Source organism: Pseudophryne corroboree, chromosome 9 (assembly GCF_028390025.1).
Source record: "Pseudophryne corroboree isolate aPseCor3 chromosome 9, aPseCor3.hap2, whole genome shotgun sequence".
In the NCBI taxonomy this organism is placed as follows: domain Eukaryota; kingdom Metazoa; phylum Chordata; class Amphibia; order Anura; family Myobatrachidae; genus Pseudophryne; species Pseudophryne corroboree.
The window spans coordinates 75,837,997-75,982,175 of NC_086452.1; the positions used below are offsets into that span (position 1 = coordinate 75,837,997).

At 47.3% G+C, this 144,179-nt stretch overlaps 1 protein-coding gene and 1 long non-coding RNA gene across 2 annotated transcripts; one reads left to right on the plus strand and one right to left on the minus strand.

Moving 5' to 3' along the window:
* Positions 1–27,754: 27,754 nt before the first annotated feature.
* LOC134956698 (uncharacterized) lies at positions 27,755–83,586 on the minus strand. The gene is made up of 6 exons (XR_010186101.1): positions 83,537–83,586; positions 53,626–53,661; positions 41,482–41,533; positions 35,802–35,837; positions 33,437–33,488; positions 27,755–27,792 (listed from the first exon to the last, which is right to left on the minus strand). It is a non-coding gene; the product is annotated as an uncharacterized LOC134956698 (long non-coding RNA).
* Positions 83,587–83,714: 128 nt separating this feature from the next.
* Positions 83,715–110,529, plus strand: LOC134957554 (G2/mitotic-specific cyclin-B1). Its single transcript, XM_063939538.1, has 9 exons — positions 83,715–83,823; positions 85,126–85,260; positions 85,335–85,439; positions 86,647–86,823; positions 107,581–107,739; positions 107,815–108,051; positions 109,066–109,206; positions 109,290–109,400; positions 110,334–110,529. The coding sequence occupies exons 1-9, from the start codon at positions 83,803–83,805 to the stop codon at positions 110,436–110,438; spliced, it is 1,191 nt and encodes a 396-aa protein (XP_063795608.1). The 5' UTR covers positions 83,715–83,802; the 3' UTR covers positions 110,439–110,529.
* The last annotated feature ends 33,650 nt before the right edge of the window (positions 110,530–144,179 follow it).

Consider the following 144,179-nt stretch of genomic DNA (forward strand, 5'->3'; position numbering starts at 1 on the left):
TCCCAGCAGGTGATAATCAAGGTACCCCTCCTGCAACAGGGAACGGGGTATTATTCCACACTGTTGTGGTACCGAAGCCGGACGGCTCGGTGAGACCGATTCTAAATCTAAAATCTTTGAACACTTACATACGGAGGTTCAAATTCAAGTTGGAGTCACTCAGAGCAGTGATTGCGAACCTGGAAGAAGGGGACTACATGATGTCTCGGGACATCAAGGATGCTTACCTTCATGTCCCAATTTACCCTTCTCACCAAGGGTACCTCAGGTTTGTGGTACAGAACTGTCACTATCCGTTTCAGACGCTGCCGTTTGGATGGTCCACGGCACCCCGGGTCTTTACCAAGGTAACGGCCGAAATGATGATACTCCTTCGAAGGAAGGGAGTTTTAGTTATCCCTTACTTGGACGATCTCCTGATAAGGGTAAGATCCAGAGAACAGTTGGAGGTCGGTGTAGCACTATCTCAGGTAGTGTTGCGGCAGCACGGTTGGATTCTCAATATTCCAAAATCGCAGCTGGTTCCGACGACTCGTCTTCTGTTCCTAGGGATGATCCTGGACACAGTCCAGAAAAAGGTGTTTCTCCCGGAGGAGAAAGCCAGGGAGTTATCCGAGCTAGTCAGGAACCTCCTAAAACCGAGCCAAGTCTCAGTGCATCAATGCACAAGGGTTCTGGGAAAAATGGTGGCTTCCTACGAAGCAATCCCATTCGGCAGATTCCACGCAAGAACTTTCCAGTGGGACCTGCTGGACAAATGGTCCGGGTCGCATCTTCAGATGCATCAGCGGATAACCCTGTCACCAAGGACAAGGGTGTCCCTCCTGTGGTGGTTGCAGAGTGCTCATCTTCTAGAGGGCCGCAGATTCGGCATTCAGGACTGGGTCCTGGTGACCACGGATGCCAGCCTGCGAGGCTGGGGAGCAGTCACACAGGGAAGGAATTTCCAGGGCTTATGGTCAAGCCTGGAGACATCACTTCACATAAATATCCTGAAGCTAAGGGCCATTTACAATGCTCTAAGCTTAGCAAGACCTCTGCTTCAAGGTCAGCCGGTGTTGATCCAGTCGGACAACATCACGGCAGTCACCCACGTAAACAGACAGGGTGGCACAAGAAGCAGGAGGGCAATGGCAGAAGCTGCAAGGATTCTTCGCTGGGCGGAAAATCATGTGATAGCACTGTCAGCAGTGTTCATTCCGGGAATGGACAACTGGGAAGCAGACTTCCTCAGCAGATCAGGCAATAGCTGTAGACGCTCTGGTAACACCGTGGGTGTACCGGTCAGTGTATGTGTTCCATCCTCTGCCTCTCATACACAAGGTACTGAGAATTATAAGATGGAGAGGAGAAAGCACTATATTTGTGACTCCGGTTTGGCCAAGAAGGACTTGGTAACCGGAACTTCAAGAGATGCTCACGGAGGATCCGTGGCCTCTACCTCTAAGAAGGGACCTGCTCCAGCAAGGACCCTGTCTGTTCCAAGACTTACCGCGGCTGCGTTTGACGGCATGGCGGTTGAACGCCGGATCCTGAAGGAAAAAGGCATTCCGGATGAAGTCATCCCTATCCTGATCAAAGCCAGGAAGGATGTAACCGCAAAACATTATCACCGCATTTGGCGAAAATATGTTGCGTGGTGCGAGGCCAGTAAGGCCGACGGAGGAATTTCAACTGGGTCGATTCCTACATTTCCTGCAAACAGGAGTGTCTATGGGCCTGAAATTGGGGTCCATTAAGGTTCAAATTTCGGCCCTGTCAATTTTCTTCCAAAAAGAACTAGCTTCAGTCCCTGAAGTTCAGACGTTTGTAAAAGGGGTACTGTATATACAGCTTCCTTTTGTGCCTCCAGTGGCACCTTGGGATCTCAATGTAGTTTTTGGGTTCCAAAAGTCACATTGGTTTGAACCACTTAAATCTGTGGAGTTAAAATATCTCACATGGAAGGTGGTCATGCTGTTGGCCCTGGCCTGGGCCAGGCGCGTGTCAGAATTGGCGGCTTTATCCTGTAAAAGCCCTTATCTGATTTTCCATTCGGACAGGGCGGAATTGAGGACTCGTCCTCAGGTTCTCCCTAAGGTGGTTTCAGCGTTTTACCTGAACCAACCTATGGTGGTGCCTGCGGCTACTAGGGACTTGGAGGACTCCAAGTTGCTAGACGTTGTCAGGGCCCTGAAAATATATGTTTCCAGGACGGCTGGAGTCAGAAAATCTGACTCGCTGTTTATCCTGTATGCACCCAACAAGCTGGGTGCTCCTGCTTCTAAGCAGACTATTGCTCGTTGGATTTGTAGTACAATTCAGCTTGCACATTCTGTGGCAGGCCTGCCACAGCCAAAAATCTGTAAATGCCCACTCCACAAGGGAGGTGGGCTCATCTTGGGCGGCTGCCCGAGGGGTCTCGGCTTTACAACTTTGCCGAGCAGCTACTTGGTCAGGAGCAAATACGTTTGTAAAATTCTACAAATTTGATACCCTGGCTGAGGAGGACCTGGAGTTCTCTCATTTGGTGCTGCAGAGTCATCCGCACTCTCCCGCCCGTTTGGGAGCTTTGGTATAATCCCCATGGTCCTTACGGAGTTCCCAGCATCCACTAGGACGTCAGAGAAAATAAGAATTTACTTACCGATAATTCTATTTCTCGTAGTCCGTAGTGGATGCTGGGCGCCCATCCCAAGTGCGGATTGTCTGCAATACTTGTACATAGTTATTGTTAACTAAATCGGGTTATTATTGTTGTGAGCCATCTTTTCAGAGGCTCCTCTGTTATCATGCTGTTAACTGGGTTCAGATCACAGGTTGTACGGTGTGATTGGTGTGGCTGGTATGAGTCTTACCCGGGATTCAATATCCTTCCTTATTGTGTACGCTCGTCCGGGCACAGTATCCTAACTGAGGCTTGGAGGAGGGTCATAGGGGGAGGAGCCAGTGCACACCAGGTAGTCCTAAAGCTTTTACTTTTGTGCCCAGTCTCCTGCGGAGCCGCTATTCCCCATGGTCCTTACGGAGTTCCCAGCATCCACTACGGACTACGAGAAATAGAATTATCGGTAAGTAAATTCTTATTTTTTCTACCACATGTGCATGCGCACACACTTACGCTAGGGTTAAGTTTTGTTGGAGCCAATTAGCCTACCAGTATATATTTTTGGATTGTTGGAGGAAACCAGAGTACCAGGAGGAAACCCACGCACGCATGATGAGAATATACAAACTTCACAGTTAGGGCCGTGCTGGGAATCAAACCCATGACCTTAGTGCTGTGAGGCAGTAATGCTAACCATTACACCGTCCGTGCTGCCTCATAATAAGATCCATTGTGGAAGGACTGTTCTATGGGGATCGGTATGCGATCCTGGCATACGGGGTGGCATATCGTGGTGGCTGGCGGTCATAATACCGATGCTAATGGTGACGATCCTGACAGGAGTTAGTTAAGTAATCTGCACCCCCACCCCCTAACTCTCTTCCCGCAGCCTAATCCTAACCTCCCTCCTTAGTGAGTAAACTTAACCCCCCCCTTTTTGCAGCCTAACCCTAACCCTCCCCCCTTAGTGCCTAAACCTATCCCACCCGGTGGGGCCTAACCTTAACCCCCCTCCCACAGCCTTACCCTGACCCCTCCGAGTGATGCCTAGTTATTTTCAGAAGGCGTTAATGACTATTTCCTATTCGTAAACCTTTACCGACAGCTTTTCAAACTGGGTATGCACAGACTTTCAGCCATGGGTAAGCATTCGTTCAGTCAAAAAAAAGTGAAATCTTTCATCATTGACAGAGGAGGATTTAGGGGTCAAGCTACCCCTAGGCACACTCCACCCCCTTCAGCTACTTCTTCTTATTGACCTTTTGCTGGCTAAGGACTTAATTCATATTTGTTCACATACACAATGGTTTCTGTACAAACACAATGTTTTGGGGGAGTGGCGGATCCAGGGTCAGCGTTGTCAGACGTAGGCTTACTGGACCCGGGTGTCTGGATCCTACAGCCAGTCTGAGTAAGCTTCAGGATACTACGCAGGTACAGGTCTCCAGGAATATGGCGCCCACGCTATGTTTCCACAGACCTCTCTACTGCCCAGGTGCAGATCACTGGAAAAATGGCTGCTGCATCATTTACACAGTTATGTCTGCTTGCAGTACCAGCCAGCGCGGGACTCGGAAGATGTAGGTATAATTATATGGGTGCAGTGTGAGCCCCCCATGGTCCAGGGGCCTGTGCGCAGTAGTAGTCACACTGTGTAATGATGATATTGAGGATACAGTGTGTCAGTGTAAATGTAACGTGGGGTAGTAGTGACACTGGGCCTGATTTAGATGTGGTTGGAGTTGCTATCACTGCTGTTTCCTTGAGACAGCAGTGACAGCTTTGTATGGTGACGCAGCAGGCGGCGACTATTACACGCAGACGCCTCCTGCTGCAGTAGTGATCCAACCTGCGTCTAGAGCGCAGCATCGGATCATTGAACTCACCATTAGGCAGCTTGCGCCTTTTGCAGGGGGAAGGAAATCTCTGTGCAACCATGGTGATCTCTGGCCTCAAACACCCCCCCCCCCCTGAACGGCAGCGACACACCCCTGTTTGGAGAAATGGAGGCTGTCGCCACCCCCCAAACAGCATCAATCACTGACAGTCTGATGCCGAACTGCGTTCTGCGTGTTCAGTGTGTATTGGGGATACAGTGACTGTGTAAGTATAACATAGGCTGTAATGATACTATTGGGGATACAGAGTGTATGGGGGGGGGGGTACAGTGACTGTGTAAGTATAACATAGGCTGTAATGATACTATTGGGGATACAGAGTGTATGGGGGGGGGTACAGTGACTGTGTAAGTATAACATAGGCTGTAATGATACTATTGGGGATACAGAGTGTATGGGGGGGGGTACAGTGACTGTGTAAGTATAACATAGGCTGTAATGATACTATTGGGGATACAGAGTGTATGGGGGGGGGGTACAGTGACTGTGTAAGTATAACATAGGCTGTAATGATACTATTGGGGATACAGAGTGTATGGGGGGGGGTACAGTGACTGTGTAAGTATAACATAGGCTGTAATGATACTATTGGGGATACAGAGTGTATGGGGGGGGGGGATACAGTGACTGTGTAAGTATAACATAGGCTGTAATGATACTATTGGGGATACAGAGTGTATGGGGGGGGGTACAGTGACTGTGTAAGTATAACATAGGCTGTAATGATACTATTGGGGATACAGAGTGTATGGGGGGGGGTACAGTGACTGTGTAAGTATAACATAGGCTGTAATGATACTATTGGGGATACAGAGTGTATGGGGGGGGGGTACAGTGACTGTGTAAGTATAACATAGGCTGTAATGATACTATTGGGGATACAGAGTGTATGGGGGGGGGTACAGTGACTGTGTAAGTATAACATAGGCTGTAATGATACTATTGGGGATACAGAGTGTATGGGGGGGGGGTACAGTGACTGTGTAAGTATAACATAGGCTGTAATGATACTATTGGGGATACAGAGTGTATGGGGGGGATACAGTGACTGTGTAAGTATAACATAGGCTGTAATGATACTATTGGGGATACAGAGTATATGGGGGGGGGGTACAGTGACTGTGTAAGTATAACATAGGCTGTAATGATACTATTGGGGATACAGAGTGTATGGGGGGGGGTACAGTGACTGTGTAAGTATAACATAGGCTGTAATGATACTATTGGGGATACAGAGTGTATGGGGGGGGGTACAGTGACTGTGTAAGTATAACATAGGCTGTAATGATACTATTGGGGATACAGAGTGTATGGGGGGGGGGGTACAGTGACTGTGTAAGTATAACATAGGCTGTAATGATACTATTGGGGATACAGAGTGTATGGGGGGGGTACAGTGACTGTGTAAGTATAACATAGGCTGTAATGATACTATTGGGGATACAGAGTGTATGGGGGGGGGTACAGTGACTGTGTAAGTATAACATAGGCTGTAATGATACTATTGGGGATACAGAGTGTATGGGGGGGGGTACAGTGACTGTGTAAGTATAACATAGGCTGTAATGATACTATTGGGGATACAGAGTGTATGGGGGGGGGTACAGTGACTGTGTAAGTATAACATAGGCTGTAATGATACTATTGGGGATACAGAGTGTATGGGGGGGGGGGTACAGTGACTGTGTAAGTATAACATAGGCTGTAATGATACTATTGGGGATACAGAGTGTATGGGGGGGGGGGGGTACAGTGACTGTGTAAGTATAACATAGGCAGTAATGATACTATTGGGGATACAGAGTGTATGGGGGGGGGGTACAGTGACTGTGTAAGTATAACATAGGCTGTAATGATACTATTGGGGATACAGAGTGTATGGGGGGGGGGATACAGTGACTGTGTAAGTATAACATAGGCTGTAATGATACTATTGGGGATACAGAGTGTATGGGGGGGGGGTACAGTGACTGTGTAAGTATAACATAGGCTGTAATGATACTATTGGGGATACAGAGTGTATGGGGGGGGGGTACAGTGACTGTGTAAGTATAACATAGGCTGTAATGATACTATTGGGGATACAGAGTGTATGGGGGGGGGGTACAGTGACTGTGTAAGTATAACATAGGCTGTAATGATACTATTGGGGATACAGAGTGTATGGGGGGGGGGTACAGTGACTGTGTAAGTATAACATAGGCTGTAATGATACTATTGGGGATACAGAGTGTATGGGGGGGGGGGGGGTACAGTGACTGTGTAAGTATAACATAGGCTGTAATGATACTATTGGGGATACAGAGTGTATGGGGGGGGGGTACAGTGACTGTGTAAGTATAACATAGGCTGTAATGATACTATTGGGGATACAGAGTGTATGGGGGGGGGGGTACAGTGACTGTGTAAGTATAACATAGGCTGTAATGATACTATTGGGGATACAGAGTGTATGGGGGGGGGGGGGGTACAGTGACTGTGTAAGTATAACATAGGCTGTAATGATACTATTGGGGATACAGAGTGTATGGGGGGGGGGGGGGTACAGTGACTGTGTAAGTATAACATAGGCTGTAATGATACTATTGGGGATACAGAGTGTATGGGGGGGGGTACAGTGACTGTGTAAGTATAACATAGGCTGTAATGATACTATTGGGGATACAGAGTGTATGGGGGGGGGGGATACAGTGACTGTGTAAGTATAACATAGGCTGTAATGATACTATTGGGGATACAGAGTGTATGGGGGGGGGGTACAGTGACTGTGTAAGTATAACATAGGCTGTAATGATACTATTGGGGATACAGAGTGTATGGGGGGGGGGTACAGTGACTGTGTAAGTATAACATAGGCTGTAATGATACTATTGGGGATACAGAGTGTATGGGGGGGGGGGTACAGTGACTGTGTAAGTATAACATAGGCTGTAATGATACTATTGGGGATACAGAGTGTATGGGGGGGGGTACAGTGACTGTGTAAGTATAACATAGGCTGTAATGATACTATTGGGGATACAGAGTGTATGGGGGGGGGGGGGGGTACAGTGACTGTGTAAGTATAACATAGGCTGTAATGATACTATTGGGGATACAGAGTGTATGGGGGGGGGGGTACAGTGACTGTGTAAGTATAACATAGGCTGTAATGATACTATTGGGGATACAGAGTGTATGGGGGGGGGGGGTACAGTGACTGTGTAAGTATAACATAGGCTGTAATGATACTATTGGGGATACAGAGTGTATGGGGGGGGGGTACAGTGACTGTGTAAGTATAACATAGGCTGTAATGATACTATTGGGGATACAGAGTGTATGGGGGGGGGGTACAGTGACTGTGTAAGTATAACATAGGCTGTAATGATACTATTGGGGATACAGAGTGTATGGGGGGGGGGTACAGTGACTGTGTAAGTATAACATAGGCTGTAATGATACTATTGGGGATACAGAGTGTATGGGGGGGGGGTACAGTGACTGTGTAAGTATAACATAGGCTGTAATGATACTATTGGGGATACAGAGTGTATGGGGGGGGGTACAGTGACTGTGTAAGTATAACATAGGCTGTAATGATACTATTGGGGATACAGAGTGTATGGGGGGGGGTACAGTGACTGTGTAAGTATAACATAGGCTGTAATGATACTATTGGGGATACAGAGTGTATGGGGGGGGGTACAGTGACTGTGTAAGTATAACATAGGCTGTAATGATACTATTGGGGATACAGAGTGTATGGGGGGGGGTACAGTGACTGTGTAAGTATAACATAGGCTGTAATGATACTATTGGGGATACAGAGTGTATGGGGGGGGGGGTACAGTGACTGTGTAAGTATAACATAGGCTGTAATGATACTATTGGGGATACAGAGTGTATGGGGGGGGGGTACAGTGACTGTGTAAGTATAACATAGGCTGTAATGATACTATTGGGGATACAGAGTGTATGGGGGGGGGGTACAGTGACTGTGTAAGTATAACATAGGCTGTAATGATACTATTGGGGATACAGAGTGTATGGGGGGGGGGTACAGTGACTGTGTAAGTATAACATAGGCTGTAATGATACTATTGGGGATACAGAGTGTATGGGGGGGGGTACAGTGACTGTGTAAGTATAACATAGGCTGTAATGATACTATTGGGGATACAGAGTGTATGGGGGGGGTACAGTGACTGTGTAAGTATAACATAGGCTGTAATGATACTATTGGGGATACAGAGTGTATGGGGGGGGGGTACAGTGACTGTGTAAGTATAACATAGGCTGTAATGATACTATTGGGGATACAGAGTGTATGGGGGGGGGTACAGTGACTGTGTAAGTATAACATAGGCTGTAATGATACTATTGGGGATACAGAGTGTATGGGGGGGGGGTACAGTGACTGTGTAAGTATAACATAGGCTGTAATGATACTATTGGGGATACAGAGTGTATGGGGGGGGGTACAGTGACTGTGTAAGTATAACATAGGCTGTAATGATACTATTGGGGATACAGAGTGTATGGGGGGGGGTACAGTGACTGTGTAAGTATAACATAGGCTGTAATGATACTATTGGGGATACAGAGTGTATGGGGGGGATACAGTGACTGTGTAAGTATAACATAGGCTGTAATGATACTATTGGGGATACAGAGTGTATGGGGGGGGGGTACAGTGACTGTGTAAGTATAACATAGGCTGTAATGATACTATTGGGGATACAGAGTGTATGGGGGGGGGTACAGTGACTGTGTAAGTATAACATAGGCTGTAATGATACTATTGGGGATACAGAGTGTATGGGGGGGATACAGTGACTGTGTAAGTATAACATAGGCTGTAATGATACTATTGGGGATACAGAGTATATGGGGGGGGGGTACAGTGACTGTGTAAGTATAACATAGGCTGTAATGATACTATTGGGGATACAGAGTGTATGGGGGGGGGGTACAGTGACTGTGTAAGTATAACATAGGCTGTAATGATACTATTGGGGATACAGAGTGTATGGGGGGGGGTACAGTGACTGTGTAAGTATAACATAGGCTGTAATGATACTATTGGGGATACAGAGTGTATGGGGGGGGGTACAGTGACTGTGTAAGTATAACATAGGCTGTAATGATACTATTGGGGATACAGAGTGTATGGGGGGGGTACAGTGACTGTGTAAGTATAACATAGGCTGTAATGATACTATTGGGGATACAGAGTGTATGGGGGGGGGTACAGTGACTGTGTAAGTATAACATAGGCTGTAATGATACTATTGGGGATACAGAGTGTATGGGGGGGGGTACAGTGACTGTGTAAGTATAACATAGGCTGTAATGATACTATTGGGGATACAGAGTGTATGGGGGGGGGGTACAGTGACTGTGTAAGTATAACATAGGCTGTAATGATACTATTGGGGATACAGAGTGTATGGGGGGGGGGGGGTACAGTGACTGTGTAAGTATAACATAGGCTGTAATGATACTATTGGGGATACAGAGTGTATGGGGGGGGGTACAGTGACTGTGTAAGTATAACATAGGCTGTAATGATACTATTGGGGATACAGAGTGTATGGGGGGGGGGGTACAGTGACTGTGTAAGTATAACATAGGCTGTAATGATACTATTGGGGATACAGAGTGTATGGGGGGGGGTACAGTGACTGTGTAAGTATAACATAGGCTGTAATGATACTATTGGGGATACAGAGTGTATGGGGGGGGGGTACAGTGACTGTGTAAGTATAACATAGGCTGTAATGATACTATTGGGGATACAGAGTGTATGGGGGGGATACAGTGACTGTGTAAGTATAACATAGGCTGTAATGATGATCTTGTGTGTACAGAGTATATTGGGGAGGACACAGTGACTTTGTGTAAGTATAACATAGGCTGTAATGATGATCTTGTGTGTACAGAGTATATTGGGGAGGACACAGTGGCTCTGTGTAAGTATAACATAGGCTGTAATGATGATATTGATGGTCATTCCGAGTTGTTCGCTCTGTAAATTTTTTCGCATCGCAGCGATTTTCCGCTTAGTGCGCATGCGCAATGTCCGCAGTGCGACTGCGCCAAGTAAATTTGCTATGCAGTTAGGAATTTTACTCACGGTTTTTTCTTCGTTCTGGTGATCGTAATGTGATTGACAGGAAGTGGGTGTTTCTGGGCGGAAACTGGCCGTTTTATGGGTGTGTGGGAAAAAACGCTACCGTTTCTGGGAAAAACGCGGGAGTGGCTGAAGAAACGGAGGAGTGTCTGGGCGAACGCTGGGTGTGTTTGTGACGTCAAAACAGAAATGACAAGCACTGAACTGATCGCACTGGCAGAGTAAGTCTCGAGCTACTCAGAAACTGCTGTCAAAGTCAGAAAAATATCTCTACACACACTGCCATATTTGCACCTCATACTGGTCCGTGCTGCGCATGCGTACGCTCTCCCGTACGTGCGCATACTCACAGTCGCGGGCACCCGCAGGCGCATGGTATGCGTATTTACGGTAGAGTTTATGCGATCGTAGCGTGCGACTCAATCATTACATATTTTCACTAATAATGTATTTTGTAGATCATGGTCCCTTTGATAGATTCTGAAAGTTTGGTTAATATAGAATGTTCATGAACAGAGAAATCCCTCTTTGTTTGATACGAAGGGTCAGACAGGAGTAATGCAGTGGTGTTTAGTATCCATCGGCAGAATATTTAATTAGAAATATTCCGGTGTTGGTTTGAAGCAGATCAATCGCTCGTGCGAATAGTTATGGACATAAGAAGTTTATGAACATTTACTTTATTTGCACTTTATTACCCATGCGGCGGGAAACCCAGTTTCCCTCCCACCTGAGCAGTTGGAAATAGTCACAGCCCACCTGTATGAATCAACCTATGACCTTTTGTTATAATGCGAAGCCGAATTCCTGTGTCCAATGAACAATGAGATTGTAGGGACCATTGAATTGTATTGTGTGTGGGGCATAAATAGGCAGGCCGACCATATCCAGTTCACTCTCTTCAACGGTTCTCATTGCTGATAATCGGGAGCTGGATATCGAGGCGCATGCGATCGTTTCCCCTTGTGCGTAAGTGTTTCTCCGCAACTATATTGATCTTCTTGTTATTGTGGGCCAATCTCTCTCAATTTCTCTCTCTCTCTCTCTCCTTCTCTTTCCCACTCATTTTCCCTTAAATTGTATTGTATTTCCTGTGTAGTTATCTGGTTAGGTAGTCTATGTTATATTGTAGTGTATGACTTGTATTGTGTTTAACTCTTTTGCAAGTATAGCATTCATAATATATATTTTAGGCGTTGGACCCTGAGCACGGTATCTGTGTGTTTCTTATAGTATTAAGTATTCTCAGAGCGTCGGTGACGCTCAAACAGCTTTTAAGGTAATAAGGTTATACTGTGTTGCATTTACTCTCTAACATTACACTAAGGTTTTACTGCACAACACACTGTTTATGGTTTAGATACAAAGGTTTAATATAGTGAGCGTCAGCTCCGCTGGTGATCTCCTCGTGGTCCCGAGCGTTCGCTACGTTATAGCGAATCATTACTTTAGTTAACAGCCAATAACGTGCTTGCCTGTGATCTCTTGGCCGTGAGTGAACGTGACGCTTGAGCGTCTCGATCACGGCAAAGCGATTGTTACGCAACTAGCGTACCCTTACGGTACTTCATACGTAAATAGCGTGCAGTGTTCTTAGACCTCATAAAGGGTATTATATACGATAAAAGATTTAGCTTTATCACTGCACAGAGATGTCTTTTCGCAATATTGCGAATCTTTCGTTCCCAATTTTAAGAAGCTAAGATTCACTCCCAGTAGGCGGTGGCTTAGCGTGTGTAAAGCTGCTAAAAGCAGCTTGCGAGCGAACAACTCGGAATGAGGGCCATTGTGTGTACAGAGTATATTGAGGGAGATGGGGGGGGGGGGGGGGTACCGTGGCTCTGTGTAAGTATAACATAGGGTGTAATGATGATATTGGGGATACAGGGTATACTGAGGATAGAGTATATTGGGAACACAGAGTATATTGGGGATACACTGGCTCTGTGAAAGTATAACATAGGCTGTAATAATTATATTGTGTGTACAGAGTATATTGGGGGGGGGGGGTACCGTGGCACTGTGTAAGCATAAATAAGAATTTACTCACTGGTAATTCTATTTCTCGTAGTCCGTAGTGGATGCTGGGAACTCCGTCGGAGCATGGGGAATAGACGGGCTCCGCAGGAGACTGGGCACTCTAAAAGAAAGATTAGGTACTATCTGGTGTGCACTGGCTCCTCTCTCTATGCCGCTACTCCAGACCCCAGTTAAGGAAACTGTGCCCGGAAGAGCTGACATTACAAGGAAAGGATTTGGAATCCAGGGTAAGACTCATACCAGCCACACCAATCACACCGTACAACTCGTGATAACTATACCCAGTTAACAGTATGAACAAAAAACTGAGCCTCATTCAAAAGATGGCTCATAACAATAACCCTTAAGTTAAGATATAACTATATACATGTATTGCAGAGAGTCCGCACTTGGGACGGGCGCCCAGCATCCACTACGGACTACGAGAAATAGAATTACCGGTGAGTAAATTCTTATTTTCTCTGACGTCCTAGTGGATGCTGGGAACTCCGTAAGGACCATGGGGATTATACCAAAGCTCCCAAACGGGCGGGAGAGTGCGGATGACTCTGCAGCACCGAATGAGAGAACTCCAGGTCCTCCTCAGCCAGGGTATCAAACTTGTAGAATTTAGCAAATGTGTTTGAACCCGACCAAGTAGCAGCTCGGCAAAGCTGTAAAGCCGAGACCCCTCGGGCAGCCGCTCAAGAAGAGCCCACCTTCCTTGTGGAATGGGCTTTTACTGATTTAGGATGCGGCAGTGCAGCCGCAGAATGTGCCAGCTGAATCGTGCTACAGATCCAGCGAGCAATAGTCTGCTTTGAAGCAGGAGCACCTAGCTTGTTGGGTGCATGCAGGATAAATAGCGAGTCAGTTTTTCTGACTCTAGCCGTCCTGGAAACATACATTTTCAGGGCCCGGACTACGTCCAGCAACTTGGAATCCTCCAAGTCCCGAGTAGCCGCAGGCACCACAATAGGTTGGTTCAAATGAAACGCTGATACCACCTTTGGGAGAAATTGGGGACGAGTCCTCAATCCTGCCCTGTCCATATGGAAAATCAGATATGGGCTTTTACATGACAAAGCCGCCAATTCTGACACACGCCTAGCTGAAGCCAAGGCCAACAGCATGACCACCTTCCACGTGAGATACTTTAGCTCCACGGTCTTAAGTGGCTCAAACCAGTGGGATTTCAGGAAATCCAACACAACGTTAAGATCCCAAGGTGCCACTGGAGGCACAAAAGGGGGCTGAATATGCAGCACTCCCTTAACAAACGTCTGAACTTCAGGCAGTGAAGCCAGTTCTTTTTGAAAGAAAATAAATAGGGCCGAAATCTGGACCTTTATGGACCCCAATTTTAGGCCCATAGTCACCCCTGACTGTAGGAAGTGCAGAAATCGACCCAGCTGGAATTCCTCTGTTGGGGCCTTCCTGGCCTCACACCAAGCAACATATTTCCGCCATATGCGGTGATAATGTTTTGCTGTCACATCCTTCCTAGCTTTTATCAGCGTAGGAATCACTTCATCTGGAATGCCCTTTTCCGTTAGGATCCGGCGTTCAACCGCCATGCCGTCAAACGCAGCCGTGGTAAGTCTTGGAACAGACAGGGCCCCTGCTGTAGCAGGTCCTGTCGGAGAGGCAGAGGCCATGGGTCCTCTGAGATCATTTCTTGTAGTTCTGGGTACCAAGTTCTTCTTGGCCAATCCGGAACGATGAGTATAGTTCTTACTCCTCTCTTTCTTATTATCCTCAGTACCTTGGGTATGAGAGGAAGAGGAGGGAACACCTAAACCGACTGGTACACCCACGGTGTCACTAGGGCGTCCACAGCTATCGCCTGAGGGTCCCTTGACCTGGCGCAATATCTTTTTAGCTTTTTGTTGAGGCGGGACGCCATCATGTCCACCTGTGGCCGTTCCCAACGATTTACAATCAGTGTGAAGAATTCTGGATGAAGTCCCCACTCTCCCGGGTGGAGGTCGTGCCTGCTGAGGAAGTCTGCTTCCCAGTTGTCCACTCCCGGAATGAACACTGCTGACAGTGCTAGGACGTGATTCTCCGCCCATCGAAGAATCCTTGTGGCTTCTGCCATCGCCATCCTGCTTCTTGTGCCGCCCTGGCGGTTTACATGGGCGACCGCCGTGATGTTGTCTGACTGAATCAGCACCGGTTGGTTTTGAAGCAGGGGCTCTGCTTGACTCAGGGCGTTGTAAATGGCCCTTGGTTCCAGTATATTTATGTGTAGTGAAGTCTCCTGACTTGACCACTGACCTTGGAAGTTCCTTCCCTGAGTGACTGCCCCCCATCCTCGGAGGCTTGCATCCGTGGTCACCAGGACCCAGTCCTGTATGCCGAATCTGCGGCCCTCGAGAAGATGAGCACTCTGCAGCCACCACAGCAGACACACCCTGGCCCTCGGGGACAGGGTGATCAAGCGATGCATCTGAAGATGTGATCCGGACCATTTGTCTAACAGATCCCACTGAAAGATCCTTGCATGGAATCTGCCAAAGGGAATTGCTTCGTAAGAAGCCGCCATCTTTCCCAGGACTCGCGTGCAATGATGCACCGACACCTGTTTTGGTTTCAGGAGGTCCCTGACCAGAGATGATAATTCCTGGGCCTTCTCCTCCGGGAGAAACACTTTCTTCTGTTCTGTGTCCAGAATCATGCCCAAGAACAGCAGACGCGTCGTAGGAATCAGCTGCGACTTTGGGATATTCAGAATCCAGCCGTGCTGTTGCAACACTTCCCGAGCTAGTGCTACGCTGACTAACAACTGCTCCTTGGACCTCGCCCTTATAAGGAGATCGTCCAAGTATGGGATAATTATAACTCCCTTCTTCCGAAGGAGTATCATCATTTCGGCCATTACCTTGGTAAATACTCTCGGTGCCGTGGACAGACCAAACGGCAACGTCTGGAATTGGTAATGACAGTCCTGTACCACAAACCTGAGGTACTCCTGGTGAGGTGGGTAAATGGGGACATGCAAGTAAGCATCCTTGATGTCCAGTGACACCATAAAATCCCCCTCTTCCAGGCTTGCAATCACCGCCCTGAGCGATTCCATTTTGAACTTGAACTTCCTTATATAAGTGTTCAAGGATTTTAAATTCAGAATGGGTCTGTCAGGTTCGGTTTTGTTTGTGTCCCCGGAGGGGGCGCTAGTGGGTCAGTGGAGGTAGGAGGAAGAAGTGAGGAGGCTGGATTGGGTTTCTGCGCATGGGCGCAATGATGTTTATTAACTGATAAAGTTCACAAAAGGCAGCAGAAATAAACAATAAGGAATGCAATGTAAATGGTGCAGCGTGAAAGCTGAGAGTCTATGGCAGAAGTAATATGACAACTGATGAATGACAACTGATGAATGACAACTGATGAATGATTATCTGGTATGGGAACCAGAGTAGTTTAAAACGTGGAGCCAGCAGAGATGGACGTATACAGCAAACCTGGTAGCAGAGGCAGGAGACTAGCAAAGTTCACAGTGCAGTTGATGAGGCACAGGCAGCAAGCAAGCTGCTTCACAGGTGAGGTGATGGAATGCACCTGGAGAGAGAGTCTCTACTGCTGAGGCTGAAGCACACTGTGTTGGAGATTGGTGTGAAGCCTGTAAATAAATGCAGGTGTTGCTGATGCTTGTAGTTCCACGGAGCTGTAGGAAGATAACCAGGAACACGGAGTAACAGGTAGGTAACCAGGAACACGGAAGAACAGGTAGGTAACCAGGAACACGGAGGAACAGGTACCAGATCCAGACACATGGGTCGCAGGAGTGACACAAAGTTCAGGACAACCACAGGCTCACCCTGCAGCTCCTGATATACCCCTTGATGTGCAGGCATTGGCTGGAGTAGCTTGAGGAGGTGCGGCCAAGCTCCGGATTGGCCGCCGCACTCAGACTGGGAAGGACTGTCATGGCGGCGCCCATGCCGCGGCCCGGCGGGAACGCGGCGTGCTCACACGCCCGCTGACAACAGGAGTGCTCCCAGGCCCAGGATGACATCTGGCGACAGGGAGACGGGTGACAGCAGAACGTAGGGACCCCGGACGGAGTCCGCACCGACGGACAGATGTGACAGTGGTGAGTCGATTCCTGACAGTACCCCCTCCTTTATGGGTGGGCACCGAACACCCACGTGGTTTGGAAGGGTGAGTTCTGTGGAAGACACGGACCAACCTTGGAGCATGGACGTCAGAGGAATTTACCCAGCTTCTCTCCTCTGGACCATAACCGGACCAATCGATGAGGTATTGCAGACGACCGTACCGGCAACGAGAATCCAGAATCCTCTCAATTTCAAACTCTATGCCCCACTGAGTTCGTATTCTGGGACCAACTGGAAGAGCTCTTTGGAAGCGATTCAGGACTAGAGGTCTGAGGAGAGAGACATGAAAAGCATTAGGAATTCGTAACAAGGAAGGCAATTTGAGTTTGTAAACCACAGGATTGATGACTCTTTCAATGGTGAAGGGACCAATGAAGCGTGGTGCAAACTTCATCGACGGCACTCTGAGACGGAGGTTCCGAGTGGAAAGCCAAACCCTGTCACCAGGTTTCAGGCTAGGAACTGCACGTCTTTTACCTTCAGCAAAAAACTTGTATCGGTTGGAAGCTTTCTTGAGGGAAGCATGAATCTTCCTCCAGGTTGACGAGAACTGACCCAATACAGCAGTGGCGGCAGGAACATCGAGGTTAGGAAGATCTTGGAAATCTGGAACACGGGGATGTTGTCCATACACAGCGAAGAATGGGGTTGTTTCAGTAGCGGTATGGTAGCGGAAGTTGTGGGCAAATTCGGCCCACGGGAGCAGATCCAACCAGTCATCTTGAGAAGATGAAACATAAAGTCTTAAAAAGGTTTCCAACTCCTGGTTTACCCTCTCTGTCTGCCCATTCGTCTGAGGGTGGTAAGCTGACGAAAACTGGAGTTTAACTTGCATGGCAGAACAGAGGGCTCTCCAAAACCTCGCTACGAACTGAACTCCACGGTCGGATATAATTTCTGTGGGTAGTCCATGTAGACGGAAAATCTCCCGTAGGAAGATTTGGGCGAGTTTTGGGGCAGAAGGGAGACCCTGGAGAGGAACAAAATGGGCCATTTTGGTAAACCTGTCCACCACAACCCAGATGGTATTATATCCTTGAGAAGAGGGAAGGTCGGAGATGAAATCCATGGACAGGTGTGACCAGGGACGGCTGGGAACAGATAATGGTTGTAACTGACCTGCTGGAGACTGACAAGGAGTCTTGTGCTGCGCACATTTAGGACAGGATGCCACAAAGTCTTTGATGTCGACTTTCATCTTTGGCCACCAGTATGTCTCAGAGAGGAATTTGAAGGTCTTCAGGACACCAGGATGCCCAGTGAATTTGGACTGATGAGCCCAAGACAGCAACCTGGGACGGAGTTCTGGGGAATCAAAAGTCTTACCAGGAGGCGGAGCAGGAGAAACTTGAGACGAAACAAATACAACTGGACTCAGGATGGAATGCGGAACTGAGTCGGACGTCTCCTCTTCGGACTCCATAGATCGGGACAAAGCGTCTGCTTTGATATTCTGAGAACCTGGGCGGAAATGAAGCTTAAAGTTAAAACGAGAGAAGAACATAGCCCACCGGTACTGGCGAGGATTAAGACACTGGGCTGCCTTTAAATAAAGCTGATTTTTATGATCCGTATAGATGTTGAACGGAAATTTGGCCCCTTCCAGGAGATACCTCCATTCCTCAAGGGCCAGCTTGATCGCTAGTAGTTCTTGATCTCCAATGGAATAGTTAGCTTCTGCAGGGAGGAATTTACGAGAATAGAATCCACAAGGGTGAATCTTCCCATCAGTTCCCTTCTGGGAGAGAACAGCTCCAACTCCTACTGTGGAGGCATCCACCTCCAACTCGAATGGCTTGTTTACATCTGGTTGAGACAGAACTGGGGCAGACATAAAAGTCAGCTTGATTTTTTGAAATGCAGCTAAAGCTTCTTCTGACCGGTTGGAATGATCTGCCCCCTTCCGAGTTAAGCTGGTAATAGGAGCGATGAGAGTTGAGAATCCTCGGATAAACTTCCTATAATAATTAGCGAATCCCAGGAATCGCTGAATGGACTTGAGAGTATTCGGAATGGACCAATTGGCAATGGCTTCCAACTTTGTCGGGTCCATCTGGAGATCCGATCCGGAAATTATATACCCCAGGAAGGGTATGGAAGAAACTTCGAAGGTACACTTGGACAATTTGCTGTAGAGACGGTTCTCACGAAGACGTCGGAGGACCTCACGGACTTGTAGACGATGAGAAGAGAGATCTTGAGAGAAGATGAGGATATCATCCAGGTAAACTACTAGATACTTGTACAGAACATCACGGAAGATTTCGTTAACGAAGTGCTGGAACACTGCTGGAGCATTGCTTAACCCGAATGGCATTACCAGGTACTCGTAATGACCATTTCGAGTATTAAAAGCTGTCTTCCATTCGTCACCACTACGGATCCTGATGAGATTATAGGCACCGCGGAGATCTAACTTGGTGAAGATGCGGGCTCCCTTGACTCGATCAAACAATTCAGTGATGAGAGGTAATGGATAGCTATTTTTGATGGTAATGTCATTGAGACCCCGGTAGTCAATGCATGGACGTAATCCTCCATCCTTCTTTTTAACAAAGAAAAAACCCGCACCTGCAGGTGAAGATGAGGGGCGGATGAATCCCTTCTGTAAGTTCTCCCTGATGTATTCGCTCATCGCCTCGGTTTCAGGAACAGATAATGGATACGTATGCCCTCTAGGTGGTTTTTTGCCGGGAATAAGGTCAATGGGGCAATCCCACTCTCTATGGGGCGGCAGAACATCAGCAGCCTTTTCACTGAAGACGTCAGAGAAATCTTGGTAGGCCACAGGAAGACTTGACTGGGTCTTGACTTCAGAAGACCTTATAGGACAGACTTGAGCTAAACAGGACTGACGGCAATGTGAACCCCAGGAAGTGAGTTGTAACGTAGACCAATCAATCCGCGGATTATGTAGTTGGAGCCCGGGCATACCCAACACGATCTCTTGGGTTGCCTGAGGAATAACTAGAAGTTTAATTAATTCTGAATGCAGGAACCCGACTCCCAGTACCACTGGCTTGGTCTGGTGGGAGATATAGCCCTTGGAAATTCGGCTTCCATCCACTGCAGTAATGTAGACTGGATATGAGAGTTCGCAGACAGGCAAACGAAACTTATCTACTGCAGCTTGGGTGATGAAGTTTCCCGCGGCTCCACAGTCTACTAACGCAGTTGCAGATTGGAGTCCAGCCGTAGTCTCTAGAGTCACAGGGAGAATAAGGTCTTGGTTTGAAGGAGCTTGTCTGGAAGATCCCAACTTGACTCCTCCTTTACAAGTCAGGATCTGGCGTTTCCCGAACGCGCTGTACAAGAATTGATTTGGTGACCTGTAGCCGCACAATAAAAACACAGTCTCTCACGGAGTCTTCTTGACCGCTCCTCAGGAGTTAAGCGGGACCTATTAATTTGCATAGGTTCATCAGAAGGTGGAGGCTGAGATTGTACTGAAGGTACTATTCTTGGCTTGCGAGGTTCACTACGAACACGCTCACTGTTACGTTCGCGAATGCGAGAGTCCAACTTGATGCACAGAGAGATTAAATCAGATAATTGCTCAGGAATGTCACGGGTTGCCAGTTCATCCTTAATCCGATCCGAAAGTCCATGCCAGAAGGCTGCTACCAGGGCTTGGTCATTCCACTGGATCTCTGAGGCTAACGTCTGAAACTGGATGACATATTGACCCATACTCCGGGTACCTTGACGAAGCTGAATGAGATCTGCAGAGGCTGATGTTGCACGACCCGGTTCGTCAAAGATGCGTCTGAAGGTAGACACGAATTCTGCGTAGTTGTTCATCAGAGGGTCAGCACGTTCCCACAGAGGAGACACCCAACTCAAGGCAGAACCAGAGAGCAATGAGATGATGTAGGCAACCTTGGATCTTGGCGTAGGGAAATTATGTGATAATAATTCAAACTGGATTTCACATTGGATAAGGAACCCGCGACACAGCTTCGGACTGCCATCATATTTGCTGGGCACGGGCAGGTGTAAGCGTGACACTGGAGCTGATGCAGCCGACATAGGAGAACTCACAGCACTTGCAGGTGCTGGGGAAACTGGAAGTGAAGACACAAGTACACCCAGTGCCGTAACTAGGCATTTTAGCGCTGTGTGCTAGAAACGACAGTGGTGCCCCCCCCCCCCATGTAAGATAGGGGCAGTGCGCGCAAAAAATATATAGGAGCGTGGCTTCACGGGGAAGGGGCGTGGCCACAAAATAATAGCAATTCATACTACGGTGCACAGTAGTCTACATTATTCAAATTACGCTGCACAGTAGCGCCACTACACCAGGTAGAGCCCCTTTTATACATTACAGCAGACAGCGTCCCCCTTTTTACACATTACGGCAGCCAGTCCCCCTTTTTACACATTGCGGCAGCCAGGACCCCTTTTTACACATTGCGGCAGCCAGGCCCCCTCTTTACACATTGCGGCAGCCAGGCCCCCTCTTTACACATTGCGGCAGCCAGGACCCCATTTTACACATTGCGGCAGCCAGGCCCCCTTTTTACACATTGCGGCAGCCAGTCCCCCTTTTTACACATTACGGCAGCCAGGCCCCCTTTTTACACATTGCGGCAGACGGTGTCCCCCTGAGAGAGAGAGAGAGAGAGAGAGAGAAAGAGAGAGAGGGATATACTTACCTTCTCCCCGCTGACAGGCTCCTCATGCTGGCATCTCCCTCTCGGTGCAGGCAGTGAGATGAGAAGGAGGAGGAGGGAGGGGGAGCAGGGAGCCGCAGCAGCGCTATTTGATTGGTAGTAAGCGCCGCTGCACCATCCCCCTCTCCTTCTGTATTGGCTGCCCGGCGCTGCTATGGATGCTGGGATGAAGGAACCGCATCCCAGCATCCATAGCAGCGCCGGGCAGCCAATACAGAAGGAGAGGGGGATGCTGCAGCGGCGCTTACTACCAATCAAATAGCGCTGCTGCGGCTCCCTGCTCCCACTCCCTCCTCCTGCTTGAACCCGGCGCTGGTCTCTTCTCCCTCCAGCCGCGCACGGCGCACACAGAGGCGGCATGTAATGAGTCAATTTGACTCATTACATGCCGCTGGCCGTTGCGCCCTCAGGGCAACTGCGCTGTGTGCCAAGCCCCCTTGGCACACACGTAGTTACGGCGCTGAGTACACCAGGCAGGGTTTGTTGCAGTGTATCAATCCGGGAGGACATTCCTTGCAGGAACTGGAACATCTGCTGCTGCACAGCCTCTTGTCCATCCAAGCGGGAGACCAGATCTTGTAAGGCCCCTGACCCCACACTCTGACCACCGTCCGAGTCCATCGGTCCTGAACTTACTGTCAGGTTTGGTTTTGTTTGTGTCCCCGGAGGGGGCGCTAGTGGGTCAGTGGAGGTAGGAGGGAAGAAGTGAGGAGGCTGGATTGGGTTTCTGCGCATGGGCGCAATGATGTTTATTAACTGATAAAGTTCACAAAAGGCAGCAGAAATAAACAATAAGGAATGCAATGTAAATGGTGCAGCGTGAAAGCTGAGAGTCTATGGCAGAAGTAATATGACAACTGATGAATGACAACTGATGAATGATTATCTGGTATGGGAATCAGAGTAGTTTAAAACGTGGAGCCAGCAGAGATGGACGTATACAGCAAACCTGGTAGCAGAGGCAGGAGACCGGTAAAGTTCACAGTGCAGTTGATGAGGCACAGGCAGCTAGCAAGCTGCTTCACAGGTGAGGTGATGGAATGCACCTGGAGAGAGAGTCTCTACTGCTGAGGCTGAAGCACACTGTGTTGGAGATTGGTGTGAAGCCTGTAAATAAATGCAGGTGTTGCTGATGCTTGTAGTTCCACGGAGCTGTAGGAAGATAACCAGGAACACGGAGTAACAGGTAGGTAACCAGGAACACGGAGGAACAGGTAGGTAACTAGGAACACGGAGGAACAGGTACCAGATCCAGACACATGGGTCGCAGGAGTGACACAAAGTTCAGGACAACCACAGGCTCACCCTGCAGCTCCTGATATACCCCTTGATGCGCAGGCATTGGCTGGAGTAGCTTGAGGAGGTGCGGCCAAGCTCCGGATTGGCCGCCGCACTCAGACTGGGAAGGACTGTCATGGCGTCGCCCATGCCGCGGCCCGGCGGGGACGCGGCGTGCTCACACGGCCGCTGACAACAGGAGCGCTCCCAGGCCCAGGATGACATCTGGCGACAGGGAGACGGGTGACAGCAGAACGTAGGGACCCCGGACGGAGTCCGCACCGACGGACAGATGTCCCTGTTGAAGGAGGGGAACCTTGATTATCACCTGCTGAAGGTACAGCTTGTGAATAGCCGCCAGTACTACCTCCCTTTCCCTGGGAGCAGCTGGCAAAGCTGATTTGAGGTAACGGCGAGGGGGAGTCGCCTCGAACTCCAGCTTGTATCCCTGAGATACAACTTGTACAGCCCAGAGATCCACCTGTGAGCGAACCCACTGGTTGCTGAAGTTCCGGAGACGCGCCCCCACCGCACCTGGCTCCGCCTGTGGAGCCCCAGCGTCATGCGGTGGATTTAAAGGAAGCAGGGGAGGATTTTTGTTCCTGGGAACTGGCTGCCTGGTGCAGCTTCTTTCCTCTACCCCTGCCACTGGGCAGAAAGGATGCGCCTCTGACCCGCTTGCCTTTCTGAGGCCGAAAGGACTGTACTTGATAATACGGTGCTTTCTTAGGCTGTGAGGGAACCTGAGGTAAAAAAGTCGACTTCTCAGCTGTTGCTGTGGATACGAGGTCCGAGAGACCGTCCCCAAACAATTCCTCACCTTTATAAGGCAAAACCTCCATGTGCCTTTTAGAATCAGCATCGCCTGTCCACTGCCGAGTCCATAATACTCTCCTGGCAGAAATGGACATTGCGTTAATTCTAGATGCCAGCCGGCAAATGTCCCTCTGTGCATCCCTCATATATAAGACGACGTCCTTTATATGCTCTATGGTTAGCAAAATAGTATCCCTGTCGAGGGAATCAATGTTGTCTGACAGGGTATCAGACCAAGCTGCTGCAGCACTACACATCCATGCTGAAGCAATAGCAGGTCTCAGTATAGTACCTTAGTGTGTATATACAGACTTCAGGATAGCCTCCTGCTTTCTATCCGCAGGCTCCTTTAAGGCGGCCGTATCCTGAGACGGCAGTGCCACCTTTTTTGATAAGCGTGTGAGCGCCTTGTCCACCCTAGGGGATGTTTCCCAATGTAACCTGTCCGTTGCCGGGAAAGGGTATGCCATCAGTAACCTCTTAGAAATCACTAGTTTCTTATCAGGGGAACACCACGCTTCTTCACACAATTCATTTAACTCATCAGATGGGGGAAGAGTCACTGGCAGCTTTCTCTGACGTCCTAGTGGATGCTGGGAACTCCGTAAGGACCATGGGGAATAGACGGGCTCCGCAGGAGACTGGGCACTCTAAAAGAAAGATTAGGTACTATCTGGTGTGCACTGGCTCCTCCCTCTATGCCCCTCCTCCAGACCTCAGTTAGATTTCTGTGCCCGGCCGAGCTGGATGCACACTAGGGGCTCTCCTGAGCTCCTAGAAAGAAAGTTTATTTTAGGTTTTTTATTTTACAGTGAGACCTGCTGGCAACAGACTCACTGCAGCGAGGGACTAAGGGGAGAAGAAGCGAACCTACCTGCTTGCAGCTAGCTTGGGCTTCTTAGGCTACTGGACTCCATTAGCTCCAGAGGGATCGACCGCATGGAACTGGCCTTGGTGTTCATTCCCGGAGCCGCGCCGCCGTCCCCCTTACAGAGCCAGAAGCAAGAAGAGGTCCGGAAAATAGGCGGCAGAAGACATCAGTCTTCACCAAGGTAGCGCACAGCACTGCAGCTGTGCGCCATTGCTCCTCATACACACTTCACACTCCGGCCACTGAGGGTGCAGGGCGCTGGGGGGGGGCGCCCTGAGCAGCAATAAAAACACCTTGGCTGGCAAATATATCACAGTATATAGCCCCAGAGGCTATATATGTGATAAATACCCCTGCCAGAATCCATAAAAAAGCGGGAGAAAAGTCCGCGAAAAAGGGGCGGAGCTATCTCCCTCAGCACACTGGCGCCATTTTCTCTTCACAGTGCAGCTGGAAGACAGCTCCCCAGGCTCTCCCCTGTAGTTTGCAGGCTCAAAGAGTTAAAAAGAGAGGGGGGGCACTAAATTTAGGTGCAATATTGTTTATACAAGCAGCTATTGGGGAAAATTCACTCAGTGATAGTGTTAATCCCCACATTATATAGCGCTCTGGTGTGTGCTGGCATACTCTCTCTCTGTCTCCCCAAAGGGCTTTTGTGGTGTCCTGTCCTCAGTCAGAGCATTCCCTGTGTGTGTGCGGTGTGTCGGTACGGCTTTGTCGACATGTTTGATGAGGAGGCTTATGTGGAGGCGGAGCAGATGCCGATAAATGTGATGTCGCCCCCTGTGGGGCCGACACCAGAGTGGATGGATAGGTGGAAGGTATTAACCGACAGTGTCAACTCCTTACATAAAAGGCTGGATGACGTAACAGCTGTGGGACAGCCGGCTTCTCAGCCCGCGCCTGCCCAGGCGTCTCAAAGGCCATCAGGGGCTCAAAAAACGCCCGTTACCTCAGATGGCAGACACAGATGTCGACACGGAGTCTGACTCCAGTGTCGACGAGGTTGAGACATATACACAATCCATTAGGAACATCCGTTGCATGATCTCGGCAATGAAAAATGTGTTACACATTTCTGACATTAACCCAAGTACCATGTAACATGACTAATATATATTAATAATTGTTTAGCATTAAATTAATATGTATTTATTGTTATTAATATAAAGAATGTGTTGTCCATGTAAAATTCCATAAGACTTAGATTCATATAAGCAGTTTGTGGTAGGGGAAATGCACAATACAATTAATAGGAGTAAAACTATATAATTAATAGATATATATGTGTATGTATATATTGGTAGTAATTAATTGGAGTATTTATGTTATCCATTGTGGTAGTGTTTTGCTGCCATACTTTTGTTAATATAATGAATGGTTGTGTATACTTCACTGTGGGTTCGTGACACGTTGAGATAGCAATAGTCTGCAGGGCAGTAAAGGCGGCAAAATAGATCCTTGGTGTTGGCCTCGCGCTGCGGGAGTGACAACCTGCAGGGCGGGAAGAGTTTGTCCACGAGCAGGGTTCAGGGGCTGACCGCGAGCGGTTGACAACAGGAGGCAATGGTTGGCGGAGGCAAGGGACGGGCGACCAATAGTGAACGGCTGTGCGGCGCGAGTCCCTTTATCCACGGGTATATAGAGAGCTCACCTGCGCTGCGGAGGGAGTTGCTGTTCCCCTGGCTAGTGTGCGTGCTCAGATCTCTAGCGGGCCGCTAATAGAGCTGTATGCTGTAAACATACAGCGGTGCCGCGGAGACGGAGTAGCGCTACCCACGCCAGAGCCTACAGGGAGAGAGAAGTGGAGGCAGAGATTAAGTGACACTGCTGGAGGCGGCCCGCTGCTCGAAGAGGCAGGAGAAGGCGGTGGCTCCTCCTGATCCGGCTGGATCATTGGTCTTCGAGCAGGGGAGGACGGAAGAGGCGTCCCCATGGAGGTCCTGGCTGGGCGTAGATGACTGGATCGCCTGCCTTCCACATAGGGACCACCCAGCTTCATTGCGCACCACCTCGCTAGGGAGGAGTCGGGGGAGCGTCATCCTGCCGCAGCAGCAGCATATGGGGATGTGTAAGTGAACCAAAACTACACTGCCCCCTGCAGTCTACATACACTGAGCCCCATAGACTTCAGCTGACACTCTGCTTTAGGAGATTTCATTAATGCAGCCACCAGTTCTCATTTACCAGACTCAACCATAAGTAGGAATTAGCACGGAAGAGTAACTGAGATGCATAATAGGCTGGTGTCACAAGTCAAGCAGATAGGAGAGTTATAAATATTCCTATACTGGCCAATAAGTAGATTGAACTGTGTATGGCAATTATTCATACTGTTAACTGTCAATACAGCCCTGCAATAGCTGAAACGAGGGAGAACTGTCATATATAAGGAATTACTTTAATTGACAGACGTATAAATATACTATGACTATGGATGAATTCCAGGGAGTATATATATATATATATATATATATATCAGAGTGGAAATAGACAATACATAAGAACGATATATTTGTTGGACTGGTGTTACCATAACTCACTGCATTTCACATACTAAATAACTAAAAGGGAGTCCCATCGGAATTTGCACTGAAACGGAAGGCTTGGTACCATAACTAAAAAAATCCTATACGGGATAATATAATTCTGATCTTTTTAGTAAAGAGGAGACATTACTTAGTGTTACTCAATGGAATGATATAACTATTATTCATATTTTCTCTATTATGGAACAACGCTGATGTAGAGACTAAAGCCTTATATTCTGCAGGAATTCAGAGTAGCAGTATTATTTTGCTACTGTAACCAATGTTCATCTTGCTAAGTGAAGGAGACAGCTGGAGATGTTAAATAAGTATCCAGAGAGATAACAATTTATGTTGTCCAAAGAGAAACATAAGTAGCAAAATACTGTGACTAGTTGAAGTTAATGCTATATTGTTTCATGGACTGAGCTATCCTTAAGCATTAACTAACCCCACAAAAATATCCCAGGAACAGTAGTGATAATTAACCCTCTGACACTGGAATATAATTTCAAAAGGGATCATCAACAAAGACTTAACTAATTCCTATTCAAGGTAACATAAACATTCAACGACCACCATCAGTTCACCAAGTCCTTCTATATATAGTAAATGTTTTTTCCTATATGGTATGGGCCCCTATTGTGCACATTAGTTTTAACGAGTACCCGGGTAACTCAGTTTCAATTAATACGGGAAGAACGTTTTTTGTATTGCATGCACAATGATATGTATAGTAGTGGTAGTAATGTATAAATATAGTACATATTAAGGTCTGTATATTTAACAACACCATTCACTATTTCATACATTGTATAGTGTGATTCTGTGATTAAATTACAATACTTACCGATATAATTTGTGGTTTGACGTTGATCTTGAAAACCTGGAAGAGAAGAAAAGAACCAAATAAGAGGTAATGAGTAACGGTTTTAATACATACACACATACAACACAGGAGGAAGGCTTACCCATGCGAGCCTTATAATAATCAGCTTGGGTGGAGGCACATAGGTAATAATTACCCCGGGGTGGTGAGAGAGGGGGTTACATTTGGAGGCACCGCGTGAGATAATTTTGTAAGATACTCAGGGGTAAAGGAAGCACAGTAGCCAGAATGTCACAATATACCAGGAGTGAAGTGTTTGACTGGTGTATGAGGAAGGGAGTAACTCCTGAAAGGAGTTTTGTATTGATGGGGGACCTCACAGACACCACTGATGGTACCATTATGACAGAGATGCTATTTCTCTTTGGGGTGAAGCAACCAAGGATTACTGATAAACAATTCAAGGAAAGTGGAGAGATGTGTGCTGTATTAATAACTACCAGTCATGATTTAGAGTCTGAATTGCTTCCCAAAGTGGTGGCTGTGAGATCTAACCCTGAACGTAGGTGGATAATTATATGGCCTGAAAAGGATAGCAGTGAAAGGGCTGCTGAACCAGTAATTGTGGGTGACATGTCTTATCCGGCTAGTGGAGATCCCTCTGCAGCTGTGGGAGAAGGTAGTCAAACACAGGGCATTGAAGAAAAATTAGGTAACCAATTAGAGGTCATAGCTGATAAAGTAGTACATCAATTGGAAAGGTGGCACTATGAGGGTAGTTACAGGCGATTACGGCTTTTTTCAGGGATACTTCCTGTGCCTACTGGCGAGGAACCTTATGAGGCCTGGAGGGAGGCAGCGATACAGCAGTCTGAAGAGTGGCACTGCCCCGATCATATAAAGAAACAAAGGATAGTAGAGAGTTTACGGGGACCCGCTATGGGAATTATTCAAGCCACTAGGAAAAGTAACCCAGGAGCTGCTGTGGCTGACTACTTTCAGGCCTTAGAATACACATATGGGACATTGGAGGACGTAGGTGATTTGGTTGCCAGATTCCATCATACTTATCAGGAGACAGGAGAAAAGTTGTCCCAGTATGTATATAGACTTGATAAGTTAATTCATAAAATCGTCGATAAAGGAGGGTTAGCTCCCGCTGAAGTGGATAGTAGCCGCTTGAAACAATTAATTAGGGGAGCATTAACAACTGACCCTGTAGCTCAGCGGTTGCGTTGTACAACTTTATTATTAGGAAGTCCCACCCTTAATGATTTAATTAAGGAAATTACACAGGAAGAAGCTTTAATAGCTAATAGGGAAAAGACTCATGCCAAAGCTGTCAAAGTGGTGGTACCCTCCCCTGAGGCTCCAGGGTTGAGGGAAGATAAGTTAGTTACCTTGGTAGTGGAACAAAATAAGAAAATAGACCAGCTTATTCTTGCGTTGAATCAAAGGGTGGTACCCTCCAGCCTTACTTCCAGCAATTCCACTAGGGGGTTTAACAGTAGCAGGGGAAATTTTAGGAGAGGTGGAAATTTTATAAGCAGAGGGTGTTTCCGATGTGGACAGTTAGGACATAGAGCAGTGGAATGTTCTATAGACTGGGGAATGAATGAAGTGGGAACTAACGTTCAGTCAAATAATTCCTCTCATCAGGGAAACGATGGTGGGAGATTGGCGGGCCCCTCGCCGTCTCCCAGAAATTAGATGTAGATTCAATGGGGAGTGCCCAGTGGAGTAGTTCTATTCCGGATGGTATGATAGGACCCGCTCCACGTGTGGTAGTTAAATTAAATGGACATCCATGTCCTGTGTTGTTGGATAGTGGGTCCCAGGTGTCCATTATATTCAAGCATTGGTATAGACATTATCTCTCTGATGTCCCTATCATGCCCCTGGAAGGACTGGTAATTTGGGGATTGAGTGAACAGAAATACCCTTATTTAGGTTATGTGGTAGTCAACATAGAGTTTCCTGAGGAATTTATGGGTGTGTCGGAGCCATTACCTCTAATTGCTCTGGTATGCCCAGAGTCCCCAGGTGATAAAACTGTAATGCCAGTGATCATTGGGACTAATGCTCATTTATTTAGGGTCCTCAGTGATTGGTGTTTAAAAGGGTGTAGGGAAGCGACAGCCATTACTATGGCGACTTGCCATGAGAAATACAGGGACGGTGAGTCTGAGCACAGAGATTCCTCACTGGCTCAGGGTCTGTCCATAGAAGACTTAACCACATGTTTCCAGGGGAGTGACATTGGGTTGGTAGAACAAAATATTTTATGTGAGGAATTGATGAAACGAAAGCATGTCTTCTCTCTTGGGGAATGGGATTTAGGAAAAGCAAAAGGTGTGGAACACTGTATAAAGCTGACTGATGAGACTCCTTTTAGGGAAAGGTCACGCAGACTTGCTCCTGCAGATTTCGATGATGTCAGACAGCATCTTCAGACTCTCTTGGAAACAGAGGTTATTCAACACTCTGAAAGTCCATATGCATCCCCTATCGTAGTGGCCCGTAAAAAGAATGGCAAAATTAGAATGTGTATTGATTATCGCACACTTAACCAACGCACTGTGCCCGATCAGTACACAGTTCCTAGGATAGAGGAGGCATTGGACTGTTTGCAGGGGAGTCAGTGGTGCACAGTGTTGGATCTGCGGAGTGAGTATTACCAAATACCTATGAGTCACCAGGATAGAGAAAAGACTGCTTTTATTTGTCCTTTGGGTTTCTTTGAATTTTTGAAGATGCCCCAAGGAATCAAGGGTGCCCCGGCCACTTTTGAGAGAACCATGGAGCAGACGGTGGGTGATATGAATTATCGTGAGGTATTAGTTTATCTTGATGATATTATCGTTTTCGGTTCCTCTCTGCAGGAACATAACCACCGTCTGCTCAGGGTACTGGATAGATTATTACAGAAAGGTTTTAAACTTTCTGTGGACAAATGCAAGTTCTGTCTGCCCTCTGTGACTTATTTGGGACATGTGGTAAGTCGACAGGGTATTTCTACCGATCCAACGAAAGTTGAAGCGGTGAATGATTGGCCAAGACCCACAAAATTAAAGGAGTTAAGATCTTTCCTCGGATTTTGTGGGTACTATCGCCGATTTGTGCCCTATTATTCTATAATATGTCGCCCTCTCACTGATTTGACAAAGGGGTATCCGCCAGTTGCTAAAACCACAACTGCAACCTCATCTAAAAAAAAAAAAGGATATTTTAAACCGTATGAAGAGTTTGGGAATAGATGGACACAGAAGTGTGAAGAGGCTTTCCTCAAGTTAAAATGGAGTCTTACTAATGCTCCTGTATTGGCCTATGTGGATCCCACTCTGCCTTATACATTACATGTGGATGCGTCCTTTGATGGTTTAGGTGCAGTGCTTTACCAAACTCATGAAGGAAAGTTACAACCTGTATCGTATATCAGTCGGGGATTATCCAATAGTGAGAGGAGATATCCTGTACATAAATTGGAATTCCTTGCTCTTAAATGGGCTGTGGCTGATAGATTTCATGAGTATCTGTATGGAGCGAGTTTTGAGGTATTCACTGACAATAACCCCCTGACCTATGTACTTACCACGGCTAAATTAGATGCCACAGGGCACAGGTGGTTAGCTGCCTTGTCTATCTATGATTTCAAGATAAGATATCGCCCAGGCATCAATAACATAGACGCCGACTCTTTGTCTAGATTATCTAGAATCGCAAATGAACTAGATAAATCTGAATGGATTGAAGTTCCTGCAATTTCCATTAAGGGATTGTGCCTGAGCATCTCATGTGTAATGGCGGAAAGGGGGGAATGTATTAGTGCTCTTGGAGCGTCTGATAAGGCTTTACCTCTGGCCTATTGCTGGTTAAGCCACTTAGAATTAGGGGGTTTGAGACACATAAGTCAGGAACAAATCCGAATTGATCAAAGGAATGATCCGGATATTTCCGTTGTCATACTCTATATTGAGTCTGGTTATGCTGAATGTGATGGTTTGAGTTCTCTGACACACGCATCTACGTTATTGATGCGGCAAATAAAGCAATTGACTCTGAGGAATGGAATACTGTATCGTGAATCAGTTAAATACAATGGGAAGGCCAAATTACAATTAGTTACTCCACAGTGTTATAGAGAAACTATTTTAAATGCATTACATGATCAGCATGGCCATCTTGGAGTAGACAAGACAACGGGGTTGATAAATGACCGGTTTTACTGGCCCTTAATGGAGCAGGATATTGAGAATTACTGTAAGACCTGTGGTAGTTGTATTTTGAGGAAAACTCTTCCCACTAAGTCCGCTTCTCTTATTAATCTTCAGAGCCATGGTCCCATGGATCTAGTATGCATTGATTATTTATCATTGGAAACATCACCAGAGAAGGAATGTAACATACTTGTAGTAACGGATCATTTCACTCGTTATGCCCAGGCTTATGTTACTCCTGATCAAAAAGCTGTTACAGTAGCCAAAACTCTATGGGAGCGGTTCTTTGTTCACTATGGTTTACCAGCTCGATTGCACTCCGACCAGGGGCGGGATTTCGAAGGGAAAATTATAAAGGAGCTTTGTCTGTGCTGCGGGATTAAAAAATCCCGAACTACTCCTTACCATCCGCAGGGTAATCCTCAGCCAGAACGTTTTAATCGTACCCTACTTGACATGATGGGCACTTTGGGACCCATGTGCAAAACAAAGTGGAATAGAAGAATATGCCATCTGGTGCATGCCTATAATTGCACTAAGAATGAATCTACTGGGTACTCCCCATATGAATTGATGTTTGGGCGTGAAGCCCGACTGCCCATAGATGTTTCTCTAGGACTGCCATCCAGAGATGCAAAGGGACAAACTCATTCTCAATATATCAACAATTTACGGAAAGAGCTAACATATGCTCATGAGTTAGCTCAAGAAACGGCTAGGAAAGCTGGGATAGCAAACAAGAAAAGATATGACATGAGAGTAAAAGAGAATATTCTAGAAATAGGAGATCGAGTCCTAGTGCAGCAATTAGGACTTCCCCGACGACAAAAATTAGCTTATCGATGGAAACCCGATCCATATGTGGTAATTGAAAAATTACCTAACATACCAGTTTATAAACTAAGGTTAGAGTCGGGGGAGGGAACAGTTCTTACATACCACCGACAGCATCTTTTGCCCATCTCACAAAATCTTCGTCTCCCTGACTATGTTGAAAATGAGCCACCCTCAAGATGTAGTTGGAAAGATAGTAATAGGTTAAGATCTTCTCCAGGTCAATGCCAATCTCCAGACATTACAGCAGGATCTAATGGGGATACTGAGGACAGGGAACCAGGCCCAGGATATTTTTATTATGATAACAGTACTGATAACTCTATTCCCTTGTTATCTGATTGTAACACACCTGGGATGTTTGATAACAGCTCTATGGAAAAGGTGAATAATATATCTGTTAATACTAATAACGAAGAAAGTGGGTTAGACTCCGATTGGGGAGTCATATCAGAAGTGGGTATAGGTGACACTGAAGTTAATCCAAGTATGGATCTTGGTAGTGAATCTAGGATCTTAGATACTGGTAAGGATAATGAGCCTAGCTATAGGACATCCAGGGAACGAAGACCTCCTTTAATATTAACATATCCGGAATTAGGTAAACCTACATATTTACCTCAAATAATTCACCCAAGTATAGTACTTACCTGGCCCTACTTCGGGTACTGGAAAGGGGAGAATATTTGGTGATCTGACAAACTGGGAAAGAGAGATATGTAGATCACCAGGGGGAGAGTGTAACATGACTAATATATATTAATAATTGTTTAGCATTAAATTAATATGTATTTATTGTTATTAATATAAAGAATGTGTTGTCCATGTAAAATTCCATAAGACTTAGATTCATATAAGCAGTTTGTGGTAGGGGAAATGCACAATACAATTAATAGGAGTAAAACTATATAATTAATAGATATATATGTGTATGTATATATTGGTAGTAATTAATTGGAGTATTTATGTTATCCATTGTGGTAGTGTTTTGCTGCCATACTTTTGTTAATATAATGAATGGTTGTGTATACTTCACTGTGGGTTCGTGACACGTTGAGATAGCAATAGTCTGCAGGGCAGTAAAGGCGGCAAAATAGATCCTTGGTGTTGGCCTCGCGCTGCGGGAGTGACAACCTGCAGGGCGGGAAGAGTTTGTCCACGAGCAGGGTTCAGGGGCTGACCGCGAGCGGTTGACAACAGGAGGCAATGGTTGGCGGAGGCAAGGGACGGGCGACCAATAGTGAACGGCTGTGCGGCGCGAGTCCCTTTATCCACGGGTATATAGAGAGCTCACCTGCGCTGCGGAGGGAGTTGCTGTTCCCCTGGCTAGTGTGCGTGCTCAGATCTCTAGCGGGCCGCTAATAGAGCTGTATGCTGTAAACATACAGCGGTGCCGCGGAGACGGAGTAGCGCTACCCACGCCAGAGCCTACAGGGAGAGAGAAGTGGAGGCAGAGATTAAGTGACACTGCTGGAGGCGGCCCGCTGCTCGAAGAGGCAGGAGAAGGCGGTGGCTCCTCCTGATCCGGCTGGATCATTGGTCTTCGAGCAGGGGAGGACGGAAGAGGCGTCCCCATGGAGGTCCTGGCTGGGCGTAGATGACTGGATCACCTGCCTTCCACATAGGGACCACCCAGCTTCATTGCGCACCACCTCGCTAGGGAGGAGTCGGGGGAGCGTCATCCTGCCGCAGCAGCAGCATATGGGGATGTGTAAGTGAACCAAAACTACACTGCCCCCTGCAGTCTACATACACTGAGCCCCATAGACTTCAGCTGACACTCTGCTTTAGGAGATTTCATTAATGCAGCCACCAGTTCTCATTTACCAGACTCAACCATAAGTAGGAATTAGCACGGAAGAGTAACTGAGATGCATAATAGGCTGGTGTCACAAGTCAAGCAGATAGGAGAGTTATAAATATTCCTATACTGGCCAATAAGTAGATTGAACTGTGTATGGCAATTATTCATACTGTTAACTGTCAATACAGCCCTGCAATAGCTGAAACGAGGGAGAACTGTCATATATAAGGAATTACTTTAATTGACAGACGTATAAATATACTATGACTATGGATGAATTCCAGGGAGTATATATATATATATATATATATCAGAGTGGAAATAGACAATACATAAGAACGATATATTTGTTGGACTGGTGTTACCATAACTCACTGCATTTCACATACTAAATAACTAAAAGGGAGTCCCATCGGAATTTGCACTGAAACGGAAGGCTTGGTACCATAACTAAAAAAATCCTATACGGGATAATATAATTCTGATCTTTTTAGTAAAGAGGAGACATTACTTAGTGTTACTCAATGGAATGATATAACTATTATTCATATTTTCTCTATTATGGGGACAACGCTGATGTAGAGACTAAAGCCTTATATTCTGCAGGAATTCAGAGTAGCAGTATTATTTTGCTACTGTAACCAATGTTCATCTTGCTAAGTGAAGGAGACAGCTGGAGATGTTAAATAAGTATCCAGAGAGATAACAATTTATGTTGTCCAAAGAGAAACATAAGTAGCAAAATACTGTGACTAGTTGAAGTTAATGCTATATTGTTTCATGGACTGAGCTATCCTTAAGCATTAACTAACCCCACAAAAATATCCCAGGAACAGTAGTGATAATTAACCCTCTGACACTGGGATATAATTTCAAAAGGGATCATCAACAAAGACTTAACTAATTCCTATTCAAGGTAACATAAACATTCAACGACCACCATCAGTTCACCAAGTCCTTCTATATATAGTAAATGTTTTTTCCTATATGGTATGGGCCCCTATTGTGCACATTAGTTTTAACGAGTACCCGGGTAACTCAGTTTCAATTAATACGGGAAGAACGTTTTTTGTATTGCATGCACAATGATATGTATAGTAGTGGTAGTAATGTATAAATATAGTACATATTAAGGTCTGTATATTTAACAACACCATTCACTATTTCATACATTGTATAGTGTGATTCTGTGATTAAATTACAATACTTACCGATATAATTTGTGGTTTGACGTTGATCTTGAAAACCTGGAAGAGAAGAAAAGAACCAAATAAGAGGTAATGAGTAACGGTTTTAATACATACACACATACAACACAGGAGGAAGGCTTACCCATGCGAGCCTTATAATAATCAGCTTGGGTGGAGGCACATAGGTAATAATTACCCCGGGGTGGTGAGAGAGGGGGTTACATTTGGAGGCACCGCGTGAGATAATTTTGTAAGATACTCAGGGGTAAAGGAAGCACAGTAGCCAGAATGTCACAATATACCAGGAGTGAAGTGTTTGACTGGTGTATGAGGAAGGGAGTAACTCCTGAAAGGAGTTTTGTATTGATGGGGGACCTCACAGACACCACTGATGGTACCATTATGACAGAGATGCTATTTCTCTTTGGGGTGAAGCAACCAAGGATTACTGATAAACAATTCAAGGAAAGTGGAGAGATGTGTGCTGTATTAATAACTACCAGTCATGATTTAGAGTCTGAATTGCTTCCCAAAGTGGTGGCTGTGAGATCTAACCCTGAACGTAGGTGGATAATTATATGGCCTGAAAAGGATAGCAGTGAAAGGGCTGCTGAACCAGTAATTGTGGGTGACATGTCTTATCCGGCTAGTGGAGATCCCTCTGCAGCTGTGGGAGAAGGTAGTCAAACACAGGGCATTGAAGAAAAATTAGGTAACCAATTAGAGGTCATAGCTGATAAAGTAGTACATCAATTGGAAAGGTGGCACTATGAGGGTAGTTACAGGCGATTACGGCTTTTTTCAGGGATACTTCCTGTGCCTACTGGCGAGGAACCTTATGAGGCCTGGAGGGAGGCAGCGATACAGCAGTCTGAAGAGTGGCACTGCCCCGATCATATAAAGAAACAAAGGATAGTAGAGAGTTTACGGGGACCCGCTATGGGAATTATTCAAGCCACTAGGAAAAGTAACCCAGGAGCTGCTGTGGCTGACTACTTTCAGGCCTTAGAATACACATATGGGACATTGGAGGACGTAGGTGATTTGGTTGCCAGATTCCATCATACTTATCAGGAGACAGGAGAAAAGTTGTCCCAGTATGTATATAGACTTGATAAGTTAATTCATAAAATCGTCGATAAAGGAGGGTTAGCTCCCGCTGAAGTGGATAGTAGCCGCTTGAAACAATTAATTAGGGGAGCATTAACAACTGACCCTGTAGCTCAGCGGTTGCGTTGTACAACTTTATTATTAGGAAGTCCCACCCTTAATGATTTAATTAAGGAAATTACACAGGAAGAAGCTTTAATAGCTAATAGGGAAAAGACTCATGCCAAAGCTGTCAAAGTGGTGGTACCCTCCCCTGAGGCTCCAGGGTTGAGGGAAGATAAGTTAGTTACCTTGGTAGTGGAACAAAATAAGAAAATAGACCAGCTTATTCTTGCGTTGAATCAAAGGGTGGTACCCTCCAGCCTTACTTCCAGCAATTCCACTAGGGGGTTTAACAGTAGCAGGGGAAATTTTAGGAGAGGTGGAAATTTTATAAGCAGAGGGTGTTTCCGATGTGGACAGTTAGGACATAGAGCAGTGGAATGTTCTATAGACTGGGGAATGAATGAAGTGGGAACTAACGTTCAGTCAAATAATTCCTCTCATCAGGGAAACGATGGTGGGAGATTGGCGGGCCCCTCGCCGTCTCCCAGAAATTAGATGTAGATTCAATGGGGAGTGCCCAGTGGAGTAGTTCTATTCCGGATGGTATGATAGGACCCGCTCCACGTGTGGTAGTTAAATTAAATGGACATCCATGTCCTGTGTTGTTGGATAGTGGGTCCCAGGTGTCCATTATATTCGAGCATTGGTATAGACATTATCTCTCTGATGTCCCTATCATGCCCCTGGAAGGACTGGTAATTTGGGGATTGAGTGAACAGAAATACCCTTATTTAGGTTATGTGGTAGTCAACATAGAGTTTCCTGAGGAATTTATGGGTGTGTCGGAGCCATTACCTCTAATTGCTCTGGTATGCCCAGAATCCCCAGGTGATAAAACTGTAATGCCAGTGATCATTGGGACTAATGCTCATTTATTTAGGGTCCTCAGTGATTGGTGTTTAAAAGGGTGTAGGGAAGCGACAGCCATTACTATGGCGACTTGCCATGAGAAATACAGGGACGGTGAGTCTGAGCACAGAGATTCCTCACTGGCTCAGGGTCTGTCCATAGAAGACTTAACCACATGTTTCCAGGGGAGTGACATTGGGTTGGTAGAACAAAATATTTTATGTGAGGAATTGATGAAACGAAAGCATGTTTTCTCTCTTGGGGAATGGGATTTAGGAAAAGCAAAAGGTGTGGAACACTGTATAAAGCTGACTGATGAGACTCCTTTTAGGGAAAGGTCACGCAGACTTGCTCCTGCAGATTTCGATGATGTCAGACAGCATCTTCAGACTCTCTTGGAAACAGAGGTTATTCAACACTCTGAAAGTCCATATGCATCCCCTATCGTAGTGGCCCGTAAAAAGCATGGCAAAATTAGAATGTGTATTGATTATCGCACACTTAACCAACGCACTGTGCCCGATCAGTACACAGTTCCTAGGATAGAGGAGGCATTGGACTGTTTACAGGGGAGTCAGTGGTTCACAGTGTTGGATCTGCGGAGTGAGTATTACCAAATACCTATGAGTCACCAGGATAGAGAAAAGACTGCTTTTATTTGTCCTTTGGGTTTCTTTGAATTTTTGAAGATGCCCCAAGGAATCAAGGGTGCCCCGGCCACTTTTGAGAGAACCATGGAGCAGACGGTGGGTGATATGAATTATCGTGAGGTATTAGTTTATCTTGATGATATTATCGTTTTCGGTTCCTCTCTGCAGGAACATAACCACCGTCTGCTCAGGGTACTGGATAGATTATTACAGAAAGGTTTTAAACTTTCTGTGGACAAATGCAAGTTCTGTCTGCCCTCTGTGACTTATTTGGGACATGTGGTAAGTCGACAGGGTATTTCTACCGATCCAACGAAAGTTGAAGCGGTGAATGATTGGCCAAGACCCACAAAATTAAAGGAGTTAAGATCTTTCCTCGGATTTTGTGGGTACTATCGCCGATTTGTGCCCTATTATTCTATAATATGTCGCCCTCTCACTGATTTGACAAAGGGGTATCCGCCAGTTGCTAAAACCACAACTGCAACCTCATCTAAAAAAAAAAAAGGATATTTTAAACCGTATGAAGAGTTTGGTATTAGATGGACACAGAAGTGTGAAGAGGCTTTCCTCAAGTTAAAATGGAGTCTTACTAATGCTCCTGTATTGGCCTATGTGGATCCCACTCTGCCTTATACATTACATGTGGATGCGTCCTTTGATGGTTTAGGTGCAGTGCTTTACCAAACTCATGAAGGAAAGTTACAACCTGTATCGTATATCAGTCGGGGATTATCCAATAGTGAGAGGAGATATCCTGTACATAAATTGGAATTCCTTGCTCTTAAATGGGCTGTGGCTGATAGATTTCATGAGTATCTGTATGGAGCGAGTTTTGAGGTATTCACTGACAATAACCCCCTGACCTATGTACTTACCACGGCTAAATTAGATGCCACAGGGCACAGGTGGTTAGCTGCCTTGTCTATCTATGATTTCAAGATAAGATATCGCCCAGGCATCAATAACATAGACGCCGACTCTTTGTCTAGATTATCTAGAATCGCAAATGAACTAGATAAATCTGAATGGATTGAAGTTCCTGCAATTTCCATTAAGGGATTGTGCCTGAGCATCTCATGTGTAATGGCGGAAAGGGGGGAATGTATTAGTGCTCTTGGAGCGTCTGATAAGGCTTTACCTCTGGCCTATTGCTGGTTAAGCCACTTAGAATTAGGGGGTTTGAGACACATAAGTCAGGAACAAATCCGAATTGATCAAAGGAATGATCCGGATATTTCCGTTGTCATACTCTATATTGAGTCTGGTTATGCTGAATGTGATGGTTTGAGTTCTCTGACACACGCATCTACGTTATTGATGCGGCAAATAAAGCAATTGACTCTGAGGAATGGAATACTGTATCGTGAATCAGTTAAATACAATGGGAAGGCCAAATTACAATTAGTTACTCCACAGTGTTATAGAGAAACTATTTTAAATGCATTACATGATCAGCATGGCCATCTTGGAGTAGACAAGACAACGGGGTTGATAAATGACCGGTTTTACTGGCCCTTAATGGAGCAGGATATTGAGAATTACTGTAAGACCTGTGGTAGTTGTATTTTGAGGAAAACTCTTCCCACTAAGTCCGCTTCTCTTATTAATCTTCAGAGCCATGGTCCCATGGATCTAGTATGCATTGATTATTTATCATTGGAAACATCACCAGAGAAGGAATGTAACATACTTGTAGTAACGGATCATTTCACTCGTTATGCCCAGGCTTATGTTACTCCTGATCAAAAAGCTGTTACAGTAGCCAAAACTCTATGGGAGCGGTTCTTTGTTCACTATGGTTTACCAGCTCGATTGCACTCCGACCAGGGGCGGGATTTCGAAGGGAAAATTATAAAGGAGCTTTGTCTGTGCTGCGGGTTTAAAAAATCCCGAACTACTCCTTACCATCCGCAGGGTAATCCTCAGCCAGAACGTTTTAATCGTACCCTACTTGACATGATGGGCACTTTGGGACCCATGTGCAAAACAAAGTGGAATAGAAGAATATGCCATCTGGTGCATGCCTATAATTGCACTAAGAATGAATCTACTGGGTACTCCCCATATGAATTGATGTTTGGGCGTGAAGCCCGACTGCCCATAGATGTTTCTCTAGGACTGCCATCCAGAGATGCAAAGGGACAAACTCATTCTCAATATATCAACAATTTACGGAAAGAGCTAACATATGCTCATGAGTTAGCTCAAGAAACGGCTAGGAAAGCTGGGATAGCAAACAAGAAAAGATATGACATGAGAGTAAAAGAGAATATTCTAGAAATAGGAGATCGAGTCCTAGTGCAGCAATTAGGACTTCCCCGACGACAAAAATTAGCTTATCGATGGAAACCCGATCCATATGTGGTAATTGAAAAATTACCTAACATACCAGTTTATAAACTAAGGTTAGAGTCGGGGGAGGGAACAGTTCTTACATACCACCGACAGCATCTTTTGCCCATCTCACAAAATCTTCGTCTCCCTGACTATGTTGAAAATGAGCCACCCTCAAGATGTAGTTGGAAAGATAGTAATAGGTTAAGATCTTCTCCAGGTCAATGCCAATCTCCAGACATTACAGCAGGATCTAATGGGGATACTGAGGACAGGGAACCAGGCCCAGGATATTTTTATTATGATAACAGTACTGATAACTCTATTCCCTTGTTATCTGATTGTAACACACCTGGGATGTTTGATAACAGCTCTATGGAAAAGGAGAATAATATATCTGTTAATACTAATAACGAAGAAAGTGGGTTAGACTCCGATTGGGGAGTCATATCAGAAGTGGGTATAGGTGACACTGAAGTTAATCCAAGTATGGATCTTGGTAGTGAATCTAGGATCTTAGATACTGGTAAGGATAATGGGCCTAGCTATAGGACATCCAGGGAACGAAGACCTCCTTTAATATTAACATATCCGGAATTAGGTAAACCTACATATTTACCTCAAATAATTCACCCAAGTATAGTACTTACCTGGCCCTACTTCGGGTACTGGAAAGGGGAGAATATTTGGTGATCTGACAAACTGGGAAAGAGAGATATGTAGATCACCAGGGGGAGAGTGTAACATGACTAATATATATTAATAATTGTTTAGCATTAAATTAATATGTATTTATTGTTATTAATATAAAGAATGTGTTGTCCATGTAAAATTCCATAAGACTTAGATTCATATAAGCAGTTTGTGGTAGGGGAAATGCACAATACAATTAATAGGAGTAAAACTATATAATTAATAGATATATATGTGTATGTGTTAGGGTCTCCTGCCCTGTGCTGCCACGTCGTCATGGCAACCGGGAGACAAGTGCTAGTGGAGTAACCTGAGCGCAGCTGATACTCCGGTTCGGGTTTTTTGCTGTGCAGTGGTTATAGGCTCTGTGCACGGCAGGGGATCCGGTGCTGGTTTTTGTGCTCACAGTCTGTGAGGTCTGAGTGGGGCGTGGACAGCACCTGCTTTATAAGGCCTCTTTTCAGGGTAAGCAGATGCTGCTGAATCTCTGTTGGTTAGTCAGTTCATGAAAGTTAGCCAGTACTGTGTAGCTTTGTATTTGTTTGTTGCTTACTGCAAATAGGCCTGGGGATTTGGTATTACACTCTGCCAATCCAGACCTAGCAGTAAGACTGGAGTCAGTCGTTTAGCTTGCTGGGGTTCTGTTATTACTCTGTGAACTTAGCAAGTTTGCGGCTGTATTCTAACACTTGCCTGTCTAATCCTGTCTCACTGTGCTAGGTGTCAGGGGTCAGTTTAGTGGCAGTAAGCTTAAACCTGTGCACTGCAAGTGAGAATCAGGATTGTGGAGGCTCTCCTTGTGTCTATCATTCCATCTCTGACCAAGGAGTTTACTGCCACACCCGTTGGTAACCCTTTAGGGTTTTGCTGTTGCCCTTAGCAACAGCATTTCGGGTTCTCTACGTATTAAAACACAACATCTTGCTTTTTACATCTGAGCAGTTCTAATACAAGGGAGATACCCAGTTCCTTAGCCTCTGGGCTTCTCTGTTCACTGTGTGTGTATTTTGTTACCCTATCACCTTCTGTGTACGTTATGTCATATTCCCCAGTTTGTCTGTGAGTCCATTTGTTTTGCATAACAGTTCAAACACCAGTACATTCCTGCAGGCACTGGTGTGCATAACATATTCAGCAGCCTAATACTCCTGTTGAAATTTTGTGGGAATATGGAGCATACCCCTCAAAATACGTTGCAACAGGTGGTCGATCAGGTGCAGGTCCTGACTCGGCAATTTAATGATTTGTCCATTAAAATGCACACCTCCCAGGCTGCTGGCGGAGCTCCCGCAGCAGCAGCACCTGCAGGGGTTAAGGAGCCGAAAGTAAATCTCCCGGATCGTTTTTCTGGAGATCGCTCGCAGTTCTTTTGTTTCAAGGAGAGCTGCAAGCTATACTTCCGGCTTAGGCCTCAGTCTTCTGGGTCGGAGATTCAGCGGGTGGGCATAGTGATTTCCTTGCTACAAGGAGACCCACAGGTCTGGGCATATGGGTTGCAGCCTGACTGTCCGTCGCTTAAAAGTGTTGATGCTTTTTTTACGGCACTGGGCATGTTGTATGATGACCCTGACAAGACGGCCTCAGCCGAGGCTCAGATTTCGATCCTTAAGCAAGGGCGAAGGCCAGTTGAGGTTTACTGTACGGAGTTTCGGAGGTTGGCCCATGATACCCAGTGGAATGACCCAGCCCTGAGACACCAGTACCGTAGAGGTCTTTCTAACCAGATAAAGGACCAACTGGTACAATATCCCTTGCCTGATAGCTTGGATCAGCTCATGCAGTTATCCATCCGGGTGGATAGACGGCTGAGAGAGCGTAGGCTTGAAAGGGAGACTGAGATTTCCTTCCTTCCCAAGGGAACCTCAGACTCTGAGGAATTTTCTGAGGAGCCTATGCAGATTGGGGCTACCCGCCTCTCCTCGCGTGAGAAGACGCGGAGGAGACAGCAGGGGTTGTGTTTGTACTGTGGGAATAAAGGTCATGTGGTAGTATCATGCCCAGAAAAGCCGGAAAACTTCAGGGCCTGAGGGTGATGGGAAATATCCTGTCAGGCCAGAAGTCAGAATTTCCCAAGAAGACTTTTATCATTCCGGTGACCTTGAAGATCCTCGGTCAAACTGTCAAGACTGAGGCCTTTGTGGACAGTGGGGCCGACGGGGTTTTTAAGGACCGCCAATTCGCCCTAAAACACTCTGTTCCCTTAGTACCCTTGGCATCGGAAATTGAGATTTGTGGGTTAAACGGGGAACCATTATCCCAAGGTAAAATTACCTCTTGCACTAGCCAGATTTCTTTGTTTATTGGAGCCACACACTCTGAGGAGTTGTCCTTTTATGTGACTGTCTGTACTTTTGCCCCATTGGTGTTGGGGTTACCCTGGTTAAGGGCCCACAATCCTCAATTTGACTGGGTCTCTGGGGAGATTCTTAGTTGGGGTACTGATGACATCCTAATCTTCTCCCATTCCCTGGAGGAACATCGGAAGCATGTACGCTTAGTCCTCCAGAAACTCAGAGACCACCGGCTTGGGGCGAAGCTGGAGAAGTGCGAATTTGAAGTTCAGCAAATCGCATTTCTAGGATATATTATCTCCCCAGAAGGTTTCCAAATGGAGGGTTCCAAGGTACAGGCAGTCCTGGATTGGGTGCAGCCCACTAGTTTGAAGGCGCTTCAGCGTTTCCTGGGCTTTGCGAATTTTTATAGACGATTTATCGCTGGATTTTCGTCTATAGTGGCGCCCTTGGTGGCACTCACTAAGAAAGGGGCGGATGTTGCTCACTGGTCTTGTGAGGCTAAAGCGGCTTTTGCCCGTCTCAAAAGGGCATTTGTTTCGGCCAAGGTGCTGCGACACCCAGATCCAGAGCGTCCTTTTGTGGTGGAGGTGGATGCCTCTGAGATGGGTATTGGGGCAGTGCTTTCTCAGATGGGAGTGTCTGATAATCGCCTTCATCCCTGTGCTTACTTTTCCCGTAAATTTTCGCCTGCCGAGATGAATTATGACGTGGGTAACCGGGAATTGTTGGCTATTAAGGATGCACTCGAGGAGTGGAGACACTGGCTTGAGGGGGCTAAGTTTGTGGTCTCAATTCTCACTGACCATAAGAATCTGGCATATTTAGAGTCAGCGAAGCGTCTCAATGCCAGGCAGGCACGATGGGCTTTGTTTTTTGCTCGCTTTAATTTTTTGATAACATATCGCCCTGGGTCAAAAAACATCAAGGCTGATGCGCTCTCGCGGAGTTTTGCTCCAATCCAGGAGACCACCGAGGAGCGTTGCCCATTGTTTCCCCATCATGTATTAAAGTGGGCATTACCCAGGACCTCTTATCATTAGTCCTTAGAGCACAGGAGCAGGCTCCTCCAGACCTTCCGGTAGGTCTTTTGTTTGTGCCTCCTAGGTTAAGACAGCGAGTGTTCCTGGAATTCCATGCCAAGAAGTCGGCAGGTCACCCGGGTATTGCCAGAACTCGGGAGTTGCTATCTAGGGCGGTGTGGTGGCCCTCGGTGGCTAAGGATGTGGATCAGTGGGTTCGGGCATGTGACATCTGTGCCCGAAATAAGACTCCTAGAGGGGTTCCTGTTGGCCCATTACATCCACTCTCTATCCCATCTAAGCCATGGACCCACATTTCAATGGATTTTGTGGTGGACTTGCCCAAATCCTCGGGGATGACAGCCATCTGGGTTGTCGTTGACAGGTTTTCGAAGATGGCGCACTTCGTTCCACTGGTTGGGCTGCCATCAGCCAGACGCCTGTCTGAATTATTTATGCTGCATGTTGTGCGTCTCCACGGGTTGCCACTTGATGTGGTCTCTGACCGCGGATCCCAGTTTGTGGCCAAATTCTGGAGGGCATTTTGTTCCGATCTCCAGATTTCTGTCAGCTTGTCGTCAGGCTACCATCCGCAGTCTAATGGGCAGACTGAAAGGGTGAACCAGTCCTTGGAGCAGTTCCTCAGGTGTTATGTCTCCAAGTGTCAGACTGACTGGGTTGCTCATCTGTCCATGGCGGAGTTTGCCTATAACAACGCGGCTCACTCTGCTACAGGGATCTCTCCCTTCCTTTGTGTGTATGGGCATCATCCTAAGGCCAATTCTTTTGACCCCCTGGACTCCACGCCTGGTGGTTCCTCTGTGGTTTCGGTCCTTAGAGGTATTTGGCGGAAAGTGAAGAAAGCCCTTGTGTCTGTGTCATTAGTGACCAAAAGGGTTTTTGATAAGCGGAAAAGACCCTGCAGCTTCAAATTAGGAGACTTCGTCTGGTTGTCTACCAAGAATTTGAAGTTGAGACAGCCATCTCATAAGTTAGGGCCCCGGTTCATCGGCCCTTATAAGATCACCAGGGTTATCAATCCGGTGGCATTTCAGTTAGATCTGCCCCGTTCTTTGGGTATCAATAAAACATTTCATTGTTCCCTTTTAAAACGGGCGATTAGTAATCCTTCTTCCAGTGGAAGACCTTCCCCTCTTCTGATACGTGGCCAGAGGGAGTTTGTTGTTGAAAGGATTCTTGACTCCAAGGTGGTTCGGGGTCGGCTGTCATTTTTGGTGCACTGGAAGGGGTATGGCCCGGAGGAGCGGTCGTGGGTGCGCAGTTGTGATCTTCATGCCCCCAGACTGATACGCTCTTTCTTCTCGCAGTTCCCCGATAAACCCGGTGGTAGGGGTTCTTTGACCCCTCGTCAGAGGGGGGGTACTGTTAGGGTCTCCTGCCCTGTGCTGCCACGTCGTCATGGCAACCGGGAGTCAAGTGCTAGTGGAGTAACCTGAGCGCAGCTGATACTCCGGTTCGGGTCTTTTGCTGTGCAGTGGTTATAGGCTCTGTGCACGGCAGGGGATCCGGTGCTGGTTTTTGTGCTCACAGTCTGTGAGGTCTGAGTGGGGCGTGGACAGCACCTGCTTTATAAGGCCTCTTTTCAGGGTAAGCAGATGCTGCTGAATCTCTGTTGGTTAGTCAGTTCATGAAAGTTAGCCAGTACTGTGTAGCTTTGTATTTGTTTGTTGCTTACTGCAAATAGGCCTGGGGATTTGGTATTACACTCTGCCAATCCAGACCTAGCAGTAAGACTGGAGTCAGTCGTTTAGCTTGCTGGGGTTCTGTTATTACTCTGTGAACTTAGCAAGTTTGCGGCTGTATTCTAACACTTGCCTGTCTAATCCTGTCTCACTGTGCTAGGTGTCAGGGGTCAGTTTAGTGGCAGTAAGCTTAAACCTGTGCACTGCAAGTGAGAATCAGGATTGTGGAGGCTCTCCTTGTGTCTATCATTCCATCTCTGACCAAGGAGTTTACTGCCACACCCGTTGGTAACCCTTTAGGGTTTTGCTGTTGCCCTTAGCAACAGCATTTCGGGTTCTCTACGTATTAAAACACAACATCTTGCTTTTTACATCTGAGCAGTTCTAATACAAGGGAGATACCCAGTTCCTTAGCCTCTGGGCTTCTCTGTTCACTGTGTGTGTATTTTGTTACCCTATCACCTTCTGTGTACGTTATGTCATATTCCCCAGTTTGTCTGTGAGTCCATTTGTTTTGCATAACAGTTCAAACACCAGTACATTCCTGCAGGCACTGGTGTGCATAACATATTCAGCAGCCTAATACTCCTGTTGAAATTTTGTGGGAATATGGAGCATACCCCTCAAAATACGTTGCAACAGGTGGTCGATCAGGTGCAGGTCCTGACTCGGCAATTTAATGATTTGTCCATTAAAATGCACACCTCCCAGGCTGCTGGCGGAGCTCCCGCAGCAGCAGCACCTGCAGGGGTTAAGGAGCCGAAAGTAAATCTCCCGGATCGTTTTTCTGGAGATCGCTCGCAGTTCTTTTGTTTCAAGGAGAGCTGCAAGCTATACTTCCGGCTTAGGCCTCAGTCTTCTGGGTCGGAGATTCAGCGGGTGGGCATAGTGATTTCCTTGCTACAAGGAGACCCACAGGTCTGGGCATATGGGTTGCAGCCTGACTGTCCGTCGCTTAAAAGTGTTGATGCTTTTTTTACGGCACTGGGCATGTTGTATGATGACCCTGACAAGACGGCCTCAGCCGAGGCTCAGATTTCGATCCTTAAGCAAGGGCGAAGGCCAGTTGAGGTTTACTGTACGGAGTTTCGGAGGTTGGCCCATGATACCCAGTGGAATGACCCAGCCCTGAGACACCAGTACCGTAGAGGTCTTTCTAACCAGATAAAGGACCAACTGGTACAATATCCCTTGCCTGATAGCTTGGATCAGCTCATGCAGTTATCCATCCGGGTGGATAGACGGCTGAGAGAGCGTAGGCTTGAAAGGGAGACTGAGATTTCCTTCCTTCCCAAGGGAACCTCAGACTCTGAGGAATTTTCTGAGGAGCCTATGCAGATTGGGGCTACCCGCCTCTCCTCGCGTGAGAAGACGCGGAGGAGACAGCAGGGGTTGTGTTTGTACTGTGGGAATAAAGGTCATGTGGTAGTATCATGCCCAGAAAAGCCGGAAAACTTCAGGGCCTGAGGGTGATGGGAAATATCCTGTCAGGCCAGAAGTCAGAATTTCCCAAGAAGACTTTTATCATTCCGGTGACCTTGAAGATCCTCGGTCAAACTGTCAAGACTGAGGCCTTTGTGGACAGTGGGGCCGACGGGGTTTTTAAGGACCGCCAATTCGCCCTAAAACACTCTGTTCCCTTAGTACCCTTGGCATCGGAAATTGAGATTTGTGGGTTAAACGGGGAACCATTATCCCAAGGTAAAATTACCTCTTGCACTAGCCAGATTTCTTTGTTTATTGGAGCCACACACTCTGAGGAGTTGTCCTTTTATGTGACTGTCTGTACTTTTGCCCCATTGGTGTTGGGGTTACCCTGGTTAAGGGCCCACAATCCTCAATTTGACTGGGTCTCTGGGGAGATTCTTAGTTGGGGTACTGATGACATCCTAATCTTCTCCCATTCCCTGGAGGAACATCGGAAGCATGTACGCTTAGTCCTCCAGAAACTCAGAGACCACCGGCTTGGGGCGAAGCTGGAGAAGTGCGAATTTGAAGTTCAGCAAATCGCATTTCTAGGATATATTATCTCCCCAGAAGGTTTCCAAATGGAGGGTTCCAAGGTACAGGCAGTCCTGGATTGGGTGCAGCCCACTAGTTTGAAGGCGCTTCAGCGTTTCCTGGGCTTTGCGAATTTTTATAGACGATTTATCGCTGGATTTTCGTCTATAGTGGCGCCCTTGGTGGCACTCACTAAGAAAGGGGCGGATGTTGCTCACTGGTCTTGTGAGGCTAAAGCGGCTTTTGCCCGTCTCAAAAGGGCATTTGTTTCGGCCAAGGTGCTGCGACACCCAGATCCAGAGCGTCCTTTTGTGGTGGAGGTGGATGCCTCTGAGATGGGTATTGGGGCAGTGCTTTCTCAGATGGGAGTGTCTGATAATCGCCTTCATCCCTGTGCTTACTTTTCCCGTAAATTTTCGCCTGCCGAGATGAATTATGACGTGGGTAACCGGGAATTGTTGGCTATTAAGGATGCACTCGAGGAGTGGAGACACTGGCTTGAGGGGGCTAAGTTTGTGGTCTCAATTCTCACTGACCATAAGAATCTGGCATATTTAGAGTCAGCGAAGCGTCTCAATGCCAGGCAGGCACGATGGGCTTTGTTTTTTGCTCGCTTTAATTTTTTGATAACATATCGCCCTGGGTCAAAAAACATCAAGGCTGATGCGCTCTCGCGGAGTTTTGCTCCAATCCAGGAGACCACCGAGGAGCCGTTGCCCATTGTTTCCCCATCATGTATTAAAGTGGGCATTACCCAGGACCTCTTATCATTAGTCCTTAGAGCACAGGAGCAGGCTCCTCCAGACCTTCCGGTAGGTCTTTTGTTTGTGCCTCCTAGGTTAAGACAGCGAGTGTTCCTGGAATTCCATGCCAAGAAGTCGGCAGGTCACCCGGGTATTGCCAGAACTCGGGAGTTGCTATCTAGGGCGGTGTGGTGGCCCTCGGTGGCTAAGGATGTGGATCAGTGGGTTCGGGCATGTGACATCTGTGCCCGAAATAAGACTCCTAGAGGGGTTCCTGTTGGCCCATTACATCCACTCTCTATCCCATCTAAGCCATGGACCCACATTTCAATGGATTTTGTGGTGGACTTGCCCAAATCCTCGGGGATGACAGCCATCTGGGTTGTCGTTGACAGGTTTTCGAAGATGGCGCACTTCGTTCCACTGGTTGGGCTGCCATCAGCCAGACGCCTGTCTGAATTATTTATGCTGCATGTTGTGCGTCTCCACGGGTTGCCACTTGATGTGGTCTCTGACCGCGGATCCCAGTTTGTGGCCAAATTCTGGAGGGCATTTTGTTCCGATCTCCAGATTTCTGTCAGCTTGTCGTCAGGCTACCATCCGCAGTCTAATGGGCAGACTGAAAGGGTGAACCAGTCCTTGGAGCAGTTCCTCAGGTGTTATGTCTCCAAGTGTCAGACTGACTGGGTTGCTCATCTGTCCATGGCGGAGTTTGCCTATAACAACGCGGCTCACTCTGCTACAGGGATCTCTCCCTTCCTTTGTGTGTATGGGCATCATCCTAAGGCCAATTCTTTTGACCCCCTGGACTCCACGCCTGGTGGTTCCTCTGTGGTTTCGGTCCTTAGAGGTATTTGGCGGAAAGTGAAGAAAGCCCTTGTGTCTGTGTCATTAGTGACCAAAAGGGTTTTTGATAAGCGGAAAAGACCCTGCAGCTTCAAATTAGGAGACTTCGTCTGGTTGTCTACCAAGAATTTGAAGTTGAGACAGCCATCTCATAAGTTAGGGCCCCGGTTCATCGGCCCTTATAAGATCACCAGGGTTATCAATCCGGTGGCATTTCAGTTAGATCTGCCCCGTTCTTTGGGTATCAATAAAACATTTCATTGTTCCCTTTTAAAACGGGCGATTAGTAATCCTTCTTCCAGTGGAAGACCTTCCCCTCTTCTGATACGTGGCCAGAGGGAGTTTGTTGTTGAAAGGATTCTTGACTCCAAGGTGGTTCGGGGTCGGCTGTCATTTTTGGTGCACTGGAAGGGGTATGGCCCGGAGGAGCGGTCGTGGGTGCGCAGTTGTGATCTTCATGCCCCCAGACTGATACGCTCTTTCTTCTCGCAGTTCCCCGATAAACCCGGTGGTAGGGGTTCTTTGACCCCTCGTCAGAGGGGGGGTACTGTTAGGGTCTCCTGCCCTGTGCTGCCACGTCGTCATGGCAACCGGGAGTCAAGTGATAGTGGAGTAACCTGAGCGCAGCTGATACTCCGGTTCGGGTCTTTTGCTGTGCAGTGGTTATAGGCTCTGTGCACGGCAGGGGATCCGGTGCTGGTTTTTGTGCTCACAGTCTGTGAGGTCTGAGTGGGGCGTGGACAGCACCTGCTTTATAAGGCCTCTTTTCAGGGTAAGCAGATGCTGCTGAATCTCTGTTGGTTAGTCAGTTCATGAAAGTTAGCCAGTACTGTGTAGCTTTGTATTTGTTTGTTGCTTACTGCAAATAGGCCTGGGGATTTGGTATTACACTCTGCCAATCCAGACCTAGCAGTAAGACTGGAGTCAGTCGTTTAGCTTGCTGGGGTTCTGTTATTACTCTGTGAACTTAGCAAGTTTGCGGCTGTATTCTAACACTTGCCTGTCTAATCCTGTCTCACTGTGCTAGGTGTCAGGGGTCAGTTTAGTGGCAGTAAGCTTAAACCTGTGCACTGCAAGTGAGAATCAGGATTGTGGAGGCTCTCCTTGTGTCTATCATTCCATCTCTGACCAAGGAGTTTACTGCCACACCCGTTGGTAACCCTTTAGGGTTTTGCTGTTGCCCTTAGCAACAGCATTTCGGGTTCTCTACGTATTAAAACACAACATCTTGCTTTTTACATCTGAGCAGTTCTAATACAAGGGAGATACCCAGTTCCTTAGCCTCTGGGCTTCTCTGTTCACTGTGTGTGTATTTTGTTACCCTATCACCTTCTGTGTACGTTATGTCATATTCCCCAGTTTGTCTGTGAGTCCATTTGTTTTGCATAACAGTTCAAACACCAGTACATTCCTGCAGGCACTGGTGTGCATAACAGTATGTATATATTGGTAGTAATTAATTGGAGTATTTATGTTATCCATTGTGGTAGTGTTTTGCTGCCATACTTTTGTTAATATAATGAATGGTTGTGTATACTTCACTGTGGGTTCGTGACACGTTGAGATAGCAATAGTCTGCAGGGCAGTAAAGGCGGCAAAATAGATCCTTGGTGTTGGCCTCGCGCTGCGGGAGTGACAACCTGCAGGGCGGGAAGAGTTTGTCCACGAGCAGGGTTCAGGGGCTGACCGCGAGCGGTTGACAACAGGAGGCAATGGTTGGCGGAGGCAAGGGACGGGCGACCAATAGTGAACGGCTGTGCGGCGCGAGTCCCTTTATCCACGGGTATATAGAGAGCTCACCTGCGCTGCGGAGGGAGTTGCTGTTCCCCTGGCTAGTGTGCGTGCTCAGATCTCTAGCGGGCCGCTAATAGAGCTGTATGCTGTAAACATACAGCGGTGCCGCGGAGACGGAGTAGCGCTACCCACGCCAGAGCCTACAGGGAGAGAGAAGTGGAGGCAGAGATTAAGTGACACTGCTGGAGGCGGCCCGCTGCTCGAAGAGGCAGGAGAAGGCGGTGGCTCCTCCTGATCCGGCTGGATCATTGGTCTTCGAGCAGGGGAGGACGGAAGAGGCGTCCCCATGGAGGTCCTGGCTGGGCGTAGATGACTGGATCACCTGCCTTCCACATAGGGACCACCCAGCTTCATTGCGCACCACCTCGCTAGGGAGGAGTCGGGGGAGCGTCATCCTGCCGCAGCAGCAGCATATGGGGATGTGTAAGTGAACCAAAACTACACTGCCCCCTGCAGTCTACATACACTGAGCCCCATAGACTTCAGCTGACACTCTGCTTTAGGAGATTTCATTAATGCAGCCACCAGTTCTCATTTACCAGACTCAACCATAAGTAGGAATTAGCACGGAAGAGTAACTGAGATGCATAATAGGCTGGTGTCACAAGTCAAGCAGATAGGAGAGTTATAAATATTCCTATACTGGCCAATAAGTAGATTGAACTGTGTATGGCAATTATTCATACTGTTAACTGTCAATACAGCCCTGCAATAGCTGAAACGAGGGAGAACTGTCATATATAAGGAATTACTTTAATTGACAGACGTATAAATATACTATGACTATGGATGAATTCCAGGGAGTATATATATATATCAGAGTGGAAATAGACAATACATAAGAACGATATATTTGTTGGACTGGTGTTACCATAACTCACTGCATTTCACATACTAAATAACTAAAAGGGAGTCCCATCAGAATTTGCACTGAAACGGAAGGCTTGGTACCATAACTAAAAAAATCCTATACGGGATAATATAATTCTGATCTTTTTAGTAAAGAGGAGACATTACTTAGTGTTACTCAATGGAATGATATAACTATTATTCATATTTTCTCTATTATGGGGACAACGCTGATGTAGAGACTAAAGCCTTATATTCTGCAGGAATTCAGAGTAGCAGTATTATTTTGCTACTGTAACCAATGTTCATCTTGCTAAGTGAAGGAGACAGCTGGAGATGTTAAATAACAATTTATGTTGTCCAAAGAGAAACATAAGTAGCAAAATACTGTGACTAGTTGAAGTTAATGCTATATTGTTTCATGGACTGAGCTATCCTTAAGCATTAACTAACCCCACAAAAATATCCCAGGAACAGTAGTGATAATTAACCCTCTGACACTGGAATATAATTTCAAAAGGGATCATCAACAAAGACTTAACTAATTCCTATTCAAGGTAACATAAACATTCAACGACCACCATCAGTTCACCAAGTCCTTCTATATATAGTAAATGTTTTTTCCTATATGGTATGGGCCCCTATTGTGCACATTAGTTTTAACGAGTACCCGGGTAACTCAGTTTCAATTAATACGGGAAGAACGTTTTTTGTATTGCATGCACAATGATATGTATAGTAGTGGTAGTAATGTATAAATATAGTACATATTAAGGTCTGTATATTTAACAACACCATTCACTATTTCATACATTGTATAGTGTGATTCTGTGATTAAATTACAATACTTACCGATATAATTTGTGGTTTGACGTTGATCTTGAAAACCTGGAAGAGAAGAAAAGAACCAAATAAGAGGTAATGAGTAACGGTTTTAATACATACACACATACAACACAGGAGGAAGGCTTACCCATGCGAGCCTTATAATAATCAGCTTGGGTGGAGGCACATAGGTAATAATTACCCCGGGGTGGTGAGAGAGGGGGTTACAACCACATAAAAGGGGTTTTATGTTTGGGGAGAAAAAGCAGCCGGTGTTTTGTTCCCCCATCAGATGAGTGAATGAAGTGTGTGAAGAAGCGTGGGTTCCCCCGATAAGAAACTGGTAATTTCTAAAAAATTACTGCTGGCGTACCCTTTCCCGCCAGAGGATAGGTCACGTTGGGAGATATCCCCTAGGGTGGATAAGGCGCTCACACGTTTGTCATAAAAGGTGGCACTGCCGTCTTAGGATACGGCCACTTTGAAGGAGCCTGCTGATAAAAAGCAGGAGGCTATCCTGAAGTCTGTATATACACACTCAGGTATTATACTGAGACCTGCAATTGCCTCAGCATGAATAGTGCTGCTGCAGCAGGGTCTGATACCCTGTCAGATAATATTAATACCCTAGACATGGAGTATATTGTGCTAACATAGAGCATATTAAAGACGTAGTCTTATATATGAGGGATGCACAGAGGGATATTTGCCGGCTGGCGTCCAGAATTAATGCAAGGTCCATTCTGCCAGGAGGGTATTAGAGATGCCGACTTTAAAAGGCACATGGAGATTCTGCCTTATAAGGGTGAGGAATTGTTTGGGGATGGTCTCTGGGACCTCGTATCCACAGCAACAGCTGGGAAGAAAAATTTCTACCTCAGGTTTCCTCACACCCTAAGAAAGCACTGTATTATCAGGTACAGTCCTTTCGGCTTCAGAAAAGATAGGGGGCCAAAGGCGCTTCTTTTCTGCACAAGGGAAGAAGGAAAAAGCTGCACAGACAGCCAGTTCCCAGGATCAAAATCTTCCCCCGCTTCCTCTGAGTCCACAGCATGACGCTGGGGCTCCACAGACAGGTGCGGTGGGGGCGCGTCTCGGGAACTTCAGGGACCAGTGGGCTTGCCCACAGGTGAATCACTGGGTTCTGCAAGTAGTATCACAGGGATACAAGCTGGAATTCGAGGCGACTCCCCCTCGCCGTTACCTCACATCAGCCTTGCTTGCTGCCCTCGGAGATAGGGAGTTAGTAATGGCGGCAATTCACAAGCTGTACTTCCAGCAGGTGAAATCAAGGTACCCCTCCTTCAACAAGGCCGGGGTTACTATTCCAAAAATGTTGTGGTACCGAAACCAGACGGTTCGGTGAGACCCATTCTAAAATTGAAATCCTTGAACACTTATATACGAAGGTTCAAGTTCAAAATGGAAACGCTCAGGGCGATTATTGCAAGCCTGGAGAATTTCAGGGTATCACTGGACATCAAGGATGCTTACCTGCATGTCCCTATTTACCCTCCTCACCAGGAGTACCTCAAAATTGTGGTACAGGATTGTCATTACCAATTCCAGACGTTGCCGTTGGTCTGTCCCCGGCACCGAGGGTATTTACCAAGGTAATGGCCGAAAGAATTATCCAGTACTTGGACAATCTCCTTATAAAGGCGAGGTCCAGGGAGCAGTTGTTTGTCAGAGTAGCACTATCTCGGGAAGTGCTACAACAGCACGGCTGGATTCTGAATATTCCAAAGTCGCAGCTGGTTCCTACGACGCACCTACTGTTCCTGGGGATGGTTCTGGACACAGAACAGAAAAAAGTGTTTCTCCCGCAGGAGAAAGCCAAGGGGCTGTCATCTCTAGTCAGAGGCCTCCTGAAACCAAAACAGGTGTCGGTGCATCACTGCACGCGAGTCCTGGGAAAAATGGTAGCTTCCTACGAAGCAATTCCATTCGGCAGGTTCCATGCAAGAACTTTTCAGTGGGACCTCTTGGACAAGTGGTCGGGATCGCATCTTCAGATGCATCGGCTGATAACCCTGTCTCCAAGGACCAGGGTGTCTATGCTGTGGTGGCTGCAGAGTGCTCATCTTCTAGAGGGCCGCAGATTCGGCATACAGGACTGGGTCCTGGTGACCACGGATGCCAGCCTTCGAGGCTGGGGGGCAGTCACACAGGGGAAAAAAAATAAAAAAAATTCCAAGGACTTTGGTCAAGTCAGGAGTCGTCCCTACACATAAATATTCTGGAACTGAGGGCCATTTACAATGCCCTAAGTCAGGCAAGACCCCTGCTTCAAAACCAGCCGGTACTGATCCAATCAGACAACATCACGGCAGTCGCCATGTAAACCGACAGGGCGGCACAAGAAGCAGGATGGCGTGGCAGAAGCCACAAGGATTCTCCGATGGGCGGAAAATCACGTCTTAGCACTGTCAGCAGTGTTCATTCCGGGAGTGGACAACTGGGAAGCAGACTTCCTCAGCAGACACGACCTACACCCGGGAGAGTGGGGACTTCATCCAGAAGTCTTCAAACTGTTGGTAAACCGTTGGGAAAGGCCACAGGTGGACATGATGGCGTCCCGCCTCAACAAAAAGCTAAAGAGATATTGCGCCAGGTCAAGGGACCCTCAGGCGATAGCTGTGGACGCTCTAGTGACACCGTGGGTGTACCAGTCGGTTTATGTGTTCCCTCCTCTGCCTCTCATACCAAAGGTACTGAGAATAATAAGAAGGCGAGGAGTAAGAACGATACTCGTGGTTCCGGATTGGCCAAGAAGAGCTTGGTACCCAGAACTTCAAGAAATGATATCAGAGGACCCATGGCCTCTACCGCTCAGACAGGATCTGCTACAGAAGGGTCCCTGTCTGTTCCAAGACTTACCGCGGCTGCGTTTGACGGCATGGCGGTTGAATTCCGGATCCTAAAGGAAAAGGGCATTCCGGAGGAAGTCATTCCTACGCTGATAAAAGCCAGGAAAGAAGTAACCGCAAACCATTATCACCGTATTTGGCGAAAATATGTTGCGTGGTGTGAGGTCAGGAAGGCCCCTACAGAGGAATTTCAGCTAGGTCGTTTTCTGCACTTCCTACAGTCGGGAGTGACTATGGGCCTAAAATTGGGTTCCATTAAGGTCCAGATTTCGGCTCTGTCGATTTTCTTCCAGAAAGAACTGGCTTCACTGCCTGAAGTTCAGACATTTGTAAAGGGAGTGCTACATATTCAGCCCCTTTTGTGCCTCCTGTGGCACCTTGGGATCTCACGGTGGTGTTGAGTTTCCTGAAATCACATTGGTTTGAGCCACTTAAAACTGTGGATCTGAAATATCTCAAGTGAAAAGTGGTCATGTTATTGGCCTTGGCTTCGGCCAGGAGTGTGTCAGAATTGGCGGCTTTGTCATGTAAAAGCCCTTATCTGATTTTCCATATGGATAGGGCAGAATTGAGGACTCGTCCCCAGTTTCTCCCTAAGGTAGTATCAGCTTTTCACTTGAACCAACATATTGTAGTGCCTGCGGCTACTAGGGGCTTGGAAGATTCCAAGTTACTGGACGTAGTCAGGGCCTTGAAAATTTATGTTTCCAGGACGGCTGGAGTCAGGAAAACTGACTCGCTTTTTATCCTGTATGCACCCAACAAACTAGGTGCTCCTGCTTCTGAGCAGACTATTGCTCGCTGGATTTGTAGCACAATTCAGCTGGCGCATTCTGCGGCTGGATTGCCGCATCCTAAATCAGTAAAAGCCCATTCCACAAGGAAAGTGGGCTCATCTTGGGCGGCTGCCCGAGGGGTCTCGGCTTTACAACTTTGCCGAGCTGTAACTTAGTCAGGGGCAAACACGTTTGCTAAATTCTACAAATTTGATACCCTGGCTGAGGAGGACCTTGAGTTCTCTCATTCGGTGCTGCAGAGTCATCCGCACTCTCCCGCCCGTTTGGGAGCTTTGGTATAATCCCCATGGTCCTTACGGAGTTCCCAGCATCCACTAGGACGTCAGAGAAAATAAGATTTTACTCACCGGTAAATCTATTTCTCGTAGTCCGTAGTGGATGCTGGGCGCCCATCCCAAGTGCAGATTGTCTGCAATACTTGTATATAGTTATTGTTTAACTAAAGGGTTATTGTTGAGCCATCTGTTGAGAGGCTCCGTTATATTTCATACTGTTAACTGGGTATAGTATCACAAGTTATACGGTGTGATTGGTGTGGCTGGTATGAGTCTTACCCGGGATTCAAAATCCTTCCTTATTGTGTCAGCTCTTCCGGGCACAGTATCCTAACTGAGGTCTGGAGGAGGGTCATAGAGGGAGGAGCCAGTGCACACCAGGTAGTCCTAAAGCTTTCTTTAGTTGTGCCCAGTCTCCTGCGGAGCCGCTATTCCCCATGGTCCTTACGGAGTCCCAGCATCCACTACGGACTACGAGAAATAGATTTACCGGTGAGTAAAATCTTATTTTCTCTTCACAGCTCCGCTGGAAGGACGCTCCCCAGGCTCTCCCCTGCAGTATCCAATACAACAAGGGTAAAAAAGAGAGGGAGGGCACATAAATTTAGGCGCAAATGTGATTATAAGCAGCTATTGGGAAAAAATCACTCTTTTTAGTGTAAATCCCTGTGTTATATAGCGCTGTGGTGTGTGCTGGCATACTCTCTCTCTGTCTCCCCAAAGGACTTTTGTGGGGTCCTGTCCTCAGTCAGAGCATTCCCTGTGTGTGTGCGGTGTGTCGGTACGGCTGTGTCGACATGTTTGATGAGGAGGGTTACGTGGAGGCGGAGCAGGAGCCGATAAGTGTGGTGTCGCCCCCGACGGGGCCGACACCGGAGTGGATGTATATGTGGAAGGTATTAACCGACAGTGTCAACTCCTTACATAAAAGGTTCGATGACGCAGCAGCCTTGGGACAGCCGGCATCTCAGCCCGCGCCTGCCCTGGCATCTCAGAGGCCATCAGGGGCTCATAAACGCCCGCTAGCTCAGATGGCAGACACAGATGTCGACACAGAGTCTGACTCCAGTGTAGATGAGGATGAGACAAATGTACAGTCCACAAGGGCCATCCGATGCATGATTACTGCAATGAAAAATGTATTGCACATTTCTGACATTAACCCGGTTACCACCAAAAAGGGTATTATGTTTGGGTATGAGAGGAAGAGTAGGGAACACATAAACCGACCGGTACACCCACGGTGTCACTAGAGCGTCCACAGCTATTGCCTGAGGGTCTCTCGACCTGGCGCAATATCTTTCTAGCTTTTTGTTTAGGCGGGACGCCATCATGTCCACCTGTGGCCTTTCCCAACGGTTTACAATCAGTTGGAAGACTTCTGGATGAAGTCCCCACTCTCCCGGGTGGAGGTCGTGCCTGCTGAGGAAGTCTGCTTCCCAGTTGTCCACTCCCGGAATGAACACTGCTGACAGTGCTAACACGTGATTTTCCGCCCATCGGAGAATCCTTGTGGCTTCTGCCATCGCCATCCTGCTTCTTGTGCCGCCCTGTCGGTTTACATGGGCGACTGCCGTGATGTTGTCTGACTGGATCAGTACCGGCTGGTTTTGAAGCAGGGGTCTTGCCTGACTTAGGGCATTGTAAATGGCCCTCAATTCCAGAATATTTATGTGTAGGGAAGTCTCCTGACTTGACCATAGTCCTTGGAAGTTTCTTCCCTGTGTGACTGCCCCCCAGCCTCGAAGGCTGGCATCCGTGGTCACCAGGACCCAGTCCTGTATGCCGAATCTGCGGCACTCTTGAAGATGAGCACTCTGCAGCCACCACAGCAGAGACACCCTGGTCCTTGGAGACAGGGTTATCAGCCGATGCATCTGAAGATGCGATCCGGACCACTTGTCCAACAGGTCCCACTGAAAAGTCCTTGCATGGAACCTGCCGAATGGAATTGCTTCGTAGGAAGCTACCATTTTTCCCAGGACTCGCGTGCAGTGATGCACCGACACCTGTTTTGGTTTCAGGAGGCCTCTGACTAGAGATGACAACTCCTTGACTTTCTCCTCCGGGATAAACACTTTTTTCTGTTCTGTGTCCAGAACCATCCCCAGGAACAGTAAACGTGTCGTAGGGACCAGCTGTGACTTTGGAATATTTAGAATCCAACCGTGCTGTTGTAGCACCTCCCGAGATAGTGCTACCCCGACCAACAACTGCTCCCTTGACCTCGCCTTTATCAGGAGATCGTCCAAGTACGGGATAATTAAAACTCCCTTTTTTCGAAGGAGTATCATCATTTCGGCCATTACCTTGGTAAATACCCTCGGTGCCGTGGACAGACCAAACGGCAACGTCTGGAATTGGTAATGACAATCCTGTACCACAAATCTGAGGTACTCCTGGTGAGGATGGTAAATGGGGACATGCAGGTAAGCATCCTTGATGTCCAGTGATACCATGTAATCCCCCTCGTCCAGGCTTGAAATAACCGCCCTGAGCGATTCCATCTTGAACTTTCATTTTTTTATATAAGTGTTCAAGGATTCAAATTTAAAATGGGTCTCACCGAACCGTCCGGTTTCGGTACCATAAACATTGTGGAATAGTAACCCCGTCCTTGTTGAAGGAGGGGCACTTTGACTATCACCTGCTGGGAATACAGCTTGTGAATTGCCTCTAGCACTGCCTCCCTGTCTGAGGGAGTTGTTGGCAAGGCAGATTTGAGGAAACGGCGAGGGGGAGACGTCTCGAATTCCAGCTTGTACCCCTGAGATACCACTTGAAGAATCCAGAGATCCACCCGTGAGCGAGCCCACTGATTGCTGAAGTTCTTGAGACGGGCCCCCACCGTACCTGGCTCCGCCTGTGGAGCCCCAGCGTCATGCAGTGGACTTGGAGGAAGCGGGGGAGGACTTTTGTTCCTGGGAACTGGCTGTATGCTGCAGCTTTTTCCCTCTGCCTCTGGGCAGAAAGGACGCGCCTTTAACCCGCTTGCCTTTCTGGGGCCGAAAGGACTGTACCTGATAATACGGTGCTTTCTTTGGCTGTGAGGGAACATGGGGTAAAAATGCTGACTTCCCAGCTGTCGCTGTGGAAACGAGGTCCGAGAGACCATCCCCAAACAACTCCTCACCCTTATAAGGCAAAACTTCCATGTGCCTTTTAGAATCTGCATCACCCGTCCACTGCCGAGTCCATAATCCTCTCCTGGCAGAAATGGACATTGCACTTATTTTAGATGCCAGCCGGCAAATATCCCTCTGTGCATCTCTCATGTATAAGACTGTGTCTTTTATATGCTCTATGGTTAGCAATATAGTGTCCCTGTCTAGGGTATCAATATTTTCTGACAGGGAATCAAACCACGCAGCTGCAGCACTGCACATCCATGCTGAAGCAATAGCTGGTCTCAGTATAATGCCTGAGTGTGTATATACAGACTTCAGGATAGCCTCCTGCTTTCTATCAGCAGGCTCCTTTAGGGCGGCCGTGTCCGGAGACGGTAGTGCCACCTTCTTTGACAGACGTGTGAGCGCTTTATCCACCCTAGGGGATGTTTCCCAACGTGACCTATCCTCTGGCGGGAAAGGGTACGCCATTAGTAACCTTTTAGAGATTACCAGTTTTTTATCGGGGGAAGCCCACGCTTCTTCACACACCTCATTTAATTCATCAGATGGGGGAAAAACCACTGGTAGTTTTTTCTCCCCAAACATAATACCCTTTTTTGTGGTTCCTGGGGTAATATCAGAAATGTGCAACACATCTTTCATTGCCGCAATCATGTAACGTGTGGCCCTATTGGAATGTACATTAGTCTCATCGTCGTCGACACTGGATTCAGTATCCGTGTCGACATCTGTGTCCACCATCTGAGGTAGCGGGCGTTTTAGAGCCCCTGATTGCTTTTGAGACAGCTGGGCAGGCACGAGCTGAGAAGTAAATAATAAAAAGAGCGCTAAACACCTGCTATGTCTATAAATTAATTATATAAACAAAGAAAGATAATTATAATATTTTTTTCCATTATATAAAATAAGAATTTACTTACCGATAATTCTATTTCTCGTAGTCCGTAGTTAATGCTGGGGACTCCGTCAGGACCATGGGGATTAGCGGCTCCGCAGGAGACAGGGCACAAAAGTAAAAGCTTTAGGATCAGGTGGTGTGCACTGGCTCCTCCCCCTATGACCCTCCTCCAAGCCTCAGTTAGGATACTGTGCCCGGACGAGCGTACACAATAAGGAAGGATTTTGAATCCCGGGTAAGACTCACACCAGCCACACCAATCACACTGTACAACCTGTGATCTGAACCCAGTTAACAGCATGATAACAGCGGAGCCTCTGAAAAGATGGCTCACAACAATAATAACCCGATTTTTGTAACAATAACTATGTACAAGTATTGCAGACAATCCGCACTTGGGATGGGCACCCAGCATCCACTACGGACTACGAGAAATAGAATTATCGGTAAGTAAATTCTTATTTTCTCTGACGTCCTAAGTGGATGCTGGGGACTCCGTCAGGACCATGGGGATTATACCAAAGCTCCCAAACGGGCGGGAGAGTGCGGATGACTCTGCAGCACCGAATGAGAGAACTCCCGGTCCTCCTCAGTCAGGGTGTGCCCCTGACCAAGTAGCTGCTCGGCAAAGTTGTAAAGCCGAGACCCCTCGGGCAGCCGCCCAAGATGAGCCCACCTTCCTTGTGGAATGGGCATTTACATATTTTGGCTGTGGCAGGCCTGCCACAGCATGTGCAAGCTGAATTGTACTACACATCCAACTAGCAATCGTCTGCTTAGAATCAAGAGCACCCAGTTTATTGGGTGCATACAGGATAACAGCAAGTCAGTTTTCCTGACTCCAGCCGTCCTGGAAACCTATATTTTCAGAGCCCTGACAACATCTAGCAACTTGGAGTCCTCCAAGTCCCTAGTAGCCGCAGGTACCACAATAAGCTGGTTCAGGTGAAACACTGACACCACCTTAGGGAGAAACTGGGGACGAGTCCGCAGCTCTGCCCTGTCCGAATGGACAATCAGATATGGGCTTTTGTGAGACAAAGCCGCCAATTCTGACACTCGCCTGGCCGAGGCCAGGGCCAACAGCATGGTCACTTTCCATGTGAGATATTTAAAATCCACAGATTTGAGCGGTTTAAACCAATGTGATTTGAGGAATCCCAGAACTACGTTGAGATCCCACAGTGCCACTGGAGGCACAAAAGGGGGTTGTATATGCAGTACTCCCTTGACAAACTTCTGGACTTCAGGAACTGAAGCCAATTCTTTCTGGAAGAAAATCGACAGGGCCGAAATTTGAACCTTAATGGACCCCAATTTGAGGCCCATAGACACTCCTGTTTGCAGGAAATGCAGGAATCGACCGAGTTGAAATTTCTTCGTGGGGCCTTCCTGGCCTCACACCACGCAACATATTTTCGCCACATGTGGTGATAATGTTATGCGGTCACCTCCTTCCTGGCTTTGACCAGGGTAGGAATGACCTCTTCCGGAATGCCTTTTTCCCTTAGGATCCGGCGTTCAACCGCCATGCCGTCAAACGCAGCCGCGGTAAGTCTTGGAACAGACATGGTACTTGCTGAAGCAAGTCCCTTCTTAGCGGCAGAGGCCATGAGTCCTCTGTGAGCATCTCTTGAAGTTCCAGGTACCAAGTCCTTCTTGGCCAATCCGGAGCCACGAGTATAGTTCTTTCTCCTCTACGTCTTATAATTCTCAGTACCTTGGGTATGAGAAGCAGAGGAGGGAACACATACACTGACTGGTACACCCACGGTGTTACCAGAGCGTCCACAGCTATTGCCTGAGGGTCTCTTGACCTGGCGCAATACCTGTCCAGTTTTTTGTTCAGGCGGGACGCCATCATGTCCACCTTTAGTCTTTCCCAATGGTTCACAATCATGTGGAAGACTTCCCGATGAAATCCCCACTCTCCCGGGCGTCGGAATGAACACTGCTGACAGTGCTATCACCTGATTTTCCGCCCAGCGAAGAATCCTTGCAGTTTCTGCTATTGCCCTTCTGCTTCTTGTGCCGCCCTGTCTGTTTACGTGGGCGACTGCCGTGATGTTGTCCCACTGGATCAATACCGGCTGACCTTGAAGCAGAGGTCTTGCTAAGCTTAGAGCATTGTAACTTGCCCTTAGCTCCAGTATATTTATGTGGAGAGAATTCTCCAGACTTGATCACACTCCCTGGAAATTTTTTCCCTGTGTGACTGCTCCCCAGCCTCTCAGGCTGGCATCCCTGGTCACCAGGACCCTTCCTGAATGCCGAATCTGCGGCCCATTAGTAGATGAGTACTTTGCAGCCACCGCAGAAGAAACACCCTTGTCCTTGGAGACAGGGTTATCCGCTGATGCATCTGAAGATGCGATCCGGACCATTTTTCCAGCAGATCCCACTGAAAAGTTCTTGCGTGAAAACTGCCGAATGGAATCGCTTCGTAAGAAGCCACAATTTTTCCCAGGACCCTTGTGCAATGATGCACTGACACTTTTCCTGGTTTTAGGAGGTTCCTGACTAGCTCGGATAACTCCCTGGCTTTCTTCTCCGGAAGAAACACCCTTTTCTGGACTGTGTCCAGAATCATCCCTAGGAACAGCCGATGTGTCGTCGGAAACAACTGCGGTTTTGGAATATTTAGAATCCACCCGTGCTGTCGTAGAACTACTTGAGATAGTGCTACTCCGACCTCCAACTGTTCTCTGGACCTTGCTCTTATCAGGAGGTCGTCCATTTTCTTTGAAGAAGAATCATCATTTCGGCCATTACCTTGGTAAAGACCCGGGGTGCCGTGGACAATCCAAACGGCAGCGTCTGAAACTGATAGTGACAGTTCTGTACCACGAACCTGAGGTACCCTTGGTGAGAAGGGCAAATTGGGACATGGAGGTAAGTATCCCTGATGTCCCGGGACACCCTATAGTCCCCTTCTTCCTGGTTCGCTATCACTGCTCTGAGTGACTCCATCTTGATTTGAACCTTTGTAAGTGTTCAAATATTTCAGATTTAGAATAGGTCTCACCGAGCCTTCTGGCTTCAGTACCACAACATAGTGTGGAATAATACCCCTTTCCTTGTTGTAGGAGGGGTACTTTGATTATCACCTGCTGGGAATACAGCTTGTGAATTGTTTCCAATACTGCCTCCCTGTCGGAGGGAGACGTTGGTAAAGCAGACTTCAGGAACCTGCGAGGGGGAAACGTCTCGACTTTCCAATCTGTACCCCTGGGATCCTACTTGTAGGATCCAGGGGTCCTGTACGGCCCCAGCGTCATGCTGAGAAACTTGGCAGAAGCGGTGGAGGCTTCTGTTCCTGGGAATGGGCTGCCTGCTGCAGTCTTCTTCCCTTTCCTCTATCCCTGGGCAGATATGACTCTTATGGGGACGAAAGGACTGAGGCTGAAAAGACGGTGTCTTTTTCTGCAGAGATGTGACTTAGGGTAAAAACGGTGGATTTTCCAGCAGTTGCCGTGGCCACCAGGTCTGATGGACCGACCCCAAATAACTCCTCCCCTTTATACGGCAATACTTCTTTGTGCCGTTTGGAATCTGCATCACCTGACCACTGTCGTGTCCATAAACATCTTCTGGCAGATATGGACATCGCACTTACTCTTGATGCCAGAGTGCAAATATCCCTCTGTGCATCTCGTATATATAGAAATGCATCCTTTAAATGCTCTATAGTCAATAAAATACTGTCCCTGTCAAGGGTATCAATATTTTTAGTCAGGGAATCCGACCAAGCCACCCCAGCTCTGCACATCCAGGCTGAGGCGATCGCTGGTCGCAGTATAACACCAGTATGTGTGTATATACTTCTTAGGATATTTTCCAGCCTCCTATCAGTTGGCTCCTTGAGGACGGCCCTATCCGGAGACGGTACCGCCACTTGTTTTGATAAGCGTGTGAGTGCCTTATCCACCCTAAGGGGTGTTTCCCAACGCGCCCTAACTTCTGGCGGGAAAGGGTATACCGCCAATAATTTTCTATCGGGGGAAAACCACGCATCATCACACACTTCATTTAATTTATCTGATTCAGGAAAAACTACAGGTAGTTTTTTCACACCCCACATAATACCCTTTTTTGTGGTACTTGTAGTATCAGAAATATGTAACACCTCCTTCATTGCCCTTAACAAGTAACGTGTGGCCCTAAAGGAAAATACGTTTGTTTCTTCACCGTCGACACTGAAATCAGTGTCCGTGTCTGTGTCTGTGTCGACCGACTGAGGTAAATGGGCGTTTTAAAGCCCCTGACGGTGTTTGAGACGCCTGGACAGGTACTATTTTTTTGCCGGCCGTCTCTGTTGACATTATCACGTAATTCCTTGAATAAGCCATCCATTCCGGTGTCGACTCCCTAGAGAGTGACATCACCATTACAGGCAATTGCTCCGCCTCCTCACCAACATCGTCCTCATACATGTCGACACACACGTACCGACACACAGCACACACACAGGGAATGCTCTGATAGAGGACAGGACCCCACTAGCCCTTTGGGGAGACAGAGGGAGAGTTTGCCAGCACACACCAAAAACGCTATAATTATACAGGGACAACCTTTATATAAGTGTTTTTCCCTTATAGCATTTTAATATATATAGTCATATCGCCAAATAAGTGCCCCCCCTCTCTGTTTTAACCCTGTTTCTGTAGTGCAGTGCAGGGGAGAGCCTGGGAGCCTTCCCACCAGCATTTCTGTGAGGGAAAATGGCGCTGTGTGCTGAGGAGAATAGGCCCCGCCCCCTTTTCGGCGGGCTTCTTCTCCCGTTTTTCTGAGACCTGGCAGGGGTTAAATACATCCATATAGCCCCCAGGGGCTATATGTGATGTATTTTTAGCCACAATAAGGTACTATCATTGCTGCCCAGGGCGCCCCCCCCCCAGCGCCCTGCACCCTCAGTGACCGCTGCTATGAAGTGTGCTGACAACAATGGCGCACAGCTGCAGTGCTGTGCGCTACCTTATGAAGACTGAAAAGTCTTCTGCCGCCGGTTTCTGGACCTCTTCACTTTTCGGCATCTGCAAGGGGGTCGGCGGCGCGGCTCCGGGACGAACCCCAGGGTGAGACCTGTGTTCCGACTCCCTCTGGAGCTAATGGTGTCCAGTAGCCTAAGAAGCCAATCCATCCTGCACGCAGGTGAGTTCACTTCTCTCCCCTAAGTCCCTCGATGCAGTGAGCCTGTTGCCAGCAGGACTCACTGAAAATAAAAAACCTAACAAAACTTTTACTCTAAGCAGCTCTTTAGGAGAGCCACCTAGATTGCACCCTTCTCGGCCGGGCACAAAAATCTAACTGAGGCTTGGAGGAGGGTCATAGGGGGAGGAGCCAGTGCACACCACCTGATCCTAAAGCTTTTACTTTTGTGCCCTGTCTCCTGCGGAGCCGCTAATCCCCATGGTCCTGACGGAGTCCCCAGCATCCACTTAGGACGTCAGAGAAAATTTATTACACATAAAAAGTTAAATATTATAATCTTTCATAACTTTTGCATTCATCATGGGTTCACATAAAAATGAAAACTAGATATTGTAATCTTATCAATTTTCATATATATCACGGATTCACATTGATGGGAACACTCAAACCGCTAGATGGTACCTGTAAATAGCTATTGGGACAGTCCTTGGTCTCCAACCCAAATAAAGTACATATGTTGCCACTCCTAGTAACGAATTTTGTTTTGTATCACATAACCATAGTGGTAATTTTCTATCGTTAATTCCAGGGTCTGATTCCAGTACTGAATTTTTGATTAGTAGAATCAGTCAATTATGGCTCATGAGGTAGTTCAATGTCCCAGAATTTAATTGAGGGGATATCGTGAAATATTGTTGCTCTAATATCCGTCTGTTCTCCATTGCCTACGTGTTGCCAGATATAATTTATTTTTGTTTTGGAGTGGTGCAGTTTCTTTTAATGGGTTAGAGACTGTGAACCTCCTTTTTTTATTTTTTTATTTTGTGGATTATAATATATAGTTATAAAGGATATAGTTTCTAGCAAGTGCTAGTATAATAAAGATTGCCTCAGATTGAACTATTTATTTAGATAACACCTGTAGTACACCTGCAGTCTATAATGAGCACTAGTCTATGATTGGTGGAAATAGTGTTTAAATACTAGGATAGGAGTGAGTGATGGACACCTTCTGATGAAACCGTTCAATTGATATAACGGAGAAACGCGTTAAGGACCTATTCCATACTCCATCTTGGAACACCAACGTTTGGGACTATAGAACCGGTATCTTGGCAAAAATCTCCAACCTATATCTTGGTGAGAAGCTCCCTTAAAAGTATTAATGAGGAGAAGCTGAGTGGCGTGCAGCCACAGCGGAGAGCTGTCTTCTCACCCTTATTACTGGAAGCTCTGAGGTCAGTACGTGAAGCTGCTACCACTCCGGGAATACGCGACTCCGGCAGAGATACATCCAGCGGCGCGCAGCCGCAGCCGGGCACTGCGTCTCCCGGAGCTTTACATCTGAAACCCTGCTGCTGGGGAGGTGAGCAACAATATTTCACGATATCCCCTCAATTAAATTCTGGGACATTGAACTACCTCATGAGCCATAATTGACTGATTCTACTAATCAAAAATTCAGTACTGGAATCAGACCCTGGAATTAACGATAGAAAATTACCACTATGGTTATGTGATACAAAACAAAATTCGTTACTAGGAGTGGCAACATATGTACTTTATTTGGGTTGGAGACCAAGGACTGTCCCAATAGCTATTTACAGGTACCATCTAGCGGTTTGAGTGTTCCCATCAATGTGAATCCGTGATATATATGAAAATTGATAAGATTACAATATCTAGTTTTCATTTTTATGTGAACCCATGATGAATGCAAAAGTTATGAAAGATTATAATATTTAACTTTTTATGTGTAATAAATTTTATATAATGTAAAAAAATATTATAATTATCTTTCTTTGTTTATATAATTAATTTATAGACATAGCAGGTGTTTAGCGCTCTTTTTATTATTTATTTGTGATTGTTGTATGGTATACTTCTAGCCGTAAGTGGGAGCAGCTTGTTTTTTAATAAGTGGCAATCGATAAGAAATTAGCTCCTTTTCCTTAATTGTGATTAGGGCAATATTTAATTGAACTAGTATATTGGTGCGCTCGAGATATTGTCTGCACACGGACGCCTAGGGAGTGACATTTAGTTGACCTCCCGATACGTCAGTGTGCATACAAGGATTTTTTACTACGAGCTGAGAAGCCGGCTGTCCCACATCTGATATGTCGTCAAACCTCTTATGTAAGGAGTTGACACTTTCACGTAATTCCTTCCACAAGTCCATCCACTCAGGTGTCGCCCCGCAGGGGGTGACATCACATTTATCGGCACCTGCTCCGCCTCCACATAAGCCTCCTCATCAAACATGTCGACACAGCCGTACCGACACACCGCACACACAGGGAATGCTCTGACTGAGGACAGGACCCCACAAAGCCCTTTGGGGAGACAGAGAGAGAGTATGCCAGCACACACCAACAGCGCTATATAACACAGGGATTAACACTATAACTGAGTGATTTTTCCCAATAGCTGCTTGTATACACAATATTGCGCCTAAATTTAGTGCCCCCCCTCTCTTTTTTACCCTATGTAGTCTGGAAACTGCAGGGGAGAGCCTGGGAGCGATCCTTCCAGCGGAGCTGTGAGGGAAAATGGCGCCAGTGTGCTGAGGGAGATAGCCCCGCCCCTTTTTCGGCGGACTTCTCCCGCTTTTTTCTATGTATATCTGGCAGGGGTATTTTACACATATATAGTCTCTATGACTATATTATGTGTTATTTGCCAGCCAAGGTACTTAATATTGCAGCCCAGGGCGCCCCCCCCCCCCCCAGTGCCCTGCACCCATCAGTGACCGGAGAGTGAGGTGTGCATGGAAGCAATGGCGCACAGCTGCAGTGCTGTGCGCTACCTTGTTTGAAGACCGAAGTCTTCTGCCGCCGATTTCCAGGACCTCTTCTTGCTTCTGGCTCTGTAAGGGGGACGGCGGCGCGGCTCCGGGAACGGACGATCGAGGTCGGGCCCTGTGTTCGAACCCTCTGGAGCTAATGGTGTCCAGTAGCCTTAGAAGCACAAGCTAGCTGCAAGCAGGTAGGCTTGCTTCTCTCCCCTCAGTCCCTCGTAGCAGTGAGTCTGTTGCCAGCAGATCTCACTGAAAATAAAAAACCTAACAAATACTTTCTTTTCTAGCAAGCTCAGGAGAGCCCACTAGGAGCACCCAGCTCTGGCCGGGCACAGATTCTAACTGAGGTCTGGAGGAGGGGCATAGAGGGAGGAGCCAGTGCACACCAGATAGTACCTAATCTTTCTTTTAGAATGCCCAGTCTCCTGCGGAGCCCGTCTATTCCCCATGGTCCTTACGGAGTTCCCAGCATCCACTAGGACGTCAGAGAAACATAGGGTGTAATGATGATATTGGGGGTAATTCCAAGTTGATCGCAGCAGGATTTTTGTTAGCAATTGGGCAAAACCATGTGCACTGCAGGTGGGGCAGTTATAACATGTGCAGAGAGAGTTAGATTTGGGTGTGGTGTGTTCAATCTGCAATCTAAATTGCAGTGTAAAAATAAAGCAGCCAGTATTTACCCTGCACAGAAATAAAATAACCCACCCAAATCTAACTCTTTCTGCACATGTTACAGATGTAGCCACCTTTATCTTGAGTGGCCGCGGCGTTTGTCCCGTTCGACCATACGCAGCGTACTGTGGCGTAGCGAGGCGCGCCTAGCCACAGAGAGGCTATCTAATCGCACGGAGACAGACATTTGACGTTTGGCGTTACCTTTACGTGTAATACCTGCGATCAGCCACCAGATGTCGCTTTTTACAATCACCACTGCGCATGCGTGTGGTCTCCCGTAAAATACAATACTGACATACATAATAAGGACTACTTTACTAAGGCGTCTCATTACGCTGCATACAGTAAATACTGTACTCATTACGCTGCATTATTTAATACAGTACTGTATATACAGTACGACACCGACGCAAATACAGTAGTACAGCATACAGTATATGATCCATCTACAATACTTTATGAATACTGTATGTGAGCGTCCAAGTCCCGCAGACAAAACACAGTACTGTAAAACCAGTAGTGTACACTGTCGCAAATGGATGTGTGTTACAAGTTCACTATTCCCTCTCAAGATTAGGAATTTTCTACAGTATGTTATCGTCCTAATCCCGTAGCCATTACAGCATAATCAAAACCAACGGATTTATACATTTGTCTGCGGCGAAGTGGTGAAGTGTTTCGCTTCCTATACTCAGAGTCCAGGGTTCGATTCCTTAAGTACGAATGCATGTTACTGTAGTTTTTTTCAGACACTTTATTATTTTTTTTATTCACATACTGTAAACCAGGGCATACAGTAGCTGCATGAGCGGTTCTATGCGATCGAGTCCGGTGTACCATAATGTGCAGGTTCTATGCAGGTTAAGGTTCTATGCTCCGTACACAGTACACATACAATTCTGTAGCTGGGCAGACTGAATAGAAATGGCTACCACCTATGACTCCTTGCCCCACAGAGGCCCTAGGCTACGGAGCAAGTAATAGTCCAGATTGTACAGACTATGGGGCAATGCTGAAGGAGCGTCACAATCCCCTAGCTAAAATACACAGTATGCATATTATGGTACACCGGACTCGATGACATACTGTAGCACACTGGCAAAATGGCCGCCGCCCCTGAACCCTTGTGCAGGTTATGGGGCAATGCTGAAGGAGCGTCACAATCCCCTAGCCAAAATACACAGGGGAGGGATAAGCTACTGTAGGATTGCATACAGTATTACGGTACACCGGACTCAATCGCATAGCACACTGTCAAAACGACCACTACCCCTGAACCCCCACCTCGTGGCAGGCAGCAGTTGGGTATGGAATGAGAAATGGCATAAGCTGTGCAGGCTACGGGGCGATGCTGAAGGAGCATCACAATCCCCTAGCCAAAATACACAGAGATACTGTAAGCGAGGTCTATGCACATTACAGTACTGTACGTTACACCGGGCTCGGTCGCATAGCAAACTGACAAAACACAAGTTTTACAGTACATACAGTAAAGCAGGCCAAAGCTGCAGGAGAGTTTCTACTGTAAAGGTTCTATGCACCGTACGGTAATGTACACATACCTGTACAATTCTATAGCAGGGCAGACTCAATTGAAATGGCTACCGCCTGTGACTCCTACAGTAGCTCCTAGGAGGCACTCAGCTATGGAGCAAATAACAGCACAGATTTTGCAGGGTACGGGGCAATGCTGAAGGAGCGTCACAATCCCCTAGCTACAATACACAGGGGTGATAGAGATAATCGAGTGGCTGGAGGGGGGTCCCCTTGATTTAAGGGGCCCCCACTCCTCCAGGGTACTCTGGCCAGGTGTGACTAGTTGGGTATTTAATTCCATGGCCGCAGGGACCGGTATAAAAGTCTCCCCCGGCTGTGCATTATCTGTCCAGCTAGTGGAGCCCAGTGCTGATTCAAAAAATATGGGGAACCCCTACGCTTTTTTTGTCCCCCTTATTTTTTGCACCAGGACCAGGCGCAGAGCCCGGTGCTGGTTCTAAAAAGATGGGGGATCCCGTGTCCATTTTTTCCGTATTCCTGCCGGAATTCGACTGCAATTGCATATACAGTACTGTACCCCTTAATGTCACTGCTTACAGTATACAGTATTTAGACATGAGCTTGTGTACAGTATCTGTCATGAGGTGCTTTTTTCACTGACACTATAACTTTTTTCTATTGTGATATACTGTACAGAGGCGGCAAACTAGCCAAACGGGAATAATCAGCTTCTGCAGAATAAAATGAGATGCTACAGTACATGCCTATATTCTGTGAGTGACTGCGGCTCTATGAAATTAAATCAGAAAATTTAAATATGAAATGCATTACTAATGTGTGGCATTACTGTACTGTATGTGTATAAGGTGTACTACAATATTTTCTGGTGTAACATAAGGAAAGGGCACTACTGCATGGTCTAATGCAGTGGTTCTCAAACTTGGTCCTCAGGACCCCACACAGTGCATGTTTTGCAGGTAAACCAGCAAGTGCACAGATGTATTCATTACTAACTGACACATTTTAGAAGGTCCATACAGTACAGTAGGTGGAGCTAATTTTTCACTTGTGATTCTGTGAGACCTGCAAAACCTGCACTGTGTGGGGTCCTGAGGACTGAGTTTGAGAACCTGTGGTCTAATGTACATAAAGATGAATGTGGTGGGGTGTAATGTGAATAAGGGGCATTACTGTTAGGAGTAATGTGGTACTATGATATGATGTCATGAGAATAAGAGACACCACTGCATGATATAATGTGAATAAAGTTGCAGTACTGTGTTGTGTCATTTCATCTTCGGGTATTATTGTGTTACCATGCCCCTTCCCAGCAAGAACATACTGTACACTGTTTTGGGCTGGCACTAAATGTGCACATTGTTCTTATTTAGATTATAGGGGGTAGGAGCGCCAAAATGGGTGATGGTGCTGGGAAAGGGGTGCAGGGTTAGAGGCGGAACTACGTAGCATCTGTGCAAGAGGGCATCAGCCAAAATCTAGCCTAGGGCATCATGTTGGTCAGGTTTGGCTCTGATAATACTGTATACTGTACTCTTACTGTACTTTGCATTCAATACAGATACTGTTTGCACACAGGTTTTACATGAATCATTGGCAATGCTGCAGGAGTGTCTCATTAGGCAATCTAAAATATACCACGACTATGGGTGGGGATACAGTAGGGAAGTTCTGTCACCATAAGCTGTCTGCTGTGTATAGCATATTTCCATCTGAGATGCATTTGTGTGTTTGTAATAAGAAAAAAACATTTTACTGTACATTTAGTGGATACAGTATTTCTCCCCCATAATGACGTATCATACTGTACAGGTACCCTCATGTACTGTACCGTACCATACTGTAAAATTGAATATTTATTGGAAAAACATCAATATTAATGTAAAAATAAAGTATTACAACATCCGATTCCATGTACTGCACTGATCAAAATGTACAGTACTCTTATTCAGGACTTATAAAACTGAAAATAACTGTTCATACAGTACACATCAATAACATTACTACTGTATAATATTCTACATTAGTTTATGCAATAATCAGACAAAGGCAATTTTATCATTTTTTTTAATAATGCACCAATTTAAAATTTTAAACAGAAAATACAGAACTACATATTTGTGGCTTGACCATTTCTTTCAACTACAACAGGTAATACTTTATACAGGTGATTTATATAATTATTACAATGTTCAGGTGTGAGTACTTCTAGCCAAAATTTCTTTATCCCATCCACCAGTTGCTGTTTTGTTGTTGGCTTTGCAACACTCCTAACGTACCTCTTCAATTGAGCCCACACTAATTCGATTGGGTTCATGTCTGGTGATCTATATAAAAATAAAAAAAAAGCGTATAGAAAAAATTAATTACATTACAGTAAATAGAGAAAATTAAACATACAATATTGTACTGTTTATTAAACAAATTTTTTTTTTACAGTACTAGAGTGCTATCCAAAATTTTACTTGTACACTGTTGAAAGAATACTCACTCTGGTGGTGTGCGTTCCCAATTCATACCTTTCTCTTCCATAAATTTGGCTGAGGCGGAGTGTTTAGGATCATTGTCTTGGAATATCCTATGGTGAGTTGGGTAATATTTATTCACAAATGGCACCATACATTTCTCTACTATTGTTTCTTGGAAAAATTTCTTATCCATGATTCCTACAGAAATCAAAAAATGTTGTTCATTAATAAGCAACTCCTTTTATTGTGCAGTTACACGTACTCTACAGTACAACATGTATTTTTACAGAACACAGGCACAGAATAAAGTATAGTAGTGTACCTTCGAAAAATAATAGGGGACCAGCTCCTAATCGTGATATGCCTCCCCATACATGGACTTTCAATGGATGCTTTGGGCGTGGTTTTAAAGAGATATGGTTACGTTTCCTGAATGACATTCTGGAGAACCGCTCAAGGGCAACAGACGATTCATCTGTGAAAATGACATCATCAAATGTTTCACCACTCTCAATCCATCGCCGTGCCTGTTCCACTCTCTTTTCTTTATTCACATCTCTTATCATTGGAGATATCCTGTGAAGAGCCAAAAATAATGAAATCAGATACAGTTATGAAATTACAGATTTACAGATTACTGTATATACAGTAGACTGTATGTGCAGTATACTGTATTATATACCTACTGTATACATTAAACTGTACATACAGTACATTAAGTTACATACAGAGTAATATATATATACATACTGTACATACACACAAACACACACACACAGTATACAGTATGTAATCATCACAATAAGCCGGCAATGCTTCATTGCTGTCTCTGAGTGCCTATACAGTAGGTATCTCTTTTGGGATAGAATATATACAGTATATACACACACACATACTGTATATAGTATAAAGTACACACTCTGTATAATGATTTATGGCATTATTATATCACGTATCAAGGGATTATTAACAGTGCATTTACTGTATGGTTTATACTGCTTTCAGTATTTTACCTTGTTGCGCCAAAGGTCCATCCCATTTTCCGTCGCATCCTTCTGATGCTGGTGGCCGATATGTCCAGGTCATACTTGGAATGGAGAATTCGTTTTATTTGCAGAGCAGTACGCTCATCATCCTCACGAGTTAGTTCCTCCACAATTTGTTGCACTCTCCTACAGTACAATACAGTATGAAAAATATGAATTCATGAACAGCACAATCACAGTTACAATTGATGAAGTTTTTATTTTATTTCAAAAAAATTGTTTATGGTATAAAGCAAGTCATTTAAACATTACAGTAGTGTACAGTACGTACCATGTGCATTTTGTAGGAAATACAAATCTGGGCGTTGTTCTCTCGAATGCATGATAGCGCACCGTTTCTAAAGTGACTATAATGCCACTTTCCTTGAGCCATGCATGGATCTCTTTGATGGTTTTATTTTCTTTTTTCATGTTGGCGATTATCTTGCTCATCGTTTTGTTGATAGTTACTGGCATGTTGTCCAACTATAATTCCTGTATGGAGAGAAAACATTTGTGAATACTGTAGTCTAAAATTTACACATCTGAAAATGCATAAGAGTTTTATGATAGAAGTTAATACTGTACAGTACATGTTTACTATCCAGTACCTGATGTTCAAATTTAAGTATTGTATACTGTACAGTACTGAAAATACAACTTCAGTGTTATGGACTGCAATTAGTTTCCTGTATGAAACAGATACAGTACAGTAAATAACCCTCCTTGGAAGTGCATGGGCCCTGTGAGACTTACAGTAGTGTACAGCATAAGGGTCGACTGACATGATGTACAAGCATTACATACAGTACATGTCAGTACTGTATGTAAATTCTTCAATTATTGCCTAACAACAATGCTGCTTACTGTATATTAAATACTGTAGGCCTAGAAATGTGCATCTCAATATAGTAGTTAAAAACACAGGGGCCTATGTGGATAAGCGAGTTCTATGCACACTAAAAATGGCCACCGACCGTGAACCCCCAGCACGTGGCAGCGCTCGGATATGTAGTGAGATACAGTATGGCATACATTTCACACTCCAGGGGGCAATGCTGAAGGAGCGTCACAATCCCCTAGCTCAATTACATTGGGATAAGCGCGGTCTATGCACATTACGGTATACCGAGCTGGATCGCTTAGCAACCTGACAACATGGCCGCCGACCGTGAACTCCCAGCACGTGGCAGCGCTCGGATATGTAGTGAGATACAGTATGGCATACATTTCACAGTTCAGGGGGCAATGCTGAAGGAGCGTCACAATCCCCTAGCTCAATTACACTGGGATAAGCGAGGTCTACTGTATGCACATTACGGTATACCGAGCTGGATCGCTTAGCAACCTGACAAAATGGCCGCCGACCGTGAACTCCCAGCACGTGGCAGCGCTCGGATATGTAGTGAGATACAATATGGCATACATTTCACAGTTCAGGGGGCAATGCTGAAGGAGCGTCACAATCCCCTAGCTCAATTACATTGGGGTAAGCGAGGTCTATGCACATTACGGTATACCGAGCTGGATCGCTTAGCAACCTGACAAAATGGCCGCCGACCGTGAACTCCCAGCACGTGGCAGCGCTCGGATATGTAGTGAGATACAATATGGCATACATTTCACAGTTCAGGGGGCAATGCTGAAGGAGCGTCACAATCCCCTGGTACTGTGAGAAAAAACAACAGTGCTGTAAGTGAAGCTGTCAATTGGAAACATGTACTGTACAGTATCCAGGACACATGTACAGTAGTGTAACAACGATGACAGTAGCACCAGAATTCTCGTTACACAATACCTGGCAGCGCAGCAGGTGGTGGTGGTGGTGGTGGTGGTGTTGTTGGTACTGTGGGAAAAAAAATAACAGTACTGTAAGTGAAGCTGTCAATTGGAAACATGTACTGTACAGTATCCAGGACACATGTACAGTAGTGTAACAACGATGACAGTCACACCAGAATTCTCGTTACACAATACCTGGCAGCGCAGCAGGTGGTGGTGGTGGTGGTGGTGGTGGTGTTGTTGGTACTGTGGGAAAAAAAATAACAGTACTGTAAGTGAAGCTGTCAATTGGAAACATGTACTGTACAGTATCCAGGACACATGTACAGTAGTGTAACGATGACAGTCACACCAGAATTCTCGTTACACAATACCTGGCAGCGCAGCAGGTGGTGGTGGTGGTGGTGGTGGTGGTGGTGTTGTTGGTACTGTGGGAAAAAAAATAACAGTACTGTAAGTGAAGCTGTCAATTGGAAACATGTACTGTACAGTATCCAGGACACATGTACAGTAGTGTAACGATGACAGTCACACCAGAATTCTCGTTACACAATACCTGGCAGCGCAGCAGGTGGTGGTGGTGGTGGTGTTGTTGGTACTGTGGGAAAAAAAATAACAGTACTGTAAGTGAAGCTGTCAATTGGAAACCTGTACTGTACAGTATCCAGGACACATGTACAGTAGTGTAACAACGATGACAGTAGCACCAGAATTCTCGTTACACAATACCTGGCAGCGCAGCAGGTGGTGGTGGTGGTGGTGTTGTTGGTACTGTGGGAAAAAAAATAACAGTACTGTAAGTGAAGCTGTCAATTGGAAACATGTACTGTACAGTATCCAGGACACATGTACAGTAGTGTAACAACGATGACAGTCACACCAGAATTCTCGTTACACAATACCTGGCAGCGCAGCAGGTGGTGGTGGTGGTGGTGGTGGTGGTGTTGTTGGTACTGTGGGAAAAAAAATAACAGTACTGTAAGTGAAGCTGTCAATTGGAAACATGTACTGTACAGTATCCAGGACACATGTACAGTAGTGTAACGATGACAGTCACACCAGAATTCTCGTTACACAATACCTGGCAGCGCAGCAGGTGGTGGTGGTGGTGGTGGTGGTGGTGGTGTTGTTGGTACTGTGGGAAAAAAAATAACAGTACTGTAAGTGAAGCTGTCAATTGGAAACATGTACTGTACAGTATCCAGGACACATGTACAGTAGTGTAACGATGACAGTCACACCAGAATTCTCGTTACACAATACCTGGCAGCGCAGCAGGTGGTGGTGGTGGTGGTGGTGGTGTTGTTGGTACTGTGGAAAAAAAAATAACAGTACTGTAAGTGAAGCTGTCAATTGGAAACCTGTACTGTACAGTATCCAGGACACATGTACAGTAGTGTAACAACGATGACAGTAGCACCAGAATTCTCGTTACACAATACCTGGCAGCGCAGCAGGTGGTGGTGGTGGTGGTGGTGGTGTTGTTGGTACTGTGGGAAAAAAAATAACAGTACTGTAAGTGAAGCTGTCAATTGGAAACATGTACTGTACAGTATCCAGGACACATGTACAGTAGTGTAACAACGATGACAGTCACACCAGAATTCTCGTTACACAATACCTGGCAGCGCAGCAGGTGGTGGTGGTGGTGGTGGTGGTGGTGTTGTTGGTACTGTGGGAAAAAAAATAACAGTACTGTAAGTGAAGCTGTCAATTGGAAACCTGTACTGTACAGTATCCAGGACACATGTACAGTAGTGTAACAACGATGACAGTAGCACCAGAATTCTCGTTACACAATACCTGGCAGCGCAGCAGGTGGTGGTGGTGGTGGTGTTGTTGGTACTGTGGGAAAAAAAATAACAGTACTGTAAGTGAAGCTGTCAATTGGAAACATGTACTGTACAGTATCCAGGACACATGTACAGTAGTGTAACAACGATGACAGTAGCACCAGAATTCTCGTTACACAATACCTGGCAGCGCAGCAGGTGGTGGTGGTGGTGGTGGTGGTGGTGGTGGTGGTGGTGGTGGTGGTACTGTGGGAAAAAAAATAACAGTACTGTAAGTGAAGCTGTCAATTTGAAACATGTACTGTACAGTATCCAGGACCAAAAAGGGGTCCGGCCAATAAACAATCTGCATCAGAGAAGCAAGATACAGTATGCTTAAAGTATACAGTACTATATACTAGATCGCCAACAAACGTAAATTAACAAACAACTAACACTGGAATTGACCATCCTCATCCCGTAGCGAAGCACGGGTATTCAGCTATCTACAATGTTATTTATACTTTGTGTTTAATATTTACATTTAGTTTTGTAAACAGACATTCTTAACATTAACGGATTGCAGTGAGTTATCTGTGATGGTCAGGACAGGGGGTTGGGACTATAGAAATCACTATGTACTGTACACTACTGTATTTGACAATACTTACCAGCTTGGCGGCGCCTGTCCCGCCTCCTGTGACGTCGTGCTACCAGCCCTGTAAAAATATATATATACACAGTATAATGGCAGCATACTGTACAGCCAATGAAATTCAACATTGACAGCATCTTTATGACATCACAATAAATGGAATTGTTCATTCTAGTACCCTGCACCTAATCACTCAGGAGGGCATAGTGTACTGTACTGTCTTCAAAACTTAAGGGGCACATTTCTAAATGTGACATACAGTACAGTACACTTACAGTATCGCTACAGTACAGTAGGTCCAGGGTATTAGACAGAACACTACCTTTATAGACATTGTAACACACATAAGCATTGCCCTTATAAACATTATGACACACATCAGCATGCAGCCCTCCCACCCTTAACCATCTCAGTACTGTTCATTACATTACAAATTGATTTCATGACAGATGATGCAGTACTCACCTGAATTCATCTTATTCACGTCATGTCACAGTAGTGCAGTTTATTCACGTCACAGTACTGTCCTTGATTCACGTTGTGTCACACAGTAGAGCACCGTATTCACGTCACAGTACTGTCCTTGATTCACGTTGTGTCACACAGTAGAGCACCGTATTCACGTCACAGTACTGTCCTTGATTCATGTTGTGTCACACAGTAGAGCACCTTATTCACGTTACTGTACTGTACGTCACAGTAGTGCAGTAGTATATCCACATTACGTCACAAAGTAGAGATCTGCCACAGTCATGAACCTTATAACACATTATGCAAGAGTAATGCACGTCAGAACACATTAGGCCACTGTAACATCCCTTAGAATAATTTCTGCCAAAGTAACATCCCTTAGAACACTGTACTATCTGAAACACAAATTTCTGCACACTGCACGACACACTGCAATTAAACCACACAATGCACTGCACGACTGCATAGTGTATGCACTGCGTGATATGACAAACTGCACATTTCCCTGCAAAATATGATACAATGTACACTACACAAAAAACTGCAATTACCACATGTGTATACAGTACACTGCACGACAGTGCTGGCCCTAGCCAGATACAGATACAGCCGCAGTCACGCAAAATATAGGCATGCCGCATATCATTTTAATCAGCAGAAGCTGCTGGTGCCCCTAAGCATAGCAAATGCCCTAGGCATTTGCCTACTGTAGTTTGCCTATGCCTAAGGCCGGCTCTGCTGCACGATGTGATTCACTATGCATTACACTCACTGCACAATACCATATACTGAATGTACACTGCATGACACGCTGCAATTACGCAGCACGATACACTGTGATACATTGCATATACTGTACACTGCATGATACTGTACACTGCACAATCGTAGACCACGTGGATTGTAAAGAACTACTGTATATATACACACAAGTTTAAAAAAATAACAATTGTTTTTGTAAAACGCATGTCGATCTTTTTCCATGTCAACTTAACGACCATGTCAACCTACAGTAACTGGTGTCAACCAATTTCAAAAGCCGCACCATCTAGGTCCACGCCAAAAAACAAATTGACCTTTTGACCCGGGTTAATGTTTGGTCCTTGTTTAACCATTTGTTTACCACAAATACTGTACAGTGCTATATAGACCGGATACCTGCTGCTACAGCAGCCCCTGCTATAATGTACTGTACCTGTAACTACAGTAACTTAAAGTACAGTAATCTACAGTAATGTACTGTACTTACAATCCCTTATGGCCTGCAGGCGTCGTGGGGTCCTCCTCACGAGGTCGCTCCATCTCCTCTGGAGAGACCTCACCGTTCTCCTCCGGTTGTAGGTCCGGAGGATATCCCTGCTGGCCCTCCTATACGCTATCACTTTCTCCTCGTTGCTGGCGAGAGTTCTGTCCCGCCAGCGAACGAGGAGACGCAGCTCACCCAGAGCATAGGGACGGTCCCGTGCAGCAGCCATAACCGTCCTTATGCTCAATGAGCGTCTCAGACGTCGTGCGCCTCAGACGTCGTGCGTCTCAGACGTCGTGCGGTCCAGGCATTCAACGTACAGTACTGTAGTTACTGTACTTTGTGACAGTTTCCCTTAGTTTTAAATATGCCCTTTCTTTGACCACAGTATTTTCCACTGTCTTGCCCTACGCCCTTCCCTCCTGGGAGCCTTCACAGGTCTTATGCAATACACAAATACCGAAGATGCACAGTCCGTCAGAATACACTCATTTCATTCCCGCTGTTTAGGTGCATTTAGCGTAAAGAATCGCTCCTGCAGATGTACTTTGATTTATGTGAAATCTGTGTGCATCCTTCCATTGACTGTCTTACAGTGTAAATAAAAGAATACAGTGCATTATTACAGAAAAAAAAAAAAAAAAAAAAAAGAAAGCACATCAGGTCTCGAACCCTGGACCCCCAGCGAGGGAGGTGGGAGCCTTCACCCCTAGCCCACGACGCCTCATGAGAGATTTCCAATTTCATGTGTGAAAGTACTGCAAACAGCGGCCGGCCCCCGCCCCATTGCTGTTGGTTTATGCCTTAGAGGACTCGGACGCTCGCATTTGTAAAGCACGGTGTTTTCCTCCGCCTCCGGCTAGCCTGCTGCCCTTCCCCCATGGGAGCCTGCACAGATCATGCAGTAGACAGGGAGGGAATGCAAATGCTGGTCATGTGCAATACACAAACGCCCACTGTAGTACTGTTTTGCTCACTTACAGTACTGTACTGTAGGTTGCATTTAGCGTAAAGAATCGCTCCTGCAGATGTACTTTGATTTACTGTACAGTATGTGAAACCTGTGTGCATCCTTCCATTGGATGTACTGTATTGGAGAGAAATTTTTTTTTTTTAAAGTGAATGTCACGGGAACACATTAAAAATAAGGTTGGCACTTCCTTCCCATTGGTGTTGGTTTACAGTATGCCGTAGTGTACTCGGACGCTCATGTAATTGCATTTCAAAGGCACAGTATTTTCCATCGTCTCCCCCCTACCCCCATCACCCTTCCCCCCTGGGGGCCTGCACAGGGAGGAAATTCAGGTCCTGTGCAATACACAAACGCTGAAGATCTACAGTACTGTTTTGCTCAGTTGGTAGCGTCAGAATACACTCATTTCATTCCCGCTGTTTAGGTGCATTTAGCGTAAAGAATCGCTCCTGCAGATGTACTTTGATTTATGTGAAATCTGTGTGCATCCTTCCATTGACTGTCTTACAGTGTAAATAAAAGAATACAGTGCATTATTACAGGAAAAAAAAAAAAAAAAAGAAAGAAAGCACATCAGGTCTCGAACCCTGGACCCCCAGCGAGGGAGGTGGGAGCCTTCACCCCTAGCCCACGACGCCTCATGAGAGATTTCCAATTTCATGTGTGAAAGTACTGCAAACAGCGGCCGGCCCCCGCCCCATTGCTGTTGGTTTATGCCTTAGAGGACTCGGACGCTCGCATTTGTAAAGCACGGTGTTTTCCTCCGCCTCCGGCTAGCCCTCCATTCCCATTATGCATTAGCGAACTCAGACGCTCATATATTTTAAAAGCACGGTGTTTATACATTGTACTGTACATTCTTCCTTTTACACAATTACTGTAGTTGCGTCTCCATACACATACTGTACAGTACTCCATACTTTTTCCACCGCCTCCCGTTACGCCTACAGTATTGCCAGAGCTGTAGATCAATCCGCCGCTATACTGTACGATCGAAAGTACTGGATTAGTGGAGCATTAGCGACACAGTGGTGGAGATGTGTAATGCATGATGAGTATCTAGATCGCCTCAACGCGCCTGCCTGTGATGAAACTCAGCTATCGCATTAGCGTGACTAAACGCCCGTCTCGGCGGAGAAACAGTCAAGATAAAGGTGGCTACATCTGTATATCTGTCTCCCCTGCAGTGCACATGGTTTTGCCCAATTGCTATCAAAAATCCTGCTGCAATCAGCTTGGAATTACCCCCCTTGTGTGTACACGAGTATATTGGGGGGTACCGTGGCTCTGTGTAAGTATAACATAGGCTGTACTGATGATATTGGGGATACAGGGTATACTGAGGATTACAGAGTATACTGGGGAGGATACAGTGTCTCTGTGTAAGTATAACACGGGCTGTAATAATGATTAGCAGATGAGGTAACTGACTCGCACTCTGGCAATGAGGACTGCTGCTTATCCTACAGACGCTGAGCTGTGTTGTCATGACGCATGGCCCCGCCTCCCCATATTGCCATGATAACGCATTCCAGTTGAAACGCATCAACCAATGAGGAGTCGGAGAATGTTCCAAACCGACCAATAGAACGCGCCTTGCGGGAGATTTAAATTGGTTGTACGGAAGCAGCAGGGCAGAGCGTTCGCTGGTTTGAGAGTGAGAGAGATAGCAGTATACCGGCGCCATCATAATCATCATGTCTCTCCGCGTCACCCGGGTGAGGTCTCCTTCTCTGCCCCGTTCTGTACCGTCTGTGTCTGCCTACTGGCACGGAGCGACCTGTGTGGAGGAGGGGGTGCTGGCCCGTCTCTGTGGTGCTTAATCTGGATGAGTGTGGTCTCTCTCCCCCTGGATGCTGAGTGAGGCTGGTGTATATACTGCAAGTTGCATGCGTTTTTCTCTTTTCCTTATGCTTTCTTCTTAATCCCTGAGCCAGCCACCCGTGAATGGGTTAACACCTTAGCTGAGGTGTTTGTGTTGAGAGCCTTTCTTCCTTCTGTCTCTGCCAGTCTGCATGCTCCCTGTGATGATTCCCCAATAGGAATGCTCCTTGGGATGGGCATTGTGGATCAGTCTGACTGATGCATTGACTTCATCCTGGAGACATGGTGTAACAGTCGACATACTGAAGACCACCCGGTGTAAGCATAGTATTGATCTAGAAATCATGATGGTGGCTGCATGTTCGTGTTTCCTCTCTAATGACTTTCTGTGTGGCCTTTCTTCCTATGTACTGAGATGCATGGAAATAAAATGAGTACTATTAAAGATCAGTGTTTAAATGCACTGACAATCTAAAAGCTTGATACAGATTCTCTAATTGGCCATTGCTTACTGCTGGCTGGGATGGTAGTAAAGGTGGGTCTGGAGGCTCAGCCACTGGGCCTGTGTCACATGGCTATGCTAATAGCCAGACAGTTTGTGTGCACTCACCAGGGAGACTGAGCCCACCCTAGTGATGGAAATCAGAAGCTCACCATCAAAACTGGCCAAAGATCATCATGCCTCGGTATACATCTTTTTTTAGGGCCTACTCCCCTCCATGCTCTCAGAGCCATGCTGCTTGTGCAGCATGCAGTAAACCTTAATGTGTGGGGCCTTGAACAATATCTGTGGTGTTGGTAGCCAAATGTGCATGGAAATAATTCTTGTACTGTAGACGGTTATCTACAGTCCACTTCACCACCCATGCCTTGTATAGTAGTCCTGTTTAAGATGCTGCAGTAATAAGAGCCCTTTGCTGCTCACAGTGATGTAGGGGGGAACCAGTTGTCGCTGCAATGAGTGAATGAAATGTCATTGGTGAAGCAGAGTAATATGGGCTGGCAGTGGTAAAAAAAAAGCTGAAGCTGGGTGGTCTCATTTAGATACCTAGATATCACTTTATTTAAACCTGTGTAGTTTTGCTGCATCTCCTCATTGAGATTACCCTAGTGATAAGATAATGGATATTGTAATGTTTGTGCCAACACATCTGGGAACCTGATTGTAGATGGTGACTTCATTATTCTTCTTGCAGAACATGCTGTCAAATGCTGAGAATACAAAAACTGAAGCCTTTGGCAAAAAGGCTGTGGCCAAGCCAGGACTGCGGCCCCGCATGGCCCTGGGCGATATCGGAAACAAGGTTGACCCGAAGGTGCCTGTGAAGAAGGTAATTCTGTCGCCAGTAATCAGTGTCTTAAATGCCCTCATATCTGCCTGTATCTGACTAATTCTGTCTCCTAGGAACTAAAACCTGCTCTGAAGGTTGTTAAAAAGGCCAAAGCAACGGAGAAGGTTCCAGAGCCAAAAAAGGTGAAAGAGGAAAAGGTCTGCACCAAACCTGCTGAGGTAATGTACTCTGGGGATCTAATTCTATGGTCACAGCTGGCCATATTTGCAGGAAATTTCTGTCGGGCAATGGTTATCCTTCTGTGAAATGGTTCAATGCCTTCCACCTACTGTCATTCCTGGTCCATTGTGGATCTGACTGCACTGGGCACAAGGTTTAAATGAGACCTTACTGCAGAGCTCTGAAGATTTAGAGGAGTTACACCATGGGAGAGCAGTGCAGGGAACCATGCATCCCAGCAGTTTTCCTTCTATGCCATGCTAAAACTGGAGCAGTGCATGCTTGGATGATTAGTTCCATGGCATATGGAGTGCCACACATGGCCTGCCCCTAGGCTATACACTAAAACTAGACTGAACACTTAACTTGACAGACATGCCAGCATGACCTAAACTTGGTCAATATCCGGCGATTTTATACACTAGAACTAATTAAACTTGACAAGTCCAGAGGGAAATAGTCACCAGTCTGAGGCAGAATATTTGTCTGTCTTTTTGCACGGTGGGTGATACTAGAAAATATTCAAGAGCCACTAATTGGTGCTAACAGCATAAGTCGTCTGCAAGCTAATTGTCATTAATTCATGCACTCTCTTCAGAGGCTTAAAGTATAGATTACTGTTTCATTGAAGAAAATCTAATTGACCTGCACTCCTTGCTATCTCCGCTCTCCTCTGGATGGGCTTTTCTGCTGCTCTGGCAGGAAATTGGGGACTGAGCACACTTGCCCTCTCCCCAAGTGCAGCTTTTTGCCCAGTTGCCCATTTGTAGTACAAAAGAGTATTGGACATGCTAATGCCTAACAATTAAAATGATTGCATATTCACTGAATAGTATTTTAGTATCTCAATACTAAAATATAGGCCCTCTATAGAATACGGCAGCTGGGTTAAATGTTGTAACATCAGGTTATTGCCACAGTAGGGTCTACATTCCTTTAAAGAGGGGGGGGGGGGGGATTTCTTTGGAGAGAACCAGTAGGTGTTTTGCAGTTATCCATGGAGTTCTGGTGGCAGCAAGGTAACCCAAAAGGTGATCAGTGAACACTGGTGCTAACTACAGCCATGGTCCTGCACCTTGGTGATGTGGTTAAGGTTTCTGTCCTCTTTAAATTGCAGTAAAGTATTTAATATCTTAAGATGCATCTTGCATACCTACACCACTGGTAATCACTTAACACCTTCTAAATATGGTCTTCATTAAATAGTTGGAACCCAGCTCCCCTGCGCCAATGGAGACCTCTGGGTGCGTCCCAGATGAGCTGTGCCAGGCTTTCTCTGATGTCCTTATCCATGTGAAGGATGTGGATGCTGATGATGTTGGGAACCCCATGTTATGCAGTGAATATGTGAAGGACATCTACTGCTATCTGAGGAGCCTAGAGGTGAGACTTTAACATGTATACCAGGCAGTCCTAGCATGCATCTTGTACCTTCAGCTGTAGGTTTTATTTTAAGTTAAGCATAAAGAACTTTGCTTTAGTACACAGTAATTGTGGCTTTCTCTTACGTCCTAACTCCGTAAGGACCATGGGGATAGACGGGCTCCGCAGGAGACATGGGCACTTTAAGAAAGACTTTAGGTATGGGTGTGCACTGGCTCCTCCCTCTATGCCCCTCCAGACCTCAGTTTACTACTGTGCCCAGAGGAGACTGGGTGCTTTTAAGAGAGCTCTCCTGAGCTTTCTGACAAAGTATATTTGTAAAGGCCCGTACTCACCAGCCGATGCGGGAGAGATGTGTGCTGAGCGAGCCGCTCAGCACAGCGTGATGTGTGCTGAGCATGCGGGGGGAGCCGCTCATTTCACCCAGCGGGTGAAATGAGCAACCTGCTAGATTGGCATGCCGTGCAGGCCAATCTAGCACCAGCAATAGCGATGCATGGGGCTGCGCATCGCTATCGCTGTGGGGGCTACACACTGAGCGATCAGGCTTAAAATCTAAGCCATCTAGTCAGGCTGCTTAGATTTTAAGCAGCGATCACTCCATGAGTACCCCCCCTTTAGGTTTTTTATTTTCAGGGAGCCTGCTGGCAACAGACTCCCTGCATCGAGGGACTGAGGGGAGAGAAGCAGACCTACTTCTGTGAGTTTCAAGGCTCTGCTTCTTAGGCTACTGGACACCATTAGCTCCAGAGGGAGTCAGAACACAGGTCTCACCCTGGAGTTCGTCCCAGAGCTGCGCCGCCGTCCTCCTCACAGAGCCGGAAGAAGGGGAACTGGTCCCCGAAACGTTGATTTCACTTTTCTCTATCGTCCTAGTGGATGCTGGGGTTCCTGAAAGGACCATGGGGAATAGCGGCTCCGCAGGAGACGGGGCACAAAAAGTAAAGCTTTTCCAGATCAGGTGGTGTGCACTGGCTCCTCCCCCTATGACCCTCCTCCAGACTCCAGTTAGATTTTTGTGCCCGGCCGAGAAGGGTGCAATCTAGGTGGCTCTCCTAAAGAGCTGCTTAGAAAAAGTTTAGCTTAGGTTTTTTATTTTACAGTGAGTCCTGCTGGCAACAGGATCACTGCAACAAGGGACTGAGGGGAGAAGAAGTGAACTCACCTGCGTGCAGGATGGATTGGCTTCTTGGCTACTGGACATCAGCTCCAGAGGGACGATCACAGGTACAGCCTGGATGGTCACCGGAGCCGCGCCGCCGGCCCCCTTGCAGATGCTGAAGTCAGAAGAGGTCCAGAATCGGCGGCTGAAGACTCCTGCAGTCTTCTAAAGGTAGCGCACAGCACTGCAGCTGTGCGCCATTTTCCTCTCAGCACACTTCACACGCAGTCACTGAGGGTGCAGGGCGCTGGGGGGGGGCGCCCTGGGAGGCAAATGTAACCTATATAAAGGCTAAAAATACCTCACATATAGCCCCCAGAGGCTATATGGAGATATTTAACCCCTGCCTGGATTCACTAAATAGCGGGAGACGAGCCCGCCGGAAAAGGGGCGGGGCCTATCTCCTCAGCACACGGCGCCATTTCCTCTCACAGCTCCGCTGGTCAGGACGGCTCCCAGGTCTCTCCCCTGCACTGCACTACAGAAACAGGGTAAAACAGAGAGGGGGGGCAAATTTATGGCGATATTTTGATATATATAAAGCAGCTTATTATAAGGCTATCCCTGTTATATATAGCGCTTTTGGTGTGTGCTGGCAAACTCTCCCTCTGTCTCCCCAAAGGGCTAGTGGGTCCTGTCTTCGTTAGGAGCATTCCCTGTGTGTCTGCTGTGTGTCGGTACGTGTGTGTCGACATGTATGAGGACGATATTGGTGTGGAGGCGGAGCAATTGCCAAATATGAGGATGTCACCCCCTAGGGAGTCGACACCAGAATGGATGCCTTTATTTATGGAACTACGGGATAGTGTCAACACGCTAAAGCAGTCGTTTGACGACATGAGACGGCCGGACAATCAATTAGTGCCTGTCCAGGCGACTCAAACACCGTCAGGGGCTGTGAAACGCCCTTTGCCTCAGTCGGTCGACACAGACCCAGACACAGGCACTGACTCCAGTGGTGACGGTGACGAATCAACCGTATTTTCCAGTAGGGCCACACGTTATATGATTTTGGCAATGAAGGAGGCGTTACATTTAGCTGATACTACAGGTACCACTAAACAGGGTATTATGTGGGGTGTGAAAACTACCTATAGTTTTTCCTGAATCAGAAGAATTAAATGACGTGTGTAATGAAGCGTGGGTTGCCCCTGATAAAAAGCTGATAATTTCAAAGAAATTATTGGCATTATACCCTTTCCCGCCAGAGGTTAGGGAGCGCTGGGAAACACCTCCTAGGGTGGACAAGGCGCTAACACGCTTATCTAAACAAGTGGCGTTACCCTCTCCTGAGACGGCCGCACTTAAAGATCCATCAGATAGGAGGATGGAAAATATCCAAAAAAGTATATACACACATGCAGGTGTTATACTACGACCAGCTATAGCGACTGCCTGGATGTGCAGTGCTGGGGTAGTTTGGTCAGAGTCCCTGATTGAAAATATTGATACCCTGGACAGGGACAATATTTTACTGTCGTTAGAACAAATAAAGGATGCATTTCTTTATATGCGTGATGCACAGAGGGATATCTGCACACTGGCATCACGGGTAAGTGCTAGGTCCATTTCGGCCAGAAGAGCTTTATGGACGCGACAGTGGACAGGCGATGCGGATTCAAAACGACATATGGAAGTTTTGCCGTATAAAGGGGAGGAGTTATTTGGAGTCGGTCTATCAGATTTGGTGGCCACGGCTACAGCCGGGAAATCCACCTTTCTACCTCAAGTCACTCCCCAACAGAAAAAGGCACCGACTTTTCAACCGCAGCCCTTTCGTTCCTTTAAAAATAAGAGAGCAAAGGGCTATTCATATCTGCCACGAGGCAGAGGTCGAGGGAAGAGACAGCAACAGGCAGCTCCTTCCCAGGAACAGAAGCCTTCCCCGACTTCTACAAAAGCCTCAGCATGACGCTGGGGCTTCTCAAGCGGACTCGGGGACGGTGGGTGGTCGTCTCAAATTACAGCGCGCAGTGGGCTCACTCGCAGGTAGATCCCTGGATCCTGCAGATAATATCTCAGGGGTACAGGTTGGAATTAGAGACAGATCCACCTCGCCGTTTCCTGAAGTCTGCTTTACCAACGTCCCCCTCCGAAAGGGAGACGGTTTTGGAAGCCATTCACAAGCTGTACTCTCAGCAGGTGATAATCAAGGTACCTCTTCTACAACAAGGGAAGGGGTATTATTCCACTCTTATTGTGGTACCGAAGCCGGATGGCTCGGTAAGGCCTATTCTAAATCTGAAGTCCTTGAACCTGTACATAAAGAAGTTCAAGATGGAGTCACTCAGAGCAGTGATAGCGAACCTGGAAGAGGGGGACTTTATGGTATCCTTGGACATCAAGGATGCGTATCTCCACGTTCCAATTTACCCCTCACACCAGGGGTACCTCAGGTTCGTTGTACAAAACTGTCACTATCAGTTTCAGACGCTGCCGTTCGGATTGTCCACGGCACCTCGGGTCTTTACAAAGGTAATGGCCGAGATGATGATTCTTCTTCGAAGAAAAGGCATATTAATTATCCCATACTTGGACGATCTCCTAATAAGGGCAAGGTCCAGAGAACAGCTAGAGATGGGATTAGCACTGTCGCAAGAAGTGCTAAAACAGCACGGGTGGATTCTGAATATTCCAAAATCCCAGTTAATGCCGACAACTCGTCTGCTGTTCCTAGGGATGATTCTGGACACGGTTCAGAAAAAGGTTTTTCTCCCGGAGGAAAAAGCCAAGGAGTTATCCGAGCTTGTCAGGAACCTCCTAAAACCAGGTAAGGTGTCTGTACATCAATGCACAAGAGTCCTGGGAAAAATGGTGGCTTCTTACGAAGCAATTCCATTCGGCAGATTCCACGCAAGAATTTTCCAAAGGGATCTGTTGGACAAATGGTCAGGGTCGCATCTTCAGATGCACCTGCGGATAACCCTGTCTCCAAGGACAAGGGTGTCTCTTCTGTGGTGGTTGCAGAGTGCTCATCTATTGGAGGGCCGCAGATTCGGCATACAGGATTGGATCCTGGTGACCACGGACGCCAGCCTGAGAGGCTGGGGAGCAGTCACACAAGGAAGAAACTTCCAGGGAGTATGGACGAGCCTGGAAACGTCTCTTCACATAAACATTCTGGAACTAAGAGCAATATACAATGCTCTAAGCCAGGCAGAACCTCTGCTTCAGGGAAAACCGGTGTTGATCCAGTCGGACAACATCACGGCAGTCGCCCATGTGAACAGACAGGGCGGCACAAGAAGCAGGAGTGCAATGGCAGAAGCTGCAAGGATTCTTCGCTGGGCAGAGAATCATGTGATAGCACTGTCAGCAGTGTTCATCCCGGGAGTGGACAACTGGGAAGCAGACTTCCTCAGCAGACACGATCTTCACCCGGGAGAGTGGGGACTTCATCCAGAAGTCTTCCACTTGCTGGTAACCCGTTGGGAAAGACCAATGGTGGACATGATGGCGTCTCGCCTCAACAAAAAACTGGACAGGTATTGCGCCAGGTCAAGAGATCCGCAGGCAATAGCTGTGGACGCGCTGGTAACGCCTTGGGTGTACCAGTCGGTGTATGTGTTTCCTCCTCTGCCTCTCATACCAAAAGTATTGAGAATTATACGGCAAAGAGGCGTAAGGACGATACTAGTGGTTCCGGATTGGCCAAGAAAGACTTGGTACCCGGAACTTCAAGAGATGATCACGGAAGATCCGTGGCCTCTACCTCTAAGGAGGGACTTGCTTCAGCAGGGTCCCTGTCTGTTTCAAGACTTACCGCGGCTGCGTTTGACGGCATGGCGGTTGAACGCCGGATCCTAAAGGAAAAAGGCATGCCGGAAGAAGTCATTCCTACTTTGATTAAAGCAAGGAAGGAAGTAACCGTGCAACATTATCACCGAATTTGGCGAAAATATGTTGCGTGGTGCGAAGATCGGAGTGCTCCGACGGAGGAATTTCAACTGGGTCGATTCCTACATTTCCTGCAATCAGGATTGTCTATGGGTCTCAAATTGGGATCTATTAAGGTTCAAATTTCGGCCCTGTCGATTTTCTTTCAAAAAGAATTGGCTTCAGTCCCTGAAGTCCAGACCTTTGTTAAGGGAGTGCTACATATACAGCCTCCTGTGGTGCCTCCAGTGGCACCGTGGGATCTCAATGTGGTTTTGGACTTTCTAAAATCTCATTGGTTTGAACCACTAAAGAAGGTGGATTTGAAATATCTCACATGGAAAGTGACCATGCTTCTAGCCCTGGCTTCGGCCAGGAGTGTCAGAACTGGCAGCTTTATCTTACAAAAGCCCATATCTGATTTTCCATTCGGACAGGGCAGAACTGCGGACTCGTCCGCATTTTCTCCCTAAGGTGGTGTCAGCATTTCATCTGAACCAGCCTATTGTAGTGCCTGCGGCTACAAGTGACTTGGAGGACTCCAAGTTACTGGACGTTGTCAGAGCATTAAAAATATATATTGCAAGGACAGCTGGAGTCAGAATCTGACTCGTTGTTTATATTGTATGCACCCAACAAGATGGGTGCTCCTGCGTCTAAGCAGACGATTGCTCGTTGGATCTGTAGCACAATCCAACTTGCACATTCTGTGGCAGGCCTGCCACAGCCTAAATCTGTAAAGGCCCACTCCACAAGGAAGGTGGGCTCATCTTGGGCGGCTGCCCGAGGGGTCTCGGCATTACAACTTTGCCGAGCAGCTACGTGGTCAGGGGAGAACACGTTTGTAAAATTTTACAAATTTGATACTCTGGCTAAGGAGGACCTGGAGTTCTCTCATTCGGTGCTGCAGAGTCATCCGCACTCTCCCGCCCGTTTGGGAGCTTTGGTATAATCCCCATGGTCCTTTCAGGAACCCCAGCATCCACTAGGACGATAGAGAAAATAAGATTTTACTTACCGATAAATCTATTTCTCGGAGTCCGTAGTGGATGCTGGGCGCCCATCTCAAGTGCGGATTATCTGCAATAATTGTACATAGTTATTGTTAACTAATTCGGGTTATTGTTGAAGGAAGCCATCTTTCAGAGGCTCCGCTGTTATCATACTGTTAACTGGGTTTAGATCACAAGTTGTACGGTGTGATTGGTGTGGCTGGTATGAGTCTTACCCGGGATTCAAAATCCTCCCTTATTGTGTACGCTCGTCCGGGCACAGTACCTAACTGGAGTCTGGAGGAGGGTCATAGGGGGAGGAGCCAGTGCACACCACCTGATCTGGAAAAGCTTTACTTTTTGTGCCCTGTCTCCTGCGGAGCCGCTATTCCCCATGGTCCTTTCAGGAACCCCAGCATCCACTACGGACTCCGAGAAATAGATTTATCGGTAAGTAAAATCTTATTTTTCTCAATACACATTTATTGCAGTCTCCGAGTGCCGCCTCGTTTTTCAATAGTTGTCTATACCGGAGGGAGACCCCCGGCAGGGGAGGGCACCGGAGCAAGACTTATCCCGCAGTGGATAAGGAGAGTGCTGGGTTAACTGCCCAGGTGTGTGTATATGTATATATACGGATTCTGACTCCAGTGTCTACTACGATGATGCAAAGTTGCAGCCAAAATTGGCAAAATGTATTCGATATATATGATTATTGCAATAAAAGATCTTTTGCATATCACAGAAGAACCCCCTGTCCCTGACATGAGGGTACACACGTATAAGGGAAAGAAACCTGAGGTAACCTTTCCCCCCCTCACATGAGTTGAACGAATTATATAAAAAAGCTTGGGAATCTCCAGACAAAAAACTGCAGATTCCCAAAAGGATTCTTATGGCGTATCCTTTCCTGGCAACGGACAGGATACGGTGGGAATCCTCCCCTAGGGTGGATAAAGCATTGACACGCTTATCCAAAAATGTAGCGCTACCATCCCAAGATACGGCTACCCTCAAGGATCCTGCGGACCGCAAGCAGGAGGTTACCTTGAAGTCCATTTACACACATTCTGGTGCCTTACTCAGACCGGCGATTGCGTCGGCCTGGGTTTGTAGCGCGGTAGCAGCATGGACGGATACCTTATCAGCTGAAATTGAGACCCTAGATAAGGATACCATTTTATTGATCCTAGGGCATATAAAAGATGCGGTACTATATATGAGATGCTCAAAGAGACATTAGTCTACTGGGTTCTAGAATCAACGCTATGTTGATTTCTGCTAGACGAGTCCTATGGACCCGGCAATGGACAGGTGATGCCGACTCAAAAAGGCATATGGAGGTTTTACCTTACAGGGGTGAGGAATTGTTTGGGGAATGTCTCTCGGACCTGGTCTCCACAGCTACAGCTGGTAAATCAAATTTTTTTGCCTTATATTCCCTCACAGCCTAAGAAAGCGCCACATTATCAAATGCAGTCCTTTCGATCACAGAGAAACAAAGTACGAGGTGCGTCCTTTCTTGCCAGAGGTAAGGGCAGAAGAAAAAAGCTGCACAACACAGCTAGTTCCCAGGAACATAAGTCCTCCCCGGCCTCTACAAAATCCACCACATGACGCTGGGGCTCCGCTAAAGGAGTCTGCCCCACTGGGGGCACGTCTTTGAGTTTTCAGCCACATCTGGGTTCACTCGCAGGTGGATCCCTGGGCAATAGAAATTGTTTCTCAGGGTTACAAGCTGGAATTCGAAGAGGTGCGTCCTCGTCGGTTTTTCAAATCTGCCCTACCATCTTCTCCCCAGGAAAGGGAGATAGTGTTAAATACAATTCACAAATTGTATCTTCAACAGGTGGTGGTCAAGGTTCCCCTGCTCCAACAAGGAAGGGGATATTACTCAACCCTGTTTGTAGTCCCGAAACCGGATGGTTCGGTCGGACCCATATTAAATTTAAAATCCCTGAACCTATACTTGAAAAGGTTCAAGATGGAATTGCTAAGAGCGGTCATCGCCAGCCTGGAAGGGGGGGATTTTATGGTATCTCTGGACATAAAGGATGCATACCTTCATGTTCCCATTTATCCACCTCATCAGGCGTACCTAAGATTTGCGGTACTGGATTGTCATTACCAATTTCAGACGTTGCCGTTTGGTCTCTCCACGGCCCCGAGAATTTTCACTAAGGTTATGGCGGAAATGATGGTGCTCCTGCGAAAGCAAGGTGTCACAATTATCTTGTACTTGGACGATCTCCTCATAAAAGCGAGATCAAGAGAGCAGTTGCTGAACAGCGTATCACTTTCACTGAAGGTGTTACAGCAACACGGCTGGATTCTCAATATCCCCAAGTCGTAGTTGGTTCCTACGACTCGTCTGACTTTCTTGGGCATGATTCTGGATACGGACCAGAAAAGGGTATATCTTCCGATTAGAAAAGGCCCAGGAACTCATGACTCTGGTCTGGAACCTATTAAAACCAAAACAGGTGTCAGTGCATCACTGCACTCGAGTCCTGGGAAAGATGGTGGCATCATACGAGGCCATTCCCTTCGGCAGGTTCCATGCGAGGATCTTCCAATGGGACCTACTGGACAAGTGGTCCGGGTCACATCTACAAATTTATCAGTTGATCACCCTGTCCCCCAGGGCCAGGGTATCTCTCCTGTGGTGGCTGCAGAGTGCTCAACTTCTAGAAGGCCGCAGGTTCGGCATTCAGGACTGGATCCTGGTGACCACGGATGCGAGCCTCCGAGGTTGGGGAGCAGTCACACAGGGAAGAAATTTCCAAGGTCTTTGGTCAAGTCAGGAGACTTGTTTTCACATCAACATCTTGGAACTAAGGGCCATATACAACGCCTTACGGCAAGCGGAGACCTTACTTCGCGACCAACCAGTTCTGATCCAGTCAGACAACGTCACCGCAGTAGCTCATGTAAATCGCCAAGGCGGCACAAGGAGCAGAGCGGCGATGGCGGAAGCCACCAGAATTCTTCGCTGGGTGGAGAATCATGTAAGCGCAGTGTTCATTCCGGGAGTGGACAACTGGGAAGCAGACTTCCTCAGCAGACACGACCTGCATCCAGGAGAGTGGGGACTTCATCAGGAAGTTTTCGCACAGATTGCAAGTCGGTGGGGAACTGCCCCAGATAGACATGATGGCGTCCCACCTCAACAAAAAGCTACAGAGGTATTGCGCCAGGTCAAGAGACCCTCAGGCAGTAGCTGTAGACGCCCTAGTGACACCGTGGGTGTTCCGGTCGGTCTATATTTCCTCCTCTTCCTCTCATACCCAAGGTGTTGAATAGTAAGAAAAAGAGTGAGAACAATCCTCATTGTTCCAGATTGGCCACGAAGGACCTGGTATCCGGATCTGCAGGAAATGCTCACAGAAGATCCGTGGCCTCTTCCTCTAAGACAGGACCTGTTGCAACAGGGGCCCTGTCTGTTCCAAGACTTGCTGCGTTTGACGGCATGGCGGTTGAACGCCGGATCCTAGCAGAAAAGGGTATTTTGGATGAGGTCATTCCTATGCTGATAAAGGCTAGGAAGGACGTGACATCTAAACATTATCACCGTATATGGCGGAAATATGTTTCTTGGTGTGAGGCCAGGAATGCTCCTACTGAAGAATTCCATCTGGGCCGCTTCCTTCACTTCCTACAAACTGGAGTGAATTTGGGCCTGAAAGTAGGCTCTATTAAGGTTCAGATTTCAGCCTTATCCATTTTCTTTCAAAAGGAATTGGCCTCTCTCCCTGAATTACAAACGTTTGTGAAGGGAGTACTGCATATTCAGCCTCCTTTTGTACCTCCGGTGGCACCTTGGGACCTTAATGTGGTGGTAAGTTTCCTTAAGTCACACTGGTTTGAACCACTTAAAACGGTGGAGTTGAAATATCTCACTTGGAAGGTGGTCATGTTATTAGCCTTGGCTTCGGCTAGGCGACTGTCGGAATTAGCGGCTTTATCACATAAAAGCCCCTATCTGGTTTTCCATATGGATATTGCGGACCCGTCCTCAATTCCTGCCAAAAGGGGTCTCATCCTTTTCATATGAACCAACCTATTGTGGTGCCTGTGGCTACGCGTGACTTGGAGGATTCAGAGTCCCTTGATGTGGTCAGGACTTTGAAAATTTACATGGCCAGAACGGGTAGAGTCAGAAAAACAGAAGCACTGTTTGTCCTGTATGCAGCCAATAAGATTGGCGCCCCTGCTTCAAAGCAAACTATTGCTCGCTGGATCTAACACGATTCAGCAGGCACATTCTACAGCGGGATTGCCGTTACCTAAATCGGTCAAGGCCTATTCCACTAGGACGGTGGGCTCTCCTTGGGCGGCTGCCCAAGGGGTCTCGGCACTACAGCTGTGCCGCGCTGCTACTTGGTCGGGTTCAAACACCTTTGCAAAGTTCTATAAGTTTGATACCCTGGCTGAGGTGGACCTTGTGTGTTCAATCGTTGCTGCAGAGTCATCCGCACTCTCCTGCCCGTTTGGGAACTTTGGTATAATCCCCATGGTCCTTACGGAGTCCCCAGCATCCTCTAGGACGTAAGATTTACCGGTAGGTTTAAAATTTCTCTAACGTCCTAGTGGATGCTGGGGACTCCGAAAGGACCATGGGGAATAGCGGCTCCGCAGGAGACTGGGCACAAAGTAAAAGCTTTAGGACTAGCTGGTGTGCACTGGCTCCTCCCCCTATGACCCTCCTCCAAGCCTCGGTTAGATTTTGTGCCCGAACGAGAAGGGTGCAATCTAGGTGGCTCTCCTGAGCTGCTTAGAGTAAAAGTTTAAATAGGTTTTTTATTTTCAGTGAGACCTGCTGGCAACAGGCTCACTGCATCGAGGGACTTAGGGGAGAGAAACTAACTCACCTGCGTGCAGAGTGGATTTGGTTTCTTAGGCTACTGGACATTAGCTCCAGAGGGACGATCACAGGCCCAGCCATGGATGGGTCCCGGAGCCGCGCCGCCGGCCCCCTTACAGATGCTGAAGCAAGAAGAGGTCCATAAATCGGCGGCAGAAGACTTTCCTGTCTTCATAAGGTAGCGCACAGCACTGCAGCTGTGTGCCATTGCTCTCAGCACACTTCACACTCCGGTCACTGAGGGTGCAGGACGCTGGGGGGGGGGGCGTCCTGGGAAGCAATGAATTTACCTTAGTTGGCGAAAAATACATCACATATAGCTCCTGGGCTATATGGATGTATTTAACCCCTGCCAGTTTTCCAGTAAAAAGCGGGAGAAGAGCCCGCCGTGAAGGGGGCGGGGCCTATCTCAGCACACGGCGCCATTTTTCCCACACAGCTCCGCTGGTAGGAAGGCTCCCAGAATCTCCCCTGCAACTACAGAAACAGGGTAAAAAAGAGAGGGGGGCACTTATTTGGCAAAATAACAGATATAAGCAGCTATAAGGGATAGACAATTATTGTAAGGTTGTCCCTATACATATATAGCGCTCTGGTGTGTGCTGGCAAACTCTCCCTCTGTCTCCCCAAAGGGCTAAGTGGGTCCTGTCCTCTATCAGAGCATTCCCTGTGTGTGTGCTGGGTGTCGGTACGTGTGTGTCGACATGTATGAGGAGGAAAATGATGTGGAGGCGGAGCAGAGTGTCTGTAACAGTGATGTCACCCCCTAGGGGGTCGACACCTGAGTGGATGTACTGTTGAAAATTACGTGACAGTGTCAGCTCTATATAAAAAAACAGTGGTTGACATGAGACAGCCAGCTACTCAGCTTGTGCCTGTCCAGACGTCTCATAGGCCGTCAGGCAGATGGCAGATACAGACGCCGACACGGATACTGACTCCTGTGTCGACGGTGAAGAGACAACCGTGATTTCCAGTAGGGCCACACGTTACATGATTGAGACAATGGAAAATGTTTTATACATTTCTGATAATACGAGTACCACCAAAAAAGGGGTATTATGTTCGGTGAGGGAAAAACTACCTGTAGTTTTCCTGAATCTGAGAAATAAAATGTGTGATGCGTGGGTTTCCCCCCGATAACAATTAATAATTTCTTAAGTATTGGCTGCATACCCTTTCCCGCCAGAGGTTAGGATGCATTGGGAAACACCCCCTAGGGGGGGATAAGGCGCTCACACGCTTGTAAGAACAAGGGCTCTACCCTCTCATGAGATGGCCGCCCTTAAGGATCCTGCTGATAGAAAGCAGGAGGGTATCCAAAAAAAGGTATTTACACACATACTGGTGTTATACTGCGACCAGCTATCGCCTCAGCCTGGAGGTGCAGTGCTGGGTTGGCATGGTCGGATTCCCTGACTGGAAATATTGATATCCTAGATAAGGACAGTATATTATTGCCTATAGAGCATTTAAAAGATGCATTTCTATATATGCATGATGCACAGCGGAATAATTGCCGACTGGCATCAAGTATAAGTGCGTTGTCCAATTCTACCAGTAAAATGGTCAGGTGATGCGGATTCCAAACGCCATTTGGAAGTATTGCCTTTGAAAGGGGACATTTGGGGTCGGTCTCTTAGACCTGGTGGCCACGGCAACAGCTGGGAAATCCACGTTTGTACCCCAGGTCGCCTCTCAAAATAAGACGCCGTATTATCAGGCGCAGTCCTTTGTTGGCAAGCGGACAAAAGGTTCCTCTTTTCTGCTCGTGACCGAGGGAGAGGAAAAAGGCTGCAGAGATCAGCCAGTTCCCAGGAACAGAAACCCTTTCCAGCCTCTGCCAAGCCCTCAGTATGACGCTAGGGCTTTACAAGTTCAGGCACGGTGGGGGCCCGTTCTCAATGAATTTCAGTGCGCAGTGGGCTCACTCGCAAGTAGACCCCTGGATCCTTCAGGTAATATCTCAGGGGTACATATTGGAATTCGAGACATCTCCCCCTCGCCGTTTCCAAAAGTCGACTTTACCGACGTCTCCCTCTGACAGGGAGGCAGTTTTGGAAGCCATTCACAAGCTGTATTCCCAGCAGGTGATAATCAAGGTACCCCTCCTGCAACAGGGAACGGGGTATTATTCCACACTATTGTGGTACCGAAGCCAGACGGCTCGGTGAGACCGATTCTAAATCTAAAATCTTTGAACACTTACATACAGAGGTTCAAATTCAAGATTGAGTCACTCAGAGCAGTGATTGCGAACCTGGAAGAAGGGGACTACATGATGTCTTGGGACATCAAGGATGCTTACCTTCATGTCAAAATTTACCCTTCTCACCAAGGGTACCTCAGGTTTATGGTACAGAACTGTCACTATCAGTTCAGACGCTGCCGTAGGGATGGTCCACGGCACCCCGGGTCTTTACCAAGGTAATGGCCGAAATGATGATGTTCCTTCGAAGGAAGGGAATTTTAGTTATCCCTTACTTGGACGATTCCCTGATAAGGGTAAGATCCAGGGAACAGTTGGAGGTCGGTGTAGCACTATCTCAGATAGTGTTGCGGCAGCACGATTGGATTCTCAATTCCAAAATCGCAGCTGGTTCCGTCGACGTGTCTTCTGTTCCTAGGGATGATCCTGGACACAGTCCAGAAAAAGGTGTTTCTCCCGGAGGAGAAAGCCAGGGAGTTATCCGAGCTAGTCAGGAACCTCCTCAAACCGAGCCAAGTCTCAGTGCATCAATGCACAAGGGTTCTGGGTAAAATGGGGGCTTCCTACGAAGCAATCCCATTCGGCAGATTCCACGCAAGAACTTTCCAGTGGGACCTGCTGGAAAATGGTCCGGGTCGCATCTTCAGATGCATCAGCGGATAACCCTGTCACCAAGGACAAGGGTGTCCCTCCTGTGGTGGTTGCAGAGTGCTCATCTTCTAGAGGGCCGCAGATTCGGCATTCAGGACTGGGTCCTGGTAACCACGGATGCCAGCCTGCAAGGCTGGGGAGCAGTCACACAGGGAAGGAATATCCAGGACTTATGGTCAAGCCTGGAGACATCACTTCACATAAATATCCTGAAGCTAAGGGACATTTACAATGCTCTAAGCTTAGCAAGACCTTTGCTTCAAGGACAGCCGGTGTTGATCCAGTCTGACAACATCACGGCAGTCACCCACGTAAACAGACAGGGTGGCACAAGAAGCAGAAGGGCAATGACAGAAGCTGCAAGGATTCTTCGCTGGGCGGAAAATCATGGGATAGCATTGTCAGCAGTATTCATTCCGGGAGTGGACAACTGGGAAGCAGATTTCCTCAGCATGACCTCCACCCGGGGGGAGTGGGGACTTCACCCAGAAGTCTTCCACAGGATTATAAACCGTTGGGAAAAACTCGACAGGTATTGCGCCAGGTCCAGGGACCCTCAGGCAATAGCTGTAGACGCTCTGGTATGTGTTTCCTCCTCTGCCTCTCATACCCAAGGTACTGAGATTGATAAGATGGTGAGGAGTAAGCACTATATTCGTGGCTCCAGATTGGCCAAGAAGGACTTGGTAACCGGAACTTCAAGAGATGCTCACGGAGGATCCGTGGCCTCTACCTCTAAGAAGGGACCTGCTCCAGCAAGAACCCTGTCTGTTCCAAGACTTACCGCAGCTGCGTTTGACGGCATGGCGGTTGAACGCCGGATCCTGAAGGAAAAAGGGCATTCCGGATGAAGTCATCCCTATCCTGATCAAAGCCAGGAAGGATGTAACCGCAAAAACATTATCACCGCAATTGGCGAAAATATGTTGCGTGGTGCGAGGCCAGTAAGGCCCGACGGTGGAAATTCGACTGGGTCGATTCCTACATTTCCTGCAAACAGGAGTGTCTATGGGCCTGAAATTGGGGTCCATTAAGGTTCAAATTTCGGCCCTGTCAATTTTCTTCCAAAAAGAACTAGCTTCAGTCCCTGAAGTTCAGACGTTTGTAAAAGGGGTACTGCATATACAGCCTCCTTTTGTGCCTCCAGTGGCACTTGGGATCTCAATGTAGTTTTTTTTTTTTTTTTTTTTTTTTTTTTTGGATTCCAAAAGTCACATTGGTTTGAACCACTTAAATCTGTGGAGTTAAAATATCTCACATGGAAAGTGGTCATGCTGTTGGCCCTGGCCTGGGCCAGGCGCGTGTCAGAATTGGCGGCTTTATCCTGTAAAAGCCCTTATCTGATTTTCCATTCGGACAGGGCGGAATTGAGGACTCATCCTCAATTTCTCCCTAAGGTGTTTTCGGCATTTCACTTAAACCAACCTATTGTGGTGCCTGCGGCTACTAGGGACTTGGAGGATTCCAAGTTGCTGGACGGAGTCAGGGCCCTGAAAATATGTTTCCAGGACGGCTGGAGTCAGAAAATCTGACTCGCTGTTTATCCTGTATGCACACAACAAGCTGGGTGCTCCTGCTTCTAAGCAGACGATTGCTCGTTGGATTTTGTAGTACAATTCAGCTTGCACATTCTGTGGCAGGCCTGCCACAGCCAAAATCTGTAAAAGCCCATTCCACACGGAAAGTGGGCTCATCTTGGGCGGCTGCCCGAGGGGTCTCGGCTTTACAACTTTGCCTAGCAGCTACTTGGTCAGGGGCAAACACGTTTGCTAAATTCTACAAATTTGATACCCTGGCTGAGGAGGACCTGGAGTTCTCTCATTCGGTGCTGCAGAGTCATCCGCACTCTCCCGCCCGTTTGGGAGCTTTGGTATAATCCCCATGGTCCTTTTGGAGTCCCCAGCATCCACTAGGACATTAGAGAAAATAAGAATTTACTTACCGATAATTCTATTTCTCATAGTCCGTAGTGGATGCTGGGCGCCCATCCCAAGTGCGGATTGTCTGCATTACTTGTACATAGTTATTGTTACAAAAATCGGGTTATTGTTGTTGTGAGCCATCTTTTCAGAGGCTCCTTCTGTTATCATGCTGTTAACTGGGTTCAGATCACAAGTTGTACGGTGTGGCTGGTAATGAGTCTTACCCGGGATTCAAAATCCTTCCTTATTGTGTACACTCGTCCGGGCACAGTATCCTAACTGAGGCTTGGAGGAGGGTCATAGGGGGAGGAGCCAGTGCACACCAGCTAGTCCTAAAGCTTTTACTTTGTGCCCAGTCTCCTGCGGAGCCGCTATTCCCCATGGTCCTTTCGGAGTCCCCAGCATCCACTACGGACTATGAGAAATAGAATTATCGGTAAGTAAATTCTTATTTTTTCTCATAGTCCGTAGAGGATGCTGGGCGCCCGTCCCAAGTGCGGACTACTTCTGCGAGATTTGTGTATAGTTATTGCTTACATAAGGGTTGTTATAGTTTTCATCGGTCTTGGACTGATGCTATGTTTCTCTCACGTCCTTGAGGATGCTGGGACTCCGTAAGGACCATGGGGAATAGACTGGCTCCGCAGGAGATAGGGCACTTAAAGAAAGCTCTGGATTCTAGGTGTGCACTGGCTCCTCCCTCTATGCCCCTCCTCCAGACTTCAGTTTTACACTGTGCCCAGAGCAAGATGGGTGTACTGCAGAGGGCTCTCCAGAGTTCTCTGCCTGAAAGCATTTTTGTTTGGATTTTTCTTTCTACTTTTTACTACTTTTTCACAGGGAGCACTGCTGGCAACAGGCTCCCTACATCGAGGGAGAGAGGAGCAGACCACCTTGTCAAAGATAGGCTCTGCTTCCTCGGCTACTAAACACCATTAGCTCCAGAGGGGGTGAATGCAGGTTCTTACTGGGCGTCCACCCCCGGAGCCGCGCCGCCGTTCTCCTCAGAGCCAGAAGTACAGAAGTCAGAAGACGTCTCAGGCGGCAGAAGCCTTCAGCTTCACTGAGGTAACGCACAGCACTGCAGCTGTGCGTCATTGCTCCCATACACCTCACACACTCCGGTCACTGTAAGGGTGCAGGGCGCAGGGGGGGGCGCCCTGGGCAACAATATAAACCTCTGCATGGCAAAAAGACTATATACATGTACAGGTGGGCTCTGTACATGTATATAAAAAAGCCCCCGCCATATTTTACTAGGTTTGAGTGGGACAGAAGCCCGCCGCCGAGGGGGCGGGGCTTCTCCCTCAGCACTCACCAGCGCCATTTTCTCTCCACAGCACTGCTGAGGAAGCTCCCCAGACTCTCCCCTGCTTGCACACGGTGAAAGGGTGCTTAAAAGGGAGGGGGGGGGGGGGGGGGGGGCACATAATTGGCGGTATACATATTACACAGCGCTGCTGGGGTAAAACATTTTGTGTTGGTCTCCAGGGTTGTTGCGCTGGGGTGTGTGCTGGCATACTCTGTCTCTCCAAAGGGTCTTGACAGGGATACGGTTTTCAGAAAAGGGGTTCCCTGTGTGTGTGGTGTCGGTATGAGGGTCGACATGTTTGACGAGGAAGGCTCGCTTACTGTGGAGGGGGAGTGCTTGAATGTCAGGTCGCTGTCGGCAACGCCGACACCGGAATGGGTGGATATGCTGAATGTCTTGAATGCAAATGTCAATCTATTGCATAAAAGGTTAGACAAGGCAGAAGCTAGGGATCAGTCAGGTACCCAGTCCATGCCTGTCCCTGTGGCGCCAGGCCCGTCGGGGTCTCAGAAGCACACCATATCCCAGATTGATGACACGGATACTGACTCTAGTGTCGACTATGAAGATGCAAAATTACAGCCGAAGGTGGCAAAAGGTATTCGGTACATGATTATGGCCATTAAAGAGGTTTTGCATATTACTGAGGAACCCCCTGTCCCTGACACGAGGGTACACATGTATAAAGAGAAAAAGCCTGAAATCACTTTTCCATCATTTGAATTAAGTGAATTGTGCAAAAAGGCTTGGGACTCTCCAGATAGGAGTCCACAAGTTCCCAAAAGGATTATGGCGTATCCTTTTCCACAAACTGATAGGATACGCTGGGAATCTTTACCAAAAGTGGACAAGGCGCTGACACGCTTGTCCAAAAAAGGTGGCACTGCCTTCTCAGGATACGGCTTCCCTCAAGGAACCGGCCGATCGCAGGCAGGAAATTACCTTGAAGCACATTTACACTCACTCCGGTACTATTGCTAGACCGGCTATGGCGTCGGCCTGGGTTTGTAGTGCGGTTGTGGCATGGGCAGATTCCTTATCTGCGGAGATTGACACCTTGGATAGGGATGCCATTCAAATGACCATAGAGCATATCAGAGATGCTGCCTTGTATATGAGAGATGCTCAGACATTTGTTTGTTAAGCTCCAGAATAAATGCTGTGTCTATTTCTGCTAGGCGACTCCTGTGGACCCGGCAGTGGACGGGAGATGCCGATTCTAAGCGGCACATGGAGTCCTTGCCGTACAAGGGGGAGGAGTTGTTTGGAGACGGCCTCTCGGACCTTGTCGCTACGGCTGGTAAGTCGAATTTCTTACCTTATGTCCCCCCCCCCCCCCCGCAGCCTACTAAGAAGGCACCTCATTATCAAATGCAGTCCTTTCGTTCCAATAAAAACAAGAAGGTGCGGGGATCGTCCTTTGTTACCAGAGGAAAAGGCAGGGGAAAGAAGCTGCACACAGCTAGTTCCCAAGAGCAGAAGTCCTCCCCTGCGTCTGCAAAGTCCACCGCATGACGCTGGGGCTTCCCGGGGGGAGGCAGATCTGGTGGGGGCTCGTCTTCGGTTTTTCAGCCACGTCTGGGTTCAATCGCAGGTGGATCCCTGGGCAGTAGAGATTGTTGCTCAGGGATACAGGCTAGAATTCAAAGACTTGCCTCCTCGCCGGTTTTTCAATTTGGCTCTGCCGACTTCCCCGTCAGAGGGAGTCTGTGTTGACAGCAATACAAAAATTGTATGTTCAACAGGTGATTGTCACAGTTCCTCATCTCCAGCAGGGAGAGGGATATTATTCAACCCTGTTTGTGGTCCCGAAACCGGACGGTTCGGTCAGGCCCATTTTAAACCTGAAATCTCTGAACTTGTACTTGAAAAGGTTCAAGTTCAAAATGGAATCACTCCGGGCGGTCATCGCCAGCCTGGAGGGGGGGGGATTGAATGGTGTCCCTGGACATAAAGGATGCATACCTTCATGTTCCAATATTCCTCTAAGGCAGGACCTGCTGCAGGACGGGCCCTGTCTGTTCGAAGACTTGCTGCGTTTGACGGCATGGCGGTTGAACGCCGGATCCTAGCGGAAAGGAATTCCGGAGGAAGTCATTCCTACCCTGATCAAGGCTAGGAAAGACGTGACGTTGAAACATTATCACTGTATATGGCGGAAATATGTTTCTTGGTGTGAGGCCAGAGCTGCTCTTACGGAGGAGTTCCATTTGGGCCGTCTACTTCACTTTCTTCAAACAGGAGTGACCTTGGGCCTAAAATTAGGGTCCATAAAGGTCCAGATTTCGGCCTTATTCATTTTCTTTCAAAGAGAATTAGCCTCTCTTCCTGAGGTACACTTTTGTGAAGGGAGTACTGCATATTCAGCCTCCCTTTGTGGCGCCTTGGGATCTTAACGTGGTGTTACGTTTCCTCAAGTCACATTGGTTTGAACCACTTAAAACTGTGGAGTTGAAATACCTCACGTGGAAAGTGGTCATGTTGTTGGCTTCGGCGAGACGTGTTTCAGAATTGGTGGCTTTATCGCATAAAAGCCCATACTTGGTTTTTCACGTGGATAGGGCAGAGTTGAGGGCTCGTCCTCACTTTCTGCCAAAAGTGGTCTCATATTTTCATGTGAACCAACCTATTGTCGTGCCTGTGGCTACACGGGACTTGGAGGATTCTGAGTCCCTGGGTGTAGTCAGGGCTTTGAAGATTTATGTGACCAGAACGGCTCGGATCAGGAAGACTGAAGCTTTTTGTTCTGTATGCGGCCAACAAGGTTGGCGCCCCTGCTTCAAAGTAGACTATTGCTCGCTGGATCTGTAACACTATTCAGCAGGCGCATTCTACGGCAGGATTGCCGTTACCGAAATCGGTTAAGGCCCACTCCACTAGGAAAGTGGGCTCATCTTGGGCGGCTGCCAGAGGGGTCTCTGCATTAGTTGTGCCGAGCAGCTACTTGGTCGGGGACAAACACCTTTGTAAAGTTCTATAAGTTTGATACCCTGGCTGAGGAGGACCTTGTGTTTGCTCAATCGGTGCTGCAGAGTCATCCGCACTCTCCCGCCCGTTTGGGAGCTTTGGTATAATCCCCATGGTCCTTACGGAGTCCCAGCATCCTCAAGGACGTTGGAGAAAATAAGATTTTACTTACCGGTAAATCTATTTCTCGTAGTCCGTAGAGGATGCTTGGCGCCCGTCCCAAGTGCGGACTTCTTCTGCATGACTTGTATATAGTTATTGCTTACATAAGGGTTATGTTATAGGTTTTTGGTGATACCGTGGCTATGTTGTTCATACTGTTAACTGGGTAGTTTATCACAAGTTATACGGCGTGATTGGTGTGGCTGGTATGAATCTCGTCCTTAGATTTACAAAAATCCTTCTTCGCACTGTCCATCTCCTCTGGGCACAGTTTCCCTAACTGAGGTCTGGAGGAGGGGCATAGAGGGAGTAGCCAGTGCACACCCACAATCCAAAGCTTTCTTAAAGTGCCCTATCTCCTGCGGAGCCAGTCTATTCCCCATGGTCCTTACGGAGTCCCAGCATCCTCTACGGACTACGAGAAATAGATTTACCGGTAGGTTTAAAATCTTACTTTCCTGGCTACAGTTGCTGTTGCAGAAGAACCTTGCTGTCCTCCATGACTGATAAAGCTAAACCAGAAGTCTACAAGCTTAAATCCTCTAAGTTGGGAGTTCTGACTAGTTTCCAGTCTCTCCTATTCAGTCAACCTCAATCTGTTGTATAAAATTTTGCCTTTGATGCATGTGGTCCTTTATAGGAAGCCCAGGCGGTGAGGCCAAACTATCTCCAAGGCCAGGAAGTCACAGGCAACATGCGAGCAATCCTGGTAGACTGGCTGGTCCAGGTGCAAATGAAGTTCCGCCTGTTGCAAGAAACTATGTTTATGACTGTTGGGATAATTGACCGCTTCCTGCAGGTAACAGCTGCTCTCTGGGTGGGGGAGGAGTGCATTTACATATCTTTGTCTATGTAACATATAACTACTCTGCAGGAGCACCCAGTTCCCAAAAATCAGCTACAGCTTGTGGGGGTAACAGCCATGTTCCTTGCTGCTAAATATGAAGAGATGTACCCACCAGAGATTGGAGACTTCACCTTTGTGACAGACCACACCTACACAAAAGCTCAAATAAGAGACATGGAAATGAAGATCCTTCGTGTCCTCAAATATGCGATTGGCAGGCCCCTCCCTTTGCACTTCCTCAGGAGGGCTTCCAAAATTGGGGAGGTAATACCCACTTTCAGTAACTGATGTTTCTCTTCAGCCATATTGAAGCTGATAATGCCATGTAGACCTGGGAGCAGATCATTGGACTACATAGAAGTGCCTCTGCTTTAGAAAACTAAGATTCTTAAATGGTGTTAAGTATTTGTTTTGCCAATTTGTAACTAAATGGTAACTATGGAAATGTATGGAAGGTAAGGTCTGTGAGGGACTTGGCACTGGTGTCGGCTAGAGTATAGGAGGGGTGGTATTCAGTTTGCTGGCTGTTGGGATCCTGGCGCACAGTATACCGGCGCTGGAATCCTGACACCCAGCATACTGACAACTTTTCTCCCTCTTGGGGGTCCGCGACCCACCTGGAGGGAGAATAAATAGCGTGGCGTGTGCAGCAAGCCTGCAAGTGGCCAATTTCCGCTAGCCCAGCTGTCTGTATGCTGGTGGTCGGGAACCCTGCCGCTGGCATACCATACTGCACCCTATAGGAGAATTCATTTAGCACTTAATGTCTACAATAGACAAATGTTCCAACTTAATAGGCTGTAAAATCAGAACGATGGCTACTAACTTGTGAAATGTGCCTGCATTTGGTGTGGGTGCTCTTGAAGACTTCATTTATTCCAACAGACAACTATAAAGTATTATAAACATCATCCTTTATATAATACCAATGTATATAGCACTCAACAGTGACTGACCCTTATGACACGGCCCTATGAAGCTTGAGCCAAACATTCTACTATACACCCTAGCATGAGCAGGAATGTGTGCTGCTCCAGGTGCTAGGGAACTAGACACTGCATGCATTGCCACAGTTTAAGCATACACTAGTGGTAAACATCCTACGATGTGTTCTGCAGCAGCTGGAGTGTTGTCTTCACTAGTCGTCTTCAGTGTGTGCCAGTTATCTTGCCTCTTGTATGCTCATTCTCTATGGAGTAATCCTTACATTATTGATTGGAGTGGGTTCTAATGGAACATCATACATGTGACTTATTTATAAGCTTCAATCTTTCTCAGGTTACTGCGGAGCAGCACAGTTTGGCAAAGTATCTGATGGAACTGGTCATAGTGGACTATGAGATGGTGCATTTCCCTCCTTCCCAAATTGCAGCTGCAGCTTCCTGCTTGTCATTCAAAGTCTTCAATGCTGGTGAATGGGTGAGTCTGTGTGTGTAACACTGGAACTACTGTTGCTGCAAATATGCAGGTGACATCGAAGCTTAAAATCCTTGTGTCTTCAGACTCCAACACTGCAGCATTACACCGCTTACTCTGAAGACCAGCTAATCCCAGTCATGCAACAAATGGCCAAGAATGTGGTGAAAGTGAACAAAGGACTCTCCAAACACATGGTAACTAAGAGGCTCATGTTACTGGTTGTGACCAATGATGCATTGATAGGGGGGGTGGGGGGGTGTTCTGGGGGTTTGCAGGAGTTGATGGTAATCAGATGACTTGGCTAATACCCGAAATATTAAGTCTCTTGTTTAAGGCACTTTCCTGTTTAAACCCAGTAATGTTGAGTACCAGTAACACATTAGTGGAGACATCCTGCTATGTACTAAAGAACTGTGCAGATGTTGTAATTATTTGAGTGTGCTAGATCAGTGGTTCTCAACCTTTCTCCTCAAGTACCACCAACAGTACATGTTTTCCAGGTCACCTAGCAGTTGAACAGGTGTTTTCAATACTCATTGACACATTTTAAAAGACCCACAGGTGGAGCAAATTATTTCACTTGCAATCCTGTGAGGAGACCTGGAAAACATACTGTTGGGGTACTTGAGAACCACTGTGCTACATAAATTATGGCTATAATCTGGCTACTATATGCAAGGCTTTCCTAATGCTGTCCTTCTGAACTGTTGGTGTACCTTGGTTTTAAGGATATCCATGATTGTGCACAGATTATATAATCAAACTGAGGGAGGTATCGAAGTCACCTGTGTTAAGCTGGCTGGCTATCATTTAAAACCTGGACTGTTGGGTTTCTTGTCGGAAATTTAGCAACCGCTACTACAGGAATCTCTGATGCAATGGAGCGTCACTGTTGGGTTATTTTAATATACAATGTAAATGGTGGCATTAAATAGCGCCATTTATTGGCACGATTTAATACCACCATTTACATTATTGGCACGACTTAATACCACCATTTACATTGTATACTTGTTTTTCTGGTCTGACAACACCAGAAAGTATTGTGTTGCTGCCTTTTTGTTGTCCAGCGCAGAGTTGTATTCTCCTTTTCTTGGGTTATTTTAATATGTTCATTCTTTCTATAGACTGTGAAGAATAAGTATGCGAGCAGCAAGCAGATGAAGATCAGCACTATACCACAGCTGAGGTCTGAAATCATGGCAGAGATGGCCCGGACTGTCCTTTCATAGAAGAACCAACACCCTGTATAGACTGTTAATTTTAAGATTTTTGTGCATTTGTAAATAGTTGTTTTAATAAACTTTGTTTTTATCGCTCTAATTTCCCGTTGACTGTTGTATGTACAATCAGTAGCTCCCTCAGGCTGATATTACAGACATCTCAATGCGGCTAATGGGCACTCGTCAATGCACAAAGCCTGTGGTGCTGGGGGAGTCTGCCTTGTAGAACTAAATTGATGCAGTACTGCTGGATTGTCATTTTGCTTCTTGTAGTGCATTCTGGTGTCGGACTATAGAGAATTTGGTTATGTTGGGGAGATGCCTAGTCTATTCAATGTAAATTTCTCTAACGTCCTAGTGGATGCTGGGGACTCCGAAAGGACCATGGGGAATAGCGGCTCCGCAGGAGACTGGGCACAAAGTAAAAGCTTTAGGACTAGCTGGTGTGCACTGGCTCCTCCCCCTATGACCCTCCTCCAAGCCTCAGTTAAGATTTTGTGCCCGAACGAGAAGGGTGCAATCTAGGTGGCTCTCCTGAGCTGCTTAGAGTAAAAGTTTAAATAGGTTTTTTATTTTCAGTGAGACCTGCTGGCAACAGGCTCACTGCATCGAGGGACTAAGGGGAGAAGAAGCGAACTCACCTGCGTGCAGAGTGGATTGGGCTTCTTAGGCTACTGGACATTAGCTCCAGAGGGACGATCACAGGCCCAGCCATGGATGGGTCCCGGAGCCGCGCCGCCGGCCCCCTTACAGATGCTGAAGCAAGAAGAGGTCCATAAATCGGCGGCAGAAGACTTTCCTGTCTTCATAAGGTAGCGCACAGCACTGCAGCTGTGCGCCATTGCTCTCAGCACACTTCACACTTCGGTCACTGAGGGTGCAGGGTGCTGGGGGGGGGGCGCCCTGGGAAGCAATGAATTTACCTTATTTGGCAAAAAATACATCACATATAGCTCCTGGGCTATATGGATATATTTAACCCCTGCCAGTTTTCCAGAAAAAAGCGGGAGAAGAGCCCGCCGTGAAGGGGGTGGGGCCTATCTCCTCAGCACACAGCACCATTTTTCCCACACAGCTCCGCTGGTAGGAAGGCTCCCAGAATCTCCCCTGCATCCTGCAACTACAGAAACAGGGTAAAAAAGAGAGGGGGGCACTTATTTGGCAAAAATAACAGATATAAGAAGCTATAAGGGATAGACTATTATTGTAAGGTTGTCCCTATACATATATAGCGCTCTGGTGTGTGCTGGCAAACTCTCCCTCTGTCTCCCCAAGGGGCTAAGTGGGTCCTGTCCTCTATCAGAGCATTCCCTGTGTGTGTGCTGGGTGTCGGTACGTGTGTGTCGACATGTATGAGGAGGAAAATGATGTGGAGGCGGAGCAATTGCCTATAATGGTGATGTCACCCCCTAGGGAGTCGACACCTGAATGGATGGCCGTAATTAAGGAATTACGTGACAGTGTCGGCACGTTACAGAAAACTGTTGACGACATGAGACAGCCGGCAGCTCAGTTAGTGCCTGTCCAGGCGTCTCAAACACCGTCAGGGGCTATTAAACGCCCGTTACCTCAGTGGGTCGACACGGACACAGACACTGACTTCAGTGTCGACGGTGAAGAAACAAACGTATTTTCCAGTAGAGCCACACGTTACATGATCACAGCAATGAAGGAGGTTTTGCACATCTCTGATACTGCAAGTACCACAAAAAGGGGTATTATGTGGGGTGTGAAAAAACTACCTGTAGTTTTTCCTGAATCAGATGAATTGAATGAAGTGTGTGATGAAGCGTGGGTTACCCCCGACAAAAAACTGCTAATTTCTAAAAAATTATTGGCACTATATACCTTCCCACCAGAGGTTAGGGCTCGTTGGGAAACACCCCCTAGGGTGGATAAGGCGCTCACACGCTTATCAAAACAAGTGGCGTTACAGTCTCCAGAAACGGCCGCCCTTAAGGAGCCAGCAGATAGGAGGCTGGAAAATATCCTTAAAAGTATATACACTCATACTGGTGTTATACTGCGACCAGCAATTGCCTCAGCCTGGATGTGCAGTGCTGGGGTGGCTTGGTCGGATTCCCTGACTGAAAATATTGATACCCTGGACAGGGACAAAATATTATTGACTATAGAGCATTTAAAGGATGCATTCCTATATATGCGAGATGCACAGACATTTGCACTCTGGCATCAAGAGTAAGTGCGATGTCCATTTCTGCCAGAAGAGGATTATGGACGCGACAGTGGTCAGGGGATGCGGATTCCAAACGGCATATGGAAGTATTGCCGTATAAAGGGGAGGAGTTATTTGGGGGCTGTCTATCGGACCTGGTGGCCACGGCAACGGCTGGGAAATCCACCTTTTTACCCCAAGTCACCTCGCAGCAGAAAAAGATACCGTCTTTTCAGGCTCAGTCCTTTCGTCCCCATAAGGGCAAAAGGCCACTCATATCTGCCCCGGGGCAGAGGAAGGGGAAAAAGACTGCAACAGACAGCTTCTTCCCACGAACAGAAGCCCTCCCCCGCTTCTGCCAAGTCCTCGGCATGATGCTGGGGCCTTACAAGCGGACTCGGGCACGGTGGGGGCCCGTCTCAAGAATTTCAGCGCGCAGTGGGCTCACTCGCAAGTGGACCCCTGGATCCTGCAGGTAGTATCTCAGGGGTACAAATTGGAATTCGAGACGTCTCCCCCTCACCGGTTCCTGAAGTCTGCTTTACCAACGTCTACCCCCGACAGGGAGGCGGTATTGGAAGCCATTCACAAGCTGTATTCCCAGCAAGTGATAATCAAGGTACCCCTCCTACAACAGGGAAAGGGGTATTACTCCACGCTATTTGTGGTACCGAAGCCGGACGGCTCGGTGAGACCCATTTTAAATCTGAAAGCCTTGAACACTTACATAAAAAGGTTCAAGTTCAAGATGGAGTCACTCAGAGCAGTGATAGCGAACCTGGAAGAAGGGGACTACATGGTGTCTCTGGACATCAAGGATGCTTACCTCCATGTCCCAATTTGCCCTTCTCACCAAGGGTACCTCAGGTTTGTGGTACAGAACTGTCACTATCAGTTTCAGACGCTGCCGTTTGGATTGTCCACGGCACCCCGGGTCTTTACCAAGGTAATGGCCGAAATGATGATTCTTTTTCGAAGAAAAGGCGTCTTAATTATCCCTTACTTGGACGATCTCCTGATAAGGGCACGGTCCAGAGAACAGTTAGAGGTCGGAGTAGCACTTTCTCAAATAGTACTACGACAGCACGGATGGATTCTAAATATTCCAAAATCGCAGCTGATTCCGACGACACGTCTGCTGTTCCTAGGGATGATTCTGGACACAGTACAGAAAAAGGTGTTTCTCCCGGAAGAGAAAGCCAGGGAGTTATCCGACCTAGTCGGGAAACTCCTAAGACCAGGCCAGGTGTCAGTGCATCAGTGCACAAGGGTCCTGGGAAAGATGGTGGCTTCTTACGAAGCGATTCCATTCGGCAGATTCCACGCAAGAACTTTTCAGTTGGATCTGCTAGACAAATGGTCCGGATCGCATCTTCAAATGCATCAGCGGATAACCCTGTCTCCAAGGACAAGGGTGTCTCTCCTGTGGTGGTTACAGAGTGCTCATCTCCTAGAGGGCCGCAGATTCGGCATTCAGGATTGGGTCCTGGTGACCACGGATGCCAGCCTGAGAGGCTGGGGAGCAGTCACACACAGGGAAAAAATTTCCAGGGCTTGTGGTCAAGCATGGAAACGTCACTTCACATAAATATCCTGGAACTAAGGGCCATTTACAATGCCCTAAGTCAGGCAAGGCCTCTGCTTCAGGGTCAGCCAGTATTGATCCAGTCGGACAACATCACGGCAGTCGCCCACGTAAACAGACAGGGCGGCACAAGAAGCAGGAGGGCAATGACGGAAGTGGCAAGGATTCTTCGCTGGGCGGAAAATCATGTGATAGCACTGTCAGCAGTGTTCATTCCGGGAGTGGACAACTGGGAAGCAGACTTCCTCAGCAGACACGATCTTCACCCGGGGGAGTGGGGACTTCACCCAGAAGTCTTCCACATGATTGTAAACCGTTGGGAAAAACCAAAGGTGGACATGATGGCGTCTCGCCTCAACAAAAAACTGGACAGATATTGCTCCAGGTCAAGGGACCCTCAGGCAATAGCTGTGGACGCTCTGGTAACACCGTGGGTGTACCGGTCAGTGTATGTGTTCCCTCTTCCTCCCATACCAAAAGTACTGAGAATCATAAGAAGGAGAGGAGTAAAGACTATACTCGTGGCTCCGGATTGGCCAAGAAGGACTTGGTACCTGGAAATTCAAGAGATGCTCACGGAAGACCCGTGGCCTCTACCTCTAAGACAGGACCTGCTCCAGCAGGGACCATGTCTGTTCCAAGACTTACCGCGGCTGCGTTTGACGACATGGCGGTTGAACGCCGGATCCTGAAGGAAAAAGGCATTCCGGATGAAGTCATCCCTACCCTGATCAAAGCCAGGAAGGATGTAACCGTACAACATTATCACCGTATTTGGCGTAAATATGTTGTGTGGTGCGAGGCCAGGAAGGCCCCTACGGAGGAATTTCAACTGGGTCGATTCCTGCAAACAGGACTGTCTATGGGCCTCAAATTAGGGTCCATTAAGGTTCAAATTTCGGCCCTGTCGATATTCTTCCAAAAAGAACTAGCTTCTGTTCCTGAAGTTCAGACGTTTGTCAAGGGAGTACTGCATATACAGCCTCCTTTTGTGCCTCCAGTGGCACCTTGGGATCTCAATGTAGTGTTGGGATTCCTAAAATCACATTGGTTTGAACCACTCACCACTGTGGACTTAAAAATCTCACATGGAAAGTGGTAATGCTGTTAGCCCTGGCTTCAGCCAGGCGTCTATCAGAATTGGCGGCTTTATCCTATAAAAGCCCTTACCTAATTTTTCATACGGACAGGGCAGAATTGAGGACTCGTCCTCAATTTCTCCCTAAGGTGGTTTCAGCATTTCACTTAAACCAACCTATTGTGGTGCCTGCGGCTACTAGGGACTTGGAGGATTCCAAGTTGCTGGACGTAGTCGGGGCTCTGAAAATATGTTTCCAGGACGGCTGGAGTCAGAAAATCTGACTCGCTGTTTATCCTGTATGCACCCAACAAGCTGGGTGCACCTGCTTCTAAGCAGACGATTGCTCGTTGGATTTGTAGTACAATTCAGCTTGCACATTCTGTGGCAGGCCTGCCACAGCCAAAATCTGTAAAAGCCCATTCCACACGGAAAGTGGGCTCATCTTGGGCGGCTGCCTGGGGGGGGGGGGGACTACGAGAAATAGAATTATCAACTATGTACAAGTATTGCAGACAATCCGCACTTGGGATGGGCGCCCAGCATCCACTACGGACTACGAGAAATAGAATTATCGGTAAGTAAATTCTTATTTTCTCTAACGTCCTAAGTGGATGCTGGGGACTCCGTCAGGACCATGGGGATTATACCAAAGCTCCCAAACGGGCGGGAGAGTGCGGATGACTCTGCAGCACCGAATGAGAGAACTCAAGGTCCTCCTCAGCCAGGGTATCAAATTTGTAGAATTTTGCAAACGTGTTTGCCCCTGACCAAGTAGCAGCTCGGCAGAGTTGTAATGCCGAGACCCCCCGGGCAGCCGCCCAGGATGAGCCCACTTTCCTTGTGGAATGGGCCTTGACAGATTTAGGTTGTGGCAAGCCTGCCACAGAATGTGCAAGTTGAATTGTGCTACAAATCCAACGAGCAATCGTCTGCTTAGAAGCAGGAGCACCCATCTTGTTGGGTGCATACAATATAAACAGTGAGTCAGACTTTCTGACTCCCGCCGTTCTTGAAATATATATTTTCAATGCCCGGACCACGTCCAACAACTTGGAATCCTCCAAATCGTTAGTAGCCGCAGGCACCACAATAGGCTGGTTCAGGTGAAACGCTGACACCACCTTAGGCAGAAAATGAGGACGCGTCCGCAGTTCTGCCCTGTCCGTATGGAAAATCAGATATGGGCTCTTATATGATAAAGCCGCCAATTCTGATACTCTCCTGGCTGAAGCCAGGGCCAGTAGCATGGTTACTTTCCATGTAAGATACTTCAACTCCACCGATTTGAGCGGCTCAAACCAATGGGATTTGAGAAAATCCAAGACTACATTAAGATCCCACGGTGCCACTGGGGGCACAACCGGGGGCTGTATATGTAGTACTCCTTTTACAAAAGTCTGGACTTCAGGAACTGAAGCCAATTCTTTCTGGAAGAAAATCGACAGGGCCGAAATCCTGTTTGCAGGAAATGTAGGAATCGACCCAGTTGAAATTCCTCCGTGTGGGCCTTCCTGGCCTCACACCACGCAACATATTTTCTCCAAATGCAGTGATAATGTTGTGCAGTCACCTCCTTCCTGGCTTTTACCAGTGTAGGAATGACCTCTTCCGGAATGCCTTTTTCCCTTAGAATTCGGCGTTCAACCGCCATGCCGTCAAACGCAGCCGCGGTAAGTCTTGGAATAGACACGGTCCCTGCTGAAGCAGGTCCCGTCTTAGAGGTAGAGGCCACGGATCCTCCGTGAGCATCTCTTGAAGTTCCGGGTACCAAGTTCTTCTTGGCCAATCCGGAGCCACTAGTATCGTTCTTACTCCCTTTTGCCGTATAATTCTCAGTACTTTTGGTATGAGAGGCAGAGGAGGGAACACATACACTGACTGGAACACCCACGGTGTTACCAGAGCGTCCACAGCTATTGCCTGAGGGTCTCTTGACCTGGCGCAATACCTGTCCAGTTTTTTGTTGAGGCGGGACGCCATCATATCCACCATTGGTTTTTCCCAACGGTTCACAATCATGTGGAAGACTTCTGGATGAAGTCCCCACTCTCCCGGGTGTAGATCGTGTCTGCTGAGGAAGTCTGCTTCCCAGTTGTCCACTCCCGGAATGAATACTGCTGACAGTGCTATCACATGATCTTCCGCCCAGCGAAGAATCCTTGCAGCTTCTGCCATTGCTGTCCTGCTTCTTGTGCCGCCCTGTCTGTTTACGTGGGCGACTGCCGTGATGTTGTCCGACTGGATCAACACCGGCTGACCCTGAAGCAGGGGTTTTGCAGACTTAGAGCATTGTAAATCGCTCTTAGCTCCAGTATATTTATGTGAAGAGACATCTCCAGGCTTGACCATACTCCCTGGAAGTTTCTTCCCTGTGTGACCGCTCCCCAGCCTCTCAGACTGGCATCCGTGGTCACCAGGACCCAGTCCTGTATGCCGAATCTGCGGCCCTCTAACAGATGAGCACTCTGCAACCACCACAGAAGAGACACCCTTGTCCGTGGCGATAAGGTTATCCGCTGATGCATCTGCAGATGCGATCCGGACCATTTGTCCAGCAGATCCCACTGAAAAGTTCGTGCGTGGAATCTGCCGAATGGAATCGCTTCGTAAGAAGCCACCATCTTTCCCAGGACTCTTGTGCATTGATGCACAGACACTGTCCCTGGTTTTAGGAGGTTCCTGACAAGTTCGGATAACTCCCTGGCTTTCTCCTCCGGAAGAAACACCTTTTTCTGAACCGTGTCCAGAATCATTCCCAGGAACAGCAGACGTGTCGTCGGGGTCAACTGAGATTTTGGAAAATTCAGAATCCACCCGTGTTGTTGCAGCACTAGTTGGGTTAGTGCTACTCCGTCCTCCAGCTGTTCTCTGGACCTTGCCCTTATCAGGAGATCGTCCAAGTAAGGGATAATTAATACGCCTCTTCTTCGCAGAAGGATCATCATTTCGGCCATTACCTTGGTAAAGACCCGAGGTGCCGTGGACAATCCAAACGGCAGCGTCTGAAACTGATAATGACAGTTTTGCACCACGAACCTGAGGTACCCTTGATGTGAAGGGCAAATTGGGACATGCAGGTAAGCATCCTTTATGTCCAGGGACACCATAAAGTCCCCTTCTTCCAGATTCGCTATCACTGCTCTGAGTGACTCCATCTTGAACTTGAATTTTTGTATGTACAGGTTCAAAGATTTCAGATTTAGAATAGGTCTTACCGAGCCGTCCGGCTTCGGTACCACAAATAGCGTGGAGTAATACCCCTTTCCCTGTTGTAGGAGGGGTACCTTGACTATCACCTGCTGAGAAAACAGCTTGTGAATGGCTTCCAATACCGTCGCCCTTTCTGAGGGAGACGTTGGCAAAGCAGACTTTAGGAACCTGCGAGGGGGAGACTTCTCGAATTCCAACCTGTAACCCTGAGATACTACCTGCAGAATCCAGGGGTCCACCTGTGAGCAAGCCCACTGTGCGCTGAAATTATTGAGTCGACCCCCCCCACCGCTCCTGAGTCCGCTTGTAAGGCCCCAGCGTCATGCTGAGGGCTTTGCAGAACCCTGGGAGGGCTTCTGTTCCTGGGCAGGGGCTGCTTGCTGCCCTCTCTTACCCCTTCCTCTGCCTGGAGGCAGATATGACTGTCCTTTTGTCCGCTTGTTCTTATAGGACCGAAAGGACTGCGGCTGAAAAGACGGTGTCTTTTTCTGTTGGGAGGGGGTCTGAGGTAAAGTGGATTTTCCGGCAGTTGCCGTGGCTACCAGATCCGATAGACCGACGCCAAATAATTCCTCCCCTTTATACGGCAATACTTCCATATGTCGTTTGGAATCCGCATCACCTGACCACTGTCGCGTCCATAAACTCCTTCTGGCAGATATGGACATCGCATTTACTCTCGATGCCAGAGTGCAAATATCTCTCTGCGCATCTCGCATATAAAGGAAAGCATCCTTTAATTGCTCTATAGTCCATAAAATACTGTCCCTATCCAGGGTATCAATATTTTCAGTCAGGGAATCCAACCAGACGACCCCAGCACTGCACATCCAGGCTGAGGCAATGGCTGGTCGCAGTATAACACCAGTATGTGTGTATATACTTTTTAGGGTAGTTTCCAGTCTCCTATCCGCTGGATCCCTGAGGGCGGCCGTATCAGGAGACGGTAACGCCACTTGTTTTGATAAGCGTGTGAGCGCCTTATCCACCCTAGGGGGTGTTTCCCAGCGCGCCCTAACCTCTGGCGGGAAAGGGTATAATGCTAATAACTTTTTTGAAATTAGCATTTTTCTATCTGGGTTAACCCACGCTTCATCACATACATCATTTAATTCCTCTGATTCAGGAAAAACTACAGGTAGTTTTTTCACCCCCCACATAATACCCCTTTTTGTGGTACTTGCAGTATCGGAGATATGCAAAGCCTCCTTCATTGCCGTGATCATATAACGTGTGGCCCTACTTGAAAATACGTTTGTTTCATCACCGTCGACACTAGATTCAGTGTCTGGGTCTGTGTCGACCGACTGAGGTAAAGGGCGCTTTACAGCCCCTGACGGTGTCTGAGACGCCTGGGCAGGTACTCACTGGTTTGCCGGCCGTCTCATGTCGTCAACTGATTTTTGTAATGTGCTGACATTATCACGTAATTCCATAAACAAAGCCATCCATTCCGGTGTCGACTCCCTGGGGGGTGACATCACCATTATCGGCAATTGCTCTGCCTCCACGCCAACATCGTCCTCATACATGTCGACACACACGTACCGACACACAGCAGACACACAGGGAATGCTCTTATCGAAGACAGGACCCCACTAGCCCTTTGGGGAGACAGAGGGAGAGTTTGCCAGCACACACCCAAGCGCTATAATATATATGGGAACAACCTTATATAAGTGTTGTTCCTTTATAGCAGCTTAAATATATCCAATATATCGCCAAAAAATGCCCCCCCCTCTCTGTTTTACCCTGTTTCTGTAGTGCAGTGCAGGGGAGAGTCCTGGGAGCCTTCCTCACAGCGGAGCTGAGCAGGAAAATGGCGCTGTGTGCTGAGGAGAATAAGCCCCGCCCCCTATTTCGGCTGGCTTTCCTCCCGTAGTTTTAGATAACTGGCATGGGTTAAATACATACATATAGCCTCAATGGCTATATGTGATGTATTCTTTTGCCATAAGGTATTAAAATATTGCTGCCCAGGGCGCCCCCAGCAGCGCCCTGCACCCTCCGTGACCGCTTGGTGTGAAGTGTGTGACAACAATGGCGCACAGCTGCAGTGCTGTGCGCTACCTTCATGAAGACTGAAGAGCCTTCTGCCGCCTGTTTCCGGACCTTCAATCTTCAGCATCTGTAAGGGGGGTCGGCGGCGCGGCTCCGGGACGAACCCCAGGGTGAGACCTGTGTTCCGACTCCCTCTGGAGCTAATGGTGTCCAGTAGCCTAAGAATCCAATCCATCCTGCACGCAGGTGAGTTGAAATTCTCTCCCCTAAGTCCCTCGATGCAGTGAGCCTGTTGCCAGCAGGACTCACTGAAAATAAAAAACCTAAAAAACTTTTTCTAAGCAGCTCTTTAGGAGAGCCACCTAGATTGCACCCTGCTCGGACGGGCGCAAAAAATAAGAATTTACTTACCGATAATTCTATTTCTCGTAGTCCGTAGTGGATGCTGGGAACTCCGTAAGGACCATGGGGAATAGCGGCTCCGCAGGAGACAGGGCACATCTAAAGAAAGCTTCAGGATCACCTGGTGTGCACTGGCTCCTCCCCCTATGACCCTCCTCCAAGCCTCAGTTAGGATACTGTGCCCGGACGAGCGTACACAATAAGGAAGGATTTTGAATCCCGGGTAAGACTCATACCAGCCACACCAATCACACTGTACAACTTGTGATCTGAACCCAGTTAACAGCATGATAATAGAGAAGCCTCTCGAAAAGATGGCTCACTACAACAATAACCCGAATTTTTTGGTAACAATAATTATGTACCAGTATTGCAGACAATCCGCACTTGGGATGGGCGCCCAGCATCCACTACGGACTACGAGAAATAGAATTATCGGTAAGTAAATTCTTATTTTCTCTGACGTCCTAGTGGATGCTGGGAACTCCGTAAGGACCATGGGGATTATACCAAAGCTCCCAAACGGGCGGGAGAGTGCGGATGACTCTGCAGCCCCCAATGAGAGAACTCCCGGTCCTCCTCAGCCAGGGTATCAAATTTGTAGAATTTTACAAACGTATTTGCTCCTGACCAAGTAACTGCTCGGCAAAGTTGTAAAGCCGAGACCCCTCGGGCAGCTGCCCAAGATGAGCCCACCTTCCTTGTGGAGTGGGCATTTACAGATTTTTGGCTGTGGCAGGCCTGCCACAGAATGTGCAAGCTGAATTGTACTACAAATCCAACGAGCAATAGTCTGCTTAGAAGCAGGAGCACCCAGCTAGTTGGGTGCATAGAGGATAAACAGCGAGTCAGATTTCCTGACTCCAGCCGTCCTGGAAACATATATTTTCCGGGTCCTGACAACGTCTAGCAACTTGGAGTCCTCCAAGTCCCTAGTAGCCGCAGGCACCACAATAGGTTTGGTTCAGGTGAACGCTGAAACCACCTTAGGGAGAAACTGAGGACGAGTCCTCAATTCCGCCCTGTCCGAATGGAAAAATCAGATAAGGGCTTTTACAGGATAAAGCCACCAATTCTGACACGCGCCTGGCCCAGGCCAGAGCCAACAGCATGACCACTTTTTCTGTGAGATATTTTAACTCCACAGATTTAAGTGTGTCAAACCAATGTGACTTTTGGAACCCAAAAACCACCTGGAGATCCCAAAAGTGCCACTAAAGGCACAAAAGGAGGCTGTATATGCAGTACCCCTTTAACAAATGTCTGAACTTCAGGGACTGAAGCTAGTTCTTTTTTGGAAGAAAATTGACAGAGCCGAAATTTGAACCTTAATGGACCCCAATTTCAGGCCCATAGATACTCCTGTTTGCAGGAAATGTAGGAATCGACCCAGTTGAATTTCCTCCGTCGAGCCTTACTGGCCTCGCACCACGCAACATATTTTCGCCAAATGCGGTGATAATGTTTTGCGGTTACATCCTTCCTGGCTTTGATCAGGATAGGGATGACTTCATCCGGAATGCCTTTTTCCTTCAGGATCCGGCGTTCAACCGCCATGCCGTCAACGCAGCCGCGGTAAGTCTTGGAACAGACAAGGTCTTTGCTGGAGCAGGTCCCTTCTTAGAGGTAGAGGCTACGGATCCTCCGTGAGCATCTCTTGAAGTTCCGGTTACCAATTCCTTCTTGGCCAATCCGGAGCCACTAATATAGTGCTTACTCCTCTCCATCTTATCAATCTCAGTACCTTGGGTATGAGAGGCAGAGGAGGGAACCCATACACTGATTGGTACACCCACGGTGTTACCAGAGCATCTACAGCTATTGCCTGAGGGTCCCTTGACGTGGCGCAATACCTGTCGAGTTTTTCCCAACGGTTTATAATCATGTGGAAGACTTCTGGGTGAAATCCTTACTCTCCCGGGTGGAGGTCGTGCTGAGGAAAACTGCTTCCCAGTTGTCCACTCCCGGAATGAAAACTGCTGACAGTGCTATCACATGGTTTTTCGCCCCGCGAAGAATCCTTGCAGCTTCTGCCATTGCCCTCCTGCTTCTTGTGGCACCCTGTCTGTTTACGTGGGTGACTGCCGTAATGTTGTCCGACTGGATCAACACCGGCTGACCTTGAAGCAGAGGTCTTGCTAAGCTTAGAGCATTGTAAATGGCCCTTAGCTTCAGGACATTTATGTGAAGTGATGTCTCCAGGCTTGACCATAAGCCCTGGATATTCTTTCCCTGTGTGACTGCTCCCCAGCCTCGCAGGCTGGCATCCGTGGCCACCAGGACCCAGTCCCGCATGCCGAATCTGCGGCCCTCTAGAAGATGAGCACTCTGCAACCACCACAGGAGGGATACCCTTGTCCCTGGTGACAGGGTTATCCGCTGAAGCATCTGAAGATGCGACCCGGACCATTTGTCCAGTAGGTTCCACTGGAAAGTCTTGCGTGGAATCTGCCGAATGGGATTGCTTCGTAGGAAGCCACCATTTTTACCCAGAACCCTTGTGCATTGATGCACTGAGACTTGGTTCGGTTTTAGGAGGTTCCTGACCAGCTCGGATAACTCCCTGGCTTTCTCCTCCGGGAGAAACACCTTCTTTCTGGACTGTGTCCAGGATCATCCCTAGGAACAGAAGACAAGTCGTCGGAACTAGCTGCGATTTTGGAATATTGAGAATCCAATCGTGCTGCCGCAACACTACCTGAGGTAGTGCTACACCGATCTCCAACTGTTCCCTGGATCTCACCCTTATCAGGGAATCGTCCAAGTAAAGGATAACTAAAATTCCCTTCCTTCGAAGGAATATCATCATTACGGTCATTACTTCAGTAAAGACCCGGGGTGCCGTGGACCATCCCTACGGCAGCGTCTGAACTGATAGTGACGGTTCTGTACCATAACCTGAGATACCCTTGGTGAGAAGGGTAAATTTTGACATGAAGGTAAGCATCCTTGATGTCCCGAGACATCATGTAGTCCCCTTCTTCCAGGTTTGCAATCACTGCTCCGAGTGACTCAATTTTGAATTTGAACCTCTGTATGTAAGTGTTCAAAGATTTTAGATTTTAAAATCGGTCTCACCGAGCCGTCTGGCTTCGGTACCACAATAGTGTGGAATAATACCCCGTTCCCTGTTGCAGGAGGGGTACCTTAATTATCACCTGCTGGGAATACAGCTTGTGAATTGCTTCCAAAACTGCCTCCCTGTCAGCGGGAGACGTCGGTAAAACAGACTTTTGGAAACGGCGAGGGGAATACGTCTCGAATTCCAATTTGTACCCCTGAAATATTACCTGAAGGATCCAGGGGTCTACTTGCGAGTGAGCCCACTGCGCACTGAAATTCATTGAGAACGGGCCCCCACCGTGCCTGAACTTGTAAAGTCCTAGCGTCATACTGAGAGCTTGGCAGAGGCGGAAAAGGGTTTCTGTTCCTGGGAACTGGCTGATCTCTGCAGCCATTTTCCTCTCCCTCTGTCACGAGCAGAAAAGAGGAACCCTTTTGTCCGCTTGCCAACCAGGACTGCGCCTGATAATACGGCGTCTTATTTTGAGAGGCGACCTGGGGTACATCCCCTTTTTTTTAAGGCAATACTTCCAAATGCCGTTTGGAATCCGCATCACCTGACCACTTTACTGGTATAATTGGACAACGCACTTATACTTGATGCCAGTCGGCAAATATTCCGCTGTGCATCATGCATATATTGAAATGCATCTTTTAATTGCTCTATAGGCAATAATATACTGTCCTTATCTAGGCTATCAAATTTCCAGTCAGGGAATCCGACCACGCCAACCCAGCACTGCACATCCAGGCTGAGGCGATTGCTGGTCGCAGTATAACACCAGTATGTGTGTAAATACATTTTAGGATACCCTCCTGCTTCCTATCAGCAGGATCCCTAAGGGCGGCCATCTCCAGAGAGGGTAGAGCCCTTGTTCTTACAAGCGTGTGAGCGCCTTATCCCCCCTAGGGGGTGTTTCCCAACGCACCCTAACCTCTGGCGGGAAAAGGTATACTGCCAATAACTTTTTAGAAATTATCAATTGTTATCGGGGGGAAACCCACGCATCATCACACACCTCATTTTATTTCTCAGATTCAGGAAAACTACAGGAAGTTTTTCCTCACCAAACATAATACCCCTTTTTTTTTTTTTGGTGGTATTTATATTATCAGAAGAGTGTAAACTTTTTCCATTGCCTCAATCATGCAATGTGTGGCCCTATTGGAAATCACGGTTGTCTCTTCACCGTCGACACAGGAGTCAGTATCCGTGTCGGCGTCTGTATCTGAGGTAACGGGCGCTTTAGAGCCCCTGTATGAGACGTCTGGACATGCACAAGCTGAGTAGCCGGCTGTCTCATGTCACCCACTGTCTTTTATACAAAGCTGACACTGTCACGCAATTTCAACAGTACATCCACTCAGGTGTCGACCCCCCAGGGGGTGACAACACTATTACAGACACTCTACTCCGTCTCCTCATACATGTCGACACAAACGTACCGACACACAGCACACACACAGGGAATGCTCTGATAGAGGACAGGACCCCACTAGCCCTTTGGGGAGACAGAGGGAGAGTTTGCCAGCACACACCAGAGCGCTATATATATACAGGGATAACCTTATATAAGTGTTTTTCCCTTTATAGCTGCTGTATTGTTTATACTGCGCCTAATTTGTGCCCCCCTCTCTTTTTTAACCCCTTTCTGTAGTGTAGTGACTGCAGGGGAGAGCCAGGGAGCTTCCCTCCAACTGAGCTGTGAGGGAAAATGGCGCCAGTGTGCTGAGGAGATAGGCTCCGCCCCTTTCTCTGCGTCCTTATCCGTTTTCTTGTATGTTTTGGCAGGGGTTAAATGCATCCATATAGCCCAGGAGTTATATGTGATGCATTTATTTTAGCCATAAAAGGTTTTCTATCGATTTATTGCATCTCAGGGCGCTGCCCCCCCAGCGCCCTGCACCCTCAGTGACCGGAGTGTGAAGTGTGCTGAGAGCAATGGCGCACAGCTGCGGTGCTGTGCGCCTACCTTTATCTGAAGACAGGAAAGTCTTTTGCCGCCGATTTTTCCGGACCTCTTCGCTCTTCTGGCTCTGTAAGGGGGCCGGCGGCGCGGCTCCGGTGACCCATCCAGGCTGAACCTGTGATCGTCCCTCTGGAGCTAATGTCCAGTAGCCTAAGAAGCCCAATCCACTCTGCACGCAGGTGAGTTCGCTTCTTCTCCCCTTAGTCCCTCGATGCAGTGAGCCTGTTGCCAGCAGGTCTCACTGAAAATAATAAACCTAAACTAAAACTTTCACAAAGAGCTCAGGAGAGCCCCTAGTGTGCACCCTTCTCGTCGGGCACAGAAAATCTAACTGAGGCTTGGAGGAGGGTCATAGGGGGAGGAGCCAGTGCACACCAGGTGATCCTAAAGCTTTCTTTAGATGTGCCCTGTCTCCTGCGGAGCCGCTATTCCCCATGGTCCTTACGGAGTTCCCAGCATCCACTAGGACGTCAGAGAAACCTAACTGAGGCTTGGAGGAGGGTCATAGGGGGAGGAGCCAGTACACACCACCTAATCCTAAAGCTTTATTTTTGTGCCCTGTCTCCTGCGGAGCCGCTATTCCCCATGGTCCTGACGGAGTCCCCAGCATCCACTTAGGACGATAGAGAAAAGATAATGCTTAAACCTCATAAATGTGGAGCATAGCACATACTAAAGAAAAGGGAGGGCAAGAAGGTAGGGAGGGGGGGATATAAGAAAGGTAGGTTATTGGAATAAGCGCCCTTATTAGTAAAACTTCTTAAGGGTCGAATTCAATGGACTCATTTAACCCGTCGGGAACAAGGGTTCTGAGTTTATGAATCCAATAATTTTCCCTGAGACAGTTTTCTATATCTCCCCCCCCCCCGCGCAGTAGGCAAGATAGTTTCTATGCCAATTAAATGAATGTCATCAGGATTCTTTTGGTGAAATTCAGAGAAATGTCAGGATACACTGTGAAAAAGGAAGCCCTTTTGTATGTTTCGTCGATGTTCTAAAAATCTGATCCTCAATTTACGAGTAGTTCTTCCCACATAGTGAAGATTACATTTACAGATCAGAATGTATATTACATATGAACTGTTAGTTAATAAAGGACTTAATTTCAAACAGTGTCTGATCCGAAGAAGTGAAATTTTTGGAGGAGTTCTGGATGAAAGAACAAGTGATGCATTTATTAGCACCACATTTGAAGCACCCTTTAGTTCTTGTGAGCCACTGGGAGGTTTCTATCGGGGTGGCAGATGCAACCAGATCTCTCGTCTATGAAATGGCTGGGAGCTAAATAATGTTGTAAATTATTTGATTTCTTAAAGATAACAAAGGGTGTCTCTTTTAATTCTGTTCTCAGCGTTTGATCTGTAAGTAATATAGGATAATTAGTTCGTATAATATTTCTAATTTTTGAAGAAGCAGTATTGTACTGTGAAATGAAAGCTGGTTGATTATCTTCAAATTTGTGACGTCTTGTTTTATGAGCAAGAAGGTCACTCCTATCCAATAGATCGGCCTTCTGTCTAGCTGATTGAATGAGGGCCACGGGATGGCCTCTATTCATAAAAGATAGGGTAAGTTCATCTGCTTGTCGATGGTAATCCTGAAGATTACTACAGTTGCGTTTAATACGCCTGAACTGGCCAAAAGGAATATTATCCAACCAAGGTTTATGATGCGAACTACTGTAGTGTAAATAATTGAGTATCAACCTCTTTCCGAAAGGTTTTAGTGGAAATTTTATCATCAATTATAGACCAGGCAATATCGAGGAAAGTAATGGAAGATCTATGTGAAGTGCTCGTGAAGTTTAAATTAAATTCATTAGTGTTCAACAAAGAAACAATATTGGAAGAAAGTGAAATATCACCGTCAAAAATAAAGAACATATCATCTATATACCGGCCATAGAAGACGAGGCGCGCGCCACAGTCACGCCCCCACACATGGGAGTCTTCAAAGGCCCCCATGTAGAGGTTGGCGAAACTCGGCGCAAAACCTCGTCCCCATGGCCGTCCCAAGTATCTGTAAATAATTCTTATTAAATGTGAAATAGTTATGAGATAATATAAAGGAAATGGAATCCAGTATAAATTGCTGTAGCTCGGGTTGAAGAGAATTAGACTTCATAAGAGAATCTGCTATAGATGATAGGCCCTTCTGATGCGGGATATTAGAATATAAAGCCTGTACATCACAGGTCATAAAGAAAATAGAGCTTTTCCAATCAACTTTAGAAATAGCATTAAGAAAAAGAGTAGTGTCTTGTATTTGTGATGGAAGAGAAGAGGCAAGTGGCTGTAAAAAATAAACAAAATGTGATAAATTAGAAGTGAGGGACCCTACACCAGAGATAATAGGTCTCCCAGGAGGTGCAGTGAGTGATTTGTGGATCTTAGGAAGGTGATAATATGTAGGGGTGATAGGGTGAGCAGGTATCAAATATCTAGATTCTTCCCTCGTTATGGTGCCTTTAGCAGCTGCTGCTTGTACTAATAAAGTCAAAGATTTATGAAAATCCAAGGAAGGGTTTGTAGACAGTTTGATATAGATACTGGTGTCATCCAGCTGTCTGGATGCCTCAGTTAAATAATCCTTAGTATCCTGAATGACAATGCCCCCCCCCCCTTGTCAGCAGGCTTGATGACAAGGGAGGGGTCATTAGTCAACCTCTGGAGGGCCAGTCTCTCCTGGGCAAATAGGTTCTGTCTGAATCTAAATTTCCTGCGTGGTTTCAGGCACAACTTATTCATATCATCAAGTGTCTTTTTATAGAAGATCTCAATAGGGCTCCTGTGATGTTGAGGAAAAAATTGGGACTTATTTCTGAACATTAACCCACGGTCATGATTGTAAATCTGTACAGTTTGATTAGATGAATCACTTTCCAAAAGTAGAGATTCCAACATCTCCAAACCCAATCTATCATGTTCATCCAGAATAATGGGTGTACCCTCAATTTTTCGTTGTGCCAATTTTTTGGTAGCAAAATATTTTTTGCGCGCCAGAGTGCGAACATAAGTGTTCAATTCTACAAATAATTTAAAGAAGGCAGGAGCTTTTGAGGGGGCGAATTTTAGACTTTTAGCCAATAATAAAGATTCAGGTTTCCCAATTTTTGCAGAGGACAGATTAAATACTTGAGTCTGTTTTAAGTTCTCAGATCTCGCTTTTTTTCTTTGTAATTTGCGCCCTCCTCTGCATCCTCTAGATTTTCTTCTCTCGCTCTCTTTGGGGAGTCTATCCTGAGTTGTTCGTACCGATTTTGTGTGTGATAAGGGAGTCTTGGTTTGTAAAACCTCTGATCCTTCTCTAAAAAATGCGTGGTGTTAGGAATATTAACGATTTGTAATGTATCAACCGTATGAGTGTTCTTCTGTGTGGGAATTTTAGGTCGTACTGAAGGTTCTACTGGAGGAATATTCTGTAAAGAATGAGAATCACTGTGATTGATGTAAGTATGAGCAGACTGTATATTCTTTTTTGGCTGATATTTAGTATCAGTCCTATCAAATCTCTTAGACTGGGAAGATGTTCTAGTATATCTCCAATTGGATGTACTTCGGGATCTACCTCTGTTAGAGGAATTAGAACCCTTGTTAAAACTACGAACTCTATTCTGATTATAATCATCAGTGTCTCTGCTGAATTTCTTATTTTTTCCCTCAATAACTTCTCTCTCATACTGTTCCAATTTACGATTTAATTTATGATCATTAAACTGAAATTGTGGATGATTAGAGAAGGGATTCAATAGTTTCCTAGTGGACTCAATTTCTTGTGCTAATAACATAGTGTTTTCTTTACGGTAATTCACAAGTAATTCCATAAGTGAAAAAGAACAATTGTCTAATAAAGAGTCCCATTTTTCCTTCAATGAGGGATCATCAACAAAGGACAGCTGTCACAACTGAGGGCTGGTGCTGACCAGGGGGAAGCCTCAGTTATATGGGCTGAGGTATATGTGTACCTGGGAGGCAGTACAGGGTTCTTGGACATGCAGGGAACCTTTAGAACAAATGCCCGAAGGCGTGACCAAGACAACAAAGGAAAGTTCAAAGGTTTATTAAACACAGTTCAGAGGAATACTGATGACTTGGTACTGGTAATAGGAAACACAGTTCAGAGGAATACTGATGATAGAAAACCGATGGATGATTTGGGATCGATGACGGAACACCGATGGTTACTTGAGATCGATGGCGGAACACCGATGGTGACTTGGGATCGATGCGGAACACCGATGGTGACTTGGGATCGATGACGGAACACCGATGGTGACTTGGGATCGATGGCGGAACACTGATGGTGACGTGGGATTGATGGCGGAACACCGATGGTGACTTGGGATCGATGGCGGAACACCGATGGTGACTTGGGATCGATGGCGGAACACCGATGGTGACTGGCAGGGCAGAGCACCGCTGGAAGCCAGTGTCAGGTAACTGCCAGTCACAAGGTGCAATGATGAGACACTGCAGAGTCAGGCTGTACTGCAGAGAAAGTCCATGGGAGGACTGCACACTAGAATCACTCAAGACAATTGAAGCACTGACATCTTTCCACCCCAGGAACAAGATATTTATACCAGCTGGGAAACAGGGATTGGCTGGCTGATTAACCAGAGACCAGAGTGCAGCTGCTGGGTAATCAGGCTGAGACCAGAGTGCAGCTGATGGCTGCACCCATGTTAGCTTTTGGAGGGAAAGATTGTTTGTAACTTGCATGTGAAACTTAACCCTGATGCTGCCAGAATCACAGTAAAGAGATTAGAGACAGAGATGCAGCGTGCTGCACACAGACAGTGCAGATGGAATCCAGGCTTGGAACATTGGGACAGTCTCAGGAGGCATTTGGAAGGTAAATACTGATAAGGAATTACCTGGATCGTGACAGCACCCCCTCCTTTAGGAGTGGCCCCAGGACACTTCTTATAAGTTCTTTACCTGAACAAATGGAAGGATCTAGATTGAATCCTGATGAACTTGAACTGGCTGGGACCAGAGGAGACTGTACCGGACCTATGGATGAGACCAAATTAAGTCCAGACAAACTTGAACCGGCGGAGACTTTGGGCCGACTGATAGGACAGGATTGAGATTGGAGACCGTTGAATCAGCTGGAACTGAAAGAGTCAGAATCCGGTTAGAACCGGAATGAGTGGTATCTGAGTGTTCAGTTAGACCATCCTGGACCTGGTCCATGCTGGATGCCAACAGGGTGGTGCTCTCTGAAGACGGCAAACAGGAGTTCATAACTGCATCTGTAGCACAAAAATTTCCATCTGGGAACTTGGCTCTGGATACTTCCCTTGGGGCTGAAACTTTGGTGACCCCTCCTGGGGTTGACGAATCAGACACCTCTCTTAGGGTTGTTTTCTCTAAAGTCCTAAGTGGATGCTGGGGACTCCGTCAGGACCATGGGGAACAGCGGCTCCGCAGGAGACAGGGCACAAAAATAAAGCTTCAGGATTAGGTGGTGTGTACTGCCTCCTCCCCCCATGACCCTCCTCCAAGCCCCAGTTAGGTTTTTGTGCCCGTCCGAGCAGGGTGCAATCTAGGTGGCTCTCTTAAGGAGCTGCTTAGAAAAAGTTTTTTAGGTTTCTTATTTTCAGTGAGTCCTGCTGGCAACAGGCTCACTGCATCGAGGGACTTAGGGGAGAGAATTTCAACTCACCTGCGTGCAGGATGGATTGGATTCTTAGGCTACTGGACACCATTAGCTCCAGAGGGAGTCGGAACACAGGTCTCACCCTGGGGTTCGTCCCGGAGCCGCGCCGCCGACCCCCCTTACAGATGCTGAAGATTGAAGGTCCGGAAACAGGCGGCAGAAGGCTCTTCAGTCTTCATGAAGGTAGCGCACAGCACTGCAGCTGTGCGCCATTGTTGTCACACACTTCACACCAAGCGGTCACGGAGGGTGCAGGGCGCTGCTGGGGGCGCCCTGGGCAGCAATATTTAATACCTTTATGGCAAAAGAATACATCACATATAGCCATTGAGGCTATATGTATGTATTTAACCCATGCCAGTTATCTAAAACTACGGGAGAAAAGCCCGCCGAAATAGGGGGCGGAGCTTATTCTCCTCAGCACACAGCGCCATTTTCCTGCTCAGCTCCGCTGTGAGGAAGGCTCCCAGGACTCTCCCCTGCACTGCACTACAGAAACAGGGTAAAACAGAGAGGGGGGGCATTTTTTTGGCGATATTTTGATATATTTAAGCTGCTATAAAGAACAACACTTATATAAGGTTGTTCCCATATATATTATAGCGCTTGGGTGTGTGCTGGCAAACTCTCCCTCTGTCTCCCCAAAGGGCTAGTGGGGTCCTGTCTTCGATAAGAGCATTCCCTGTGTGTCTGCTGTGTGTCGGTACGTGTGTGTCGACATGTATGAGGACGATGTTGGTGTGGAGGCAGAGCAATTGCCGATAATGGTGATGTCACCCCCCAGGGAGTCGACACCGGAATGGATGGCTTTGTTTATGGAATTACGTGATAATGTCAGCACATTACAAAAATCAGTTGACGACATGAGACGGCCGGCAAACCAGTTAGTACCTGCCCAGGCATCTCAGACACCGTCAGGGGCTGTAAAGCGCCCTTTACCTCAGTCGGTCGACACAGACCCAGACACAGACACTGAATCTAGTGTCGACGGTGATGAAACAAACGTATTTTCAAGTAGGGCCACATGTTATATGATCACGGCAATGAAGGAGGCTTTGCATATCTCTGATACTGCAAGTACCACAAAAAGGGGTATTATGTGGGGGGTGAAAAAACTACCTGTAGTTTTTCCTGAATCAGAGGAATTAAATGATGTATGTGATGAAGCGTGGGTTAACCCAGATAGAAAAATGCTAATTTCAAAAAAGTTATTAGCATTATACCCTTTCCCGCCAGAGGTTAGGGCGCGCTGGGAAACACCCCCTAGGGTGGATAAGGCGCTCACACGCTTATCAAAACAAGTGGCGTTACCGTCTCCTGATACGGCCGCCCTCAGGGATCCAGCTGATAGGAGAATGGAAACTACCCTAAAAAGTATATACACACATACTGGTGTTATACTGCGACCAGCCATTGCCTCAGCCTGGATGTGCAGTGCTGGGGTCGTCTGGTTGGATTCCCTGACTGAAAATATTGATACCCTGGATAGGGACAGTATTTTATTGACTATAGAGCAATTAAAGGATGCTTTCCTTTATATGCGAGATGCTCAGAGAGATATTTGCACTCTGGCATCGAGAGTAAATGCGATGTCCATATCTGCCAGAAGGAGTTTATGGACGCGACAGTGGTCAGGTGATGCGGATTCCAAAAGACATATGGAAGTATTGCCGTATAAAGGGGAGGAATTATTTGGCGTCGGTCTATCGGATCTGGTGGCCACGGCAACTGCCGGAAAATCCACCTTTTTACCTCAGACCCCCTCCCAACAGAAAAAGACACCGTCTTTTCAGCCGCAGTCCTTTCGGTCCTATAAGAACAAGCGGACAAAAGGACAGTCATATCTGCCTCGGGGCAGAGGAAGGGGTAAGAGAGGGCAGCAAGCAGCCCCTGCCCAGGAACAGAAGCCCTCCCAGGGTTCTGCAAAGCCCTCAGCATGACGCTGGGGCCTTACAAGCGGACTCAGGAGCGGTGGGGGGTCGACTCAAGAATTTCAGCGCACAGTGGGCTTGCTCACAGGTGGACCCCTGGATTCTGCAGGTAGTATCTCAGGGTTACAGGTTGGAATTCGAGAAGTCTCCCCCTCGCCGGTTCCTAAAGTCTGCTTTGCCAACGTCTCCCTCAGACAGGGCGACGGTATTGGAAGCCATTCACAAGCTGTTTTCTCAGCAGGTGATAGTCAAGGTACCCCTCCTACAACAGGGAAAGGGGTATTACTCAACGCTATTTGTGGTACCGAAGCCGGACGGCTCGGTAAGACCTATTCTAAATCTGAAATCTTTGAACCTGTACATACAAAAATTCAAGTTCAAGATGGAGTCACTCAGAGCAGTGATAGCGAATCTGGAAGAAGGGGACTTTATGGTGTCCCTGGACATAAAGGATGCTTACCTACATGTCCCAATTTGCCCTTCACATCAAGGGTACCTCAGGTTCGTGGTGCAAAACTGTCATTATCAGTTTCAGACGCTGCCGTTTGGATTGTCCACGGCACCTCGGGTCTTTACCAAGGTAATGGCCGAAATGATGATTCTTCTGCGAAGAAGAGGCGTATTAATTATCCCTTACTTGGACGATCTCCTGATAAGGGCAAGGTCCAGAGAACAGCTGGAGGACGGAGTAGCACTAACCCAACTAGTGCTGCAACAACACGGGTGGATTCTGAATTTTCCAAAATCTCAGTTGACCCCGACGACACGTCTGCTGTTCCTGGGAATGATTCTGGACACGGTTCAGAAAAAGGTGTTTCTTCCGGAGGAGAAAGCCAGGGAGTTATCCGAACTTGTCAGGAACCTCCTAAAACCAGGGAAAGTGTCTGTGCATCAATGCACAAGAGTCCTGGGAAAGATGGTGGCTTCTTACGAAGCGATTCCATTCGGCAGATTCCACGCACGAACTTTTCAGTGGGATCTGCTGGACAAATGGTCCGGATCGCATCTGCAGATGCATCAGCGGATAACCTTATCGCCACGGACAAGGGTGTCTCTTCTGTGGTGGTTGCAGAGTGCTCATCTGTTAGAGGGCCGCAGATTCGGCATACAGGACTGGGTCCTGGTGACCACGGATGCCAGTCTGAGAGGCTGGGGAGCGGTCACACAGGGAAGAAACTTCCAGGGAGTATGGTCAAGCCTGGAGATGTCTCTTCACATAAATATACTGGAGCTAAGAGCGATTTACAATGCTCTAAGTCTGGCAAAACCCCTGCTTCAGGGTCAGCCGGTGTTGATCCAGTCGGACAACATCACGGCAGTCGCCCACGTAAACAGACAGGGCGGCACAAGAAGCAGGACAGCAATGGCAGAAGCTGCAAGGATTCTTCGCTGGGCGGAAGATCATGTGATAGCACTGTCAGCAGTATTCATTCCGGGAGTGGACAACTGGGAAGCAGACTTCCTCAGCAGACACGATCTACACCCGGGAGAGTGGGGACTTCATCCAGAAGTCTTCCACATGATTGTGAACCGTTGGGAAAAACCAATGGTGGATATGATGGCGTCCCGCCTCAACAAAAAACTGGACAGGTATTGCGCCAGGTCAAGAGACCCTCAGGCAATAGCTGTGGACGCTCTGGTAACACCGTGGGTGTTCCAGTCAGTGTATGTGTTCCCTCCTCTGCCTCTCATACCAAAGGTACTGAGAATTATACTGCAAAAGGGAGTAAGAACGATACTAGTGGCTCCGGATTGGCCAAGAAGAACTTGGTACCCGGAACTTCAAGAGATGCTCACGGAGGATCCGTGGCCTCTACCTCTAAGACGGGACCTGCTTCAGCAGGGACCGTGTCTATTCCAAGACTTACCGCGGCTGCGTTTGACGGCATGGCGGTTGAACGCCGAATTCTAAGGGAAAAAGGCATTCCGGAAGAGGTCATTCCTACACTGGTAAAAGCCAGGAAGGAGGTGACTGCACAACATTATCACCGCATTTGGAGAAAATATGTTGCGTGGTGTGAGGCCAGGAAGGCCCCCACGGAGGAATTTCAACTGGGTCGATTCCTACATTTCCTGCAAACAGGATTGTCTATGGGCCTCAAATTGGGGTCCATTAAGGTTCAAATTTCGGCCCTGTCGATTTTCTTCCAGAAAGAATTGGCTTCAGTTCCTGAAGTCCAGACTTTTGTAAAAGGAGTACTACATATACAGCCCCCGGTTGTGCCCCCAGTGGCACCGTGGGATCTTAATGTAGTCTTGGATTTTCTCAAATCCCATTGGTTTGAGCCGCTCAAATCGGTGGAGTTGAAGTATCTTACATGGAAAGTAACCATGCTACTGGCCCTGGCTTCAGCCAGGAGAGTATCAGAATTGGCGGCTTTATCATATAAGAGCCCATATCTGATTTTCCATACGGACAGGGCAGAACTGCGGACACGTCCTCATTTTCTGCCTAAGGTGGTGTCAGCGTTTCACCTGAACCAGCCTATTGTGGTGCCTTCGGCTACTAACGATTTGGAGGATTCCAAGTTGTTGGACGTGGTCCGGGCATTGAAAATATATATTTCAAGAACGGCGGGAGTCAGAAAGTCTGACTCACTGTTTATATTGTATGCACCCAACAAGATGGGTGCTCCTGCTTCTAAGCAGACGATTGCTCGTTGGATTTGTAGCACAATTCAACTTGCACATTCTGTGGCAGGCTTGCCACAACCTAAATCTGTCAAGGCCCATTCCACAAGGAAAGTGGGCTCATCCTGGGCGGCTGCCCGGGGGGTCTCGGCATTACAACTCTGCCGAGCTGCTACTTGGTCAGGGGCAAACACATTTGCAAAATTCTACAAATTTGATACCCTGGCTGAGGAGGACCTTGAGTTCTCTCATTCGGTGCTGCAGAGTCATCCGCACTCTCCCGCCCGTTTGGGAGCTTTGGTATAATCCCCATGGTCCTGACGGAGTCCCCAGCATCCACTTAGGACGTTAGAGAAAATAAGAATTTACTTACCGATAATTCTATTTCTCGTAGTCCGTAGTGGATGCTGGGCGCCCATCCCAAGTGCGGATTGTCTGCAATACTTGTACATAGTTATTGTTACAAACAAATTCGGGTTGTTATTGTTGTGAGCCGTCTGTTCAGAGGCTCCTACGTTTGTCATACTGTTAACTGGGTTCAGATCACAAGTTATACGGTGTGATTGGTGTGGCTGGTATGAGTCTTACCCGGGATTCAATATCCTTCCTTATTGTGTACGCTCGTCCGGGCACAGTATCCTAACTGGGGCTTGGAGGAGGGTCATGGGGGGAGGAGCCAGTACACACCACCTAATCCTGAAGCTTTATTTTTGTGCCCTGTCTCCTGCGGAGCCGCTGTTCCCCATGGTCCTGACGGAGTCCCCAGCATCCACTACGGACTACGAGAAATAGAATTATCTGTAAGTAAATTCTTATTTTCTCCAGCACCCCTCCTGGGGTTGACAGATCAGAAACTCCTTTTTGAGAAGACTCATATGCCCCTACTAGAGCTTGAACATTGGATACCCCTACTGGGGTTGCAGAAACAGACGCCCCTTCTTGGGCTGTAGACACAGACGCCCCATCTTGGGCTGTAGACACAGACGCCCCATCTTGGGCTGAGTAAAGAGCGTCATCATTCCAGGAAAGTTCAGACGCTAGGATCTGGAACTGTACCAGATATTTACCGACTGTTCGTGTCCCCTGACGTAGCCTGAGGATATCAGAGGAGGCAGAGGTCACACGACCTGGTTCATCAAAGATGCGCCTGAAGGTTGCCACGAAGTCTGCATATGAAGAGAGCAGGGCATCAGACTTCTCCCATAGAGGTGATACCCAATCGAGGGCGCAGCCACTGAGGAGGGAGATGATGTAAGCAACCTTGGTGCGGTCAGTTGGGAAACTGCCAGGCTGTAACTCAAAATATATCTCACACTGATTTAGGAAACCCCGACAGGCTTTTGGGGAACCATCAAACTTGGCAGGTGTTGGTAAATGGAGACAAGGAGCAGAAACGGGAATGGTGGGTGGGGATACCACCAAAAGTACTGCAGTCGGCACACTATACACCCCTGAACCACGTAGGGTTACTTGTATTCCATCCAGCCAAGAGGAGAGGTCCTGGAGACAGAGAATCACATGGCCCCGTGCAGCCTCCTGACGTTCAAGGCGGGCTGCAAGTTCTTGCATCGGCCTGGTCGCTTGGACCTGGTCTCCGGCCGGATCCATGAGGTCAGTGCTTACTGTCACAACTGAGGGCTGGTGCTGACCAGGGGGGAAGCTTCAGTTGTAAGGGCTGAGGTATATGTGTACCTGGGAGGCAGTACAGGGTTCTTGGACATGCAGGGAACCTTTAGAACAAATGCCCGAAGGCGTGACCAAGACAACAAAGGAAGGTTCAAAGGTTTTATTAAACACAGTTCAGAGGAATACTGATGACTTGGTACTGGTAATAGGAAACACAGTTCAGAGGAATACTGAGGATAGAAAACCGATGGATGACTTGGGATCGATGACGGAACACCGATGGTGACTTGGGATCGATGACGGAACACCGATGGTGACTTGGGATCGATGGCGGAACACCGATGGTGACTTGGGATCGATGGCGGAACACCGATTGTGACTTGGGATCGATGGCGGAACACCGATGGTGACTGGCAGGGCAGAGCACCGCTGGAAGCCAGTGTCAGGTAACTGCCAGTCACAAGGTGCAATGATGAGACACTGCAGAGTCAGGCTGTACTGCAGAGAAAGTCCATGGGAGGACTGCACACTAGAATCACTCAAGACAATTGAAGCACTGACATCTTTCCACCCCAGGAACAAGATATTTATACCAGCTGGGAAACAGGGATTGGCTGGCTGATTAACCAGAGACCAGAGTGCAGCTGATAGGCTGAAAGGTAACATGTGACTAGGAAAACATGGCTGCACCCATGTTTGCTTTTGGAGGGAAAGATTGTTTGTAACTTGCATGTGAAACTTAACCCTGATGCTGCCAGAATCACAGTAAAGAGATTAGAGACAGAGATGCAGCGTGCTGCACACAGACAGTGCAGATGGAATCCAGGCTTGGAACACTGGGACAGTCTCAGGAGGCATTTGGAAGGTAAATACTGATAAGGAATTACCTGGATCGTGACAACAGCGTCTTGAAGATTCTGAGACCCCTAGGGATTTTTTTAGTTTTGATATATTTCTGTAAGGTGACCATGTCCCACCAATGGCGGGTTTCTGCTTTCATAAGATCCTATAGTTTATAAAACAGAGTATTGAAATCTCTCTCATGGTCATTCTGAATAGGGGGTAGTAAATTGGTCTCAGAATCCTCATTGAAGCTGGCCTCATAATGTAGACGCCTCTTGGCACATTCCGATAAACAAGTCAAATCAACCATATTAACAAAAAATTATTAATTAAGTGATGAGCGATAAAGAGGCAGCTAAGCAGATATACACAAACAAGAATTAAAGGAAAAAAACACTAAACTGCTTTCACAGCGCCTCAGAGACAGATGACTGGTAATCAAATTCCCCTGATAGGTGCGCAGCTGAAAAACACTAGGTGGGTGTTTGAATAGAGACAATAGGAACAAAAGAATCAGCTGCGCAAAATATCAGGGAAAGGGAACAATAATGAATTAAGAGAGCCGATGTATATGGAGTTGATTTATTAACCATAGATAAAAAGTAACTTCGTTGTAACAATACAATATTAAAAAATATTTAAGAAAGCACACCTTAGCTCAGTATATTCGATTCAATAGACACCAACTGTGTCAGTTCTCTAAATGAGGGTTCACATAAAATACAGAGTCCAGCTGATATTTAGAATAATGAGTGGTAATAGCCACAGAGCTGAATGCTAAGGACACAGTGGATAATCAGTTGAATGAATGTCCCATACCATCAAATTGCGGATTAACCCTGTATTGGGCACGGATTAAATACCTCTCCTTGTGTGGGCTGGTCCAGAGCGAGCGTCCTCGGCGATGTATCCTGCAATGCCCACTGATGCGAATGCCGCAAAGGAGAGGAAACCGTGAGTTCACTGTGGAGTGAGAGCCGTATGTGATGTGGACGGCTAGCAGAAAGCCGTGTAGACGGCTAGCGGAAAAACCAAGTCCGTGGCTGTTCTAAGATCTCTGTAAAGGTAAGGCGGCTGGTCGGGAGAACAGACCCGCGGTTGCTTTCAAATTCGGATGCCTTGGCAAGGTGTACTGGAGGAGGCGTGGCCTAACGCGTTTCGTCACGTGACCCGTGATTTTATCAAAGGAGTATACCAGCCTCAGTGCAGATCCATATTTCTCTAACGTCCTAAGTGGATGCTGGGGACTCCGTAAGGACCATGGGGGGGATAGCGGCTCCGCAGGAGACTGGGCACATCTAAAGAAAGCTTTAGGACTAACTGGTGTGCACTGGCTCCTCCCCCTATGACCCTCCTCCAAGCCTCAGTTAGATTTCTGTGCCCGACGAGAAGGGTGCACACTAGGGGCTCTCCTGAGCTTCTTAGTGAAAGTTTTAGTTTAGGTTTGTTATTTTCAGTGAGACCTGCTGGCAACAGGCTCACTGCATCGAGGGACTAAGGGGAGAAGAAGCGAACTCACCTGCGTGCAGAGTGGATTGGGCTTCTTGGCTACTGGACATTAGCTCCAGAGGGACGATCACAGGCCCAGACTGGATGGGTCCCGGAGCCGCGCCGTCGGCCCCCTTACAGAGCCAGAAGAGCGAAGAGGTCCGGAAAAATCGGCGGCAGAAGACGTTCCTGTCTTCAATAAGGTAGCGCACAGCACTGCAGCTGTGCGCCATTGCTCTCAGCACACTTCATACTCCGGTCACTGAGGGTGCAGGGCGCTGGGGGGGGCGCCCTGAGACGCAATAAAACATGATAAAAATACCTTACATGGCAAAAAAATACATCACATATAGCTCCTGGGCTATATGGATGCATTTAACCCCTGCCAGAATATACAGAAAAACGGGAGATAGGCTCCGCCCCCTTTTCGGCGGCCTTATCTCATCAGCACACTGGCGCCATTTTCCCTCACAGCTCAGTTGGAGGGAAGCTCCCTGGCTCTTCCCTGCAGTCACTACACTACAGAAAGGGTTAAAAAAAGAGAGGGGGGCACTAATTAGGCGCAGTATTAAAACATACAGCAGCTATAAGGGGAAAAACACTTATATAAGGTTATCCCTGTATATATATATATAGCGCTCTGATGTGTGCTGGCATACTCTCCCTCTGTCTCCCCAAAGGGCTAGTGGGGTCCTGTCCTCTATCAGAGCATTCCCTGTGTGTGTGCTGTGTGTCGGTACGTTTGTGTCGACATGTATGAGGAGAAAAATGATGTGGAGACGGAGCAGAGTGTCTGTAACAGTGATGTCACCACCTAGGGGGTCGACACCTGAGTGGATGTACTGTTGAAAATTACGTGACAGTGTCAGCTCTGTATAAAAAAAAAAACAGTGGTTGACATGAGACAGCCGGCTACTCAGCTTGTGTATAAAGCGCCCGTTACCTCAGATGGCAGATACAGACGCCGACACGGATACTGACTCCTGTGTCGACGGTGAAGAGACAACCGTGATTTCCAGTAGGGCCACACGTTACATGATTGAGACAATGGAAAATGTTTTATACATTTCTGATAATACGAGTACCACCAAAAAGGGGTATTATGTTCGGTGAGGGAAAAACTACCTGTAGTTTTCCTGAATCTGAGAAATAAAATGAGGTGTGTGATGATGCGTGAGTTTCCCCCCGATAACAATTGATAATTTCTTAAAAAGTATTGGTGTATACCCTTTCCCGCCAGAGGTTAGGGTGCGTTGGGAAACGCCCCCTAGGGGGGATAAGGCGCTCACACGCTTGTAAGAACAAGGGCTCTACCCTCTCATGAGATGGCCGCCCTTAAGGATCCTGCTGATAGAAAGCAGGAGGGTATCCAAAAATGTATTCACACACATACTGGTGTTATACTGCGACCAGCAATCGCCTCAGCCTGGAGGTGCAGTGCTGGGTTGGCATGGTCGGATTCCCTGACTGGAAATATTGATATCCTAGATAAGGATAGTATATTATTGCCTATAGAGCATTTAAAAGATGCATTTCTATATATGCATGATGCACAGCGGAATATTTGCCGACTGGCATCAAGTATAAGTGCGTTGTCCAATTCTACCAGTAAAATGGTCAGGTGATGCGGATTCCAAACGGCATTTGGAAGTATTGCCTTTGAAAAGGGACATTTGGGGTTGGTCTTTTAGACCTGGTGGCCACGGCAACAACTGGGAAATCCACGTTTGTACCCCAGGTCGCCTCTCAAAATAAGACGCCGTATTATCAGGCGCAGTCATTTGTTGGCAAGCGGACAAAAGGTTCCTCTTTTCTGCTCGTGACAGAGGGAGAGGAAAAAGGCTGAAGAGATTAGCCAGTTCCCAGGAACAGAAACCCTTTCCCGCCTCTGCCAAGCCCTCAGTATGACGCTAGGGCCTTACAAGCTCAGGCACGGTGGGGGCCCGTTCTCAATGAATTTCAGTGCGCAGTGGGCTCACTCGCAAGTAGACCCCTGGATCCTTCAGGTAATATCTCAAGGGTACATATTGGAATTCGAGACGTCTCCCCCTCGCCGTTTCCAAAAGTCGGCTTTACCGACGTCTCCCTCTGACAGGGAGGCAGTTTTGGAAGCCATTCACAAGCTGTATTCCCAGCAGGTGATAATCAAGGTACCCCTCCTGCAACAGGGAACGGGGTATTATTCCACACTATTGTGGTACCGAAGCCAGACGGCTCGGTGAGACCGATTCTAAATCTAAAATCTTTGAACACTTACATACAGAGGTTCAAATTCAAGATTGAGTCACTCAGAGCAGTGATTGCGAACCTGGAAGAAGGGGACTACATGATGTCTCGGGACATCAAGGATGCTTACCTTCATGTCAAATTTACCCTTCTCACCAAGGGTACCTCAGGTTATGGTACAGAACTGTCACTATCAGTTCAGACGCTGCCGTAGGGATGGTCCACGGCACCCCGGGTCTTTACCAAGGTAATGGCCGAAATGATATCCCTTCGAAGGAAGGGAATTTTAGTTATCCCTTACTTGGACGATTCCCTGATAAGGGTAAGATCCAGGGAACAGTTGGAAGTCGGTGTAGCACTATCTCAGGTAGTGTTGCGGCAGCACGATTGGATTCTCAATATTCCAAAATCGCAGCTGGTTCCGACGACTTGTCTTCTGTTTCCTAGGGATGTTCCTGGACACAGTCCAGAAAAAAGGTGTTTCTCCCGGAAGAGAAAGCCAGGGAGTTATCCGAGCTAGTCAGGAACCTCCTAAAACCGAACCAAGTCTCAGTGCATCAATGCACAAGGGTTCTGGGTAAAAATGGTGGCTTCCTACGAAGCAATCCCATTCGTTAGATTCCACGCAAGAACTTTCCAGTGGAACCTACTGGACAAATGGTCCGGGTCGCATTTTCAGATGCATCAGCGGATAACCCTGTCACCAAGGACAAGGGTATCCATCCTGTGGTGGTTGCAGAGTGCTCATCTTCTAGAGGGCCGCAGATTCGGCATTCAGGACTGGGTCCTGGTGACCACGGATGCCAGCCTGCGAGGCTGGGGAGCAGTCACACAGGGAAGGAATATCCAGGGCTTAGGGTCAAGCCTGGATACATCACTTCACATAAATATCCTGAAGCTAAGGGCCATTTACAATGCTCTAAGCTTAGCAAGACCTCTGCTTCAAGGTCAGCCGGTGTTGATCCAGTCGGACAACATCATGGCAGTCACCCACGTAAACAGACAGGGTGGCACAAGAAGCAGGAGGGCAATGGCAGAAGCTGCAGGGATTCTTCGCTGGGCGGAAAATCATGTGATAGCACTGTCAACAGTATTCATTCCGGGAGTGGACAACTGGGAAGCAGACTTCCTCAGCACGACCTCCACCCGGGAGAGTGGGGACTTCACCCAGAAGTCGTCCACATGATTAAAAAACTCGACAGGTATTGCGCCAGGTCAAGAGACCCTCAGGCAATAGTTGTAGACGCTCTGGTAACACCGTGGGTGTACCAGTCAGTGTATGTGTTCCCTCCTCTGCCTCTCATACCCAAGGTACTGAGATTGATAAGATGGAGAGGAGAAAGCACTATATTCGTGGCTCCGGATTGGCCAAGAAGGACTTGGTAACCGGAACTTCAAGAGATGCTCACGGAGGATCCGTGGCCTCTACCTCTAAGAAGGGACCTGCTCCAGCAAGGACCCTGTCTGTTCCAAGACTTACCGCGGCTGCGTTTGACGGCATGCCGGTTGAACACCGGATCCTGAAGGAAAAAAGGCATTCCGGATGAAGTCATCCATATCCTGATCTAAAGCCAGGAAGGATGTAACCGCAAAAACATTATCACCGCAATTGGCGAAAATATGTTGCGTAGTGCGAGGCCAGTAAGGCCCGACGGAGGAAATTCAACTGGGTCGATTCCTACATTTCCTGCAAACAGGAGTGTCTATGGGCCTGAAATTGGGGTCCATTAAGGTTCAGATTTCGGCCCTGTCAATTTTCTTCCAAAAAAGAACTAGCTTCAGTCCTTGAAGTTTAGACGTTTGTAAAAGGGGTACTGCATATACAGCCTCCTTTTGTGCCTCCAGTGGCAATT

Coding starts and splice junctions, on each gene's coding strand:
- LOC134957554 (XM_063939538.1), top strand. CDS start 83,803: ATGTCTCTCCGCGTCACCCGG. Junction 85,261..85,334: donor CGAAGGTGCCTGTGAAGAAG/GTAATTCTGTCG, acceptor TCTGTCTCCTAG/GAACTAAAACCTGCTCTGAA. Junction 86,824..107,580: donor GCTATCTGAGGAGCCTAGAG/GTGAGACTTTAA, acceptor GGTCCTTTATAG/GAAGCCCAGGCGGTGAGGCC.